We start from the raw sequence: 125983 nt of genomic DNA, 5'->3' as shown, positions 1-125983 counted from the left end.
GAGTCGTATCATCAGCATACTGCACTAGTTTTCCATGCCGAAGTGATGATCCTATGTCGTTGACATAAAGCAGGAAAAGCACAGGACTGAGTATGGATCCCTGTGGGACACCATATTTCAGTTTTATTGGCCTGGACAGTTTGATTTGAAATTTGGACAACTTGGGATCTGTGGATTAGGAATGAGCTAAGCCATTCAAGGGGCACGCCTCAAATGCCATGAGACTCCAGTTTGTCTAGCAGTGTGTTATGGTCAACGCAGTCGAATGCTTTGGACAGGTCAAGAAACACACTCATTGTGGTGTTTCCGATTTTCTATCCCCTCCACAATCATATCAACAAGACTAACAACTGCGTCAGTTGTCGATTTGCCCTTTCTGTAACCCAAATTGTTCATCAGAGAGCTGATTGTATTTGTCCAAAAAAGAAAGCATTCTTATGAGAAAAAGTTTTTTTTCAAATATTTTGCTCAATACTGGCAAAATTGAGACAGGCCTATAATTATTGATAGACAGCGGATCGTCTTTCTTAAAAATTGGGACAACTTTAGCGACTTTCAGGAGGGAGGGGAAAACTCCACTTTGGAATGAAGAATTTATCAGTTGGGTTAATGGTCTCACTAAGTGCTTGAAGACACTTTTAATGAGCCATGTTGACATAAGATTTAAATCGTTTGATTTTTTTGGCTGGGAGCTGCTGAATAATACGTTTAAGCTCATCCTCAACAACAGGCGCCAACACCATGGGAGTCTGTGGGGCTCTGTCTTCGCGGAGGGGGCGTACTTGAGGTTCAGATGGTCGAGGACTCAGCCCACCAGCAACGGTTTTGCGAAAAAACCCGTTAAACTGTTAGCAATCTCAGTTGCATCTTCCTCAAGTTTGTCCCCAATTTTAATTTTGATTTGCTTGTGAACTTTTGTTTTATTGTTAATGATGCTCCAAGTTGTTTTTGAAATGTTTTTGGAAGAGAGAATTGATTTAGAGACATTCATATGCTTTTGCAGCTTGGATCACTTTTCTGTAAATGCTTTTATATTTCCTAAAAAAAATTTTGAAGTTGTCATTTTGAAGTATTTTTATAAATTTTCCGAGAAAAACTTTAATTTTTCTCTAGAAACCAAAATGCCTTTAGTGATCCAATGTTTGTTGTTTGATTTTTTTTCGCAAACACTATTTTTTCTGGTAGGGCAGCAGATGTTAAAATGAAAAATTTTAGAGTGTCGTTAAACGTTTTGAATTGCTGCTCTACAGGATCAGATGAATTTAGAAAATTCCATGTCTCTTTAGACAGGGAAGTGTTGAGGTGAGCGATGTTTTCTGGCCTTACGTCTCTTACTGTTTGTGTACTTTTGGGCTCCCTTTTCTAATTTTATTCCACTTATTATGACCTCTTGGCCATAGTGGTCGGAAATCGCTGTGTTTACCACAGACACTGCGACACTTGAGTGATTGGAGATGACGTTGTCGATAGCCCGATTTAGTTGTAGCCGTAACTCTCGTCGGAGTGTTGACAAGCAACTCAAGGTTGAATGACCTCAATAAATCGACTAGTCGAATGGTGGACTGATGACTTTTGTCCAACGCGTCAATGTTAAAATCCCCCATTACCACGAATTTCTGACGTTGGTTAGTCAGTTTCGTAAGTAATTGTTCGAATTTTGAAAAGAAAGTGTCCTTACATCCGCTGGGAGACCTGTAAATTCCGATCACTAACAATTTAGATTTGTTTGTTTGCAAATTGATTCCTACTGCTTCAAAGTCTTTTTCGGCTAAATCTTGGATCGGAAAGGGGGAGAACATGAAATTTTGTTTCAGAAAAATTGCAACGCCCCCTCCTTTGGAGTGAGGTCGACAAAACGCGCAAGCCAAATTTGTAATTTGGAATTTTGTAATGTGCGAGATTTTCCTCCTTAAACCATTTTCAGTTACCACAAGGAGATCAGTTTTTTGATCCTCGCACATGAGTTGGATTTCTTCCATTTTGTTGGTTGCTGATTGTGCCATTTTGGTGAAGCAGTCTTATTTCAATTTCTGGGTAATTATTTGAGATTTGCCGATTTTGTTTGTTTTTGTTTGTCAATTTGGTCCTATGAGTTGAAGCGGGGTCCCTAAAAAAAACAGATTCAACATGTGATGGTGATGGTCTATATTGTCCTTCAGGCACTGTAGCAAGAGGAGCCCATTCTCACCACATCCGCGTAACTATCGAGCTGGAAACAGGTGACCCGGGACGGAGGTGAGCTGACCAGCGGAGGCGGCGGTGGTGGGGTCTCTGCTGGGGTGGCTGGAAGAGTGTTGGAGCTGGGAGCCGGTTGAGTAGGGAGCACTCCAGGCTGTAGCCCTATCCTTGCACGTGCCGAGAGACTCGCCAGATGGTCCAGAATAACTGTTCAAGAAGCCTCATTTATACATTAACAATATTGAGTTCGCCTGTAGTGCATGTCACTCCATGGTATTTGGCTGAGCGTTAGCATAAGTTTTACATTGGTCTATGGGTAATAAATGAGAAATTTTGCAGAATAAATACATTTTTGAAAAAACAACCTCTTTAGATTTTAACATGTGCATAATAGCAAATGTAGGTTATTCATACAGTTAAAAAAAAAAAAAAAAAAAAACAATATAGTGAAAGTCAATGTTAAAAGTGGGCGACAAGATATGATTGCTAAGAAACCTAACTCAATGAACAAAAATTGTATCATGTGGCAAGATGCCTCGATAAAGATCATATAAAGACTTTAATTTTGTATTAAACCATTACAGTTAACAAAAAAAAATAAAAACAATATAGTGAAAGTCAATGTTAAAAGTGGGCGACAAGATATGATTGCTAAGAAACCTAACTCAATGAACAAAAATTGTATCATGTGGCAAGATGCCTCGATAAAGATCATATAAAGACTTTAATTTTGTATGAAACCTCATTTCTACAAGAAAATAAATAATAAGTCCTGTGATGATTGATATACAACAATGGAATTTGGCTTAGGGTAATTGAAGCCTATCATTTAGTAGTCTGGCACAGTTTCTCTTTTTATTGGCCATAGGATATACGAGTAAACATTTAGTTGTTGTATATCTGTCTGACCGCAGGCTGTCTCGAGAATGACAGCTATAGGCTTGAAATTTTGCATCCAACCTTGAAGAAGCCTGTTGCAGGCATATGTGACTCATTTCTTTCTTAATGATAAGTATACATTGATTACCCTCAATGAAATAAAGAGAACAGTTAATCATTTTAGTTTTGAAGCAACTTTTTTAAACATGGTTGTTAATTCATTCCTGTATGCAACCATTCAGTCCTTCAAATGTATGAATGTTCAAAATGCATATTGCATTTTTTCTAGAGATGTGTTGCTTGGGTATGGGTTCTACCAAAAAATGGTACTTTTAGAATACCATAAGCTTTGAGTTTTTCGAGTAGGGTAATTGTAGGGAAAATATGTATAATGCAAAAACTTTTGAAAGGAACATAAAAAAGTATAGTTGTTTTCTCAACCATTACTTCCTCTGCAACCATATTGACCATACTCACTATTGCATTTATTGTCAATATTCCCTTTATAGAACAAACTGGTCTGGTGATGATAAAATAGGTTGCGTTGCTATAGAAAAAATGTATTAGGAAAATTAAAAACAACTTTTCCCTGCTTGTTATAACAGCAGATAAACAGAGACTGGCCTATAATTATTTACTAATTTATTATTATTTACAGACTTTTAGAAATTGGTTTTATTTTTAGACTTCAAAAGAAACATGTCCTTTTGAAAATTACTTATGTATTAAATCTGCTGAGATTCTGATAGTGTGTATTAATTAATACACATTATCAGAATCTCATGTTGAAATATGACTCATCAGATGAGTTTTTGTTATGAGTTATTGTATTATGTGGGTGACTTCTATACAATGACATTGTATCTCTCCCATAACAACTGTTAGACTTCATTCAGTTGAATAGAATTGGTGAAAGCATGGTTTAGGGTCTCCTTGGTCAACTAGGGAACTGAAGAATGTATTTACTCAAGTTACCATATTTGAGGAAATTTATTAATTCGTTGTCATTTGAATTTTGATTTAATTTGACTAGGTGGGTGTTTAATTTAATTTATTATAATCAAAATCGTTTTGAAAACACTTGATGATGCGTAAATAGTAGATGTAATAGCAGAATAAGCTTTTCAACAATTATGATTTATTATATTATTTAGTAAGTTCAAAAGTTATTGGCTGAGCATCAGTGAAGTCTATCACTTGAGATGTTGTACAAATTTCATTTTTATCTGTCTGTCCACACAATATATTGAAAACGAACGTACCCATAGACTTTAAAGTTGCGTGCAACTTCATTTTTACATGAAGAACACTGAATTTGAAGATGGTAGGACATGTCATTCCATGGGATTTAATTGAGCGTTAGAAAATATTTGTACATTAGTCTTATGGGTAATCTTGATCACAATGAGACAATAGCAGAATAAATGAATTTGTAAACAAACTGAGTACAACCATATGAAGTTTTAATGTGTGACATTTTTATTCATGAAGTTAGAAACACTAGAGTGGAAAGTTAATTTCATAAGTTGGTGATAAGATTTAATTTCAGTACACTGTTGTGTTTTATCCTCCCTAGCTCACCAGAACATTTATTATTTGGACATTGCTATGAAACTTAAGTTAATGAACAAAAATGTGAATGTAGCTAGCCTATCATGTGGTAGGATACCTCGAGAAAGATTTCATCTGTAAACTTTTAATTTTACATAGCTCTTCATTTCTACATGGACAATATTGAGTTCTATGATGGTGCATGTCTAGGCTTGCCATAATTTTTCACCGGCCAACCGGGACGCCTCTGTTCAAAATGCGTGGGGGAGGGATAAATATGAAGTCAAATTAAAAATAAAAACCAAAAAACTTTGTGTATAATTGTATGAATGTAATTTAATTTCTAAATAGTACAAAAGTGATTATATCTTATAACAATAAAAATACAGTTTGGGTTATATTTTTACACGGCTTTCATTAAATAAATTGAAACGATTAAACAATACAAGCTTACTTCAGGCCTTAAAAACATTGACAACTATAAAATGTAAAAGCAAGGCTTATTTTTTATACCATTCGTATTTTTCACTAGAGCAAATCTTTCTCAATAAGTCTTTTTTTTTTAAGTTAACTTTGCATAACATTAAATTTTGAACTGTGGATTCATGCGTTAATCCTCGGATCATCACTCCAGGCAATGTTCATCATGGAGAAAACTCTATCAACTGGTGCAGATGTTCCAGGAAGACAGTAAACATATTCAATTATAAGTCCAAGATTTGGCACTGAAATATTCTGCTGTTTAAAAGAATGGAACAGCTCCATCCATTTTTCTTCACTTGGTTTCTTCTCGTCTTCTTTTTTCCCATACTTCTACTTTTGAGGCCCAAAATCTCTTGGCAAGTCAAGCTCATCAAAAAGTTCGTCGATGTTTATCTTGAGTTTTCCGGTACTTTTATTAATTACTTCTACAATTCTTTCAATGTTTTCCCATGAAATGCTGTTTTCATTGACCCAGACGAAATCTTAAGCTTCTCCAAAACTATCTTCCCAAAGTTTAATGTAAGAAATATACCTACTGTAAAATTCGTTAAAATCACTGGTCATTTGGTTACAGTCAACATTGCTTTTACCCTTAAGTGTTTTAAGGACCGTTTTTGCTCCATATGGGATGAAGTTAGACTCCTTTCTTTCTTGCAAATTTTCCTTCAACTTTTGTAAGGCATGTACAACATCAATAGCACTGGATTTATTTTTCTCCATGGCTAAACTAGTTTTATTAAACAATGCTAGCTGACCATGTACAAACCATAGGAACACTTCACCTCGCTCATCATCAAAGAAGTTCTTTATCAGAGATGGACACATTTCCTGAGACAAGAAGTGCACTCTCAAAGCAGAAAACATTTGAATCATCCTTTCAATTGCTGGTATAAGGGAGAGAAATCTAGTATTTCCGTGTTGTATTAATTTACGGTGTTCAATATCTGCAAACTCGCAGAATTCTTTGAGTTGAGTAACCCTTACAGTGTAAATATGAAAATACTTGTAGATTTTCACAACAAGGGCCTCGATTTCAATGGGAAGCACATCTACAGCAGTCTGGACAGCGTTGTGGACGATATGAGCACCACAACCAATACCATTTATTGATCTTCCAAGTTCATTCTTTATAAGAGCAAATACATTGTTTTTCCCTCTTCTATTTACTCCACCAAAATTTGTATTGCAGTTATCACCACAAAATCCTACAACTTTCTCTTCTAATTTGTTTTCTTTAACAACTGTCATCAGGTGATTAAAAAATATTCCAGCGATTTCGCCTGGTACAGACTTAAAAGTCTAATAGCTTGACTTGCACACCAGATTCATGTTTAAAATAACGCACAACTATAGGAACAAGTTTAACTTCTTTTTTGTAGTCTTTTGTAGTTGTGTAGTCGTGAACCTCTAGACTAAACTACAACTAGGCCTAGCTCAATTGTTTTAAACATTCGGCTCCTTTGACGTGACCGGGACAAGCAGGCAACCGGACGGGACACCGGGACAAGCTTGCAAAACCGGGACTGTCCCGGCCAAACCGGGACGTATGGCAAGTCTATGCATGTCTAACCATAGAATTTGACTGAGTGTTATTGAAGCTTATCTATCACTCTTTCTTCAAGGCTGATCCAATTCCTCCTTTGTGTGCAGAAGGAATGTAATCATGTCTTTTCTCTATGATTGTCTTTATGTATGTCTATCTGTCCACAGGACATCTCTTAAATGAGCTATGGATTTAAATTTTGCAAGCTCAGTGAAGCCTATTACGTAACACTTGGTGAAGCATACGCCTACCTTGTTTTACCTTATTATTGTACTCATAAATTTTGAAACTTTCAAACATTGTTCAATCTTTTTGGGAGACAAATTGGTATTTTAATCAAAGCGGTATTTTGTTTACTGTAAAGCAAAAATTCAAATGAGAATTGGAACATTCTATAACAAATTTAAACAGTAGCTCAGTTTTATTAAAATACGAGTAACAACAGAACCTTCACTTTTATTTAAATGAACATACATACAGACCAACTATGATTTCTGATCTTGTTTCTTAAGTGATAAATATGTTGTTCTCTTTTGAATAGTTCTTGGATATAATAGTCAAAGGCTTTAGTCAAGAACTTAACCAAGGAAACATTTTGGAGGGGTGGTTCAGACAACTAATATCTTCCCGTAGTGTAGAGAGAGTAAGGCCCCATTTTGTTGTTTAAAAGTTCTTGACCCGTTTCTTTGTTGAGAATGGTCTTTTAGCAGTACATGTCAGTTATACTGAATTGTTAAAATAATAATAGCCGTTTACTAAAAAAGTAATTGGAAAATTGAAAATTTTGTGGGGTCCAGACACTTTTGGACCCCCTTGTTGGCTACATCCTTGGTTTTAGTATTGATCACAGACCGACTATATTTGGTATGTTTGAGTTGTTGACCGATGTAATTATTGAAATCAATATTAGTTTATGTTAAAACTTCCCAATATAAATATTAAGTTTTTGTAGTTAAGGGTTATTGAAATATATTTCTCATTTACAATAAAAAACCAATTATTTTACTTACAATACTTTTTATAAGGTTAGAATTTCTTTGAACTATTTTTCAGTTAGTCTTAAATTGTGTTAAATGGGATATTCTATATTTTTGGATTTATGCTATTCCTTAACATCTAAGCTGTATACAAGATTAGTAAATACTCGTAGTTTAGAACTGTTAAACTTATAAGAGCCAATACTGTTGTTAAATGGGTTTTTAGTACCAACTAAAGATTCAAATCTAAATTTTGGATTTGTTTAAAATTTACCTTCTTCTTGCCCAATATAGAAGTTTTATGTAGGAGTTGAAGACGTTACTTTTTGTTTGTTTTGTAACCATTATGACAAAGTTGGTTTGGTTTATCTATTTTTTGCCAAGACAGAAGATGAATACTAATTGGATAATATTCCGATTTAACTTTTTCTGACCAAAGTGGTTTAAATATGTGATTTTTGACAAAAAGCAGTATAATATTATGAAATCCGATAATTGTAACATACAAGTAGGAATGCTTTATCAGGTAACCTCAGTCAGATCGTGTAGGCAGTGGCAGAATAGTGTAGGCAGGACTAAAATGGTGATGTCTAAGCAAAGGACGATTTTCCTTTCTAACTAAGTTTTAGTTGTAGACTACTACCTCATAGTCAGATGGTATACAGCATCCATTTGTGATGTAGCATAGCCTAGTAGCATCAGTTTAAAGATGCATTGACACAGGTGTTGACGACAAATGTCAACAACATTGAATCTTGCTGTAGTTTGTGAAAGTGGAAGCTTCTAAAGATCATCCCTGTGAGTTTAGTGAGTTCAGTTGTTAGCCAGATAAGTGAGTGCTTCTGTGGAGTGATTGAAAAAACAGGTAAGTGGTAACATTGATAAAACTATTCAGATATAGACCTGTCCTCTGACACCAAAATCTGCCTGAGTTCAAGGACAAATACCAAAAGAATAGATCTTGAAATGAAATGGGAAGGAATTAAAAGTAAATAGGACAGAGGTTCAAAATAAGATTAGATACTTAACTTTACTGCTCTACAACAGAGAAAAAATGGCTCAGGAACAGGTAAAAAAAAACACAAATGGGTTTACATTTGAACAACTTTAGTTTTGTATTTAAACAACTACAGGCTGCTTCTGAAAGCACAAAATTATCTTTATTCAACATTTGACTATGAATGCTCTCCATCTCTGTGATTCAAAAACTTAATCACTCTAAGTCCAAACAATTTTCTTCTCAATTAATCCAGCCTATGGGTGGTCATACATAAAACCAGAAAGGACTCCTAAGCTACAGTTTTGGACCGTAATATGATAATAAGCTGTATGCAAGTGTTTAGCTAATTGAAGCATAATCAGAGTGATCTTATCTATCCCACCATTACTTAAGGGTACACAACATTTTGAAAAATATTGAGTGAGGTCAGAGTACATTATCAAGCACTGCTGGGGGTTTTGAAGAAACCTTTACTAGGTGGTAAAGATTTAAGCAAATTTTCCCACACAATTAATCCAGTCTTGACATATCCTTGAAAAAAAAGCAGAGATCTTTCTTCAAAGCAGGCACTTAAGGAATCAACACACTTTCTTTTAAAGTGAACTTAGGAGTTTTAACTACTTCGGTATTCTTAAATATACTGGCACGTATAGACGAGTTCAAACACTGCTTCGAACCTGACAAGGACAAAACACCATTGCATTGTCACTGTTTGCTCCATAAATTCAATGGATTTGCTAGATAAACTGGATCTATTAGTTGGTCAGAAACTCCAGTTTGATTTCATAAATAAGAGAACATTGTGAATGAAAGCCAAAGAAAATACTCATTGATTTTCAATCTCAAATTCAAAATCGTAAAACACAACCTAAACATCACCACTCTAAAGCCATAGTATACAAAATTAAATTTGTAAACTCTGACTTGCCACTTCAAACACCATCAAACTTTACTCAGAAGCTTGATACTTTCGTAGTATTACCATTCTGCAAAAGTGGCAAAACTTTTGATTTAACATGTTAATGCCTTTACAACATCTATAGAGATGTCATGTGAACCTGGGACAACTTCGATTACAATTCTGACTAAGATAAAACTTAGGGCTAACATTCTCAGCACAGCCATCATCTAAACACAAATCTCAAAGGCACTGATCCAAAATTTTATGGAGATGCATTTTTGCAATGACAGTGTTTTTGCTTATCAAAATATTGACAGATAAGCTAGTAAAACCAAGAACAAGATTAAATAACAGAACCATAGTATAGATTGCATTGCCAATGGGTAGCGCCACCTACAGGGAAACTAATGGGATATGATTTCATGGTTGCTCAACAAACAAATCTTAGTGCTATGCAATCACGTTCATAGAAGGATTTCCACTATTTTTGATTGCACCAATAAGCTCACATGCCTCTGCTATTATTTTCTATATCTCTTTAAGACTTGAACCAACTTCTGGAGCCTGAACATCATATAAGCTAGAGAGTAACACACTTTACTGAAGCTACTCAGTCTGGGCAAGAGGATTCACTACTTAGTTGACACAAGAAATCTGCATGCCAACCAGAATAGCTCAGAATACTGATAGAAGAAAGAGGATAGTTTTATATACAATTCCATTCATCTAAGATCAATATAAAAGATTATTTATAAAACAAATCTGATGGAAGGTTCTGAATGTTCTCGGATTACAAGATAGAGGAGATATATCTAACCCCTTCCAGGGTCTGGACTCTAATCTGTCCGTACGTTGAACATTCCTTATATCACTGAATAATCAAAATAACAGCCACAAAGGTCTCAATAAAATGTTAATCAAGAAACTAAAAATGTTCTACAGCTATCATATATTTCATCACAATCAAGTGTAATCATTTCAAAATCTATCCTCACTTTTAACCCTTCTTTACTTAGCCCTAATATCTTTATTCATTTCATTCTGATACACTCTTTAGTGATTTTAGTTAACAAATTTATTGACAGTTGGAAACTCAAACTTGTCATGAGTGAAGAGACATTAATAGAATCAGCTAAGAAAAACTAATAGTGTCTCCAATACAATGGATAATGATCCTTTTTAGTAGTATTCAGTTTTAATACATATACCATTTCTTTCTATTTAGTGGACTGGTGAATCAAGCTTTCAAAATCGAATCTCCTGTAAGATTTTGATAATTAGAAAATTATTGTATTGCATCACAATAATAATAAATCCTAATGAAGTAATGGTTTATGATATTATGGTTTCCCCACAAACAATCATTAGACAGTTTTTCTATTTATATTTCTTCTTTCAAGATAAAAAAATCACAGTGCTACCATTCCAATTTTATGTAATCTGCATGGTAAAAGTTCTCTTGCCACATATTAAAAGTAAGTATGTTTATAAACACTGAGGGTTTACATCTTTTTGTGATATTTTAAAATTTGAATCATTGGCATAGAGTCACAGGCTGTTCTGGGGTAAACAAAAGGGGTCCAAGTATCTAACCCTGAGAAACACCATATTTTACTGGTTTTAGATCAGAATGAATCTGATTTACTCTGCTGCTAAACATTTTATGTGTAATCTCATGTGTATATGTGCCACAGTCTTTGAGTCAAATATACATAAAAAAACTTCTTCAGCTATATTGTAAGAGGAGTTGTGCAAGGCACTATTGGTATATAAGTTTGTCTCCTATATGGTTTCTCTAATTCGGGTCCACATACATAAATCATTTTAAGAAACTAGCAAACTTAAATACATACAATATACATTAAATAAAACATGTTAAACTTCAAATTGAAAAGCACATAAAACTTGACAAGGGTAAAGAAAGATGTACTCACAGTTTCACTGTTTATTAATCAACATAAATATTGCACAAGATTTGAATCTCTTAAAATATTGTGTTAGAATCAAAGAGATTAATGCTCCCACAAACTATTTTCTCATAAAGCATGAAAAGCCTACGACAATACGATATGTAATTTATAGCTGGTAAAGAAATGTTTGAAACAAAACATTCATTAGATTAAAATTCTTAAATATATATTTTCAAATAGATTTAAAATACTGTAACAAGTTTAAAATCCGATTAAAATTTCACCGTCTTAAAGCTGTGATTCAAATTGTCAGAGCAAAAGAAAGAGATCATTAACAGAGATATAAAATATAATAAATATTTTTACAACAATTTATCATTCAAATCTATCTTTAAATCGACATATACCCACCATTAGATGGCGAACCACACTTAAATATAAACATGTAAACAACCTCCACTACCAAGGCCCAGAAATCACATGGAGCAATGGGAGTTGTGAAGATGTTACCAACACGAACCCGAGATAGAACCCGCGGTAGTGGCACCACTGAGTCGTCATCTCTCCATATATAGGTCACATTGATAACATCCCCGGCTCTCCCAATCGCGCTCCCAACTCACATCACAACTACAGTTAATATCTGTTAATTATTAAAACTTTATCTGTTAAACTGTTAACTATACCCAGTAATTAATATACTAAATCGATTTATCAAATCTTTGTACAACTTTAAATTACACGAAAATATTACATAAATCGTCTAACAATAATTAATATTTCACAAACATCGATATATTAATATACCAGAACGAAATGCATTGCAGTGCACACATAGGGACCAGGTGAGACAGCAATGGGCACACATCCCGTACACCCAAAATTCTCTGAATCCTACGTAACTGTACCGATTTTTACATAATCTGAAAGAAAGTAGGCAAATCAGTCGTACTACAACCAAAGTAATGTTGCAAATGTTAAATTTAGTCGAAACTACATTACTTTACCTAACTACAATCAGTTATCAATTATGATACCATATATTTGTAAAAAAATAAATAAATCTTCTGTCAGTCCAAATTATCTCTCTTAAAAACTAACAGACAAACTCTATTTTATCTTAAAAGCTGTCCACAGTTATTCTGAATAGAAAACTCAAATCCCCTTGCCTGTTAGAGTCTAAGAGTGCAAACTGAGTATAATTTAAAATCAGTAGTATTAAGAGATAAAGAATGAATTAATGCACTGTATAGAGTAGATAACGCTAAAATAAATTATATATACATAATATCACAGCCACAGTATTGTATTAAGTAACAGAAACATTCTGCTAATGTATAAAACAACCTACAATCTCGAACGTCTCAGCCAAAGCCCTTTCCATAATTTAATATGTGTGAAATACAAAAGATATTTGTGATGGCTTCTTCCAAGGGTCAAAAAATAACAGCATAGTAAGCTATCTATGTAAAATTGTCAAATATTCGAAGACAGAAACTCACTCGGGCTTTGGCTGAAGCCATTGCAACTTTTGAGTGCATGGGGATGTACTTATTTTAAGTTAAAGGGCTACACACAACGTAAGTCAAATATCTCATAACACATTAGTATTAACTCATCTCATGCACTCCATTGTAAAAATATTTGTATATAAAAAGCTACCTCTGCAATCGCACAAAACAGACGCTACAAAATACTTCCCACGATTCGACACTGTTAACAAACTTACTTCGTATAGACCGATCAAAAACTAATATATCATCATATCACAAATCTCCAGACCTTTCGTTACATCAACCAGTCGCGTCGAAACTCAACAGGTAAAACGACGAGAGAAACAACTACAAACATCGAGAGACTGTCAGCCGCTGTATTCCGACAAAAACTAAGGTTACACATTAGCACCGTGATAAACAAAAAAAATACTAAGATAGAGAGAGAGAAAGAGAGAATCATGCACACTGAGCAGTCCATCGGTCCGGATAAGTATCCGGACCTTCTACTATATATGGCAACATTAACAATTTATGGCAATAGACTGTCAATAAATATTTGTATCACATTCGTTGCTAATTTGTTACTAACATTCGGTCGGTACGATATCACAATTTACACTCCCTAGCTAACGTTGGAGGAAGCACTGTTCGGACGGTGGACCGCCGCCATATTATCATATCACTATCACTATTATCACGTCAGGACATTGCTATAGATTATTGCATCCCGTAAGCCTTTATCACCAGTTTTACCTCTCTAAGTTGTCTGAACACTTTTCTCTTTTGTCCCTTGAACATTATATTTGAGTTTTAAAACACTTTATCCATAGTAAATAAAAAATTAACTTATTCACTGAATTAATACTGCCGAAATTGGGTACGAACTTGAACTTCATCTATTAAATAGTATAGCTAGTATAATGTATTCTCAATCACTATCAATTAGATCAGAAAAGTTTAGAAAGTCTAAGCCAACTTCAAGAATCACTAATAAGAGAGAGGATTTGAATAATTTCAATATCCTGACTAATTTCTGAATGGTTCAAACTCCATATTATCCTCTAACTCTTTAGTTTATAAGTTCAACTGGTGTGTATTAATAAATGATTCTTTTTAAATTATTGACAAATTTTTAAAAAGCATTCATAATTCGTTAAAGTTCCATTAATTATAAAATGCATGACTAATCAGGGGTAAAGGATATTAAAATTTCTTGTAATTGATATCTTAAATATTACTTGAAATTTTTAAGCAACACATACTAATTACATCTTCAACAATTACTTATGAGACTTTATTATTCAACGTTGTTTTAATTAGAATCGGTTTCAAAATAAATATCAAATCTTAAATAACTTAAATCAAATTTGTTCTTGTGAAGTGTACTACTGTGGTTATTGTAAAATCTTGTAAATAATGGATTGTAAAATTTTTTAATCTTAAAAACTACTGTATTCAAGAAACTTTTGACACAAATAATGGGATGGATTTATACCAATTTATGCTGTGTGTAGTGTTTTACATGCATTCTTGATAGAGATGCCATGTTATTACAAACACTGATAGTTTGATCAATGAGTCAGACAATGGTTAAATTTGAAGTATATATAGAAAGTAAAAAAGAGTATGAAAATAAAGTATTGAAAAAAGGACATATAAAAATCTATTTTGACTTTCACCAGGCTGTATACGCAAAAATATGCTAAATTTGAACAAAATCAGCAAACAGGTTTAGCCTGAAAACCTGTTAAATATACTCGTGCACAGATAACAGGTTTTTAGAAACAACTTCTTGCTATCAGGACATCAAGCGGATTTTAAACACAAGATGGATTTAACTTACTTTTGCACAAAAATGCTTTATCTGCAAGTGTACGTTATCCAGTGTATAATGTGACGGGTAAATTTTAAGACAAATCTCAGTACGAATTAAAAATTTAATACCCTTGTGACTAAAAATAATTTTTTAACACAGATGAAAATTTATAATACACAGAGAAGAATTTAGTGTTTGTGGAATATATAGATAACAAATAACTAACTTTTCCGATTTACGATGCTTCAAAACATTGCTAACATAATTAATTTTTTCAAATATTTGGGCCTCAGTGTTGAGAGCCATCTTCAGCTAACAGATGTTAGACCGAAACTGCCAATAATGCATAACCACCTGTACAAGTGAGTTGGAAGAGTCTGAGCTGTATCATGATTAACTGAACACTAAGCTATCAACAACCAATTAGAATTCTCCATATTAGTAAGGCCAAAATATTTAAAGATTTAACTATGTTAACAATGTTTAGATACAGTGTGAGTGTCTTAGTTAACGTCTGTGTAAGCTTAAAGTATAAGATTAATTTGTAATGTTGTATTTTTGCAAAAATTAACATTATATGACTTTAGAAAAAGTGTGGTATGTTTAACATGAAGAGGAAGTAAAAAATATATAAATAGAAAGAAGAAATGCTGTGTTGACTCAATGTCTGATGGAAGGTTGAGAATAAAATGGGAAGACAGTAAAATAGTATTAGGAAGTGGTAAGACATAGTATTAGATGAGGCAGCACATTGTGGAAGCAAATTGTTAATAAGGCCAGATTTTAAGAGATACTTATTTGAGCGAATATTTATTCAATAAATAATAAAAGAAATAATTTAAATTAAGTGTTGGTAAAACTTTTTTATAACGTATGAAAAAAAGAACCAATTGCCACTGAATGGCTGACTAAACATTTTAATGCACCAGCTGCTACAACACAGACTGTTGGCTCAAATTTCCTACTTTTAGGCAATATGTTATATTTAATTTGATCGTTGAGTTTCATTTAGTTCCATTTGGTTATAAATCAGAAAACGGGAAATCTTCTATAATAGCCTTATTAGAATAGAACTTTACTGTATAAAAAATGGCAGTAACTAATTAGCATATGCTTTAATAATTATTATATACTATTAACAACAATATTTCATAATGAAATGGACAAAGAGAAAACTGTCCAGACAACTTTCACTATATCTAACACCATACAAATGTGTAAAAATTAACAAAATGCTTTAAATTTCCTATTTTGTAAAAAACACTTATTTTAAGTACAATTTACACAGTTTTTATTTCATTTAATTCTAACAATTATGTACAGAGATTTGAGAGTTTGGTAAATATACACAAATACATCAACATTACGCTCCATAATTTGATAATTTATAATTATAAGAATCAAGATAAATAATATTATAAATAAAGTACTTTCCACAGTGCCCCGAAAACAACGAATAAACAAAATTACCACCTAAAAGGTGCAATATTAACGACAATGAGAGTATGAGAGTAAAACGTTTTGCTAAGTTTGTTCTTGGATCACTTATTAGGATACATGTAGTTCATATAACATTTACTGTATTACGGATTGTGAAACACCAATTTTAAGTTATAGCTACACGTTATCACACTGACTTTGAACTTCTGTTTAAATAAAATAACACTTTTAAACACGGAACATTTGAAACAAAACACATTCAAATTGCAAACATTATAACATATTCAAATACATATTAATCACATAGAGGTGAGAATTTGACAAGTCATATTCTCGTAACTAAACGTAGTGCAAAACCACCAACGTAATTAATAACAGCAGTTATGAGTAAGGACGTAAAATCAGCAGTAAATGATCTATAGCAACCCTTTATTACCATGTTTGAAATGGTGAGAGTACCTTCAACACTTCAACAATGCCATACAAACATTTGGAAAAGCATATGCTCTATGTTCAAGGGCATTTTTTTTTCAAACTATCTAATTTTCTCTGCTATTAAAAACAAATTAAACTGAATTAATTGTGAACCCAAGGATCATAGTTCAAACAAATGTTTGGAAAGCAAAATCAAGGTCTGTGTATTAATTGTCCTTAACAGGAACAACGATGGCAAGTGTTTGAAAGTCAAAATTTCTAAAGGTAAGATAAAGGAAGCTTTAAACAGGAAGATAGAATGAAGACAAAACAGGAAGATTTAGATCGCTATGATTATAACTAGTTTCAGCTACATGTCAAAATTTGCTCGTCTAACTTAGCTTAAAACATACAAATTTTAGGTTAAATTATAAAAAATTTGACTCCCCTCCTTTATCTTGAACACTACACACGATAAGCGTACTGGACTTGATCTTGAAAATTTCATAGAACATACCTAATTAACAGATTGGTATAATGTAGTGCCTGGGCAGTGAATATTGGATAGGATTCAAATGAACTAAACCATTAATGTTTATGATAATGTAACCAAGAAGCTATGTATAATCAAATGCCTAATTTTGATTTTAAATCTTCAATCCAACCAGAAATGACTAAAGTTTGTTATAATTACATAAATGATTATGTATTACCTCTCAAAATCTGAACTAGCGACAACAGTTGATTATTCAAACCTAGTTTTGTAATCAGTAGACCAACCCCCAATACACAAAGTGCTGATAAACACACAGATAATTGATTTGTGTGTTCAGGTGAATCTTCAGAATGTTATAAAATATTGTAATATTGGCTTGTTATATTTGTATTTAAACAGAATAACAATACAAAGCACACTCTAAAAATGTTAACCCCTAAAGCACTTGCCAAATGTATTTGCATTGTTGAAGGCTTTATTGAAATAGTAGATAGGTATAAACAACACAGTTTCCACTAAAAGTGAAATGCAGGAATTGCTTGAGCCGAAGAAACAAGATCACAGATGTAAACAGTTTGATAACTAAGAAACTAGTCAAAACTATGAATTTGTCATATTACTCCTTCTCCTTAAAGAACTTTTCCAAAGCGGGTTTTAACACTAATCCTTTCAAACAAGATTCATATTTTTGTCTATAAGCTCACTTGATGGGATTCCAGCTGTATTTACAAGCACAAAAGCATATGAAATTTTGCATTTCACATCCAGTGTGACATTTGTATTACCATCATTATTATTAATTGCTAAGCATAAACAATTTTAAAAACTTGAAAATGAAGTAAATAAAATTAGCTTTTAATATTCTTAGTGCAACGGAAAACTGCAAATACCACACTCTAAGACATTTATAAAATAGCATCGTGCTCACTTAACATATCTGAGATAACACAAATGTAAGAAGGTGTTAACGTTATAGACGCATTTGCACTACGTTGTCAAGAATACAACCTGGCAAACAACAGAGGATAATAGTGTATTAAGACAACCAGACAAAGCTTAAGATATATAACAACACTAAAATATTAGTATCAACAATAAAAAATAACTTCAAAATTGAATAAATTAGTCAAACCACAGATAAAACAGTTGCTATATCTAGGAACTAATAGTGAAGAGGTTGTGTGTACTATATATCATCGTCATGATTTGTACAAGAGTCGCGTGCGGCACCGCGCAGCGTAGTGCCGCTAGCAGCTATTGCTGGGGGTGGCAGTAACAGGCAGTTCTATTGTTCAGTTTTCGGTTTCAAGTGTGTTGCTCGTATCAGCTGAATGTTACTTTGTACTATGACCGAAACTGAAAGAAAAATACTAGATCCAAAATGAAAATCTACTCTTACGGGAGATCAAATACAAGACAATTTTCATCCAATTAAAACTTAATTAAAATGTTAACGTATTAAAAAATTAAAAATAACTTAATATAATGAAAGCACAGATTCTAAATAAAATGAGATCTGTTTATTGTGTAAATTATGTTTTGACATTTGATCTAGTATTTTCCAGTTACTTAGTAAAACAGACATTCTACTAACAGTCGTGTTTGGAAAAGGCACCACACCGAAAAACTAAAGTAGCTATTTTTTCACAATCAAGTAAACAAAGCACAGTGAGCAATCAATTTGTACGAAGCGTTTTACAGCTAATTTTTATGTTCCACCATTTGTTTTAGATAATCAGCTGTGTTTGTACGGAGATGGCAGAATGCTGATGTCTTGCTTGAAAATATCAAGGGGATAACATTAAAAATGTTATTATCTTTTAATCACATTCCCTCAATTTCCTGAAATTGAAAACATTTTCATACAAACTGTATTGTAAACATAATTAAATAAAGAATTTTGTGACATTTCAATGAATTTACAATCACAAAATTGATCGTATTTGTCATGGTTTAAAAATCTTTCCTAATAGAAAAAGTTTAAAACATTTTTCATTACCGTATTTTATTATTCTATTAAAAACGTAATGTAAAAATAAATTTACTAGTTAGTGAACTTATGAAGTAACAATTAGTTCACATGGATAGACAAAAGCAGTAAAGAATAATGTATAATTATACATATTCAGTCATCAAGTCATCTGAAGAGAGAAGGTAAAAAAAGAACTATCCGATTTAATAATTTATATTTTGAAAAATAATTACCTTAACCACTTATGAGTGTAAATTACTTTGAATTGTACAGAATAATAACTACTTTAATACAAAAAGGTTAAACAACAAATCTTTTTATACTCATAAGTGCTCCATATGAACATAATTGGATTTAAGGATCATGTTCACTTGTAATAAAACAAGTCTTAAACTTTAATAAGTTTATCTTGACTCATTGCTTCTATAGTCATTGAATTGCAAAGGTTAAACTTTTTAACCACTGCAACTAAAAGGGGGTGTACAAACAAAATTTTTATAAGCCTTAAACGAAAACATTGAAAAAATATTGCATACCGTGAAATCTGGTGTTTTTTAACGCTAGTGATGCAAAGCTAAGACAATCAGATTTCATGTAGTCCATTCATACTTATGGAATCTAATTATAAAAAAAACTCTGATTTTTATCCCCTAATTTAGTGCCATTCCTACCCGCCTTGTTTGAAAAAAGTAACTTGAAAATGTCTCAAATTTCCTGTAGGAATAATCTTTTAGCTATAATTAATAAGAGGTTTCTTTTCTTTATTAATTTTAAATCGACCAACCCAATAATTTTAGAGTTTTCTTGTTCATGAGGCGTTTTGTTTTCAAAGAAAACATCACCAGACCCATGTAACTGGACAAAATGATTGTTCAGATGTTATTGTTTTTACATTATTTTCAAGCATCAAGATATCAGCATTCTGGATGCATAGCACCAATGCGCCACAATCAGTGGGCAACAGATTTAGTTTAATCATTTAATCTGTAATCATAACAACACAAGATGGATACCGAACTGCAATAGAGGTAGACAAGTTACAAATAGTGTACAGTACCCACAAGTACAAGTTAAAAATACAGTACAACAGAAAAATTACACCAATGTATTTTGTACTCTGTTTCATCGTGAAAGATCCACTGAAAATATTGTTTTGAAGCAGTTACGTCAATCTTTTGATAGAAGTAAATTTGCATCTTTAAATTTTCAGTAGAAATACAAAAATATAAATACATTTACTTCTATATTATTGATTACTAATGATTTTAACAAACTATATCGCTACATACCTAAACATTGGATTCAATATTTTAATTTTACACACACTTTTCTCCTTGATAAAATTACATGGGCAACCAACCAACATTCAACTAATATTACTTATATTGATTTGATTTCTTTGCCACATTAGCATTTCTGTGAGATTAAAATTAATTAAAAGATTATTATTGTTAGTATGTGTAAAGAAAACAATAACTTATTATTGTGCTATTTTATTGTTGAATGAGAAAAACTACTAATTTAATTTTAAAAATTCTACACGCTCGACTCAGTACTGGTATTTTTTAGAATGAATCTATTACTCAAAGAAATACCACACCAAGATAGCTTAGCCTAATAATCGAAATATTGAAAATAAAATTGTCTATTACTTTGCTTTTTGTCTAATTGTAGTTCATGTAGTTAGCAGTTTATAAAAAAAATATTTTTTAGATATTATATACATTTTCCTGTAAATAGATGAACAGGCAATTTTCTAAACAAAAAGTATTTACTATGGTTACCTGTTGATACTCGGATATTTTGTTTATTTATTGAAAAACAAGGAATGATACATTTTATCCCTAAAAAACTTCACAAAATAAATGGTGCTCTTAAGTTTATAGTCTGTTGTATTAATAAGGATGTTTTTCATTTATTCAATTCAAGCAGTTACTGAAAGAATTATTAATATTTTTTAATGAAAAACATTATTTTCCTATATGATTTAACCTTGTTGTAGCTATTCAATAAATTAAAGTAATGTTGTATTTTTTATAGTAGAAGTACTATCTTCTTTAGCCATGATGTTTAAATTGTTCTCAACAACTACTCAATCGTTGACTACATTCAAAAATGTATCAATTATATTCAAAATTTATATATAAAAAGATCTACTTTTGAGATAGGTTATTCATATCATTTCCTTTACATAAAATGTAACTGAAAATTAAGTTTCAGTTGGTGAAAGTGAAGGTCGATCATCACTCTCACTGCCTACATCACCCCAAATGTGTTATACTTTGCCATAGTCCTGACCTGATAAGTGCAATTATATTCATATAAAATTGATTTGTGAATTAGCACAGTACTTTAGTCAAACTAATTTTCTTGAATGACTGATTAGGCCAGAGTACCTCTTACGAAGAGGATCAATGTCTAGGATGCTTGTGCCCCAAGGTAATTTAAGCTTTTGACCATTAACTTTTTTTGGTTTTGGCCTACGGAATTTTAGATAGATATAAAACATTTATAAATCTACTTTATCAAAGTTTAATTCGTTGTGCTAGGTTATTCATCATTAATTTTTCTCTGTTTTTTTCAGGTTTCTATTACTATTTTCATTGTTTCGTTTTGTTTTTTTTTATTAATTTCATGGTGGCAGTTTAATAAGTAATTTTGACTTCCATGTCTCAGATTACTGTTTTCTGAATGTTCTATGATAGTTTTACCTGAGTACAGGGGGTTTAGCATCATGTTATGTGCTCAAGAGAAGGCTTGATTAAGATGACCTTAATGTTTAATTTAGAGTGATAAAAAAATAGAATTGGCCAATGGAAAATAAATAAATTGGCACAGACAATGAGCTTAAACTATATAAAAATATGCTCATTTGTAGTTTTCCATTAAAGTCAGGAGGCAGACGTTTTCTCTTCTAACAAGTATCTGATTAACACCCAAGATTCTTCTTAATAACTTTTTGTTATTTTTGCTACTAAACTCAACTTTCACAACGATTCATTAATTTGAAGAAGTATTAAGATAAAAAAGAGATATATTGTTGTACTTTCACTATTCCAATTTTAGTGTTAAGAAATGTCTATGATACTTTTAACTGGATTGGATCAAAAAGCAAAAATTAGTGATATTTGATAAAAACTTGAAGCCCCTAATATTAAAAAATGCTTCAGAATATGTTTTCTTCACTAAATTGCAGAAAATCAAACAGCATTGGTTAAAATAGAGCTAATTAAAAATGTAGCAGTTTTTGTAGGATTATCGCTATGCTCCTAAACACCATACGCTGAGAATGTCTAAAAACGAAATAGGACAAATTTTCTTTTTCAATTTAACCTAATTGAAAACAATAGGAAAAAACCTTTTAATAGTTCAATAATACAACTTTTCAAATTAATAAACTATTAAATCTGATATTATTAATAATAATTATATTAAATGAGTATTAAAAAATAACTAGACCAGAGAAACAGATAATACAGGTATATCTGAACTTCATAACAACATGAAAAAGTGTTTATGAAGTTATGTAAAGAGCACAAACATAAAACTGGAAATTCAACATTTTGAAATCTTGGGGCAAAACCTATATACAGATTAGGTTAAATCACTGAAACTTTTTTGCACATAACCTTTCGAAATATAATAATACTTAATGTGTTTTACCTATATCTGGAGAATGTTATTTCCAATAATAGCACGTAATAGCAGTAATGTGTAAAAGTAGGCCCTAAATGAAAATGAAATCTATATAACATTTTAACTACTATTAATAATGTGTACAGTAGATTCAATATTTGTACTTTTCAAATCTTATACAATTATTTGAAAATTGTGGAAAATCTGACACATTCCAAACTGAGGATACGATATTTGTACTCTGTTGTTGTCAAAATAGTATTTAGTTATTCAGTATTTTACTTCTAAGCTATAACCAAATTTTCATCGATAAAATGTGTTGTATAGTGCTGTAAGAAAAAAATTAACGCAGAACAGAAAATTGATGTGAAACCAGCATATTGTCCTGAACTTTGTATTGTTTACTAATGTCTAAAATGTAAATGATCCATCTTGTGTTGTTACGCAATAAACCTGTCAACTATCAATAAACTATTTCTATTCATGAATGAATGGAGGTAGAGCAGAGTTCTGTCGGAGGTAGATAAACAGTGAAAACATCAGCCGCGATTGACTTCGATTGTCTACAAACCAATCCATCTCATAAATATCCTTTGTAAACTAAACTAAGCCCTTATGCCACATTCCCTTATAAAATACATAATCTACAATAAATAAATAAATTAACGATTCAACATCTACATTCAAAAAGTTAAATTTACCTACTATTTGATCGTAATGCCTTTATATTTATCACACAACGCTTTTTATTCGATAAAACTCGCTTCTAAGTGTTATTCTTGTTTTCAATGCTTCGATATCACAAATAATTCCACTTAGTAAAGATAAAAATGGTCACAACACAGATATTATTGAAAATTTGTTCACAACACTCCTAATTGAAATACAGATAATAGGCATAAAGAGAACGAATCGCTCGATCGGGCGGCTAACGTTGATGGTGAGAGTTGTGAATGTGCGTGGTGAGATGCTTGGAGAGGTAATCTGCGCGTGCAAAGCACTTGCCACACATCTCGCAATGGTAGGGCCGCTCGCCCGTGTGAATACGCAAGTGTCGTGTGAGGTCGCTCTTGCCTCCGAATGCTCGGCCACAGAAGAGACATGCAAAAGGGCGTTCCCCGGTATGCTTCCTCACATGCAGCTTCAGGTTTTCTTTTGATCTGACACATTTTCCACAGAACGGACAGGCAAAAGAGCGCCGCTCTCTTTGTCTCTCTTCTGCACCGAGCCTGAGCAGACCTATGAGAGAAGCTTCGTTGGTGCCCAGTGCTAGAGCCAGTGAGTCCACGGTGTCGTCTTGCTCTGGAGGGTACGGTGGGGTGGTGGGTTGGGCAGTGCCAACTGCCTCATTGGTGCTTGTTACTTCATCGTTCCCACTCCTCGCTGTGGTGCTCACGCCCTCACTTTCACTTGCCTCACTTCTATCACTCGGCTCACTCCTCTCGCTTCTTTCACTTCTCTCACTCCTTTCACTTCGACGACTGTCAGAGGCAGCTGAGCTGGGACGGTGGAAGGGGTTGTGGAGCCTCTCCAATGCGTGGTTCAACCGGTGTTTCTTAAATGATTTGAGATAGCGAAACTGCATCCCACAGACATCGCAAGTGAAGAGCTTGTCGGCCGGTAGCCTGGCACGGTGGTTTTGCTCTCTGTGCTTGAGAAACGCTGAACGGTAACGATAACTCTGACCACATTGGTCGCATCGAAACGGTTTGTCTTCTGTAGGCTCAGGAAGATGACTCCTTGGAGCCTGTCCAGAGTGTTGCAGCGCAGTGTGTTGTTCGAGCAGCCACGCAGAGGGGAAGCCCGCCAGACAGACGGCACAGCGCAGAGTACCCTCAGCTGGAGGAAGTGGAGGCAGCAGTCCTTGCTGGCTGAGCAGACTCAGAAGGCTCTCACTGTGAGGGTAAAGAGGGAAGGGCGGGTACTGGAAGGGAGTTGAAGAACGACTACTGGAGCTCAGCTGATCAAAGGGTGTGCCTCGATGACGGGGGAAACATGACGGACCGTACACTCCTTCCACCAGACACACTTCCTAGAATAAAACATAATCAATCTTATTATAAATTCAGATCTTTAGCAAGTGTTTCAAAGTCATTAAATTAAATATTCTATATGAAAGCAAATATATTATAATAATTCTTATAGTAAAACTATCTATTTTTCGAACAAAACTAATAATCAGGGCGTAAAGAAACAATACTTACTGATATATCAGCTAATCCTTTGGAGATAGCTAATTACTTTAATAAATCATACTTATGATATCAGTATGTTAAATCAAACACAACATATCAAAGTGCCACAACTCAAAAAGATGTACTTTTGGTTTTTGTAGTATAAATGAAAAGTAATCAGATTAAAAGTAGGTGACTCCTTATAACAATTGGAAATATGGTTTCAACTGAATTCTCAAAACAGCAAATTGTAAATATCCTGTGTGATGAGTTGTTTTCTTTTTACTGTAAATGCCATAAGTTCGAAAAATCTATTACTGTTAACACATTGACTGTAGTAGACTTGTTTTTGCACCATACACTCTTAAGAGTAGTCAAGATACCCATCCAGTGTAAAACTGCAGTAAAGGTTTAATATATGATCAAACACTCCAATAAATGAAAAATTTTTATTTTGTGAGGCCTTTCGTGCTCAATGAACACATCGTCAGACCCACATTTTCAAAAAGAAAATTTTCAGTTATGTGCGTCTGACGATGTGTTCATTGAGCACGAAAGGCCTCACAAAATAAAAATTTTTCATTTATTGGAGTGTTTGATCATATATTAAGCATTTAGTTTCCAATAAGAAGAAGCTGGTAAAATGCAGTAAAGGTGTTAAGGATTTGAAAATAAAGTAATTTATCAAATAAAAAAGTAGGAGTTTTCTACTTTCTCTTACCTCTCTTGCAATCCATTTTGGTCTTTGATCCTGCTTTAGAGTCTTTTCAATAAGAGGAAAGGATGAATTATACAACTTCATTAGAGTTTCAATAAAAGATGAAAACATAGTTGATCAATTGAGCTAAAATGATCTAAGAACTACAATGACTCCTGCAATAAGCACTTAAAAAATTAATTTCAGTTAAAACTTTGGAAATGTGTTTACAACCACTACTAATTACTTAAAAAACGTACGGATTTACAATAACAGATAACCAAAGTTACTTCTTTATCATTAAATTAATATTTATTTTACAGAGAAAAATGCGTTAATTGCTTACGACAATGCAACGATAATGATTACATTCGATTTTTTTAGAAAGGGTACAAGCAATGATCATTGATCTTTTTATATTCTGCAATGCCAAGTGGAGAAAATTTGTTTTATTTATATAGTTTACAATTACTGAAAGACATATTCGATTTACTAGATGGGACTCTATACATATTTTGTTTTTACATATTCTTGAAACATACCTTAGTACCATGTCGTAAATAATTGACTAAAACTACAATAAATGCTAAATTTTAAATATCCCCACATGCACTTAAAAATATATTGGACATAGGAACCCATGGAATTTTGTTATTACTCTCAAAACATACCTTATGTACCATATCATAAAATATTTACTAAAACAATAAATGCTAAATGTTAAATATTCTCACATGCACTTAAAGATATATTGTGGATAGGTAGAAAAGATTTATGTATGTATGAAATGAAAAACTATAATAAAGAGGGTAACTGAGTTTACTAAAACATTAGGCACTTTCAAAATGAAAGTGTATGAAATTTCCACCTCCATCAAATACATAAAAGAACAGTACCCTATTTAGTTTTGTTTTGGTAAATTTTATTCTTTGCTTGAGATCTTTTGACTACTTATGAAGCCACAGCAGTTGTTTTTATTTAATAGTCATTTTCCAGCCAGTGAATGCAGATCACAATGTCCACGATTATGTTTTCCCTGGCATTTGATGAGTGCTCTACAATCGCTATCAATGCTTTTCCCCATTATTACGGATGACAAGACTTGGATATTGTATACCAACGTATAATCGAAATAACAGTGGTACCAATCAATCCTAACTAAAAAAGTGTAAACAGTTTTTATTTTAGAATGAATAAAGCGTCACTTTGGTTGATTTTATAGAATGTGGACTAACAATTACAAGTGATGTGTGCTGTGAAACATTTCCTAAACTAATACGTGCGATCCAAAATCAACGACAAAGAAAAAAGAAAACTGTTTTAGGGCGTAATTCTCCTTCACGTCAACCAACCCACTGCCTTAACCCTGGATCTGTCAAATGACTAATCACTTAAAATGTTTCTCCAATGTTAAGCAACTAGTCACTAGTCGTTTTTGCAGTCATATTTTAATAAAACTTGCTATAAAAAATAAAAGTTAAGTAAGACAAATTGTACATAAGATTAATTGGGAAGTTTAACAGTTTAAATTTAATGTATTGTTTATTGAATATTAATGCATATTATGTATGCACTGAAATTATAAAGTTGCAATACAAAACCTTGGTTTGCCGTTTCTGCTCAGCCACTTCGACAGAGTGCAAAATTACGGGATTATATCTTTTACTTTTAACGCGGAAATTTTGTTGAGGAAAAAGTTTAGCTACATCAGAATTTATTCCTTAATAAGACATCAAGATGTTGTTATTGCTTCAAACATCTCTCTGGTCAGAAGAAAGACATCCATCCCAAACTCGGTTAGCAGCATTTCTACAATGTCAAACAACTAGTTTTGACCTGTCACTATTTTTAGTATTTTGTTATTTTTCATTTTATTATAGAGTTGTGAGCGTATCAAATGACATGAAATTTTTCATTATGACATTTACCATCAGCTGATATATAACAGTGAAATTTTCAAAAACAAAAATCTAATACTTTATAGGAAAATGGAATTTCTTTTACGTTTTGCATACCAAACCTTTACGGTACATCTTGGATATTTTCAAAAATAAACAAACAAATTTTTTAATATTTTTTTCAAGGCTTTACTTTAAAATTAGTTTTATTACTTTTCTTTTTTTAATTAAATGCCAAATAAATCCCTAACTGGAACAAAATATTTATGCAACTGCATATAAATATTCCTTGCAATGTACTGAAAAAAAATATATAATAGTATATACTTTTACTTCAATAATAAACATTCTATATAGGTTTGAATTATGATGTGCACAACTAGCGCAATAGTGCCTGATATTACATGAATTTCAAAAGCCAGATCCAGGTTAACTGTGAAATAGATTAAGATTTTTGTTACCCTCAGTACAGACTCATCCTTGCACCTGGTCACTATTTCTTTTTTGTATTTAAAATCATTGATTAGTTGGACAATTGTATAAAAATGATAAGGAACTCAAAACTGCCACTATACTCTGCACTGTGTTCATTTAATTTCAAATTGTAAAAAGTAAATGATGATTGTGTATAAAACTAAAGTAGAGATGTATTGTCAAATATGTAATTAATATTGTTCATAAAAATGTTTCAACACATCCTTATTTTTCTAATTGACCAAACGGACCTTACTTTAGGAATATGCCTTGTCATGGTTTATTATATTTAATGCATAACAATTATAATAATTGAATTTTATTTTCAACAACTGAAATGATTAAGACAAATAAGCCATCTTCAACACTTTTGTTATTTTTATTTGTACTAGTACATTTAAATTAAGTGAATTCATATTATCATCATGAGGTGTATTAGTAGGTCAAGGGTTTTGACTAAATGTTTTATCTAATTTATGAGTGATTAATTTTAACTGCTTAAAAATCTGTTAAATAATACATGTAATGTTAAAATACCCTTGTCAATTAATTCTGGCACTTCTGTAAATTTTAAAATGTTCTATAGTTGATATTAGATAACCTTTCTTGCATATATGTAAAATTTCAAAATTGTTATCCATTTTTATGTATGTATGACAGTATTATTTAGTTAATTAACATATTTTGAATTTCATGATGATCTTTTATATGATCATTCAATCTAATTTTGAAGAATTGGCCAGTTTGCGTTTGTTTCAATATAGTTGTCTGTACATTTGTTGCATTTTAATTTGTATATTAAAATAATCATAACTATCCAATCAACTTATTTCAGATATAAAACTATTTATATATAAAATGTAAGAAATGCAATTTAATGCAATATATATATATATATATATATATATATATATATATATATATATATATATATATATATATATATATATATATAGGTAATAAATGAAATCTAGTTACCTGAGAGTAAAATTCAATTATTTTCTTTATCTACTACCATAACAATTTAAAAGCTTCACACTTGATAATATATCATTTTTAAATGCTATTTTTTACACATACTAAAAGTTTTTTGTTGATTAGTGTTGGATGACAAGTATTAATTATTTATCCATTAAGAAAATTTTTCGGACAAACTTAAATGATTGTTTGGTGCGGGACCTGATATGGCCGTGCAGATTATATCTGCCTAAGGCCAGCCAGCTCATTTCAGTTAAAGATTGAAAGCACTTTAAAAGATTTAAGGCGATAACATTTCCATACATCATAGACATTTTCAAAAAATTCCAACACTTTTTACGTTAAAAAATTATAAATAATTTATAAATATAAAAACAGTTAATATTACTTTCTATAACAAAAAGAAATACCAACATTAACAATTAATGTCAATTGTGAATATTAGTTTTTAAACAGTCATACGGCTATGAATAAATGTAAAATTACAACAATTAATAGCACAAAAAAATTATAAGGGAAAGTGTTGTATTTTATTTTTTACATGAGATAATGGTTTATACATTTTACCAAAATCCTATGCAAATATACAGAGATTTTTAATTACTTTATTATTCTTGTTTAATTATTTGTATTTGTTTAACACGTTCACGACGATGTGTACCCTGTCGGGTACACGTGATCTATCACAACTGCCGCGATCGGGTACACACAATGTTTTCTTAAAGCGTGTCATGTGCCAAATGGGTATACGTTGCTATACGTTGCTATGCACTTCCTTATTGTGTTTTTAATGTTTGCCTGTCTTGGTGGTTTGTTAAATGTGATTCCGCACTTAAATATATACCTTAGACTATCTTTTACCCCGTTGAGCGCATGATTTCGTAATGTTTTAAGGTACCTAAATGGATTTTTTAGGTACTCCTTGGGGTACATGAGAAAACATTAAAATAACATAAGAAAAAAAATTTGTTGTGCAAAACTGCGAACTCTATGTACATTTCTCATTATACTTAGACTTTTAATGTAAAAAAAGAACAGTTACGGTTTTTTGCCATTAATATTGAAGAATTTGACGGCAAATAAAAAAGTCTGGAAATAAGCTGTCGTCGTGAACGTGTTAAAAGTACAAGAATAAACAAAATTAATGAACAGGAAAGGTTACTCAATAAATCAATCTTAAATAAATATGAAGAAGGAAATACAAATCAAAACCCACAATAGTCGCTTTTAAAGCATTTTATTTTCCAAAAATTGCTTTACAGCTATGATATGCATTTTTGTTTTATTTACTAATCAATGAATCAAAGCATCAAACAATGGCAAAGTAACCGATTGTAACGTACGATAAGAGACAAGCCTCACATAACGTCACCGAAAGTTAATTTAGTGAACAGATAACTAATATCACATATCAAAATAACCCAATGAGAAAATAAGCTCAGAAGACCTTTCGGCCGTTAGGATCATGTCATCAGGAACGTGCCTCTACAACGTAACTCAACGGCAAGGGGAAGGAACTTAACTGCCATATATGTACATACAGTCTACAGTAACTAAGATGGCAACGTACAATAGGATATCACCGCTTAACACTAAGGATCGTTCGAGCCAAAGTCTCCTCTACTGGTGGCTGGAGGTCTAAAAATATTTGAACTTTCTCATTTGTAAGTTGTTTCAAAACTATAGAACTACTAGAATCGATTTGGTGTTCGTTTTGATTTGTCAGGTGAGCGGCGGTGGCGCATCGGCACTAGTTATTGCGCGGACAGCACGCAGCCGAGGAGACTTTGTATCTTGTATGAGAACCAGAGGCATTGATTACACAAGCTGTCGTCATATGTGTCGCTTTTTGGATAACAACGTTTTGTAACAAGTTTTAACTAACTGATCCAATAATTTAGTAAATAAGATTAACTCAAGAAAACATCTTGCATAACAATTTTAATATTCTGTGAAGCTTTCTACTCATATTTTCTGAATATTTAAAAAAAATGAAAGTGCAAATTTGAATACGGTAACATATCAGAAGTTTTAATGAAAATAAATCTCCAATTGATTTTTGTGGCTATTTCCAAAACCAAATGATTCAAAATGAAAGTCAGAGAAATTATTCTAAACTGAAAAATTAAACGCTATCCAAAAAGAAAACATACAACTAAACAAGTTTTATAAACTATTTTGGTTTGTTTCAGGCTTGAACTGCTAATCAAACTGCACTCTGGTCCTGTTGAATTTACAAACTCAGAATTTATCAAGGAGTATTAAAGGTTTTGAAAGCATAACAACTACCTAACGCAACACCATCACTCCACCTTAATGCCATGTCAACAATGTAACAAAGTGTTCTTCACGTATTATATTTAAATTAGAATCTTCATCACAAACTATCACAGACTTTCTTATTTCTTCCGCATACTTACAATTAATAATAACAACAAGACTGCTCCGTTTGACGGCAGATTGTTACAAAAATACAGCTCTCACTCGAGGACAAGGCAATCACAAACCACAGCCGATCTTTGCCACTGTGGCAGTGCCCAGAGAACGAGACAACACTTCCTTTCAAACACACATCCGACTAAATAAACCAATAAACGTGCTAATAAAGTACTACTGCAACAACATTTCTGTACATTGTACTGTGAAAACGTATCTGTAATTATTAGATATCCATTTTAACAAATATATCATTTACATACTCGTTTCTTATTTAAAATCCTCAAGTGCTTAAAGTACAAATAAAAAAAATACATTTTTGAGCTAAAAGTGTTTCTTGTACTACAATATAGATTATAGATTAACAATACAGAAAATAACCAAATCTAAATATTGTTACAGAAAACTGTGTTTTATTTAGACTTATAAAAGAGAACAAATAAACTTTTTTTCGATACAAAATTAACTAAATCATAAATTCTTTTCAATTTAACACAGGTACTAACAATTAACTGGCTTATTTTGGACCCAGCACAACCATGCTTTTTGAAAGCACTTAAGAATATTTATTCATTTATACTTTAAGTTCCAACCCACCATTATATATTTTGTTACCTCAAGTGATGTTACCATATAACTAGCACCTGACTTTACCTTGAGTCACTATCACCTTCACTTACATAAGATATCACAACCTACCTTAGCTTACCCCTACATCACTACACTATACAAGATTTTGCAACAGGCTTTTAATAGAGTTATTGCAGTTCTGTGCAATGAAATTATGGGAGAAACTATCTGTTTTAAGATAGTGGTTGGGCACTAAGAAAATGAAAAGAGATACATGTATTAATAAAAAAATGTATTAATAAAAGATCATTAGCTTAATTTCCCTAATAACTATCAAAAAATCTTTGTTTCAAAAACTTGAAAAAAACCCTGACTTGAAGTCCCCAAAAAAGGAACTACTTCTGGTTAATACAGCACTAAATCTGTGATATGAGTATTTCTCCAAAAAAAATAGAATGCTTTGTTTTAATATTGAATATTCCCGCTGAAATAATACCCTGATGACAGTACAGGTAAAATAAGATCATCAATAGGAAAGATCAAATTCGTTTCTACAAGAATTATAAACCAAGATTTTTTAAAGTTCTAAGTTAAATTATCTTCCTATGTTATAGTATATTGAGTGGTTAACATATAATTTTTTTCATTTATTAATTCCTCAAACCAACAAACTTAAGAAAGATTCGTAAAATTTGTATTACCGAGAAACACTGCTACTAAATCCTTTAAAGTATGAAATGTTTTTGTTCAAATAAACTTATTCTTAAGGATTTATCATGCATTTGGATTGAAGATATATAGAAGGCCATACAGTTTTAGTGATAAACCAAAATATTTTGTCTGCATTAAAATGTTCATACACTGTATATAAATGTAAAAAAATACACGGTATTGTTGTGGCAAACAATAAATATATCAAATAACCATTAATTATAGAGTCACCACTAATATAGTACATTAAGTGCAACATTTGAACGCGCTAAAATTGTATCCATTGTGTTGTATTTGTGAATTTGTTCTATGAGAATATACCCAAGTTATTATTGCCCATTGCTTGCTTTTGAAATGCAAGAGATCACTTATTAATTTTCAAAATTTTTACATCTGAACGTTAAAGAATAGCTTTAGTAATTATGAAGTTTTAGGTGAAACCGTACATTAGTTAAAGTTTTTATCTCCCAAAAGATAAATAATAAAGTTTAGTGTTACTATATTTGTTACTCTAAATCAAATAACAAAACAAATTATAAATTTAGAAAAAATGTCTGTTGCAAAATCTCTCTTATCCTACCTTGAACCAAACAAACTGGAATAAAAACGTAACAAATAAAATTCAGCATGTAATTCAACAAAAACGGACAGTAAACCTATGGAACGTTAAAAATGAAACACCCGTCGACTCAACGTAACTGCATTGGCTCTGATCGTACCGAACTGGTAGTTGTCTGCTTGAAGGTGGTTTAGGTTGGAATTAAAGATTCTGACTTCAAGATATTCAGTGACCTAATTACGATAGACATTTTTCAGAAACTAATACTTATTCTGTGCAAAGTAGTTTATTTCAAAATTAAAATGGAACATGACACAATTTTATTTACGTTGTCAACAATTCTAACATACTATTTGTGCATTTACAGGTAGTATGCCAGTCTGAAATAAATTATTACTGTTCCATTCAATGTTATCTTGGAATCAAAATAATCCAGCCTAAACACACCTATATGATTGTCAGTTAATAAAGTATAAATTTTTAATCTGACAATGCGCTGTTTATTATAAGGTTAATATTGAGATATCTTAGCCATAAGTTGGGTTATACTAAAAACTTTAAAATTTTAGTTGTACCAAACACTACGGGACAGTGGGTAGAATTTCTGTCTCCAGAAGCTTCAGTTTCAGGTAGCATCAAAGTAGAGTCTAGTAACAAAAGAATTTCTGAGGAACAGAAAATATAAATCAGTTGGGTGGATAAACGTTACAAAAGTTCAAAATTACCTCTTAAATTTTATTCAGTTTCAATATGACACCCACTTCTATATTTGAAAATTCTCTGTTTTAAGTAGCCGTCTATGTGAGAGCCTTTTATTTAGTAAAGATTAAATCTGCATTTTTGAGGAATGGTCCAAACCAAAAGTAGTCATACAATATAAGATAAATGGGTATAATGAGGGTGAGATACATAATTAGATGATAAAATAGCCATTGTATTTTAATACAAGTTATGGACAAAGAAAGGTGTTGGAATTGTCAACCGAACAGAAAAAGTCACTAGAATCGCTGTGTGTTACAAGATTACGAGGCATTTCACATTATTTTTATCGTTGTTCAGAACTAATAACACGAAAATTGTAATGAAAAAAAGTAAATTTGTTTTTGACCAGACCGTAACTGGAGCTAATGGATAAAAATACTATTACAATCATATAAATATATAATCTATATACTTGCAGTAAATTATTTTTAAGAGCGTGTAGATGTTGAAAATGAAATGATTGAAAAAAAAATTAAATTTGAACAATTTTTACTTGATTCAAAGAAATTCTCTTATAATGCACATTATTCAAGACACCCATGTAATGGTTAAAATATCTCAAATTTTTCACGATACTATTCGTTAATTGTTAATTAAAGTAATAAATCACAACAGAGAAATTAAACCATTTCTTGAAATTAAGTTATGTAAACATAAAACTACAGGGACAAACTGAACACTGTAACTTATACAATTCCAAGCATCTCAAACTCGATACAACTTCCACCAGGTGTCTGACAAACTGACAAGTCTCTGTACAAGCTCTTAACATGTCGACAGTTTTTAAGAATGTACAATCATCTAACACGTGTGCATTAACAACAGTGATTTCAATATAACTGAGAAAAATGTCGACATACGAAGTGCTCCATGGGATTAACAGAAATGGTGATGAAACCTGTGGCAATACACTAACAACAATAAGTAGTGAGGTTTATTGCTATGTAGAATGTTCCTTTACAAGATTGGTCACACAATGTATTGCTGTTGCGTCTGTAAACCCTCTGAGCTTTCAGTTAAAACAATTTTACAATTTTTGAACCCATTAGTTTTCGAGGAAGCGTGAAACTACTAAGTGAAAACAGTAACTGAACAATCTGTAAATTTAGGGATTGCTTTTCATTTTGTAAGGCAAACAATAAAACAAGGGGAAATTCATGTTTAGAATTCAGATTTAAAATAATGCTGGCCTGGCTGTGATTATTTCTCAGTAGATCATTTTACTGAGAGGGAGAGATGGAGGCATCTGGTTGGAGAGGCCAAATACCACCTAGGGTATCCATGGCCATGGGAGTAAGAGTAAGTAAGATCATTTTACAGTTTTCAAGCTATTATTGAGGCCAGATTTTCATTGCTTCATGAGAAAACTTAGGAACCATTATTCCCAATCATACTTATTCCCAGCTCTTACAATTGATGATACTTTCAGAGAAAAGTAATGAACAGCGCAAAAAAAAACTCAATAGAAAGCATCAGAGGGCTCTGAGACCTTAACCGACACATGGAGTAAGGTTACGTTACGTTATAGGCACACCCGAATTATTACATTTAACAAAGTACAATATGAATTTGCCAGTAGAAAATATATTCCGCTTGGGTAACTATCGTTTCAGTCTTGTGTGCGGGCACACCCTTCTGCTCACTCCGCGGCACAACTAATAATACTGTCAATACCTTCGCTGTGCTGTGCTTGCACTCGTCAAGGCCCTGACAGCACTCCGACAAAGGTATGGCTTGCATGGTACTAGCGGGAGGTGTAAGTACTTTTGTGCAAAGCAGACTTCGGGATTATAATGATGAAAGGTAGTGAAACATACGAGAAACACTTCAAGACTATCCTATTCACATCTCCATGTGGAACATGGAAAGTCTGACTGACGTTTTAAAATTATTATACATCCTTTCAGTTAGATATAGATTTTTCTATTAGTGGTTTAATTTAGTATATAGATCATGCATTTGTTTAACATTATTCGTGTACTTTAACTATCACTGTTAACTAACATATTATCAAAGAAATTTTAATAATCTGCTTTCTACTTGTATGTGAATGTTAAAAGTTCCATTGTAATTACACTCTATTTCAAATAGTAAACCTGCACAAATAGCTAAGAAATTTAACTTGCTAGGAAGATTCCTCAAACAGAGAAATAACATGCCACATTGTTTTTTTGTCTTGAAAGTAATCATTATCAATCGTAAAAAATATTGTTTAGGTTAAATAAATTTTCTTCCCTATACGTGTTAGTGGTTGCAATAGTTAGAAGAATTGCAATATATAAATTGTTTGGAGAACCTACAAGGAAAAATTACCGCTAAACCTGTTCTGGAAGCATGAGATTGAAAACTACATCTATTTAGTACAAAATCTGAGGAAACCCACGATGAGCAAGCCATACCATTGAGAGGTAGAGACTGCCACAGACATCACTAAACACTATATTATTGTAAGTCTCACAGAAGTGGAATGCTTCTGTACAAACATTTATTTATTTAAACAAATAAACTTACAGAAATAAAACTACGTACAAAATAAACAAGTGCCGCTTACACCCGACTCTCGCTGGAAGATCAGTTCAGTTCTTAGCTTATTTTGATATCGACATAACTCACCGTATTCACTCATATGCAAGCTAACCTGTCGCTCTTTGGGCCACAGGCTAATCATTGTCTGGTGATGTTTTTCAGATAAAATCGATGAAAAAATGTGAATGTGTCAATTTAAACTAGAACACCCTACGCAAAAGAGCTACATTAAGTGAGAGATAAACTATTGGCTTTGGACAGTCAAAAAAATATCCTATGGTGAGACTAAAAGTATTTTCTCTAAACTGTTTAGCCAGTGTAGGAATAATCAAATACAATGTTAAAAAATGTATGAGCTCCAACAAAATTTTAAAAAGGATGGATATTTATTACTAATTAGTACTTTTTTATTTGTACTGCGAGTCACTACAGTCCTAGTGAAGCAACCATAAAATTACGTAATTTTAAATTCCTGGTTCATACCCAGTGAGGTTAAAATTGTGTTGATATATTTACTGCAGAAGCGTTCTTTGAAGCCAACGTTTTGGCAACTTTATATAAACATCTGATCATTAGGAATTTATTTATCTAAGATTTTCTACTTTTAAGGTGTTACCCTTTCAACTTCCTTGGAAGAAAAATTGTCTAAACAACCACAGAGAACTACAATTACAAAAAAATTACAGCGTTATTAGAAGTGAGGTACACTTCACAGACCCTCCATCGTACTGTATCACAGCCAACTTTGCTATGAAACATTCAATCTCCTCTTTCGACTGATGGAAGCTAAGGTTTGGCATTTCATATCGTGTTCTTGAATATGAGCAAATACGGCTATATTAATATTTCATATATAAATATATATGTACACATATACATATACAAGTATATATATTTATAAGTGACTTCTACCTAACCTAGCGATTGTGATTGCTAAAATGCAATGATATACATTAATTCTATTATGTGAACATTAAAACTACTATACAGCCAACAGTCTTCCATAAAAACAACTTTCTCTCCAAAACCTATATACAATATTTATTTATTATCACCACTAAATCTATATCTAATATATATATTTATATATTTATAATATGCATGTAATGTGTAAATATATCACGATAAGCACACTGTTTTTTAATTTGTTGTTACTTTTTTACATTTAAAACTTCACATTGTGAATACTATTATGCAGTTTCCATTGAGTACGCCTACGCAGCTATAGAGGTCTACGTGTGCTGCTAAGCGAACATTATCATAGACACATAATAAACCGACCGTTTTATACCATTTGTAATTTCTAGTTAAACAACTAGGGGTTTGTGGACACGATAGTTTTGATATCACACGTTTCCATCACAATTTGCTGGATCCAGCCAATGAAATCAACCGATAGACTAGAAGGTTCACCTTTGTCGGGCACATCACAACGCACGTACACGGCTTTTCTCCACTAAACTCACTATACCCAAACATGATCTCTCTGATCACTGATTATGCCAGACAAATTTCTTACAGCTTGCTTTGTGGCTTATTATTTTCTCACATCCACCAAAGAAATACAAAATATATATCATCATAAAAGTACAGAAGCCTCGAGCATGAAAACAACATTTCTATCGGCACTAACAAGATAAAAAAAGGCATACAAATTAATCTCCTGCTCCTTAAAATCAGTGACATAAAAAGTCGGGTTAACTCTAAATAAATATAGTTTAAAATATCCGAGTCTAAATTAAATAACTATTATACACACGAGTTTTGTAAACTCATTTACATACGAATTGTAACTCTAAATTGAGGATTGATTTAGAATCAACCTCGGTTAGGAATCGGAGTGAATGTATTTGGTAGCGCTAGGATGGAAGAGAGTGAGGGAGAGAGGGAGAGGTAGGGGGTAGAGTCAGGGTGAAGGTGGGGGCCTTTGCAGATAGAGAGGGGAGGGCTCGGAAGTGGACAAGTCACACGGTAGGGATAGATCAGGTGGACGACGCTCTTCCTCCGGGCTCGGGGACGACAGGAACTTGCGGACATACTTGGGGTAGTGAGTTTTCTCGTGGGCCTTGAGAATGGTCGATCGGGAGAACGTCTTGCCACACAAAGAACAGCGGAACGGACGCTCACCAGTGTGTACGCGGCAGTGGTCCTTCATGTGATGTCGGAGCTTGAAAGCTTTGCCGCAGAACTCACATTTGAAGGGACGGTCTCCTGTGTGGATAGGGAGGTGGCCGATGAGGGAGCCAACGTCCGAGAATGACTTTCCGCAGAACTTGCAGAGAGCAGCAGACGGATCGGTGTCCATGGCCAGCGGGGCGGAGTCCAGTGCTAAGGGAGCAGAGTCCAGGGGTGGTCGGTACCCCTCCATAAGTCCCATGGACACCAGAGACTGTTGCATGCCAAGACTAACCTGCTCCCGATACTTGAGTGTCTCCAGGGAATGAGATAGGATGTGTCTTGTCAACTTGCTCTGGTGAGGGAATCCCGCTCCACAATACATACATGAATAGATAGCCCGGCCCTCACCCGCACCCGCCTCGTCCTGCAACCAAACAGACCATCAACTTCTTTCTATGCCCACCTCGCAAGCTGACGTTTATTTAACTGATCTTTAGTGGACGGTGCTCTTTTGAGCCCATCACTAAAAAAACGGATTTATTTCATATTCTGGGAAAGGAAAAGGTGAAGTCTGAACAAGAAGTTGACGCTCATTATGTTTGGCTGCAGGGACCGATCACACGAACATCGAAACTACTTCTGGAGCGACACGCTACCAACGATCGGCGACCAGTAAATTATACAATAAGATCAGAAGAGGGAACGAGATAAAATATTATATGAGGAATAAAAACGCACAATCAAAAATTGGCCAAAAATGAAGGTCAACTTCTCGACAGCAAGACAAGATAAAGAATTCAAAGACAACATTCATGCACTCTTGGAAATATAAATGTTAACACACTAAGCAGAAGTTAGCGAGTATAGCAAAACAGAATTAGGCGAAATACTAGTATCTTAAATGTATGAGTTTCAGCGTCATGCTCTTTGTATAAAATACAACATTATTAATATCTTAAATAAGTTAACACTTGTAGTGTAGTATTATATCTAGATATAATAAATAATATAATAAAATAGGGATTCAAATAACTTATTAAATGAGATTTTTAGGTGAGATTAATAAAACGCAACTTTAAACCATTTTTGTACGTGGGTTTGATTTAATAGCCCATTATAATCTTTTCTTTAATTATAAACTGTGCTTATCACAGAGAAAGATTTTAAATTGAGAACAAAAATACATTTTTTAATCTCCAATAGATATTTTATGATTATTTCAAACACAGATTTTATGACTACTATATTAATTTCCAATTTTTTAATTATATACAATTTTAATGTATTATCAAATGTTACCATACACAGCAAGGCTTTGAACATTTGTTGCATTGTATATATTTCTTTACGATGAACTTAAGAACATAACAGACCTTCTCTATCTCTACCTTTAGAGCCTATCTACTCCTACTTTTCATGCATTTATTTTAGTAGTTGAAATACTACTAAAAGTATAATAAATATTATACAATTTTGTAATTTTTATGTACTAAAACTGTAAAAGATTAGAATTAGGTTGATTACAATGAATTAAGGTCACTTTCAAACATGGGAGGTGGGAATTAAGGTGCAAGGGAATGTATTGCTTTTTTATATGTATGTGCATATATTTGAAAAACATTACAAACAAAAAGAGCAAATTAAAAGTAAAATTTAATTTAAATAATCTTTTTGTATGATTCTATAACGTTTGTTTCACCCATTCCAACAGCAGTAGGGGTTCTACCACAGGTCACCTGTTCCACGTATATGGGTCATTTAGACATATGAAAGTAAAGAAAAAATTTTTCAGCAAATCTGTGACCCTTTGTTATAAGTCCGACACACATAGGTGAAGCCACTGAGAGGTATGAGAGGCAGCATCTTTTAAAAGGGAAAAAATGAAATGATATCAGGATAAGACAAGTATTTAGAATAAAAAGTTAAATTTTTTTCTAACACTGCTTTCTCCTCCCAGTTTTGATTTTAGATACACCTATGTGACTCTCTAATCACTGCATCATGCCAGTGGGCAAATGACATTGGATATAATTATTAATATCCCTATGTTTTACAATCTATAACTAGAAGTATATTCAATGGGAGAATAAACACTCGCCTAAAAAGTTATAATCCATTGTCACGGGCTATGATGGCTCATTACTTGTACTAATAACTTTTGATTCGATAAAATTTCCACAGTTCATACATTTTCAGTTTTAAAAAGTCAGATAAAACTAAAATACTGATTTACGGTAATATATTTGCACAATACTTCCTACCCATCTGCGAGTCCTTTATCTTGGAACAAAAATTCCTGATATAGTAACAATTGATACGAAGTTTGTTTAATCGGTTACTTTTTTGTGTGGGTACAGTTTTTTGGCCACTAAATTGTCATTTCACAATTTAAACAAATAAATTTAAGGAATAATTTATAAACTGCTGAAATTTGTAAAATATAATAAAATTCCAGATTAGACTGGGGTATTTGAATATTAAAAGTGTAAACCTATTCCAAAACTGTAGGTTTACGTTAAGCGCATTTATTGTTATAAACATTTAAGAATTTACTCCTAAGATAATTCAGTTCTAATCTTGAATTTTTATTAATATGCTTGTATTTGCTTTACGAGTCTATTTAACATTTCAAATGCCATATGAGAGAAGAGATTTTCAATTTCTTTTTATGTCTACGCCCTACAGCTGAATATGACATAACCAAATCATACACAACAAATATTCAACAATTGTGTACATTAAAACAAATATTATATATGGTTATTTTTTATCAATTAATATCTTCACTTGTTTCTCAATGCATTTGAACTCTTACCAGTAATAAAATAGATTCTTAAAATTATTGAGAAATATTAAAATATGTATATACACTGAACATACATTCTTGTATAGCTATAACCTACCTGTAGTTGTTAATTACACTGAAATACATGCAGAAAACATAGCTATTGTAACATGCTCATCTAAACCGTGCATTGTACAAACCAAAATAAGTAGAGAGCAGTGGTGGTGAGTCCTTAATTGAGTGTACATCAAAAGAATGGCGTGACGAGTGAGGTTTATGTTCTGGTACATTAGACCATTCACTTTAACACTCATTGACTACGATACATACAAACCTTAGAATGCTTATCACGTGAAGTAATATACACATTTATCTTAATTTTTTTACAAATTTTATAGATTGAGAAACAAATTAGATTAAAGGCTCTAGAGTTTCAATAAACGGTAAAGCATTAGATAACATGTGAGATATTTTGCTGCTAGCAGGGGCGTATATAAGGGAGGGTTTTCAGGAAATTTTCCAAAAAATTTCCATGTTTCCATGAAATTTTGAAAGAAAGCATTAAAATTGCACCAAGTAGTTTTTTAAAGCTAGAAAACATTTGCGAGGTCTTAAATCATAAGACTTTTCTGGGGGAAGATTCTTGAGCGTCTGCTTTTGGAGGATATTTTATAAATAAAATAAAAATGTTCATTCCATTGACAAAAATGAGGAATATAAATCCTTCTATCACTATACAGCAATATTAATTTCCGATTACTAGGTACACATTAATAATATGATGTTTCTATTTTAACATTGTATGAAATCATTTCTTATGTATCTAGAAATTTAAACAACGTTAATTTATATATTCCCTTCTTATTTTTTTTGCAATGTCTCAACAATTTTACAATGATTGTTTTACCACTGTGTGGGAAAGACACAATGAAGAATGAGTTTTACTATATTATTATATAGTTTGACAGACACAATCTGCTTTGTGTACTCACCAGCTGGATACAAGAGATGGAAATACTCAAAACACAAGTGAGAAAGGTACTCGCTAGTGAGGTAACTACCAACTACTCAGCGAGGAACTTACCTAACTACAGAAGTACCACTTGGGATGCTACTCACGAAGGTCAGAACCACAACAGCGATACTCACCGGGTCATGTGGGTGTCTATACTCGGAGGAGCTCTCACCCGTCACACTCCGTCGGCCATCTCCATCCTCTGATCTGTCCCAGTCAACCTCCTTTTTCAAGGACTAAAACAAGAACATTGCAAATTACTGTTAAATACGGGTTAATAAAAACAACTAAAGTAATATAAAATCATTTGGTTAACGTTTAAAATTCCATAGTAAAACAAACCAGTGGTGTAACTAGGAGTTAGTTTGGGGGGGAGGGCTGAATCTGATTGATGAGCACATCACATCAAGGGAGAAAATAAATCTGAATAAATCAAAACACAAACAAATCAGTAAATTTGTAAGGCCTATTAAAATACAATCACCCTTCCTCCCCCTTCGTTATGCCACTGAAACAAACCATGACAATTGATGGAAAGCAAATTAGGTCTTATTAAGAATTAGAACAAATGTAAGACAATATGGCTTAATTGCTGTTATTTTTATTTATTTAATTTTGAACTTTAAATGTCAATCCAATATTTAAATTCAATTATCAAGTACTTGTTAAGATTTGGATTGGTGCAAAAAATTTCCACTGCTGGTCCAATATTAAATTAAGTACGTTCGTCAACCGATACGTAAGTGGAAAATTTGAGTTCATCCACTTAATTTCAATTGTTGGCCCATTCAAATAATTAACCATGGTTTGTTGTTGACTAACAGAAGGTGAGTTTGCCAAATCTTACAGTTGAGCAACCGTGATGACATTGTAGAGCCAACAAAGTACCCAACTATTTTTGCTGCTCGAAGGTTATTAATAAATTTTACTATATAGATAAGCAACTAACGCACTAACCATGAATGAGATGCCATAAATTGGTATGTACTGTATTACATATATATATATATATATATATATATATATATATATATATATATATTTGTATATATATAATAAAAATATTATATATATATATAATATACTGTATTACATATATATATATATATATATATATATTTGTATATATATAATAAAAATATTATATATATATAATATACTGTATTACATATATATATATATATATATATATATATATATATATATATATATATATATATGTTATACACTCCTAACAACGAAGGAGTGTAAGGAGTTATATACTTGTTGAGTGCCTTTTGACCTGAGAGTACCCTAACTACAATTTGTTCCATCACACTGAGGTATACAGTACGTTACGTTACCTTTCCGGTTTGTTTTTTATTTTCAATAGCATGACTCAGTAGCATAACTAGAACTAAGTTTTGTGAGAGATGAATCTGATGGAAAAGCAATGGGGAGGTGGCTGTATGGAGTAAATCTAAAATTTAATAAGTTAGATAGGCCTAATTGAGTAAAACTGCTGTATTTCAAACAAGTTGGATTGCTGTTATATTTTTATGTTTATACATTTTTTTATTTATGTTTATAAATTTGTTAAGGCTTTGAGGGGAGGATGTTCTACTTCCCTCATACTCTCCTTCAGATATGCCATTGTCAAGACTACAAATGTATAACTACTGCAATATTATATGAAATAATTCAACACAATAAACACATATTCTATTCTATTCAGAAAGACTGACCAAGCCTGTTGCACAGAGACCAACAAAAATAAATTTTGCGAGATTTGGCTAGTGGACACTTCAAACTCTCTTCTTCGTATTTTCCAATAAATCAGTCATGAACATAGCCAGACAGAAATTTTGGGGGGTCCAGACAACTGATATTTTCTTGTAGTGGACAGAGAGTAAAGGCTCCATTTTGTTCCCTAAAAAGTTCTTGACCCATTTCTTTGTTAAGAACGATCTCTCAGCAGTACATGTCAGTAATACTGAATTATTTAAATATTGACAATTGTTTACTAAAAAAAGTAATTGAAAAATTTAAAATTTGGGGGGTCTGGACCCCCTTGCTGGCTAAGTACTTGCACAGTGGGGAACATTCCTTTTTGAGCTATCAATGAAAAAGGAACTAAATGGAACTTTTTAAGGAACTAAATGGGGAACTTACTCTCTGTCCATTACGGGAAAATATCAATTGTCTGGACCCCCAAAAAGTTTTTCCTGGCTACCTTTTTGTCACTGTGATTAAGTTGTTTATGAAATACTAGCGGGCCCGGCGCGCTTTGCTGCGCATTTCAATAATTTTTTGCAAAAGTTGCCCGCGGCTTCGCACGCAATTTCCCGTTGAAAACAGTACACTATATTCACTTATTCTTTTTCTATCACATTCTAAACATTGCTGAGATAATTGATAGTCGTTCCATCGTGAGCCTCTTGGGCGTATTATGAAGGTATGTACCATATTCCTGCCTCTATCTAGCTGTTACCCACGCCTTGGCATGCAAATCTTAAGAACCGAAGTCCTTATATTACTTAGTAAATTTTTTTTTTTACTATAATAAATTTTAGATTAAATTAGTTATATCTCCGATGCCACGATTGAGCTTGCTTTGTTGTCTCGATCGAGAGAATATGTACACACGGAGTTTTGAGAACCATACTTCTGTCAAAAAAAAACAACTAAGGTTGATTTGATAACATTCTTTATATTTGTAGCCAACGTAAGATAGTAATTATGATATCTGCATTACTCTTCTGATCAAGCATGAGCATGGTTTATATTAAATAAATATTGCAGTTAAAGGTGAATTTTTACGTCAAATTTGAATTGTATTATCTGGATAGTAAAGTCTATGTTTAACAGTGATTGCAAAAACAGTTTAAACAAAATTTGTCGTTTCTCTTAAGCTTACTCTATGCTTTAAAACTATAAGTGTAATATATGTTTACAAAGAACAGCTGATTAAAAATTTGAAAAGACGTTAACATATGTTTGCTGCAATGCATTTCTTATGGGTATTTCTGTAACCAGTGGGGCGGAATCCTGAATCGGGAAAGGGATGGGCATAGCTTATAAAACCTTCTCCGTGGAAAAATACATATACGTACAAATTTTCATCATGATCGGTCCAATAGTTCACGATTCCATAAAGGACAAACATACAAACATTCATTTTTATATATATAGATGCTCACAAAACATTAGTTTTGTGTCAAGCTTAACTCTCTGATAATTGGTCTTGTATATTTCTCCCAGACTAGGAACACATTGTTCATCCCGGTCCTCTTGGTCACTAGGGTCAGCTATACTTTCTCATCCAGGCTAGTCATCTTATGACTTGTTCAACCACCGTTACTCATCAAGATTCTTTGTGGTAATAAGAACAACAGTAATATTCTCTATGTATTTAACGGTTCTCTATTGGTATTTCCTAATTGAGCATCATGCTATATGTGATTTCCCCTAAGCTACATCTGCCATGGGGCTTATTGGCTGTTATATGGTTCACTTCTTATCTCTGAGGACTGTCAAGTACCCTCAGGAAGTAGACAGGTATGTGGTGGTTACTTCAAAAGGCTACCAACAGATCTGTCCACCTGGCTCAATCATCAACATGAGTTCACATGTCTAGCATGATCAGCCGACACAAGCAGTAGCTATTATAATGTTGTATACCTCGAAGAGAATCACCATTGGCGGTACTGTTACAGTGGTGAACACTCAGTTTTAAAATCATAATGACAGCTCTGAAACCATTAAGTCTGGGTTTCAAAAGCTGTTCAAGGGGTTTGACTTCAGCAGCATACACATAAGTCTGTATACTGAAATAGTTTTCGAATACCTTTTATTTTTACTGATGAGGGTCAAAGCACTAACCCATTATATGTCTTGGACCCTTAGAAAGTGTACTGGTCACAGTTTTGATAGTAATAGGAATCTTAGCTAGTAGGAAGAACACATTTACACAACTTTTAATCTCATCACATTCATTTCATTCACAATTACCTTAAAGTACACACAGGTATACTCGTACATCAGCAACTCATGTTGGTACAACAATTAGTTGGACACCCAAAATATAGTGTAGTGTATGATATAGTTATAATACTAAAATACCACAAATTTCTTGTCATAGATGGATTAATAATAAGGACCAACATCAACAACCAAATGTATTTTCTTATATCTCTGTATAAAACTACTGTCAGAGACTACTACTCTTATATAGATGTAATTTTAAGTGAAATCTAGATTATTGTTATAAATAAGTTTCCTACAACAGAAAACAAATGCAACCACATTACATGCCATACCACTATAGAATAGTTTAATTCTAGAGTGCTATATGGACTACTAAAAGTACCATCTTATCAACAGTTCAAATAAAACAAAACTAGTTAAAACTAATAAATTTCTTTAGTATTTAACTTGTCTCATAATTGTATAAAGCATGTTTCATGAAAACTTAACAAATACTTGAACTTTGTTGAATGCTATCCAAATGGTTTTAATAGAATAATTGAGAGATAGTTTTTGCTGTCATGTTCGCCAAGAACACTACACAATTTATCATTGTAATGAACTAAATCTTTTTAACAGATAACAATTTGTAAACGAGGATAATTAATGAATTGTCCAAGCTCGTTAATGAATAAAGAACTCCCATTTCACAGCCTGCATTATACATTTTAAAGTCATGGTGTTTTCGTGAGAAACAAAATATGAAAGCTGGAGGAAAGGAATGAACTATTTACTAATTCTTAAATGAACTATTTTTATTACAGTAAAAATATTATGAGTATTACCGAATACTTTTTTGTGAACTACCTATATCATCAATGAATAAAACAACAGAACTGATAGTTAATAAAAAATGAGTCAAAGGAAATTTCCTTGTTGGCAGAGAAAGTTGACCTAGAAAGTAGGTACCCAGTTGATATTGAGGGGCTTCAAAGTCGACAGAGTAAAAAGTGCGATAGTGGCCAGTCAGACGAGCATGCCTGCAGATGCAGACGGTAACCACAGATACTATAATCTGACCCTCGATATCACGCCAGCCAATATTAAACAACGGAAGCCAAACTTGAGCCTTTTAATTAGATCAACTATTGATCCCTGCTCCTTTTCACCTCTATTGTTACGCTCCAACGCTCCAGTCGTGTTTATTGTTTAAAAGTGATTCACAAGCAGTGAACTTGTTAGCACATTCACCTTCATTCTATAGATATTAATAATCCTTCCATAATACCCATAATCTTCCAACACAACAATGAGAACTAAGTTACTATTGTATGTAACTCAATGTAAAAGATCTAAAAGAGGTTGATTTGGATAGAATTTTTAATTGTACATCTAATTAGGTTCTATAAAAATCATAAATGTCTTTGTAGACCAAAATTATTGAATAAAAATCAAAACATTGATAATGTGAGAATAATGGTAATTCAAGCCATAAAGCGTTTTAATTACAATGTACTGAAAAATATATTAAATAAATAAATATATTTATTTATAGAGCAATTTGGGATTCAAAAATACTTTATGAAAAGGTACAGAAAGATTAAGAATTGGAGAGTTTAAATTTTCACAATTTATTTTCCGCTTTTTACCCCAATTGACATAACATAATTTGAGTTACCGGTATGTCTCTGTATATGTTCATTAAACAGTTGCATAATGAAGAGAAGGATGAGGTGGATGGAATCTCCCCTAAAGCCCTAAAAAATGTTTAAATTAATCGTATAACAAGCCAATTGGTTTGAAACACAGGAATTAAAAGTATTATTTTGAAATAAAAGATTAAGTTAAAGATTATTGAGGCCTATTTAATTTATTTATATTTAGATTTATTTGTATCCCCCTCAACCACCTGATGTGGTATGCTCTTTAATCAGATACATTCCTCCCCCTCCTCCAAAGCCAAGTCCTAGCTATGTCACTGTCATTAACACCTAACTCCAATTTTACAAGCATTCAAGGTTTCAAGAGGAATTATCTGTACAAACTAGATGCTAACGATTATTTTGATTTAAAAACGTTAAATAGTTACTATTTTTGTCAGGTACAAATATATTTTTTACATTTCCGTTTCCGTACCATACAACAAAGAATCAAAAATTTTATTTTCCATTAAGGAAGCAAGTTACAATAGGCATCGGCATACATAAAACAAAGTTAGATTACAAGATCCACCATATCACAGTTGAGGAGTCAACAGTACAACCGTCTTACACTGAAGCTACTTAGTTACAGTAGAACTATATTTTTGTGACCTAACAGAAATTGGCAGTTTATTGTACATCAAAACTTGTAAATATTTAAAACTATTAAAATATTTATTCAGAGTAATACTAGGCTTAATAAGGTTTTGTGTTTGTCTTGTGTTGTAGATATGTAGAGAACTATGATCATTAAAGTTGTTAGTAGTTTCTCTTACATAGTTTAAATTAAACTATGTAAGAAAAATTAAATTAAAGTTAATATAAATGCACGTGAGATTCATAATATTTATTATTCACAACACAGAGTACATGAACTTGGATCTACAAATCGGTCAAAGTATGTGGGTTTTTAATCAAATATAGTTAAGTATGGAACATACATACAGAAAGCTAAAAATCTAAGGCTGAAGATTGGCAACTGAGAAATAATAATTTACAGAAAACATTTTATACCAAATCCAGAAAACCAGAAAAATCTGTATCTACCATTCATCAATTTGATATCCAGAAGCACCAATAATTTACTTGTTTAAAATCATACCATATTGTATACTACTAAATTAAGTTAAATTTGTAGTATTACTTAATTGTTTGAAGTTTATACTAAAATATTTTCTGGTACAATACATAAACGAGTTAATACATGGGTCAGAAATGACCTGAATATGAAAATAAGCTAAAGAAGAACACTGAATTTATTTAGGAATATGATGACCTATTGTATGCTCGCCCATAAAACAGTTAGTTAGATTTAAAATACGAGATAAACTCTTGAAACTTTTTTACAGTTTGTTTCAAACAAGCAAAATTGGAAACTGAGCTCGCTCGGTACGACATTGAACAGATGACCTCCGACTGTTGCTGTTGCGTTAATGATTCATTTCTCTGATCACATATCTGCGCTGGTTAATTATTGCAATGGTGGTGAGAGCTGATAAGAATAATTGGTTGAGTCTAGAGATAGCTGCCACATCGGTCACTGGGACACAATTCACAGCTGACAGCACAGAGCTCTGTTGACACAGGTGTCACTGCCACTATTGTTTTCACTGCCACAGGGATCACTGTGACCTTGAATCATGATTTATTTATTATGCTCAGACCATATCAGCAATTACACTATACCAGGCTTCTGACAGTGTTGACATTTCCGAGAAAGTTAATCTAAACAATTTGTTTTATAATTTAATTAATATTTTTAAATTTGTCTTAATATTTGATAATTAGGACTGTTAAATAATTTAAGAATAAAACAAATATTGGTAATCTATTTCGCCAAATTAGGTTTAAATTATGATCCTATACAGTTTGGTAGAATTTTTGTAACACTCAGTACATGTCTACAAGCATGCAAACTTGAGCATATTTTTTAATACATTTTTATCCCCTCATAATGACATTCACCAGTAGTCTAAGAGCCGAAAGCTAATTTACACTGTCTAAGCACACAACTTGGTTCTTCTTTAGATCGATAGAGGAATCTGTATTAATAAAGAAATTGATAATCAGCTTTTGATGGTATCAAAAGGGTTAAATATATAAAAAAAGATTTTTTTACACAGATTTATTTTTCCTAGCTTGATATACCTAAAAATGATCACCAGACACCTAAATAACAGTTATATCGCCATCAGAAAACTAGATAAAGGGACTGAAAATTAACAGTTTAGGGGTCTATAAATGGTTAGCTCATGCTGATATAACATTTATTCACGTTTTTAATGGTTGGCTTTAAGTGTTTCAAGCTAAGAAAAAATTGATAAGAGAAAAATTTATAGTTTCATCTTTTCAACCCTTTTGATACACTTCCATTTCAACCACTTACGCAACTAGTGCGGCTGCATCCTTAGAAATCAGATCTTTCTTAGGAGAAATTTCCCTATCAATTTCCAGAAAAATCAGGTTCTGTGCTTATAGAACGTAAATTGGCTCCCACTTCTGGCTTATAGACCAGCCCACACCAAAATAATCCAATGACATTTCAGGCAGTTATGCCATATCACTATTGGCCACCAGTTGTTTCACTTATGACTTGGCTATGGTCACAGACTGTCTGCTTGATTTACATTTTGTCCGCAAAACAGATGAATAAAACTAACTTTAAGTATATTTGTTTATTGTAAATAGCTGATTAGTTTGTTTATTGCAACAGACGTTGAGACACATATTGTATGTATGATGGTGTACGTATGTACATGTACGTTCCATATGCGATTGTGTGGAAGAGTTGAAGAATCCTCCATCAATTTAAGATCAATCTGATTTTAAATGTCCAAGTTAACAAGTTTACTGTTTATGTTAGAATGTAATCACAGGTTCTGGATTAGTCACAAGCTCCTAGACTTGATGTATCTGTGGTTACTACAAAGAGTTTTTTTAGAGTGCATGTGGGCAAATCTTACGTTGCCTAACTACACCTAATTATTAAGGTTTGGTGGCTGTTCTGGAACTAATCATAGTGTTGCAGCTTAACAATCAAACGCAATATAGGCTGATGTAGAGGGTTGATCAGAGACAGTGGCTTATCACGTTATATTCTAAAAGCTTATGCACATGTGGTTGATTCACCAGCTGCTGGTATCAGCTAATATCAACAGCAGTATGTAGCAATGTGGAAAATAACATTAACACTTGGCTGGTTGCTATTGCAGGACAGTTAAAGAGCAGGTGTCCGTTTCCTCCCTGTGGACCTGCGAAGATGCTTCCTCTGGTGACCATGTCCTGATATTAGACCCACAACCTGAGAAGACACCGATCTACTTGAGGAGAGAAGATCAGAAGCCTCTCTGGGGAAGGCAATTGCAGGACCATTCTACTCATCCTCAGATCCGAATGCAGTCTCCACCTTTTCAGTCATCTTTCAATGCAACATATCTCAGAAGTCCCACATATTTTAGTTTTACCATCATCGTGTGAGTGGATTTATATGATAAAGTTTATTGATCTGCTATCAGAAATAATATATGCTAGAAGTAGAAGCTATCCATAAATAGCACACAGGGTTCTTAATTCGGATGAACTATGAGCTTGGAGGGGGGAATTGAAAACTGGATGCTATGATGGCTTTCTTCAGTTATGTTGTATCTGCCAAGGGTGCTGAGCTTTTGATAACCTTTCAGTGTTGGAGCTATGAGTGTAAGCACACACAAATCAAAGTTATATAGGAGCAGAGCTATGAAATGTACTTGATTGTGCGACCATAAACTGGGAGATTGTTATTGCAATAGTTAGAGTAGAGCATTGGAATACATTTGTTGTATAATATGCAGTGTCTCAGTAGAGTTATCTGCTTTTCAAAGTATAGTTCATTCTTCCACTGGGGTTTAATTACTTTTGAGGTAACTGTGGCTAGTGAGATTATTCTCTCATACACATCTGACTTCATGGTGTCATTTCAAGGTAGTGGATACTAGATCCATAATTTATAATAGCTATTTTATACATCTTCATTCTTGGATCTGGTAACTTTTCCGATAATCTTCTTCCTATCAGTAACAATTTTCATTGCTAAAGCATCCAACTCTGATCAGCCAGCCAATTTTCAACCAATCAGCATCACATAAGTAGGTGTTTGGCAGGTACAGCCCAGATCAGTCCATCCCCATAAGATCTTGGCTCATTGCATTCGGGGGATGAATGTGATTGATTTGGGCCACATTTGCTTTGACAATGCCTATGGTGAGAATGTCATTGCCATACTATGTTATCATATTAGAAGTGTAGTGTTATGAGCCACTTTGCCATTACTAGCATTAGGCAGAGTTAGGAGTGACAGTTGGGTTTTGAGAGTATATGATAAGCCTCTATGGGTGGAGTTTAAACGGTCTTGAAAATAACAGATGAGAGAACATGGGTTTATTGTGCAAGCCATAATATAAGGCATAGCAACACATTTGTTCTTAATAATTTTAGTTTGGTTTATGTGTCTGTTGTTTAAAGTACCATATACAGATGTGTTGGTTTGGGATTGAGAATCAATGCTTGAAAGTTTTATATTAATACCTTCTTTCATTTATTAACTAAAAGTTGTGATCTTTGTAAAGCAAAAAATTTGGAAAAGAGGACCGTTTGATTTCGTACATGCTTTGTTTCAGTATCGGTGTCTGACTTTTACTATCTCTGATTTGATGCATCATAGGTTGCACAGCTTGTATGAAGGTAATTCAGAAAGTAACATTTGAATAGCCCTAGATAATCAAATGTCATGTGAGCATTGAAGAGCACATGTAAACACTGAAAATCATAGCAAGTCTTGTGCGTCGAATGATATAATTTGCATTAGTATTGTTTATGTGTGTTCAGTGTCAGTTAAATTATGAAATACCTTTAGTAATACATTTTTTGACAGCAAGGAACTTTTAAGCAGCATAAATTGAATCAGACAAAGATAATCAAATACCAATATTCATAAATCTTTATAAGATTAGTGATTCACAAGTTCAACTTTAGCATTATAATTTCCAAGTGGTATCACACAACATAACAAGTTCATGGCAACCGTATTTTGGTACAGACATGGAATCTTGTTAGCCAAGTTATGCAACAAAACACAACAATAAATACAGCTGCTTACTGTACTAACTTGACTATACTTTGATGTATAGTACACAACAAGTAGAGAGGCCTTCTGGAACTGGAATTCAGTTGGTGCATGACAATACCAAACTCTAGTCTGCCATTCAATCCAAAAATGTCATCATATCTTTTAGACAGGAACTAAGCGATCATCCTCATTTTATAGTACAGATTTAGCACGCAGTGAATTTTACTTTTTCATCCAATGAATTTTTGGCAGTAGATAATTTTCTACAGATAAAAAGGGAAATAAAGCAATTTTAAATGGTTTGTTCTCAAAGGCAGCAGTCTTCTGGGTACTAAATTTGTTCATCTGCTCTCAACAACATACTTAAGGCAAGAAAATCATTTGAATGTCTAGTGCTAAACTGATCTGGATATATCATAGACTGATGCTCTGTGATTCGTGGTGATTGCATTAAACACAATGATACTGTGTCCAGCATTGTATAACTTGTTAATGGAACACTTATGGTTAGTGTTTTGGGCTTATTGGTTAATTGAGTTACAGCACAAAAGGAAGTACGGGTGATTTACAAAAACTGGTGGTGGGACTTCAGGAAAAACCTCTACCATATTGGTATGCAGTATGATGGTTGCTGCTTTATCTTATGCTATAAGGTTTGTAAAAGAGCCTGGTGACACTCGGGTGGAAATTGGAGTGCCTGGTTGAGTAGATGGACAAGTATCAAGATAACTAATCATTGAAGCTAGCATTATCTCAAAAGTACAATACTGAGGCCAGTAATATTGTATTCTTATTGTTCACAATCAACAGCCATTTTTGTTGGCTTAGGCTGCAGTCATACCATAGTGTGGAGTTCTTGGTAAGTTTTTGGCCTTACATCTTGTCTACACGGAGGAACCTAAACTGGGGATCTCCAAGTCAGTAGGTTTAATGGAGGGAATGAGATAACCACTGTGGCTGCATGAGCTGTTTGCTGAGAGGTCCAATTCTTCCATGGATATGAGAGGAGTGAATTACGTAAATATGATTCAGTGTTGTGGATATCAGTGTTCATTCTATCTTTTCCTTTCCTGTTTATGCAATTTTCCTCCATAATTTCTATTTATGTTGTTTGCAATTATTAAAGATTCCATTACTGACAAGTGGACTTTGGAAACATTTACAATGGCTCAGCTCGTTCTTTAGTTCATTGATGGCTGAGATTGCCCAAGACTCTACCTAGGGGCATGTTCTAATGTAGTATGTAGGGCATATTCTACCATAGTGTGTAAGGGCATGTTTTAACACAGTACACAGAACAGTAAAATATGTGCGCATCTTATGGCTTTCATCATTCCTAGAGTTGAAGAAGCTTGCATGTATCGTTACAGATTCCTATGTTACATTAGCTTCCTTTATGAAGTAGACTGGCAATTATACTAATTAGGGTCAAAAAGTGTTTTCAGCTGTGGAAGAGAGATACTGTACACTATTTATAAGTATCCACGAGAGAATCCATATGTTGGAACACTAAACAGTTTGACAGGTATCTCAAAATTTTAGAAAAATACATAAAAAATGTTGCATTGTTGAGTGGGGTTGTATGATGAAAATGTGGCCGAAAACAGAGATACAAAGTTATTAAGGGTGAATCTAAGCTGGGCAGTATTAAGCCTAAGATGGATGGTTTGGCTGTTATGGATTCCATGAATGCAAATCACCTTGAATTAAGCAAAATAATCCATAATCCTCAGAATATGGATTTCTTGGATAATCTGAGTATTATTTCTTGGCTGCTAAATGAATCAAAACCAAGAGTTTCAAGGCATATATCATTTATTGGAGAAACAAAATGAAACTATAATATTGAAGATTGTGTGTAATCAATCTATAGAGAACCACACTACAGAGAGTTCATGTGTCTCATTGGATGTGTATGATGTCACAAGTAAATTTGAATTAAATGTAGATCTCTCTACACTATCTTCCTTTTCCTTAAAGTTTCTCCACTAAATAAGTTATGCTCTATTCTCAAATTTCAATAATTAATGGAAATATCAAACACTTTTTATAAACAGGCATAAATTATGACCCAAAATGTCTGTGCTAGTTTCTCTTCATGTATGTATGCAATATGCCTAAATATTCACAAATGATTAGTGTGACATAAATTTAAAGCCATTCATATATAAACTTTATAATACTACTGCTCAATTAACAAATTGAAAACAGATTTTATTTGATGAAATCATTTTACAGGATGGAAACATTAGATCCCTGTTCAGCTATAAGGAAAATGTTAAATAAAATATTATAAAAAATTGGCTATCAATAAATGCCACAAGACAGACCTTTAGCAAACAAGGCTAAATCACATTGTTATCAATTCATGATAGAAACATTTTATGACTCATACATGCAACGTAAATCATGCCTGAACACAACGCAGCATTGTTATAAGCAAGCAACAAACAAATGTCACTGTTTATTGCTAGAGATTTACATAATCATATATCTTTAGCACCCTTAAGGATAGACGTATTTTACTTTTATGACAGTTTACACAAGCACCTTCGATGGAGTAACTAAATTGTGGAAAATGGTTATAAATGTAGGGAATGATAATGCGTTTTCTTGTAAATTTGGCTTGTAAAATAATTTATGCTTGAGAAAATTACGCTAAAATGTTTTTTAGGGAATTCAAAGTGTACATAAAAATATTATTTCTAAGGAAGGTTAATCAAGGATAACTGTAAAATTTTGACTAAATTGTCAACCATGAGGATGGTGATCATATAGACATCTTGACAAAGTTAGTATACTCTTAATATTGCCTTAAGTTTGGTGAGATAAACTTAATAGTGAAGCCTCACCATGAAGATGGAATATAACATTTTTTTTACTTAACTATGTGGTTTAAAAGAAAGCAGGATTGATTGTGGTTACACTAATTGATTGAATAGTGTTTATGTAAAGACTAAATTACAGAAAATACAATACAAAAAGTGAATAAATATGTTGAATGTCAGTAAAAAACAAGTATTAACATTCTTTGGTACAAAAATTGAGTTCGAAATTGAAAAAAACCATACTGTCTTAACATTATATACATATATGTATTGTCCTTTTTTTGTTTGTTTAGACTCTGTTTAATAAAAGATGTACATGTTTAATAAGACCATAAATATTAATTAAACTGTTAATGTTTCAAATAGCAGTTACATTTTTGGATATACTAATTAAGTGTGCTATGCTTACCATATGCTACTCTAAATTAACATCACCAGGTACACCACTAGAGGAAATAGTAATGCATATAATATTCTATTAGAGTGAAAATTGGGCAAAGCCCAGAGTACATGACAGTACAGTAATTACTACAGTATAGTAGAATGTGGTTGTCACATCTATTCTGCACGGATATAGTAGTTTTAGCTAATAATAACAGTTGTGTCTTCAATTTGTTACAAATAAAGTGAACAAACAAATCAAATTAAGTAAATGAAAATTGAAAATAAACTAAATACAATTAATACTAACATTTATTTTATTTTGATAATTTAATTGAATTGAATGTAAATTGCAATGTTGTTGTTCAGATGCTCTATCTATAAGATTCATTATTAAGTTTATGGATTATCAAGACGTCAGAATGTTTTAACTTCATCCTTACAAATTATGACCATAATTATGACAAATTATGTCCCTGTTGGTGGCACAACGGTATGTTACTTTCTTAACACCTTTTACTACCATGTCCAACAGCAATAAACTCTTCACTACAGCCTCCAGTAACTTGATTGGCGGACATGGTCACCTGAGAAAGCATCTTTACAGAGTTGGTATCCTTCAGAAGGATCAGCTCTGTAGAATGTGTGATGGGCAGGGGGAAATTGCTGAACACCTCCTATTTGACTACCCTGCAAGAGCAAGGGAGTGGTACGCCATCTTTGGTAGTTTGGACAAGGGTGGCTAATTTCCTCAGGGGGACCTGATCGGCTGTTTTCGGCAGTTTGTAGAACTACTGAAACCGTAGATAAGTCGGCCTCATGGTGTGCTTCCAGGGTGCGCAAAAGGCCCTTGGGGCTTAAGTGCATGGCAATAGGCTGCCCTATAGAAGAAGAACTTGAGGCTGGCTGCGAAATAGTTCAATCTCTATTCATGAAAGAACTTAAAGACTCTGTTTACGAGTGGTTGCTCAATTTCCTGTGCATGGCAATAGGCTGCCCTATAGAAGAAGAACTTGAGGCTGGCTGCGAAATAGTTCAATCTCTATTCATGAAAGAACTTAAAGACTCTGTTTACGAGTGGTTGCTCAATTTCCTATCTCATTGAGATTTTCTTGAGTTGTTTACAGGGATTTTTAATTAAAAAGATGCTCTTCTAATGTTGTGCAAGTCTTAAGTTTTATAGGTATCCTTGAGTATAGCATAAAATGTACAGCTGATATCTAAAAAGACACTGGGGTTATACAGAAACAGCTATTACATCTGTGGAAAGAAAATTTCTCTTGATCGTTTAGAGGTTTCTGAAACTTGTGAGAGTCAGTGTGCATCAGGAACTTTACGTACCATTTCATCCTGTTATATTTTATCTAACTTTTTTGTATTGTAATATTGTAATTGCTGTGGTAGAAATATTTCCCCAATGTTAAGCGACTAGTCGCTAGTTGTTTTTGTAATCATCTTTTTAATCAAACTTTTGCTATCGAAAATCAGATTTAAGTCGAAAATATTGTATATAAGATTAATTGAGATGTTCCACAGTTTAATTTAATAAATTTTTTTGTTTAATAATAATGTGTAATAAGTGAGCCAAAATTATAAAGTAGCAATACAAAATGTTGGTTCTGCTCGCCCACTTCAACAGAGTGCAAACGTGATTTTGTCTTCTACTTTTGACATGAGAAATTTCATTTGTGAAAAAGGTTAGCTTCATCATTGCATTCTCAACATATTCTTCAACAAGAAAATCTGCTTCAAACATCTGTTTATTACTCTCTAGTCCGAAGAAAGATATCCATCACAAACGCAGTTAGTGGCTTTTCTATAATGTCAAACTGGTTTTGACTAGTGGATTTTATTTTAATTTTATTATAGGGTTGTGATGGTATCAAGTGATATCAAACTTTTCATCATGAAATTTGCCATCAAGTGGCAATAAAATAGTAAAAGTTTTAAAAACTTCCTTCTGAGGTTCTTTAGGCAAAAATTTGTAATTACCACAAAGAATACCTGTAAGTGGGCCTATTAACTGTATTGTATTGAGAGTTTAATTTAATAAGATCCATCAACTGATATGTGGAAAGACTTGTAGTCAGTTACTAGTCTTGTTAAAAGACTGTTAGAAACCAAAATGTAGCAAATGCATTCAGATAATTACAAATTCATGCTAACAAAATTAATTGAGTATTAAGGACTTTTCCAAAAATTAAAGCAGGTAATTTTGTGTTTTGTTATTTTTTTTAGTAACTACATAAGATATATGTGGCATGTAGGAGTAGTTATAAAACTTGATAACACTGCCAATTATGATTTAGTAAATTAACAATAACATTATCACTCACCAGTGGGACTTGCTGGACGGGAGGCAGGCCGGATGGGCCGGGTAGAGGCTCCGAGGGTGAGGGCAGGCGGCTGACTGTCATATCACTGGGGCCCGAGTGTACGGAGGAGAGGTCATCATCGGCATCGGGCGAGCGACTCCTAGCATCTTCGTCACAAGGCTCGGCAGTCTCGGGGGGCGAAGCAGGTAGTGGTGGCGGGGGTGGTGGGGGCGGGGTGTCCGGACGGGGAGCGGGAGAGCCGGGCTGTTCCGCCACACGAGGAGGCTCAGAGTCATCTTGCCTCTGCGGGGCAGTGGATCCTCCCCCTCCGTGCAGATGTGTCATCTCGGCCAGACCCTTCACTTTGAGGCTTTCTGCGGTGTTGAGCAATGCGGACAATCTACAGTACTCGACGTTCACTTCCCCTCTGTACATGAACTCCACCAGAGTGCGGAGCTCGGAGAAGCTGACGTCCTTGAGGATGACGATGGGGTGGCGGCCGGGGTGGTCGACAAACAGAGACTGGAAGTAGGATGAACAGGCAGACAGTACGACCTTGTGTGCACGGATAGAGTGGCCCTCGGCGCAGGCTAGAGTCACGTCTACCAGGCTCTCGTCTTGCAGCAGTTGACTGAACACTCCGAGCAGATTGTTCTGATGATTGTTCCACCTGAGGCAGTAATGCTCACTTCCCATGTCTGTTTCTCGCTCTGAAACACATTTAATTAAATAAATATTTGTACTAAACAATCAATATCAGCACATTTAATTCTCATAGGTTTACATAAATATTTAGTTTCAAGTTTGTATATCAGTTTGTCTCTTTTCATGAGTAAAATAATCCATCAGAACAAAGTTTTAAGGTTCTTTGACGTAATACATTGGCTGCTGAAGTTCAATTTTAGGATATATTTTTATAATTATGTTTATAAATAATTACAAATACTTTAAAGAATGAATCCATCTTCATCCTACTTAAAATATGAGTGCTGACAGTTGATATATCTGCTTGATAGATACTTCATTCTGAACCCAACTTTAAAATTCCAGGTTAAAAACATATTTTAGTTTACATCTAAATTAAATGATGATGATGGTAATACTGACATGTCTAGGGGGATTAAATAATGAGAAGAGACAAGTATGAGAACATAACTACACATACACATTCTTACAGACTGATTCCTCCATGGGTATTTCACAGGATGTTTATTTTTTAAATTAAATAATTGGTGGGTCATTGTTAACAGAGTGTATTTATAATCAGGTGAAGTCATTCTCAGACACGTACTTTGTAAGGGTGTAAGAGACAGTTCATAATTACATAAAATTGGATAGATACACCAGACATTATATATTAATTAGATACTTTATAAGTATTGTTAGACCATTTGATGTCTTTTATATTTGTGTACTCTTTATTAAAATCCTAATAGTATTTTTATTTTGTATTCAATAATTTGTTTAAAAAACACTTATTAAAATAGTATCATTGCTATAGAGAGTACTACTGTACCTAATTAAATGTACCTTTACCATAAAGATTTAATAGGTAAAGTTTAACACTGTTCAAAGATAAACTCGTATGATATGTTCTGGGAAGAGACTGAAAACTACTAAAGGAGTAATAAACGAGTACATAAAGTTAGCTGTGAGTTTTCATTCGGATAGATGTGAAATAAGAAAGATTTTATTGGGTTGGAAACTAGGACTGTTCCCAAGAATAGATTAATCAGCTAAGTGATTACAAACCGTAAGTTGAGTGAAGAACTGGTGTAAAGACGTTCAGAACTATAAAGAAGCTAATGAGTACGCACCAGTGACACAATAGAGTGTCACCACTTATGTCTTGTAGTGACATATTTTATTAGTTTCATCCGTAATTCAGTCCGTATCAGCAGCTCTAAAAACATTTTTGATGAGGCTCTCAAGATACAATGGTTACAGAAAACAGTATCAGAATAGTTGTTATTAGAAGAATAAAACGATTATTAGATATTCTTTCTTTAGAGGTGTATATAGTAGAGATGTTATCAAGAATTGAAACAGTGAGTTTAAGACTGCTCTTACAATGTCAAACGGAAAGAGTCTCTTATCAAAAGGCTGATAGTTCTGTGATAAAATGTTAAACGAGGATACCCCTTTTTCTACCTATTACTTCTCCCCTCATGTGTATGTTCAGTTTCTTTGGTCAACTCACAGCAAATACTTGTGAGCTATGATTTTGCAGCTTAGGATAGGATATCACAATCTGTACAATACACAATCACATCTGGGTGATATTCTTGGTGACTTAAGAAAAGGAAGCTTGTGTAAAAATTGCTAACTTTAGTAAAATAATATGATAACTAAACTGTTAAATACATAGTGTCAAAATTTAAATAATTGTTGGGCAAAATAGACGTCAGATGGTTCATTACCAATTATTAATTTCTGTATTCAAATAGATGTGAAGAGTTTACCAAATAATATCTTTAAAAAATGTATAACAAGGATATTGAAAATCATGCACAAACAAAATGAGAGGTTATGTGGGAAGGTCATTGCACTGGATGGCCGTTATATTTAGCACTGGGAGTAGCAGGGCAAGGTATCTGCATGTGACCTTGGCTGGGACGACCTTGACTTGAGAGAGATGAAGAGTACTCCAGCTGACGGGATGCTGTCACTCACTCTGGTGGGGTCACCGGACCCTTTGGCACACAGGCGTCATTGTAGCACAAGGTGGAGGATGATTCTCTTCGCAAGAAAATAGCAAGGACGAAAGATAGATGAATTGTGGGAAGGGGAAGTTGATGAAGTATAAAATCAAATGAAACTTGTATTAAATCTAATGTTAATCTGAAAATACTCTGTATACTAGTAGAGAGTAGAATAGAATAGTTTTTGTATTGAATAAGGCAGTACAATCATCAATACACTTTGAAATAATATGTTGATATTAAAGTCTTTGAATATTGGTTTTAAGTTGTCAATATTCATCAAAGTGTTTTTAAAGTCTGATACACAATAAAGTTTCTCTTCCAAAAGAATAATATGTTTTATCTTGTTTTTAGTTCTTTTGTGGTAGACGTTTTATCCTTTCTGGTAGAAGGTAGAACAGTTGTACATGGGTCAGCAATGAGTCACGTTTAAATTATATATTTGTCTAATTTTGTATCTATGTATTTCACTCCTGCTTGTCAAAAAGTATGCGTTTTCTTTTATATGGGTCATTAGGGTCAAGGTCTATAGGGAGGGAAGAAGTAAGTGTCTCCACTCTTTTAAAATAGCCAGGGCTTATAGTAGGGCATATCACCAAGTAGGAATGGATAAATATTCAACATTATTTAAAACCTAATTTTTTGACAATCTGTATATAAAACCCATTCCAAACAAACATTGTTTACAAGACAAGACAATATTATCTCTATAAAAATTGAATTTGTAGTTTCTATCTATCAAAAGAATTTCTAATTTATTGACTCTATTCAATTTTAGTAGATACTAGCTGTTTCCCGCGGCTTCGCACGCTTTTCGTAAGCTTTGCCCGTGTATGTGCACTTCTGGTTCAAGTGAATTATATTTCCAACGACGATGTAGAGTTTGTATTGTTGCCACGATCAAGAAAATCTGTCAAAAGTGTATATTTATAGCCATTGTCTACGTACATGTACTTTATTATAAAGTGGTCTAACACGCAAGCTTTTTCAACCAGAAATGTATTTTGAAGACAAATATACATCAAAGCTTAGCGCCTTCAAATAGTTTTTTGCTATTTAATATACTTTAACTGTCTCGTAATCGCAGTTTATAGTTTAGAGGCACTTCAAAAACTTTTAACTTTTGCATTGCCGCCTGGTGGCGAGATACATCAATAGGCATAGCATATAAACCTTCTCCGTCAAAAAATACATTAATATACAAATTTTCATAATGATCGGTCAAATAGTTTACGATTCCATAAAGGACAAACACACAAACATTCATTTATATGTATATATATATATATATATATATATATATATATATATATATATATATATATAGATTAGAAATATAAAAATTTGGAGAAAATAATGTGGTACCCTAGTATAAAATTTTATTTTCTAGTGGAATATTAGTTTTGAACAACCTGAGTTGCTTAGGGAATAGACCAAAAATTCCATCACATGTATATCTTAACAGCTACAACTAAACATATAGCATGATTTTGACCAAATTAAGAATGTTGCTATAGATAGGTTTTATACCAAAATATGCTTTGTTGAATGAATGTATTCCAAATTTTCCACTCAAAGATTTTTCCTCAAAACTATTTTTAATAATAAGAATTATAAAAGTGGCTTCAATGATTTTAACTATATTTTAATTATTTTTTGCCAATTTCTACAAATTCTTACTTAAAATGCTGGTTTAATTTTGGACAAAATGGAATTGTAACTGTGGTAGATACTATATGGATGGTCTGATCTCATATACATTGAAGTATAATTTACAAATATGTATTGAAAACTTATATTTTATGACTGTTTGAGTTGGTGGTGCTCCCTTAGTTGCTTAACCTAGACGTAAGGGCGTGTCACCTCTGCCAGCTTTGACTGAAGAGGCTTGGTTCAGAACTGGCTTCCCTTTCTTTTAAGGAGACATGACAGAGATTAATGGCCAAAATCCTTGACAGGAGGCGGCCCCTACACCCAACCTTAACCATTCAGAATATCCTGTCATTCCAGAAGCAGTGCAAACATTCTCTTAGAACTAAGTGCAACATCCAAGAACAAAAAGACAAGATGTTTGTCACCCTTAGCTGATCAGCTAGTTCTCAGATTGGCCTACACAGGATTTTAAGTTACAAATGAACTCTGTAAAGTTGTTCAGAGTTTATACTTTGTACTTTCAAAGATTTTTCCTTTTACAAAAAATGTCCTTGAAGATTTGACTCAGGCATCAGATGACAGAACAGTTGTTGGAAGTGATTATCACTCAGTGGTATCCTCTGATAATCAATCTTCTCATTTGTCATATTTTGTGCTTTTGTTTTAAAATCTTCACTACTTTCTTGTTTTGAAGAGCAGTTATAAAACAAGATACAAAATTAATGTAATCCCGCAAACAGTTACCTCTCTTTGTACAAAATTTATGTTTTTGTTATGATCCAAACGTTTTCTTAAATACTGCCAGGTCAAAATGGAATATCAAAACGTTTAATAAGTTGAAATGTAAGGTGAAGTATTACTAGGCTGGGGTCATATTTAAGTCTCTTAAGATTGTATATTACTGTGCGTATTACCTGATTAATGTATCATTAATACAGCATCATACATACAGTTAAGGTTTAATTTTATTACTTTTTCCATTAATCCAAAAGTTTCTTATTTGTGTTTGACATGATTGTATGAAAAGTTGTAAAATACATATCGGTTAAAGATTCTTGCCTTAAACCTCAAATGTTATCTCTCAATTTCTTTTTAAACAAAACACGAAAATGTAATTAAACCCATGTTTTAATACACACAAATACCATTCTAAACTGTTATCAGTATTGAGTGAATTTATAAATTTACTACTAGCAGTTTTTAATACTCATGAGAGAAGTTAGTTAACAAAAACTTTGTTTAATTCCACTTTAAATTGCAACGTAATGCACCACAGCATAACTGCCTCTATGGAAAGTAAAACAGCTATAACGGTCCACAGTATCCTGGCATTTATTACACTATCAATAACTATAATGCCCTTTGCTCTATTTCTGGAACATGTCACTATCTTCAATGCACAATCACCATATAGCTTCTCAGATGTTGGGGTGTTATGTATTAAGGTACGTACTTTATTCTAGCATCTTATTCGGAAGTTATGTGTATAGGAACTTTGACGTAACTTTCCATGTTTATTAACTGACTTGTTAATTTACCATTTAAAATTGACACATTCATACTGAATGAAGAATTATGAATCTAGTGAAACACTTAAAAAACACACAACATTTTGGACATTGCTATGAAGACATAAAGAAATCTCTCAATACTTGTAAAATGAAATCGGAAAGTAAAATGATGATTACTATGATTTATAACCTAGAATTAAACATAGTTTTTTAAACTGAAAATTCATGTACTTTGTATTGCCATATGTGTATTTTTGTGAACTTCCCTTTTGCATGTCTTCAGCCTTTATATACAGTAGGTATACATCAAAAAACCACTTTAGAATATTTGTTATTTAGTGTTTATATTAATTACTTTTTAACTATCATAATAATCTTTTAATGCCTATTTTGCAGATGGGAGCCATACTGATTATAGGATTTTTCAAAGGAAAAAGCATTTTATTTTGACCCATACACTCACCCCATAACTAAGAGTTGTGTAGTTGCTTTTAGTTTCCGAGTAAAGGATAGCATTCCTAAAAGAGGATAAGGATTATAAAAAGCATGCCAACTTTACTGTGGTTTGGAATTTTGCATTTGATTCCCACACAATGTTCAGTGATTTAAACAAGTAACATTAAATTAGCAACAATTTCAATAGAAATCTATCAATCATGTTGGGATGCAGTGTACATTATCAGGAGGGGTTAATGTTAGTATCACTCCAATTAATAAAATAGTAACTTGTAATTATTGCAGCAAAATTATTAATAAGTAGGATTTACCTTACGAATACAAATTTGCCTTCTGGCATCCTCATATAGGTTACAGGTGACCCTCAGAAATCCAGATTCAGGTTCATGTCCTGTGGTTCATATATAGTCATTTGTTATTCAATTCAAAAGACTTTACGTCCTTGGGAAGCTTAAGGGCAATTTGATCCTGATCAAAATTATCTCCATAGAATCAACTTGAAATAACATTTAATTAATTATTTAAATACACTCATTGGAAATCCTAATGTCTCCACAGCAGGAATACTAAATTTGTGTAACATTCTGGAAATTGAAGAGGATGAAGTAATTAATGTGAGGCTATTGTCATGATCACAGCACCGCTTTAATGAAGGCATATAAAAAGACTGCTTCTTACCACACCACATGAAGTGTTTGAGCAATAATTTTAGTTTTTGCCGTGCCCTAAGGACTATGGTGGGTCTATTGCCGCATGAAAGCTGCAGACAGGTGTTCAAGGATCGCGGAATCCTGACAGTAACAGCTATCTATATTCTGGAGGTAATTCTTCACGCCACACAAAGAAAAACTTGAAGAAGCTTGGAGAATTTCGAGGGCATGCAACTAGAAACGCACAGGATTACATCCTCCCACTACACAGGATGGAACTCTTTATGAAGAAACCATCATATGCCGGCGCAAAGCTCTTCAACTTGCTTCCTTTTGAAATCAAGAGAGGAGACAACAACACTCTGAAAAGAAGACTGCGAAACTGGCTGCTTGAAGAAACCATCTATACCCTCAATGAATTTATTGACCGCTGCAGGAACTACAGGACCACCTAGGAAGAACTGCACACAATTAATAAATAAACCAATTTTTGACTTATTGTTAAATCCTTTAACTTTATTTGTAAACAAGATTGTAAATTCTGTGACTCTATTACATTTCTTGAAGAAATTGTTAATAAAGATTTTTGACTTGACTTGGCTTTCATAAATGGAAAGACTTATTAATTGAGCAATATCAATTGATTTAAAAGATTATAAAAATACTATGAAGATGATGGATTACATAGTAGTAGGTCTGATCTCACAATCTTAGTCTCAATGACTTTATAGGTTTGTTTAATATAACACTTGAAGAAATTACCTTATAGAACCAGAGTACTCTTGGAACAATAAATTAGAAGTGTGAACGATTGCATGCAATGAAATTTTAAACAATGTAATTCTCCAAGTGAGGTGTAACTGAATCCATTGAAGTGTAAAGCAGTGACAAATCACTGTAAAGCCAGTCTTGTTCAATTTGACTACTGTGAGACCATAAGAGTGTTTAACATTATTTTATGTAACCTGTCTTGTAAAGCATCACACAATGTGCAGACATACTGTAAATGTGTGAACCAGACTTTTAATATTCAATACATTTAATATGTCTATCTTGTTAGTGTTAAACAAATATACACTTCAGAAAATTATTAAGTATGATTTGCTTATTTGAGCTTCACAATATAAAAGCTAGATTGTAGTCAAAATGATATTCATAAAGAAAATTGACATCAAGATCTGATTCGGTTCTCTGGAAATTCTGGATATCAAGTGAACCCACGCTTAAGACTGGAACTTTTCTGGACCCTGAAGGACCTTTACTTAAGTACCATTAATAGTCAAGCTTCTAAAAAAGGAGAGAGTTTTCTTAGAACTGTAGTCCTTGATAAAGCTTGGGCTTCCAGACAGGGTTTTTCCAATAGAGTTTATTGTACCTCATAACCACAAATGTCATGATTGAGGATCAAGGTTAACTCCAAAATTGTCTCCAATAAGTACTTAAAAAAATAAGGTTCAGTTTCTATTGTAGACTCTGAATAGTTATTCATTTTAATTTTCATAGTCTAGCTAAAGAGCTACCACAATTTTAAAACATTCAAAATAGAATTCAAAATTTAATTATTTTTTAATAAATTGTAACTTTGTCATTCATTTAAAAGTAGTATGTATCCACTCCTTTAAAGTGTTTTGAATCTAAAAGAAAATAATTTACTATAAAAGAAAATTGAAAGAATGTAACTGTTATTTAGAAAAATACTGCTCTAATCCTTTCTTAAATATCATCTGATTAATCAATCTAAATGCGACCTGGACTACTTCGGACATAGAAAAACTCAGATAATATGGAGATTGCTATAGAATATCGTAATTTCCACAAAAAGTGATTAAAAACTATTTATTTGTGCAATACAATGTTACTAACCAGCCGAACAGCCAATAGTCTCATTCTAAATTTGTACCGTTATTGTTCAGCAACGGCTAGTCCAGTCATACAACACCGTTGCCGTGGTGTTCCACAATACACAAAATACGGACCTGGTATCTTCAGCATAAATGACCTCGGTTAACCTGGTGCCTCGAATATTCAGACTTCTGCTGTACCACACTATAGTATTTCCAACAGTTTAAAACCTGAATGGAATTTTATAATATTAATTCAAGCCTGCACAGCATTCAATTGAAAGGAATTTACATGGATTCTACAATATGGAAGCTTGTCTAAAATATAGTATGGCAGTATGAGTGAGTATGCTAATGCTGTTTGAACAAATTACTGGTTTCCAGTTACTTTTACTTGTATATCAAAATTAATTATATGGATTCCCTTCATTAATTAAGGTTCTGTCAATTTATTTTGCAATATTCTGAGGGCTATTGAAAGAAAGTTAACCACATTTCCATTCCTGAAACCACCATTTATGGTTTAAAATTTCAACACACAGCATTAAAACATTTACGCTTTAGTGCTATTTATAACACCATTATTTGTCTATTCATTCCAGTTGTTATTTCTTTAAATTGAAATTCAAGCTTTACAGCTGTATTTTTTGTCTTTGCTTCTTATATCTCTACCAGTGTTTGGTGCACCTCATTTGTACTTTGTCCTTTAATGTTTAACTGGAACCCATATTCTTGTAGCACACACTACAGTTAATAGTGTTGTCCTGGACTTGGAACACATTTTATAAGTATCAATTTCTATAAAACCATGTTTGTAATATCCACGAAACTGTAATTCTAGACAAATATGTGGTACCTAATCTTGTCAACAGTTCCAAAAAAGTTTTTGGAATATATTTTCCTATCGTTTTCTAAATAAAGCACTCCATTTATCACAGAAATAAATAAAACAAGAGCAGTAAGAAAGAAAGGGAAGAAGAGAAAGCAAGATTATGACAAAAGAAAAGAATTATAAGGAGGAAAAAGAACGAGTAAAAGAACTTTGTAGTCACCATGCAGAGACTGTGTCCCTGAACTAGGGTGACAAAACTATACATTACGCACTCAAACTTAATTTTTATGGCTGAACATAAATTTTGAGAAGTGATTCAGCAACGACTTTTATAGCGCATCATTGCATGTTGTTCGGTTGGAGCTACTATGACTAGCCATTAACTTTTTCTTGGTAATAACATCAGTGACCATACGGTGAGCAGAAGGAAAACCCAGTACTGTAGTGGTGTCTTTATAACTTACGATTTACAGTAACTAAATTAAATAGCTAGACATTTATGTTATATACAATATATAATTGAATGTTACTAATAAAAGATCTGATGTAACACACTATGACCTCCATCTTGATTTGTTACTCTTGCTGGAAGAAATTTGATTAAATGAACAAATAAACCATAACCTAAAAACCTGGAATGCTTGGGACTGTATCTAAATTTAAACTGTTGCTCAAAGTGCAAAGTTCAGAATCACTTTTCTCTCAGGTGTTAATGAAATAGTTGCTCTCAGCTTTCATTTAACAAGGGAATTTTGGGTCTACCTACCACTTCTCAATAAGTTGAAATACTTGACACTTGTCTACTTCTATTATGGTTAGAGTTAAAATAATATATGCTTAATATGTTGAAAGGTTACTTTGAGGTATAATTGCTTCTAAAGTTTAAATGAAATAAATCATAAAAAGAACTATTAATTATGAAATTCAGATTATTGTACATACTGCAGTACTTTTTAAGCCTCACTATATTTGTTTTGAAAAATTATTGACTATTTTCTCAAATTTGAGGTACGGTTACTTTCACAATGACACTTTTACAATAGAATTGTAAACTGCCAGTGGTGTAACAAACGGGAGAAAAGAAGAATATAAAATTCCCCAAAATATTAAAGATAACAAAAGTATGTATAATAGCAATAGAATTTGATTGAAATACAGAGTTAAACGTTTTATTTTAAAGTAGGCATATATAATTTATTTAAATTTATATTTATATAGATTTATCTCATACCCCTCAGCATGGTGTGCTCTTCAATTTGATTTATTCTCTCCTAAAGCCAAGTCCTAGTTATGCCACTGGTAACAGCATTCTACTTTAACACCTCCACTGCGGCTCTATTCTGAATGATGATAAGTATTCTAATAAGACAGCAAGAGCGCACTAGAGCGTCTGCCACAGTCAACGCGTTAAATAAGCTGAGTCATTTTACACATTCAAGGATTTATTTAATATATTTTAGGATTTGTTGTGCAATTATATTTGAAAATGTTTAGAAAAAAGTAGAAAGGATACAAATAATACTCTGTCCTCATTGTTAATTGAAAATTCAAATGAATAAACTCTACTACAAATTACAAAAATAGCTAGCTTACTTTTTCTGGTAGACATGTTCATTATTAGGTTGAATCCATCACAAATGAATGTTTAATAAATAAAATTTATACTTTTACTTTTGAGATTGTAAAGAAAGATACTTAACTACCAACATTCAATTTGAGTTTCTGCAGTTTTACTGAAACTTTTCTTAACAAATGTGACAATTACGGTAATATAAAAAAGCCAATCATCAATAGCAACAAAATGTATATATAATTTCTCAGTGTATATACATATATGTGTTGATCATACAAAATGAAAAACATAAAATAGAAATGATTTGACTCTGTGGATCTCAGCTTGTTGGACTTGTAGATGTTTTTTTGCATAAATCACTTCTCTTATTGTTCCCAGAAGGTTAGAATTGTCTACTATAGTATTCAGTAATGATAAAATTAGGTACCGGTATGCTATCAACATGTGATCTATAATATTAAATTTCGTTTAGTAATATAATGCTGTATTTCATAGATACCATTAGTAAAAGTTTAAAACACAAACATAGATAAAGCTAAAATTCAGTTTTAAGGTCTTTTTACAACATGTAAAGAACAATAGCATGGTCACCATTGGTAAAACATCCATAAAATATTACAATACGCTAACATAAAACAATGGCCGAATAAAAATTGTAATACCCTAACATTCAATGGATTTGTACTTATCTTTCTCTCTGCTTTTTTCTTCCCAAAAGTCTGTCAGAGGAGTACTTAAAACTGCTATAACCTAACAGACCTCACAAACTAATGTACTACAGTTGAGGAAGTGGAAGTGAAGGGTTAAAGGACTCTAACTCAACAAACTATAGTACATCATGCAACCTTTTCTGCTGACACCTTGTCAGGTGGGTACCGGAATACTGTTACAACAGTATACTACTACAAGATGTGGAAGTGAAGGGTTAAATAGCTGTATCTCACAAACTATAGTACATCATGCAACCTTTTCTGCTACCACCTTGTCAGGTGGGTACCGGAATACTGTTACAACAGTATAAAAAAAAAGAATGTCTTATTTTACCAGGCGAAGTTAGGGCTAAGAAGCCCTCTCTAACACTTAACCTGGGGACCAACGGCTTAAAGGTGACTTCCGAACCACCACCAATGGCCGGGCAGGCGGGCCGCTTGCAAGGACAGGATCACTCAGCGGTCAACTATCCAAGCAGCGGCCACGCTCGACGTTGCTTGATCTGGTTATCTTGCGATAACCGCCGTACCCGCTACACTGCGCCATTGGCATCTTGTAGTATATTAGTACAAGATGTGGAAGTGAAGGGTTAAAGGTCTCTAACTCACAAACTATAGTACATCATATACACCTTTATCTGCTACCATCCTGTCAGGTGGGTACCTGAATACTGTTATAATGGATTACTACTACTTATTGTGGTAATGAAATACCACTGCTCATTTTACATATAGATGAAATTCAGGTATGACTGTTTATATATTTTTGTGTACACACGTATACACATTTTAACTATTTATACATATTGTTGAGTGTACGAATGAGTAAATTCACATAATTACGTTTCTCCCAATTCACAGATTGATAAATCAGAGTACACATACGCTGTTTTACAGTGCTAACAGTGCCTTACTTCTCTCAGTTGTATACAACAGTCTAGACTATTTCTGGGCAGTGTTGAACACATGTCAAATGTCCAGTAGCTTTCCTTTATGCAGTTTAATGAGTATTATGCCACTGCGAGTTAAAGTCTGTGTTATTTGAAATTTCAGGTTGAATTTCAAGTTTGATGAGAGGATTGTGTTTTTTATTGTTAAAACGTGAATATTTTATTGGTATGTCCCCAGAGAAATTTTTTAAACTTAAGAAAAAGTGCATTATTTACAAAGTTTTGCAGTTTTTCTTTACAGTATTCTTATTTAGATTCTTTATAAGCTATTAAGTAAAACAAGTTATAATAAGCTACTTCAAGTTAATACAACTGACATAATATTACAACAACATTAAATTGTAAATTAAAATTACAACATTCAAATTCTTAGATCATTAAATTCAGAGTTAAAATATTCTTCAGTGGTATAAAAACATTTTCTCCTTAACCAACAACATATATCACGTTTGTATTTATTACAAGGTCATTGCTATACTGCTAATGTTAACTTGTTAACTAATATGAATTGTTGAAATTTTAATGATCTTGCCTAACCTAATACTTGGGGTCACTAAATTAAGGCCTTGCCTGATCTTATAACAATGAAAAAAACAGTGGTTATTAAACATCCCAACATTTTTGAAGAGAACTACAGACACATTTTTTATTAGTGAACTGAGAGGCTGATGAGGTATAAATGTTGTATAAAAATAATTTATATACAATTTAAATGTTTTCATTTAATATTGACCTTCAGGAAACTGACCACTTGACCTCTTACTTAGATGCTTGTGCACTACCTTTTTGGCTAAAAAGAAGTTAAATGTTTAAAAATAATTTAGACCAAAGTTTTGATACAACAATAAACTTACAATGCCTTGCCAAATTTTTATGTCATCTTCAGAAGACATCAAATACATTGTGTCCTACAACATACAACCCCTACTCGCAGTGAAAAAGAAGCACCAGTTCTCCACCCTCCTGTCCCAAACCTTCTATGTGTCCCTCATTACCTTTTATGGTGCCTCATTAGCAAACACTTAGGAGCTCCCCAATTAGAAAAATGATTTAAATATGTACATTTACATTGACAAATGTTATTCTTCATTTTCACCTAGAGTTTATGAGCAAATTATTTTTGTTTAAAGTTGATTTGCAAACAAGACATTAAAAAAATATAAATCTATTAATTTAAAAATGGGGGTAGTATGTGTTTAAATTATATGGAAGTTTGTTTACCAAAATAAACAGTTTACTATTTCCTGGATGTTTAGGAATAACATTTTTTAGTTCGGAGGGTATAAACTTTACAAATGTTTTGTTTCAGAATCCACAAAAAGAGATTCATTTTGTAGGCTTAAGGCTAAAGACAACATTGAATTCTCTTTTGTGGCTTTCCTTTTGTTACTTCTTTTGTTTTATAATTACTATTGTTTGATCAAAAATAAACCAGTTACACAACGCATAAGTCAGTATTGAACAATGTCCAATTGTAGTTAGGGAAAATATGAATCAATCATCCAACTTGTTAGCAGTGTTTGAGAACTGTGTTGAATCATGCTCCTATTTTCTTCGATCATCAGTCCCTAATTGGCCTCCATAAAGTGATACGTAAAATCAACTATCCAATTTGCACGTTTCTATTGTCTTGCACATGCTCGGCCTTCATTTTTTATGACTGAGAACAAGATAGGTGTACAATCTTAAATTAGTAGTTGTTCCTGGATCAAGTAAAAATAGCAAGGCAGGTAGGTATGCAGTATGTTCCATATTTTATGCACATTGAAGGGATCTTGGAAACTATAGGAGCAAAGATAAAATGGACAAAGTTGTGTACAATAACAAGACCAACAAATTAATGTGGTTAAGTTCATTATTGGTTGTGTTCACTCGCTGAGCTCAAAAAATATTCATATTCTAACAGCTCTCTTATTAGTATCTGTATTTAACCGTTTTTTGCTTGAAATATGCATGACATTTTTTTGGTTTTTAAATAATATAGTGAAAAGTTTTTCAAGACCAGTAAGCAGGAGGTATAGGGTTTGTGTAAAAAGTTTAAAATGCAACAACCCATTTTTTATTCAAGCAAAAGGAATTAGATTTTTCATTGATTTAAAAAAATACCATATATTTTACACTTTCCTGGTTTTTTTCATCAAATTATTCATAAAAACCTGTTGTGAGGGGAATTTTTATTGTACTATTTAGATAGTTGGTAAACTTGACTGATATTTCATTGCACACATTGTTGGAATCAGCTGTTTAGTGAAATATGGAAAATAACTGACAAGGTCAGTCTAAAAATAACTGTTACTGACATTTTTATGACTGATTACCACAATGCTTGTTAAAGCTGTATACTATTGTATCTCTTATAGTTTCCAAGATCCCTTCAGTGTGCATACAATTTGGAACACACTGTATACTTCCCTAATAGTTACAACTGGCATAATATCGCTAAAGAAAGAACAATAAAGTGGTGTATTTTATAATTTTTAATCAAATCAAGTATGAGTTTCCTAAGCAGTAATTGTTTTGTTTGAAAAAATTTAAATTCTAAAGATTGTTATTATTCACATTATTTTTCTGAAAGCCCTTTAAAATTAATTTTATACAGCTGTTGTATTTTTTATACAGAAGATTTTCTATACAATTAAATGTATACAAAAAGTTCAGCATCTAGCTTATAATTATAATAATAATGTTTGCTTATATTTGCTATATTTACGATTTTAATACTAGGCAAATTTTGGTAAACATAAAGGATAAAGATGAAGTTAACTCTTTAAGTGGCAAAGTTGTAAGCTTTCTGATCTAACAACACTTTATTTGCATATTCGGTTTAATACAATGAAAAAATCTATAAATATGCATACCAAAATGTCAGTAATTATCTCAACTAAAGTTGTTAATATTGTGTACAATCTTAAATATGCCATAAATAAACACTTAATGTTTATAAATATTTTGGCTGCAGTCATGGCAACAACACACAACTTCACTGAAAATCCTATATCGGTTTTCACAGTATTTTCCTGTAGTGTTGTGATAAAAAATATTTTTTTTAACTGATCAAACTCATAAAAAGTAACATTAATAGTAGAATTTAATGAATAAAAGTAAGGATAATTTTTGGACCCTCAAGTATAACATAGTATCAAAAATACACTTCTTTAGAGATTCATTTACAGTTGTGTTACAGTGTACTCCAAATATTTTATCAAAATTATTTTTAAAATGTTATTTTCTTACTCATTTAATAGAAAAATATTTAAATGAGTAAATTTTAGTGTACATTTCTTATAAAAATCAAAAGAAAATTTACAGACCATAAGACACATGAACTAAACTTTTCCTTTTTCAGAAATAAATTTTTTACATTTTTCATATTCTCACTTTTTCGTAACGTATGAAAGCAAACTCACTTATCCACTATACTTATTAAACCACTTAAAGCTAAATGTATAGATTTAAGTATACTTAATGTATACTTAAATGTGTTGTTATAATTTATTTTAAATCATTTTTGGAATCCTTCAAAACAAAAGAACAAAAGGAACTAATAATTTAAAACTGTAATTATTTCACCTTTAATTTAAGTAAACTTACTGTTATATTGTTTGTTATATTGAAATAACAAACTTCAGTTTTGTAAGAATGTTTTATAAAAATGGTAATACTGTGCCAAAAACTGTCTGAACCGAGCATATTTTACCACTGCCATGAAAAGTTAATGAATTAAGAATAATTTGTAATGGACAATATATTTTACTTGGTTAGAAGCGTTATTATGTTGTTTATCATAGTAAACTTAATATATCAAATCAAATCAAATCAAACAGTTCTTTATTAACATTTTCTTGGAGAAAAGTAATAGAGTCAGATTATTTACATACATCAGCAAATATAAAAGCATTGGTTATGGATGTTCTGTTGTTGCGTTATTCCTCCAGTCAAGGAACTCCTTCACAGAATAGATTGATTGTTGCAGCAGCCAATTTTTTGTAGCAGTCTTCAGGTTTCTTACGGGTAGGGTCTTCAAATGGTCAGGAAGCATGTTGAACAACATAGTGCCTTTGTATGAGGGCTTTTTTTCGTAAAGGCTGAGGTGATGAGAGTCCAGAAGAAAGTTGTGTCTGTTTCTGGTGTTGTAGTGGTGTTGGTTTGCCAGTCTTGTTTGGTTAGATGTGACAGCGTGCATGATGGTCTCGAGAATATACAGTGCCACTACAGTCAGGATTTTTTGCTCCTTAAAAGCTTCTTTGCAACTCTCACGACAGTTCAGACCTGTGAGGGCTCTGATCGCTCTCTTTTGTACAACCAGCACTCTATGTAAGTTCTGGGCTGTTGTTCCACCCCAGGCCACCAAGCCATACCTCAAGTGCGACTCAAACAAGGCAAAGTATGCGATCTTTGCTGTTTGAGAGTCACCTATTTGGTTCATTCTTCTAATGACGAAATCCACAATAAATTTGGAAAATGTATTTTTTAGGATATTGCTTCTAACAATGAGAGGGCCACAACATTAATAATGACCAATTTTGGATTGGAGAATGACTTTTGCACCATTTTTTAAACTTCATGTATGTTTGGGTTTATGTATGCATGTCTGATCACATGTGTGACAACTCTATAACGGCATTTTTGAACCGGTTGTCTTAAAATTGGCAGAAACCTTTATTCTGGAAACATTATCGGTACATTTTTAACTGATAAAAGAATGTTTAATAGCTTTTGTTAGTAGCTATATGTATAGGAATTGCTTTTTCTTTGAGCAAACTGTTGTTCTGATTCTCAGAAAAATTGAAATTAGACATTTTTAATCTCTTAGTGTCTGTCTAGATTAGTTAGCCCTAAAAACCAAATTTGGTTTAAAATTTATTAAAAAATTAATTTTAGATTCTATATTATAAGATTTGTTAGAATTCACTCCAGTGCAATAAACAAAGCTGTAATGAAGTTAGAATTCATAATCGTGTCATTCACAATTTTAATTATTTGATTTGTGAAAGCTGTTACTGTTTTAGATGCAAGCTAAACTTGAGAGCTTAATTTATAAGTAAAAGAAAATGTCAAATCGCTCTAAGCTTAATAATTTGTAATGGACAATATATTTTACTTGGTTAGAAGCGTTATTATGTTGTTTATCATAGTAAACTTAATATATCCACATTAAATTTGGAAAAATGTATTTTTTAGGATATTGCTTCTAACAATGAGAGGGCCACAACATTAATAATGACCAATTTTGGATTGGAGAATGACTTTTGCACCATTTTTTTTTTAACTCATTTAAGAACAAGTGAGTTAATTCCTAATATATTTGGAACCAATCATGTCAGTCTTCTGACCTGCAGGACAAATTATTAACCAGATATGAGAGCCAAAGACCTAGTAACCAACGGTTGTTTCTTCCACTTCCAATTTTCTCCTGACTCAAAACATCACAAAATGCTCCTTTGTCAGTCAGGACACCTTACTATTGACGGCGGAAAATGTTTTGTCGCATGCAACGTTTGTAGGAGCAGCAGCTGCACTTAAACCAAAAGCACTTTTGTCCTCGTCTTGCTTGCTGCTACAATTATCGTTGACCCTTTTCTACTCTATTCCGCTTCCAAGTACTTGGTCACTTTTAATCTGTTACTTTGCATTAAACAACATAATGATGCTATTATAGGAGGTAGAGCACTTGGAGATATTTTGAAATCAAACAAAATTTTAAAAATTTTATAATTTTGAAACTTTAAATAAATCAAATCAAATCAGGTTACATTAAATATGAAACATTAAAAATTGATTTTTATGTCAATATGTTCAAAAACACATTTTATGACATTTCAAGGGAGTTGAGAATGAAGGAAAATTTCTTTATTTACAAAGTTAATACCTATCTGATTCTCAAATAACATGATCAAAAAGTTCCAGAATTGAATTTTTGAGAAAAAAAAACAAGTAATGATGTTGAAATAATGAGTAATAGCAATTACCCATGGCTTCACATGCAATTTAGTAGGATTTGCCCGTGTATGAGCATTTCTGGTTCAAGTGAATTATATTTCCATCGCCAATTTTGAGTTTGCCTTGTTGTCACGATCAAGAAAATATTTCAAAAAGTGTATATTTATGGCCATTGTAATTTACTCTGTCTTACATTTTTTGTGCCATAGTTGATTTTGTTTTCCCTATCATTAAAATCTATATATTTTATATACAGTATATGGTTAGTGAAGATTTTGCAATATAATTTCAAAATACACATAATCAAATGCCTTGAAAAAATTACATAACACAGCATCAGCTGCATCTAACCCATTAAAGAAATTCTTATCTTTGATAATTTTTTCTACCCTAGTTAAATGAAACTAAACAAATGAAGTTATATTTCTTAGTGAACTAAAAAAATGGTAGTTACATAATTTAATCCAGAATGTTATTTAATATATTGTTTATTTTCAAATAATGATTATTGTTCTCCATCAATTTAATAATCAAACAATTTAATAATTAGATTTTATTTTTTTAGCTTGTGTATTCTGAAGAAAATAAAATCTAATTATTGAATTTTTTACTTTTAAATTAATGAAGAATTAAATCCAATTATCAAGGAACATAAAGCAATAAAGGCTGGCTGTGTGTATCTGTACTGGTTTTTTACTGTCATAAAAATCAGAAAATTTGTTTTTTGATTTATTACAACTTAGTTCTAATGTGATGATACTAAATGCTGCCCTGTTAATTTTTGTTAATTTATATGTCTAATAGGTTTTTATGAACTCTCTAGATTCAGAAAATATTTCACTATTCCAGAAATTTTGAATTATTATTCTGTATCAATTAATACAACAAGTAATATAAAACTGACTTTGAATACACTCAATTAAATAAAACAGTTTCAAAGTTTGGATTGTCTAAATTTGTTGTTACATTGTTTGTAACATTTAATTGTATAATTGACAAGCATAGTCAATGTATACTAATAACTACAGGATGAAAAGTAATCTAAATATTTAAAATTGATTAAATGTTTAATCTAGACACTACTAAGCTTGATGGATAATTCGTTATGGTAGTTTCACATATTTAAATGAAAGTTCCAAATGTGAATATCAAAGAAATGTGTGAGGTATATGCAGAGTGGAATAAAATCTCTCCATAAATATTTTTATTTTAAAATTGAGAAGCTCTGCTCTTTGAATGAATTTTCCACTTTTTCAATACTTTATAATGAAACATTTACAACATGATATGTTACAATCTTGACAATAAAAACTGTTGTGTTCTTATTACATGTTACATTCTGTTTACAGTCTTTGAGCTCTTTCACAGGAAAAGTTAAATGTGCATTATGAACATTCAACAATTTGTTTAATGCGAAAAACGTGTGTGAACAATAGAGGTGATTATCACGAGTCCGTACATAAATGTGTGGGCCGAGCAAGATTAGTTCATAGCCCCCTTGTGTTTGTGTTGTTGGAAAGGCCGAACTTGAATGTGTGCCATTTGGAGACAAATGGACGCTGTGTGCCAGCACATGGGTGCCAACAGTGGGCCTCTCGGGCGTTAACTGGCCCACAACAACAGTCGGTTGTCTACAACTGCGGTGAACCTCAGTAGGCAACATGTTCAGAAATGCTGTGATCTTGGTGGCACAAGTTGGACAGAAATAGACTCAAAACTGACACCGCACTTGAAGCCAAGTATTTTCTTACTATACACATTCTCCAAGTCAAGCAAAAGGTTGAGTTAGATTGATTATATCTTGTTTTACAAAGTAATATCAAATAAAGAAAGACATTGTATCTGTTATTCTGAAACAGTATTAAATAGTTGAGGGGCCAGAAAAAAATCACCCTGTATGTATGTCCATGTTCTTAAATGACATAAAGTAAAATTGGGTACTTTGCAGTGTTTCAATAACAAGATTCTAAATCATTAACTTACACTTGAAGGTGACTTAACACTTTTTGTTCATAATATTCAGTTCCATTTTTCAACTCCCTGTTTGTGAACAATAAGAAAATCAAAAAATAAGTATATAATACATAAGTTTAAAGTGAAAAAATGGTTTTTTTCTGTTTCAGCCTCTACTAAAGCACGTAGGGCATAGTACTCTCTTGTGTGTAGGATTGTAAAACCTTTAACTCTGAGGAAGCTTAGCCCATCTCACTCCAAAAATCATCCTCCATAGTGAACTCAACCTATTGATAAAGTTTTCTCTTAACTCCACTATCCCACATCTAACGCATTGTTGTAAGGAATACTAAGACACAAGGGAAGAGTAATCGACTATTAAGTACAGATGGTTGGGCACTCAAAATAACTTAGGTAAAACATATAGCTTGACAGAATGAGTTTTGAGCTAGCATTTCAGGCTATGAGTAAGTGCCATGAATACTTACTATAAGAGAAAGGCTTAAAGGTCATATTTAGTCGTAATGGGATAATTCTGTGAGTGCTCTGGTTAGTGGTGATGAACTCTTCAAAGCAACAAAGTATATTTTCATACTTATATTATTCAGTTAAATGTTTAGAAAAGTATTTAGATGAGGGAAAGGGTTGGAATTTTGTAAAAGGAGTTCACAATGGCCTCTCAAGGACCATCAAGTGTAATTAGGAACAAAGTAAGGATTTCGCTGAGTTTCAGGACATTTCCGTAGTAACTTGTCCTGAAAATAAGTTACACGTTGATCCTGAATATTAATACTATCTTTTTAATTATTAATACTGCCTAAAAAGTTCAAACTATAAACACACATTATAAAACAAGAATTGTACAACATTACTTGATTATCTATGAGATTTTAATCACTTTCAATAGTGAAAATATTGTTATTTTTTCTTCTTCAAGAAACTTTACTTGGTAAACATAATTGTTGAGCAAACGTACATAATGCAATTATCAATAAAATCACATATTGTTTAATTACACAGAGTTCCACACTACAATAGCCAATTTTGTTAATTAGTATGTTTTTATCTTAATTAATAAAACATGGAGCTGAACAAATTTTACATTTCTCATTAGTAAGATATTAATGTAAACGTCTACACTTATAATGGAATAATGGTAGCTTTCAGCAATTGTGGCGCAAATGTATTCAATTACGTACGCATCATATTAGGGAGTATCACGGGCCACAGTGTTGGGCTACGATGATAATTGGCTGTGAGAACTGCCTTATATCCAGATCATGCTAAATGTAGGGTTCACTGATTGTATTTGGTATCTCGGGTATTTCGTAATCTATCAGGTCAACATGAGGTCAGCAAGAGGCATTTGCAGTTTTTGTTCACTTTACAATTATGATTACTGGATGACTAGAAGGTCTTTGATACAGCTCAGCAATCTTACGGCAATACAATACTTCTTTTTGTATGAGTCAGAAAATAAATAAATAAAAGTCAGGACTAACACTTTCACCCGTTAACATTTATCTTTTTATACCTTAAACTATTCTTGTACTGATTCTAATGGAAATAAAGTTTTTAGTGTCTTTTTCAAATTTTTAATAAATTGTCCGCTAAGTCATTTTCACTATCCGTGTCCATGTCATCATCATAGAAATGAAGCAATCGTCTATTTGTTCAGCGGATATTTCAAAGGTACAATAAACATTAGAAATAAAACCATAAAATACTCCAGGGCAGGTGACATCCACACGCATCTGTACTGTATCACTATAAAAAAGCTCACTAAGGTGCGAACATTCATGACAGAGAACCAAGGAAATACTGACATCTAGTAGACAACACCAGAACTACTTGTGCGACACATGGTTATTATAGAAATGCTTCTTGCGTAATATTATGTCAGGCAACAAAATAAAAAAGGAACATTATAAAGATGCGTAATATTAAGTCAGTAGCTTACGTTTACGCAATCACTATGACCGTACTTTTACGTCAAAAACCATGAAGGAGTTAAGAACATGCTATACTAGTAGCCATCTTGATTTTAGACACTTAAGAACAATATTAAACTTTAGGCACTTAGTTTAAATAGTAAATTTATGGGATATGTCTTATTTTACAGATATAATTAATCACCATTTTTAATACTCAAAAAGTATAAACTTTTTAGGTTTCTTTCCTGTTAAAAAAATCAATGAGACATTGGAAAACTAAAACCAGTTTGGATGCATATTTACTATATCTTTAAAATAAAACACAAAATAGTGCTATTTAACATTGTTCTTATGGAGTAAAAAATCCAAGGTCGCTTCATAACAGTCTGCTTCAAAGGAAGAAATTAATTCAAAAACTATGTTTGTTTCAAAATCAACATTTTTTTAAATAACTGTAACAATTTTGATAGAAATTTTATTGTGGCTATTTTCTATAGCGATGGCACAAATTGCATATCCAAAAAGATTGTCGTTCTTAAGTTTAAAAAAATTATAGAGTACATTTTTACTGTTTGTATTACCATGACAATAATAAAATGGTATTTAATGAATATTTTAAAATTTGATATGAAGACCTTGTGAATACCACCTAAGTAAATTTTCATTATTTTATTAGGTACTGCATTATTTTATTAAATATTTTGATACACAAGCCATTGTGATTGCCAGAAGAAAAATAATATTGTTCACAAACATTTTAAAATTTTCTTACTATTTAAACTAAATTAAGCCACTTCCTAGATATAAATTAAGATACCACAAACCAAATTTCTAAAAAAACAACACCAACAATCAATTACTAAATTTGGATCATCAGAAAAAACAGGGTTTTGGTACATTCTGTTTTCCCTGTATATTAGAAACCTTGATAGAGTAGTACCAACTATCAAATTCTTTCAAAGTTTACTTGGGATACAACCAGATTACAATTTAAATAATTATAATTATGATTATAAGTAAAAAATGTTAATATTTCGTTGTATTCAATAATCTTTAACACCTTCATTGCTGCTCTATAGTGAAACTGACTTCTCACACTATTTTTATATGCCATAACACGTCTACTGCAGTCATTGTGTTTAAGTGATTTAACAATTACATTTTAAAGAAATAAAATGTATGTATAATCTATAGTACTTTGCTACCTACTAACCAAAATCAACAGAGAGTTATAAATATTGGTTCTTGTAATCTCAATGTAGTGACTGAATTAAGAATAGCCAATACAGTTCCATCATCAACATATTAAGATTTAAATTTTTACCTTAACAAGGCCTTTTTGGGGTTACAACAAAATATTTTGTTCTGGTTTGTAATTTAAACATGTACGGTTAACCATACTGGATCAGCATAGAATTATTATCATTTTAATAATGAAATTGAGATATAACAAAAAAACCTGTAAATTTAGAATGTTACACAATAAAGTCTATTACATAAATATATAAAAAAGATATTCAGGATACAGATCTGATAGAAGGTTGGAGGGTTGATGGTGAAGGCAGTGTTTTTATAATCAACAATGAGGTTGGTGAAGTTGAATTGCTGGCAAAACCAGTGGTCTCTTAATATCAGGCTGGTTGTTAAGAGATTGTCAATGATCTAGTGTTTTCCTAGAAACGCATGGTTAAATACAATTATATTATTAAGTTTATCAGTTATTTCAAATGAATTAATTTGGTTACATTGTATTATAATGTACGATAAGTTAACAGTTTAACTTTGGTTGTATTCAGTTATTGTTAATTTTCTGTACTGATATGAGGTTGAGAGGTAGAGAGGTCTTGATATCCCTTAATCCCTTTATAAAGGCATTTTCATTTCATTTTAACGCCTTATGGCTAGCATGAGAAAGAATGCTAACTGAAAAAAGAGGTTTCAGTTGATGCATAATAGAAATAACTCAAAGTTTTCTAGAAATATTTTGTAATATTGCATTTTTAATTATCTGTTTAATTACCATGCATACGTATTAAACATTATTTACAAGAATGAATGATATAATTTCTATAAGTATATTACTTCTAATCGGTTTCAAATCAAATGATTTCTACTCAGCAGAACATTAAAAACACATAACAAGTTTCTTATAATAAACGATTCCCCTTGATTTTCAAGGAGTTACTGGACATGGTTGTAGTGCTATTGAGAAAGAGAGAATGGATGAATGGTTGAGTGAACGAAACGGGCTTGGAAGGGATTCACTGACCTAGGCCAAACCGTGGAATGTTTCGCTTCACTGAGGAAAAAGGCTGTCACACTTTTTGTCGTCCCAGACCAGACAAAGAGTTAGGTGAGCACAGCAACACGATACACTTGAGTGGAAAATGGTGAGGTGGGGATATGGCGAGACTAGACACGTATTTTGTGCAGTGAGAAGTCTACATCTGGCCCAGCTTACCAGTGTACGTTCTGACAGAGTTTTTGAGGATACAATAATTCTTAGCCTTTAACTCAAAGACAAGTGAACTATATCTCAGTGTATACATCACAAAATGTCATAAAATGATAAAAATTGGACATAGCTTTGGAGAACACAACTTTTTAGTCTTAATAATAACCTAAATTCTTTGTTTGAAGTTGTTTTTGACGATGGAAGGATTGTGAAGGAAACAAGATTTTTCCGCACATTTGCCATCAGTCAGTGATACAAAAAAACCATTAACACTAAGGTTACTGATTTTTTGTATCACTGAATGGTGGCGAACGTCAGAAAAAATCTACGATTGATAACAAATGTAATTTTCCTTGAATAAAAGAAAGTTCGATGAACTTTAAACTCCGCTGTTACAGAACCATGTAACTCATTTGTCACAGAGGTAAATCTCGCATTACATATTTAATGGAGTGGTTACATAAAAAAGTCAGATTGTTCTTTCCCTCTCATGAACAAATCAAAACAACAATATGAATTCTTAACTACAGCGCATTTCGATGTACTTTGTGTTATGAAAATATAATAACATGATAATTTAATTTAATGTCATGTTAATTTGAACTACAGATTTAGAAACTGATCTTTTATGAACTTGTATTTTACTAGATATTATTAAAAATAAGATTATTGAAAAACTTGTTATTACATCGAAAGAAATTACATTTACTGTAATATCTCAAAATCATGTTAATTTTGATTTTGATTCGTTTATTGGAATTTGGTGGATCATCATTCATTTGCGATAGAAGGAGATAAAAAAAAAAAAAAAAACATTCAAGTACAATCACTACTGATTCTAGTCAGAGATGGTTCAAACATGGGAAAGGGGTGTGCCAATGTGGAGCAAATCCCATGCCTTCAGATCTAAGTATACACTTCAACTAACTGGAAACTAAATGTACTGAAGCAGAGAAGCCTAATAAATTATTCCTTTTAGAAATGAGTTATATTATAGGCGGTGATTATATTTGGTGAAATAATTCAATAATTAGATTTCTGCATCTGTAAGTTTTGTGAAGTGATAATGCACTGAAATTGCACAAATTGATAACACCCTTGCTAGTGTACTCTAACCCTTAAGCTCTAACTAATGTATCTTAATCTTTGACCTCTGACTACTGTATCTTTATCCCTGACTTTTGTCTTTTAACCCTTAATTCTGATTACTGTGCTCTTCCCCCCGAGCTTTGACTATTGTAATCTAAACCCCTGAATTCTGATTACTGTACCATAATCCTTGAACTCTGACTACTCAACCCAAATCCTTGAACTCTGACTATTGTACCCTAATCCTTAAACTCCGACTACTGTACCTTAATCATTGAACTCCGACTACTGTACCTTAATCCTTGAACTCTGACTATTGTACCCTAAACCTTGAACTCTGACTACTGTACCTTAATCCTTGAACTCTTACTACTGTACCTTAATCCTTGAACTCTGACTACTCAACCCAAATCCTTGAACTCTGACTATTGTACCCTAATCCTTAAACTCCGACTACTGTACCTTAATCATTGAACTCCGACTACTGTACCTTAATCCTTGAACTCTGACTATTGTACCCTAAACCTTGAACTCTGACTACTCTATCTTAATCCTTGAACTCTGACTACTGTACCCTAATCCTTGAAATCTGACTACTATAATCTAATGCCTGACTACATACCTCACTACATACCTGTACATTCCTCATTAGCATATATGAGTAGACAAACCCTTCCTACTCTTGGTGCGAAGATAAGTCTATTGCAATGTAAAGTAATGAGACTGAGACAATGAACAATAGTGGTATATGACTGACTCATTGTTGATAAGGAATATACTGATAACATTTTATACTTATGCTGCAGTAGTGTATCCACTTGGAATGGATGAATTTGTGAATCCGACTAAAAAAAATTCTCTGAAATAGTATTCAAAAGTGAGTTAAAATGTTTTGGTGTGGATATTTGTACTCCTTATGCCATCAATTTTATCTTACATAAGAATAAGAATAATTTATTGCTGTTATAACATGTTTATATGCATGGCATTGCCACAGAATCTGCAGTATGAAATACCCCCAAAATAAAGGAGAGTCAAGTAATCATTTTGAAATTAAGGTCCCTAATGTGTTGTTCTCATGCCATCTAGGCACCATATTTATCCCTTGAGAATTGCGCATAATTTATTCTCACCTAAACGATGGCGTGATGTACTTAAGACCTCAACAGGATAACAGACCACTACATATAGAGGCTTATATTTTAATATTACAAGTAATATATATTTTAGAATGACCAGTATTTAGAAAATATAGCTTTTAGTAAGGCTTAGAATGGCACATGAATATAAGTATTGAACTAGGAACAGATTTAATGTAAAAGGTCTAGTCATTGTCGATACAGCACACAATAAACAGTTTAATTGAACAATTGAAACTTTACATTAATCTGCTGCCTCATAGTATAAGATGATTAAACAGTTCCAAATGTAATAAAACATTACTAATTAATTACCTGCTGAAATTATGTGTTTATAACGATGTAGAATTCATTAAGGTTAATTTTTAAACTTAAATAGTTTATAACATTAAAATATATAAGCCTTTATGAATAATGGCTTTCTATGAGTTCTAAAATTAACATTATTTAAGGTCTTATTAAATTAGCTAAAAAATAAATATCATTCTTAGTGCTCTTTTCTGTAACACAAAGGGGTTTTTTTTATTGATTACTCTTGCTCTTAACCTTATTTTATACTTTTTGAATGCTCTTGTAAATTTGTTTAGACTTTCAAATGTTTAATCAAGTGTAACTATAAGATTTTTAATATGTTTTAAATGTTTCCCTGCAACTTTAAATTGTATTCTTTTTTAATTTGGTGTAAAATTTATTGGAACTAAAATATTATTGAAATTGTAGCTAAAATATTATGCATTTTTACAATGGTTTCAATCCATTTAAGCACTGAAATATCAGGATAAATAGTACTAATAATCTGGCACATTTCGACCTTCAAAAGTAGAAATTACTAAGTTACAGTCTTTAGAAGGTCACCTATTCTATAGGTGAGAATAGATTATGTGTAACTCTCAAGGGATACATATGGAAAACAGAGAGCATGAAAGTAATACATTAGGGACCTTAATTTCGAAATGATTTCCTTACCCTCATTTATTTTGAGGTTATTTCATACCAGAGATTCTCTGATTAGCTTCCTTTATGGTTTTTAGACCTTCCACTGGCTTTAATTGATTATCAGCTATAATCAAACTTGATAATCAGGTTCGTCAATCAGTCAATACACAAGCGGTTCTGTACAACGTTAAACTGCAGTTACTCGCTGTACCCTACTACTGCACTAACGATTGATGATCCTTCCTAATGATCAGTCAATTTTGGATTGCAACAAGACGACACAGGTCACTTATTCATTCTACACATCATACTTAATGTCTCATATTTGTCCATGATTTGGGATCCATGACTTCATATCCAAATAATTATTTATTGCACGTCAAGCTTGTACAAATTGTTACAGACATTGTTCGCAAATTGCTGCATTGTTATAATATCTTGTATTTTAAGACACAGTATAACTCATTGTGAACAACTATGATGGATGTGGTTTATAATGTCTAGCTGTGCTTTTTTTAGTCATAGAATTATGGGAGGTGTCTCATTTAAAGATCTATCTAACAAGCATCAAAACACTTTTTTTAGATTTTTAATACTTTTTTATTTGTTTTACCTGCAAAAATTCTCAATTATTTAGTACTTCATCATCAAGGTCATTTCATTATTACTGGCTCTTAAAGGACAAAGTAAAAATCAACCTAACATTATGATCGATCAGACCTCCATATGATTTAAATTTTGATTATGAATTGGATTTGAGAATTAATTCAAATAACGGAATCATGTGTAATAAAAAATAAAAAACAGCAATTGAAAAACAAATAATAGTGTACTAAAACTAATAATGTTTTTCTTCCTTAACTGTAGCTGGATAATATTTTAAGGCAAATTTAAAATCCTTTTTTTCTAATTCTGAAAAGGAGTGAAAATATTCGCCATGTTTGCTTAAGGAATGTGCTGAATGACAGAATGTCAACCAAGCAGAGTAGGTCTGATGCAACAGACTCTGTAACTGATAAGTCAGGTTGTAGCAGATAACACTTCTACTTGTATTGTGTCAGTGGCCATTTCTGCACAATATTCCACAGGCCCATCTGCAACCCTGTTCTGACACTCAGAGGGTTTCAGTGAGGTACATTACTTGGCAACCCTAATAAAAAGCCAAGAAAGAATTGTATTAATATAAAATTTTAACTATATTTGGAATTAACATTTCAAATCAAATTTTGATACAGTTTTAATCGAATCCTGACCAGGTTAAACAAAAAAAACTTGTTTTAAAGTCTGATTAATATGGATCAAGTCTGCGAATTTTGATCATCTGACATCAATTTGAATAAGACCAGATCCAACTTTTTTCATGGTAGTTGACTGTAAAGCTTCACTGCATTAATTACCATCCTTACTCACTCCGCAATAAATATACACGAGTATTATAAGTTTATTGCTGATTTTTTAATTCAGTTAATGTAATTTATGAAGTTTAATGGACGTAATTAAGAAGTATGATCTAATTATGATAAACTACTTCAGGGCTGCCCAACCTACGGCCCGCGGGCCGAATCCGGCCCTCGAGTCAGTTTTATGTGGCCCGCCTTGTTGCCAAAACAACCAAATTTGTTTACAAGCATTTGAAATATTAAATAAATACGAATTTTGAGAACCAAGCAGTCCAGCCGATTTCACGTAGAACGAGCCGTATTCATTTGGTGGAGTATGAGTGTTGAAAGAAGTAAAGTAGTTGCAGACAGATTTCACTGACTACGGTGGTGGCTGCCGGCTGGCGAATAGAGCGCGCGTAAAGCACGGCACAGCGCGCGGTGCGGCGACATAGCCCCTACCCAACTCAAGGTCACCACTCGCCACGTAATTTGTATGTCCTAGTATCCTAGTAGGATTAATTAAAATTAATGTATTCAATTTATTGGTGACTTTTTTATTGTTCCCTCAGAATTAGAGCAAACATCCAAAAGCCTGGGTTTATATTTATTTCTAATAGAAGAACCTAAAAACATAATATATTATAAACCTTTACCTAACAACTAATAAATAATAAGAAATAACAGTAATCAGGAAACAGGGGCCAAATAACCTTAAAACTCATATTTTGCACAAGATTTCTGGAACAAAACCCCGGGCAATACGTTTGGTTTGGGGTTCCAAATCCCCTGGGATGTTGGCCCGCCTGGCCATAAAGGCTTTACAATGTGGCCCTTGGGTAAAAAAGGTTGGGCACCCCTGAACTACTTCATTATCTTTATGAGTTACATCTTTATGCAGGAGTATGCATTTTGAAAATGGAGGAATATTTTTATTACATAACAATTGTTTCCAACAGGAATCTTGTTATTGCTTGTTATTACAAGCAGTTTAAAATGGTAAACTACTTGGTTTTAGTGTTTCTGAAAACTTAGTTAATTTAATAATTAATAGTATATAATTTAATGGAAATTTTTCTGTAGAATTGTAACAGATCTCAATTTAAAAATGTCAAGCTAAGGAATAGATTTTAGAAAGTATTTATCAAATAAATAGTAAACAGTAGGAATCAATTGTAAATTTTAAAAGCAATATTCTATGCAGCAAAAACAATATTAATAACTAGTTGAATGATTTCACAATGCAAAGTCTGTTAAGTTGAATGAATCCTGCGAATCACAGTTACTACTGCGAATCATTTTACTTCACCACGAGTTCCCATGATCAAGAAAAGCACAAAAGCATCAGTTATAACTACTGCTGTTCTATGTCTCGTGATTAGTACCATTCTCGCTAGCTTGTGTAGTGTTAGTCATTAGCTTTGTGTGCAACTACAACTACATACTTCAACTTGCAAAGTTTTTATAACACCTGCACTTCACATATTTTAAGATTTTGTCAGAACTCAAAGAAACGTCCTAATTAACTGAACTGAAAATAAATTTTCAAATAAATCAACAATCCTATTTTAATTTTACTGAAAAAGAAAACATGCAATTAAACATATGTGAACCCAGTGATGTTTAGAAAACAAGACTTTTTCTAAAATAATAACAGGAAGATGTTGGACTTTGAATTGCATACAGGGCATGATAAAAATTACTAGACTCAATATTAATGATGTGGTTTAGTATGTAACAGTTGAAAAAAACCACACGTGATTTCACATTATAAAAATGCAATGATAGTAAATTTTATAACTCTGGGAGAGTTAATCTACATGTGACATCGTCGATATCAATAAAGGAGTTAATAGTGGTCAAATTCTAGAAATGAGGTGTAAGAAATGTAATCTACCAGGGAGCATTGCAGTGTGGGATACCTCCAATGATAGCAGGAGATTTCGGAACACTGTTCTGCCATGCTCCGCCTTGAATCCAGCCCTGGAGGTAATAAATATTTTATACAAACTACTTTGGCTCTTAAAGTATTTGTGAGACTGTGCATGGAGCAGTTTATTTTCCTACAGTCTGTACAAGGGCTTATCTACCTAACAATTTTCCAATCTATCTTACCTAGTTAGTAGGGGCTGGCTAATACATTGGTCCTAGTTATAGCTTTATCAACTTGAGCTGATGCAGATTGTTGAGATAGAGTTGTAGCTTGCCTGATTTTCCCTCTGGATTGTCCTTCTCTTTCATTAGTCGGTCTTGTTATAGATGAGAGAAAACAATCAGTACTTTCCCTGCGACTGAATTCGGATCCTTACCGCTAGGTATTGTTGTGTGCTCTCAAATTCACTCTCAGCTCATTCCCTCCATGCTTATATAGTTCCAATGGAATTTGACTAACCAAACTGCCACAGCTATGAGCTTTTGATAATAAGGTTAGCCTGGTTTGCTTATCTACAAAAAGCATGTTCTAGCTGGGGTTAATGAAGATATTTGAGCTCACGAAAGTACAAAGAGGTTGTGTGTTTTGATGTGAACGAGGAGGCATTTACTGTTCAGGAAGATCTTCAATTTCTTAAAATTTTCCTTTGGTGTAATGTTGATATGATCCAGAACGTTCAATAAATTGCTTGTTGTCGGGTACTCATGAGCTGGCAATTCAGACCATGTCAGTTAGTACAGATATTTTTTATTTGTTGTCATTCAATGGAGCAAACTCCAAATGTCTTGCAAATATCATCTGTATTGACATTACCTGAGTTGAGATCTGTATACAAGGATCCTTGTTATGCTAATGGTTGTCTGTTGATGAGTTAATGTTTTCCATCAGTCTAAAGAGTGAATTCTCTTGCTCCTCAAATAATGTGTAACTATGCAAGAAAAATGCAAGCAGAACATTGACAGAAGTAATGAATAGTGTGGCCCATACATGGAGAAATTTCACTTACATCTGTTATTAACAGTATTCAATTCCATTTGCCATCATACCTTGGTACCACAGTTGATGACAATCTCTCTTGGAACTCACAACATTTACGATCTCTGTAGTAGGCTTAACTCTGGTATCTATGGCCTTAAGGAGTAAAAAAGCTCTTGTAACAATATTACTGCCAGGACAGCATATTTATCTCTTTTCGAATCTCATATGAGGTATGGAGTATTAGTATGGACAACTCTTTATCAAGAAAAAACGAAGTACACTAGTCCTACAAAAAAGGGCAAATCGAACACTAGCGGGAGTGACTCCTCTAGACTCATGCCTTCAAACCTTTAGAGAACTCTAGATTTTGATAGCTGTCTCACTTCACATCTACAAAGCCACCTGCTTCACAACAGGCTCAGAAACCTGACCACCTAGGTGAAAGCACAGTTATTACACTAGAAATGCTTATGACTATGCCTTACCTACACTATGCCACCACTTGACCCTGTTTGAAATGAAACCTACCTATATAGGAAGAAAACTAAATAATAAACTCCCAGATGACCTGAAGAGATGCAGAGAAGACAAGTCTTTTTATACTTTAGAAGAATTTTTTAATGCCTGACTTTTTTCATGACACCATTACTGTACTCAATGTTCATGTAAATTAAGAATTTGATTGATTGATAAGGGATCAAAACTGATTTTGTAAAATCTATAATTGGTTAATATTAATAATTATCTTCATTACTATTAGCTACATTAATATTTATACTTTGGGTGCTTTAATTAATTGAACTGCAACTTAGTTCAAATATCTATAAATTAAAAAGTATAGTTACATTTATTGGAATCCTTCTAACAAATGCGCTTTAAAAAATGTGCAAAAATTAAATGTAAAAAACTAAATCACACCTGTACTAGTGATGTGTATGAACGATTAAAATATAGTACTTAGTCAACTAATCAAAACCGCAGACTAAGTTGACTAACAAGAAATTATTCGTTGACAATGGCTACCTTTTCTAAATAGAACAAAACAATATGGGCAGTTGAATGACATACTGTGCACATTTAATCAACAACATCCAAAATGAGCAAGTTAAGAATTTCTTCCTCTTTGTCATCGTCACTGTGTCACTGTGTTAATCGGTGGCGTTTATAAGATTAATTAGTTTAAAAATACATTTACTTTTTTAAGCTAATTGAAAGTTTTGGAAATTTGTTAAGAATAATAATACATAAAGACATTAATAATATAATCCTAATAAGTTAATTTATTTATTTTAGTTGAAAAATTAAATTATTAAATTAACTTTTGGTTGTAACCCTTTTTTTTTTATTAAAACCTAAGTCATTACAATACATTTCTGTTTTTATTTACAAAATTTAAAAAAAATCTACTGAGCTGATACAAGAGATAATAGAAATTTTACTTTAGTTTAATTTAGACTAATAATAGTTAACTAATTAGAAATAAGAAACTAAGCAGGTACAGGACAAAACTTAATCACTTTTAGAATTTTAAGTCAAACTAGTTTTGACTTATATTAATAAAGAAATTAACCGATTAACTATTTGCCAGTTAAATTAGTCTATAGTACACATCTAACCCATGCACTTTTAAACAAACTGCACTACTGCTTGAGAAAAAAATTCCAATTTCTCTAAAAAGCTTTCTTGACCTGAACTATAATATTGACCACTGTCTCCTATCATACCAATAATTAATTGACTTGTGTCTTATCAGAGTATTCTGATAAGTAATCTTCAAGGTCATGATCACAACTGCAGATTTTGACTCACAATAAAATATTATGTAAGAAGGCTGGTTTAAAAAAGAGGAGAAAAATCTTCAACTTTTAATTTATATAATTAACTTGTATGATTCATCATTTAATTTTGAAAGATTCTTGGTAAGAATATTTAAATGGTAACTTAATATCGTAAGTTTACAATTATCAAACTGAAAAACTCAATGTAGCTTGTTGGAATGTGGAAATAAATTGAGTAACTACTTAGGGAATAATAAGGTACCGTAATTAAACTATACAACAATAAGAAAAAGGAATTTTTATTTTTGGGCAGTTTCTGATAAAATTTACTTTGCTACAACAAAACATTACGTTTGTGAAAGAGAAATATAGAAAGGAAGTCCAATATTATCAGATTACGGTGAAATTTCAAAATCCTGGAATACCCACTAGAATATTCACGAATTTTAACACTTTAAAAATTAATTGTCCCTACACTAGCCAAATTATACCCCCGGAATTTTTACAATATTATCTGATTATGATGCAATTTAAGGGCTAAAGTATATTTATTTGTGGAATAAAGGAATTAAATTTCAAAATTTTTGAACACCTACTGGAAAATTAAAAATTTTTAAATATCTTTGAAAATAAATATACTTACCAAATTATACCCTCTGAATTTGAATTCTATATAAAAAATTTCACAAGTTATCTAGAGCCGATGATTTTTAAATTTAGAAAACAATCGTAAATTAAAACTTATCTTCAATTTTTAATGAATATGGATTTGACATCATCAAAGGATGCACAAGAAACTTGCTTTATACTTCAGGCAATAACAAATATAATTTTTGTTTTACATTCATATTTTAAGAGTGTGGTCAGCGAATGTTGGGCCTAATGTCAAGTTGGCACTGTGCGGGAGTCGAGAAGTGCCAACAGCAGACGTTACAGCAACACCTGGCCTGCAATATTCTTACAATTGCTTGGAGGAGTTACGTTACTTACAGGCAGCTTCAAGTGATACACTTCAAGAGCACGGTCAGCCTGTTCAGCTGAAGAAAATATTTGTAAGAGAAAAGTCTCAAAATCATCTTCTGAAAGGCATCGCACTGGTGAGCAAGAACTCTCAAGCAAATTGTGCACTTTGCTAGTACCTTCCTCAATCAATTTCTCTAGCAAAATTTGAATAAATTTTACTAAGATTATATGTCAGTAGAAGATCCTGGAGAAATTGACGGTAGATTTGAGAATAAAAAGTGAAGAACTTGATATTTTAACAATAGTTCAATAGTTGTTGAGCTAAATAGTTATAGATCTCTACAAAAATTGTAACATTGGCAGTTAATACAATTTATTTGGAAGGTCAAGCCAAAATCAATATATAAATGCTGTTTATATGAGCAAAATGGAGTATTACTGTATGAGAACAAACCTAAAAAACTATTTTTGTCCACACCTCTATGCTTGTTTTGAAATTAGGAAATGATATCGCCAAACATGTACTTCTCTATACAAGTTTTTTTTAACAAAGTGGAGTGCCACAAGTGTATGCAATTAGTCCAGCATTTTCCATTCTATAATGATTCTAAAATACGACTGAACACTGAGGTGTTTATTAATTTAAAGATGATGGATATAGTCAAGGTACATTAGGTACCACCTGAAATAGAACATTTCAAGGTACAACATTATAAGAGGTGATATTATTCTGACGCCTGGAGATTTACAAGAGCTAGAAGCAAATTTTGTATGAGGATTCTTAAAATCATCTTTTGAAAGACATCAGATTGGTGGATAAGAGCTCTCAAGCAGATTGGGTGCTCCGCTAGTACCTTTCTCAATCAGTTCCTCCAGTAAAATAAATTTAAATTATTCGTATTCCAGTGAGATGTTAAAATCAGATACAGTAAATTACTGTATCGTTTAGTTGATCTTTGAATACGAGTTTATAAAAAGTTGCATAATTTACATCAATATATATTCTCCAAGATACTGAACTTTACAAAATGTGATTTTCTTTTTCCAAATATGTTTACTACTACTTCAACTGTTTCATGCCTGTCACTGACTTGCATCATTGTGGATTTGGTTTCATAGTGATTTTGTCAATCTTTTAAGATGTTGATCACATTTAATATTATAGTATTTCACAAATATTGACAGACCGAACTAATACCACACCAAGAACCACCCTCTTGGGTGTACTTATTTATACACAAAGAGATCTTCATGTATTTTTTTTAACTGGCTTCTCCTTCAAATATTTTTGCAGAATAATTTCAATACATTTTTATGAACTCCCAGATTTTAACGTTGCCATAATAATATTAAATTATGCAGAAATGTATGTAACATTTACTGAAGAATGTAATCAATTTAAGTTTAATGTGTTCTTTAGAGTTGTTCTCATCCACATTAATATTTTGATTAGAAATCCAAGTTTTGGTTTGTAAAGGGACAAGAGAGAGATGTTGTTTCGGATTAAAAGCTGGTAAAATCCTGGGAAATTGGTGATAAATCACAAATTATTTAAACTTTTTATTATTTTAACCGGTTCAACATTTTGGGTGAGGGTGGGATATTAAAAGTATTTTACAAAATAATTTCTTGTAATGTAATCACAATACACGCCTTAGTTGGTCAAATTAGAATTGTAATTTTTTAAATTTCATCTTGTATTGGAAATGCAACATCTTTTGTCCTTATATCAATGAACAGAGAAGAAGAACCAGTCTAGTGAATTCATCAAATGGAATATATCCAATTTTAACATTATATCATTATGAATGAATTTATATTAATCCATCCCAATCACATGTCCCGAAGAAGGTTGTGTGGAGACATTAAGATGTAGGAACCTAGGATCTACAGGATCCAAGCGTAGATCATGAAGAACCAGAGGTGAAAGTCTGGGTTTTACAGTAAGCAAAGGTAATAAAATGATCATTAGCTCTCTGAGTGTGAAGATTATGACAATTTCAACTATTAATGGAATGTAAAATTCAAAGATCAAATTATACAAGAGATACAGAAAGTTAAAGGTTAAACTGTCTATTGCCAAGCTGTAAATTAGATTGTTTATTATCTACAATCGACTAGAAATGTGATAATGTACTTAATGACTGCAGATGCCTCTAGTTCATAGTATGTGGTAAAAATTGTTTTGCTCTGATGGAAAATGTATTCTTAAGATGTGATTAGTACTAGTTCTGCAGTTATGAAGAATTGGGATTTATCTAAAAGGTTCAGAATCAGTATGTGAAGCTGCTAATGTTGCTTTATGACGCTAAACCTGTTATTGATACCGTATCTAATGTTGTGGTAATCTCTTAAAATGTTGCACATGGTTGTTTATCTCCAGAAGAAGATTTAAAATTAGTTCAAACTACTGATGAATTATTTATTTTTAGTTTATCTTGAAACTGTTGATGATTACTGTATTCTTCAGATTCTCTAAGCTTAAAATCTCAAATACGTTGTGCATTGTGTATGTGAACAATACATTGTTCTCTTTGCTATTTAAAATCTTAACAGCAGTCCTAGTTCTTGTACATAGGCACTTATTCCATTGGCTTCTTGGGAGGTAGCCCCAACCTCCTCAATCTGCAGGGCAGTGGTGTAATTGCGAGGGATGAAGGGGATAGAACTTTCCCTGTTCTAAAATTTAAAAAATATTTGTACAATATCTTATCAACTTGTCTGAAATTCACCTGTTTTTGTTTATTAATTTAGGCATATCTAGTTAATACAAATTACAATTTTTCCATTCTCCCCCCCCCCAGGTGGGATGTGCCCTTCAGATTCATATCCCTCCTCCAAAAGCCATCCTAGCTACGCCACTGCAGCTGAAAGCTCAATTTCTATTCCTTCTCTATAGTATGTTGATTCAAAAGAAACTATTAAGTTCTGACCAACGATTGAAAAATAGTGCATCAATCACTTGATGAGCGCAAAGTCTTGATGATGTGCTTGTCTCTTCTGTGGTCAACTTCATTTGGTTCACCAACACTTTGTCTAGAGTCACAATTTATCCATGAGTCAAAGGCATTGCATTTTGCATCCACTCGAGATAGACAAACCTTTTGGTTCAGGCCAAGATTCACATCAATGTAGATGTTACTTTCAAGTCTGCAACTGTTGCCAAGTGTTTGGTGGTGCTGTAGAGACATTTTCATTTGATATCTTCAACTTAGACAATTGTACAATTTGATAATAGATTGCCATATGATTGCCATAGTGGTGGAATTGTTATTGGTTCCTGTAGAGGGAGGATTTTTCCGGACATTTGCCATCAATGAGTGGTACAACTTGATGAAACATAGTGTAACTGATTTTTTTGTATCACTGAACGATGGCAAACGTCCGGAACAATCCTGTTTCCTTCATAACTCCTTCCATCGCCAAAAACAAACTTCAAACAAAGAACTGTAGAGGTAGTTCCTATTCTTTGCCATAATGGAGGTTGTTATTGGTTAATACAATGCTTGTTGTTCTTGGTTACCAATGTAACACTATGGTGTGTTACAGCTCATGTGATTATTGCATGCAGTCTTTTACAAGAGAATTAAAAATAGTGATTACACTTCCGGGTTAAATGAAGAAGTTTCCTTAACCGTCCCCAGTGTAATCTTACAAGCGCATCCTCATGGACATGGTTTAACAAAGTCAATTGTGGTTCAGGGATTGGGGTACACTAATGTTGTTATGTAATCTAGAAGCATATAAATGAATTAGGGATTTTACAGCAATAAAAGAACAAGTTTGTTAACTGTCTCTTGTGTAATATTAAAAGTGCATCTAACGATGATGGTCTAACAAAGTCAGTTGTGGTTCAAGGATTGGGATGCTCGACACTGGATTGAAAGGTTGACATTCACGGCATAGCTGACAAAAAGACTATAATGTATGTGCAATATTCCACGTTTCAGCATTATGAGTGAAGAATCGTGTGTGAAAAGTCAAAGGTTACTTAATAAATGTTAGTTTCATCTAGATATCAGTGTTTTGATTTTAGGAAGGAGACAAAATTTAAATACGATAAAAACCATTGTTTTAGATAAAATGTTTGACAGAGTAAATCTATTAGTTTTGTTTTGCACATATTTTGCCAATAACAGTGTTTCAATAGATTTGTGGCGTAATTTGAAATGAAATTTCAGAAAGCACCATGGTAGAATTAGGAATACACAAAGTTTCCTGCCAGCCCTTTTAAGAGTCTTATTGGGACATTGGAAATAACTCTGTTCCACCAAAAACATGGCTAAATTTTCTGACAGTTTATTAACATGTGTTTGATATTTCGATTATTCAAATGAATTGTCTGTATTTTTATTTTTACAAAACATTATGCAGTTTAATATTTTACATTATTCTTTTTCTCTCAATGCTACTTTACATTTACCTCCCCTTCGCCCAATGTCTCGGAAGGCCATTTTTCCAAAAATCGAATATAGCTTTTAAACTGTTTCATATTGTAAAAAATCTCTTCAAACACCTTACTTGAAGAATTTTACAATAATTTGGATGTGCAGATGTTTATGAACAAGGATAAGGCTCTATTTTAGTATTACTACTTCGGGGCGGATTTAGCACATAAATTTGGAGGGGATCACTAATCAAGGGATGAAATATCCCCCATGGAAGGAAGAGGGTCCAGATGCCCTCATATAGAAAATGTAAATAAAATACACATATTAAAACAAATTTCTATGCATTTTGGAGTATGCAAGTTTACTTTTACAGAACTAAAACTAAAAAATTATTTATTTTAAAAATTATGTTTGAGGAGGCTCATGACACCCCCCCCCCCCAACACCTAAATCCGCCACTGTTTCTATTGATGTAAGAGTACAGTAAGTAAAAAGTATAGTACATTGAAAGGATTGTTAACAGTTTTAAGGCATACACTTGATAATTAAAATTTAAGTTCACATCAAAACCAACGTATCACCATGGTAATTTGCCAATTTTTATGTTGGTCTTTTCAATAATAGTTTAACTTGTGTACTAATATAGTTAGCCAAAGTTAAGTTTGTAAATACTTTTCTTTGTAAAAAAATTAGCCACTTCATTAACATCTCAACTTTTATGTTTTTTTTAACTCTAAGTGTGTTCCAATATCCATTCACCTATTCACTGATGTACTTTTTCTGTGAGTAATGGAAAGAATTGGTAGGCTTTTATCACGTAAAAAAGAGTTAAGAAGTAAAGAAGGACAACACATATTGGTTTTGTAGCTTTCTCTGTTTCTGATGTCTGTATTTACTTAGAGCTAGTTACAAGTCTGTGGTTTTCAATTCCTACAAAAAAATTCTTGTAACAGATCAATATCAGCAGGTAACAATTCTTTTGCTCTTCATTGAACTGTTTTATTTTTGTCAACAGCTTTTCAGGCTTTAACTTTTGTTCTATCCTCACTGTTTTACTACAGTCTACAAGTAACACCAAGGATAATTTTACAAATAAGTATAATTAAATTAAGTACAATAATAAATGTGGAACTTTTGATCTTTTTGCCTTTAAACTTAATTCAGATAAGGGATATCAGATTTTCCTATAGTAGTTGGCTTTCCTATGTTACCTGAATTCCGCACTAAACCCCTCAATTAAATGACATCCTTGTCATTACATTTAGCATTATTCCTTTAGTTTCCAAAGTGTTAGTTAATATTTAATATCATAGTGGTGGTTTGTTATTGGTTTTCATGATTGCTATTCATGTTCATAGTGATGGTTGCTATTGGTTAATGTAATAGTGGTAACTATTGATTACTATAGTAGTGTTAGCTATTACTATAGTAGTGGTTAAAATTAGTTTCCATGGTGATAATTGCTATTGGTTTACCGTACTACAGTGGTTAACATAGTGCTGGTTGCTACGGGTTACTATAGTGGTAGTTGTCATTTGTTACCATTGTGGTGGTTGGTATTGGATTTCATAGTGTTAGTTAATATTTATTACCATATAGTTGCTATTTATTTTCATAGTGATAGTTGTTCCTTGTTACCATAGTAATTGTTGCTCTTGGTTACCACAGTGATTGTATCTGTTGCTTACTATACTATTGGTTGATATTGATTACCTTAGTGATTGTTGCTATTGGTTACTACAGAGGTAGTTGTCATTTGTTACCATTGTGGTGGTTGATATTGGGTTTCATAGTGTTAGTTAATATTTATTGCTGTAGTGGTGGTTGTTATTAATTGCCATATGGTGGTTGTTGTTATTGATTTTCATAATTGCTATTCATTTTCATAGTGATAGCTGCTCTTCGTTGCCATAGTGATAATTGCTCTTGGTTGCTATAGTGATAATTGATCTTGGTTGCCATAGTGATAGTTGCTCTTGGTTGCTATAGTGATAGTTGCTCTTGGTTACCATAGTGATAGTTGCTCTTGGTTGCTATAGTGATAGTTGCTCTTGGTTGGTATAGCGATAGTTGCTATTGGGTACTCTATTAGTGGTAGCTATTGGTTACTATAGTAGTGGTTGACATTGTTTACCATTGTTGGTAGCGATAGTGATGTTATGTACCTCTTGGTTGCTATAGTAAGAGTTGCTCTTGGTTACCATAGTGATAATTGCTCTTGGTTGCTATAGTGATAGTTGCTCTTGGTTGACATATTGATAATTGCTCTTGGTTACTTTAGTGATAGTTGCTCTTTGCTACAACAGTGATTGTTGCTATTGGGTACTCTTTTAGTGGTAGCTATTGGTTACTATAGTAGTAGTTGACATTGTTTACCATGGTGATCAATACAATTAATTGGTTATTAAAATAGTGGTTGTCGTTAGTTACCATAGTGGTTGTTGCTATTAGTAACTACAGTGGTGATTGCTATTAGTTAACATAGTGCTGGTTGCTATTGGTTACTATAGTGGTAGGTGCTATTTTTACCATTGTGGAGGTTGTATTAATTGCCATATATTGGTGGTTGTTATCAATTTTCATAATTGCTATTCATTTCCATAGTGATAGTTGCTCTGGGTTACTATAGTGATTGTTGCTATTAGTTACTATAGTGGGGTAGCTATTGTTACTACTATGGAGTTTATATTGTTACTATTGTGGTGTTGCTATTGTTTACTACAATGGTTGTTTCTATTGGTTGTCATAGTGGTGGTTACTATTAATCAGCAACACCTGTTAAGAAATAATCACATTTAACCAGTAATTAAACTAAATTTCTTTCATTCATTTTTCACTGTAGGTACTCCATTTATCTTAATATAGGCCTATGTATTTAATTAAGTGTTTTGTCAAGAATTGGTAGGTACTAATTTTTTAGAGAAACGATTTTCTTATTATTACCTGAGTTCAAGGATGTTGCCAGCGAGAGGGTCCAAGGGGTCCAGACCCCCCAAATATTCAATTACTTTTTTATTAAATGGCTATTATTATTTAAATAATTCAGTATTACTTACATATACTGTTAAAAAATTCGTTCTCAACAAAGAAACGGGCCAAGAACTTTGTAAGGAAAAAGATGGGGCCTTCTTCTCTGTCTACTAAAAGAAAATATCAGTTGCTTGGACCCCCCTCCACCCAAATTTCTTCCTGGCTAGTTCTTGTCTGCTCTCTCCTGTTTATATGGTAGTCTCCATCATAACTCTTCTCTCTTATAATAGCCCTACCAATTGACTTATGTTATCTTGAGAAAAACTTTTCCTGCTTATGTTTACACTAGTGAAAATGCTCTTTACTTCAAAAATAAGAATGTATATGTACTACAAACCAAGGTGTTTACAAGGTGCAGTGCTTACACATTATAACACTGAAACTCAAATTTCTAATTACTCCAACATAACCTATGAGACTTATTATATCTTCATATATTTATCTGTACTACATTCCTTTTACTACATGTTTTTGTTTACTATTTATGTCTTGTTGTATTTATATCCAGGTAAAAAGTACTTAAATAGTTTGATTTGTACAATTATCACAGCTTTAAATCCATCACTTGTATATTCAATTCAATTGTGATTAAAACCACTGTGTTTGATTATAAACAATTACCAACATCCTATTAGTTCTATTTGATCAGTGACAGATTTAAAGGAGGGGGGATCATGGGTGTTATGACTCCCCCCCCCAATATTGCCAAATATTATTATGTACCTATGTTTAAATGTTGTTTTCTAAAAAGTAAAATTTTAAGACTAAAAAACTGTGTAAACATGTTTTAAGGCGTGTATATTTTTAAAATTCTCTATAGGTGCCCCTGGGGCCCTCCCTTACATGGGGGCATTCCAAACCCCTCAATTCCTTAGTAGTACCCCCTAATTATATGCTAAATCCACCCCTGTATTTGATTTTTAATGTTACAGATGATAAATAAGATTTTAAATTAAAATTGCAATATATTTATTAATAAAAAAGTATCTTTAAACATAACTTGGGATAATTTCTTAATTTATTTAGACAAATCTTGATGTAACTAATTTATTCTTTCCATAATACATTGTCTGATGGTGAAATTAATTTTAGATTCGAACATTGAGATTCTCTTAGAATCTGTAGAAAACTAAGCACATAAATAAAGGAATCGTAACAGTTATAGCAGCTTTTTAAGCCATCTAAATAACAAACAGGTGTAGAAAATTTAATACAAATACAATCAAATAAAAACAAAATAGAAGAGGCATTATAAGCACAATACTTATTTTAAAGACTGCTTGGAATTAAAATTATTTTTAAAACAAAAAAAATATTTCATCAAAGAATTGACACTTATATTTCAGAGATTTCGAAATATTAACAAAGTTACATTAAAGGTAAAATATAAAGAGATTATATTTGTTTATATTCTTTTGAATCAATCTTTTTTTCTGTAATTATATTTTGTAAATGCTTTGAGACTGTAAATAAGTAAACGCTAAAAGAATTGGTCAATATCTATAAACTATTTGTATAAACATCAAGTATTTCACACAGCATAAAATTAAGTGGTAAATGTAAACGTAGAAATTAACAAAGTTATCAATACTTCGTTTTAACTATGTAAAATAATGAATTTGGCGTACATGTCTTGGATCACATAATTAATAAATAAATTGGAGATGCATTGGTGTTATAAATTATAATTAGATGGATTAAAAAGGAACTTAAATAAAACTAGTTGTATATCGAAGTTATCAACGTAAAACAAAGATGCCAAACTGGCCCGTAATTTGATATTATAAGTAAATACGAGTAATACATTTTTCTATAACTTGATATAGTTTTGCTCGTAATTTTTTATTAAACGGAAGTGACGTTAATTCGTTTACTGGCGACTATTATAAAATAACTTATTTTTACGTGTTTTACTTATCAGTATTAAGAATTTATTTAATGTAATATTCATCTAAAAGTAACAACCAAAAGCGTAAAATCATTTTGAAACCAACGACAAATCAGCTGTAACGGAGAACAGGCGGGCGAATACAGAATAAATCGAGTTTTTCAAAACGATGTGGTAAACAATTGGATATAAAAGAGTAAATAGTTGATTTAGTTACTAAATAGATGAGTAAAATGTGACACTCGGTATAGAGAATGCAAATAGTTAAATAGAAGAAAAGAGAGTACAGGACGTGAGGTCCGCGCAAGCGATCGTTGGTTGACGTAGGCTGCTTATCATTAGCGGACCGATCAGCTGACTGGCACGCACGCACGCACCCGCACACGCACGCTGCCACTGCCATTGCAACACTCCCGACTCACCGTCACGGTGATGTGTTATTCCTCAAATCGCCGAGTCCGAAATAGACCCACGTCACGACGGGCCGGAATAGCTAGGCCGCGACATAACCAACAATTCGACAATCGATGGGAATTAATAGAGACCAGCCGCGCGTGACTCCTATGACGCGACATTTACAACAATCTGTCACGGGTTCGGTGTGAGATTTTCGCGTGGATATCGTATTCCGAGGCGCATATGATAAATAAATAAAGCGGAGTTCCGCCAAAGTCGTCCTGACCTTCCTCGTCACGGAACGTCGACCACCGACATCAAATCACCACACAAGTCACAGACACCAATACACACCAGTGGGTCGCTAACACAACACAGTAATAACATCAAATAGTGAAAGTCGGATTTACCTTGCTACATGAAAAGGAATAAGGCCTCCCGCATCTGAGAAAACGGAGGCTCGCCGGCCTGTTGTGACGCCGCCGGCCGACTGACTGACTGACAGCGGGCGGACCGAAGTCAAGCGAGCCACTGGGCACCGGCCGAACTCGCGGAAACACGACAGAAACCGCGCGGATGTTGTCCACTTCTGGCGGACACCCCGGGCAAACTCATCTGTCTCCCCCGACTGTACCGGGCTACCCGCGCGTAGAGGAGCTGGCTCAACACTGCACTTGACTCCGCAGTGCTCCGCGCGAGGAGGGGGGGCGGTGTGGTGGGGGGAGGGAGGGGCGCGCGTCGCTCCACTCGCTCTGCACTCCGACCAATATATTTTCCATTGCCCTGTCCGTTCCGTGCCCGTGTCCGCCGAAATCAAACAAGGCTAAGGACCTCTCGTGGCTCGCGGACTGCGTTATCATCTCACGCAAAAACTGCAACCGGTCCTCGGCTACGCACCGGACCGGTTTTTAATGGGAGGCGTTAATAGGTTTATATAAATACCTGCCGTAACTGTTCGCGAAGCGACCGGCAAACTTGGAGTCATAAATAACGATAATAAACCGGATGTACCACAAGGCCGCATACTTACAGCAGACAAATATACATTTTTGTTACTGACCATTTCAGTATATGTCCTTAATAAACTTTATACGACACATTTTAAACACATATATGCAATATAGTCACGCACCATAAAGTTGTACATGAAGTAATTCATAGGATAAACTATTTCAATATATTATGTAGCAATGTTAACAGTCTCCTGAAGTATGAACTAATATTTTTAAACGTTCATTATAAGGGGGATATTCTTAGGAGGTTTTGCGGTCTTTAATTATGTCGCATAGTAGTGCTGAAAATTTTAAATGCCCATAAATTGTTCTTCTAATTAGCCTCCAGACTTTCATCCATAAAACTGACTCACTCTGGCCAATTATAAATACTACAGGAGTTATATACTGTGTCTTAAAGGCCATAAATATATTGAGAGACATTTGTCTTATTTATTGAATGGTTCATTAATTAATTATTGCCAACCACAATGAACCATAAGAGTACGGTTTTTACTTCCATGGTGATGACATACGTGGAATTTTCATTAATTAAAACGTAGCAATTTACTTAAGAAAATAATGAGGTGATAAAACATACAGTTCATATTTAACGTTTTATTCCAGAAATGTTTTCATGAATACAAAAATTAAAGACTCTTAAAGTTGTTGTAAATATTTACAACTAATTACCATAAACCTAAGTATAACATTTTTCATAATATACGAGTCAAGAGAGCAGATGAAAAACAGAAAACCCTCTTCAACTTTAACATTAAAAAATATGACGGCGCAAAACGTGATATGACTACCCTGGAGTGTTGGGGTTGCGTTCTGCCCCTGCTTATGGTGGCTGCACGGACAATCCCTCTTGGTTCAGTTGTATTAGTCATTCCTGCTAATTTATCAGTCATAAAAAAGTTACTTGATATAAGGGCAATACAAGGTACAGAGAGATCCAATTGTTTAAAAGCGAAGAGGGTTTGGGAAGTTCGGAGTTTTGTTGGCCGTTTTGTTCCTATAAAAACACTGGCAACAAACTAACTCACTCACTTCTAGTGTTGGGCACAAGAGAGCAATAAATCGGTTTATTCTCTTAGATAACGGTTCTTAACTCGGTTCATAACGGTTCTTTTTCAGAATAACAATAAATAAATATAAATCCGGATATCTAAACAGGTTCTAGAGTGGTTTTGTATAGTGTGTTACACATATATTTTGCATAGACATGCAGTCTTAAGCTTCAAAAAGGATTTAGCTGAATTTGTGAAATATTTACAAGGATTTATTGTTATACTATAGCACTTTATTTATTTACAATGACTATATCGATTAAAGTACTTTGCCACATTGACCCAGGTGTTAAAATAATTTAAATAAAATCTAAACTATTAACATTTTGAAGTTGTTAATTTTCAACGAAAATAAAGGGTTAATCTATTAAAGGTATGTCATTAAAGATGACTGTATTTGGGACTAGAAAAATTCTCTTTTCCAATTCATTAGTAATTTAAATGTTTAGGAAACGTTATGTATTTGTTTTCTGAAAAACATAATTATATATAAGCGTATTGAATATTTTTGAAGATCCATGTGTTTGAAGAAAGGCTGGATACAAACTAGTTCTAATCTAACCAGGCATATAAAATAGTATAAAAGATTCACTAACTTACTGCTAGTTATTCATGGTTATTTATTTGGACATTTTGTTATTTGTTTGTATTGTTTTTGTATTTGTAATGAACGAAAATGTTTGAGGAGTAAAACATATTATACATCTTTATTACTAGAGGTTATTTTACAAAAAAAAACTTCCGAACTTATCCTTTCCGCTGGGAACTAAACATAGTTCAATTTGCAGTTCTGTTGTACGATCAGCTCTTCTGCCAGTCCACCCAAGGTCCCGGATATTCCAGCCAGGCTGTCTGGAGGTTCCCGGAACCGGCGGCATGTCCTTGGACATTAGACTCGCACGTTCTTCCGCAAGACCATCCTTCTCCCTCATGCCTTCGACCTGTCGGTAGGTTTGGAGGTATTTATTTTCTTCAAGACGGTTGGAATAATATTATATTTTAATCTATAGTAACTTGAAAGATACAACAGTGTTTAAGTGTGTAATTTATTCTTCTTAAATTGGAACGTGTCTAAAACATTTCCCAATTGGATAAACCCTAATTAGAAATTCTGCAAAACTATATTATAGAAGTGAAAGATCAATAACTTCACTTCTAACGTTTTTATAAGTAACGCTCTGATGAAATAGTAAAAAGTAATAATTGAAATAATAACAGGATTTTGGACTTTGCAAATGTGATATGTTACCAAAATAGACCGTACGTTTCGAGGATGGAATCCAGTCTTCGATACATGATGCATTATTTTTGTGACAATGAATGAGCAATAAATTGTCACAAATTCTAATTAATTTAATTTTAGGCCACTTTCCTAATTCTTATTATTTTTAAAGATACCTAATTCATTGTCAGTAAGAAACTTTAAATATAGTGTGTAGTGTTTTTATTAATTTACAATAAGTAGTGTTTTAGTCTGATCTCTTGTTATGAAACCAGCATTAGATCAATGATTCTGTTCGTACAAAAAAGTATCAAAGTTACAAGTGAGGCAAGAAAACCGATTAATCGTATCAGTGTTTATTCAATAAATACAACAATAATGACTTAATGAGCGTAGTTTTTGTGCTTATCCAATGTCGTGGCTCGATGAAGGTGGTTTTGCGTAGTTTGTAACTCGGGCCGAGCGTAAGGAAACCAAAGGTCAAGTCAGGTCGGGTCTGGCCTACAATCGCGGCCGTTTGGCGGCGGCGGGAGACCACACGGTACATCTATATAAGGGGACACCCCCGCGTGCGTTAAACGCACTGATGTCATGCCCCAGACATGTGACATTTCCAACCGCTGGCCAATTTTAGAACCGTTGCTTACAACATGTTAGATATGTAGGTTTTCATAATGTTTGAAATGTACAAATTACAACACATGGGAATATTATAAGGAATATATTAAAAAAAATAAACATGTATGTAATTAAATTGAAAATTACAAATTGCAGTGATAAAATGTTGTTCTGTAAACTATGTAAACTGTTTCAGACTTCAAGTGATCCATCTGTCTTTCCGCCTGAGCGATAAATTTTCATACAAAACATTCTATGCAAGGACGTAGCCAGCGAGGGTGTCCAAGGGGTCCGGACCCCCCAAAATGTTCAAATTTGTCAATAACTTTTTTTAGTAAGCAGTTATTATTATATCATTCAGTATTACTGACATGTACCGCTGAACGATCGTCCTCAACAAATAAACGGGGTAAGAACTTTTTAAGGAACAAAATGGGGCCTTATTCTCTGTCCACTACGCGAAAAATATCAGTTGTCTGGATACCCCGCATTTTTTCTTGGCTGCGTTCTTGGTTCTAAGCACTTGTAACTTGGTACATAGGGGAATCCTTCCTTCGGTCTGTTTGCTCGCCTGACCGTCTGAGCGATCGTTATTGTAGCAAGGTCCTAGAAACTTGAAACTTGGTCCATGGGTGCCTCTTGGCCCGAGGAAGAAATCTATTGTTTTTGGAGTAACACGTGCGTAATGTACTTTTTCTGTCGGGTCCGTATCAGTTTATTTCTGCTTGTTGCGTTTGAAATACAATGACACTTGAATTACCGAGAAAAATAAATGGTTCTAAGTAAGTAATTGATATCCTAGTACAGATAAATGCTGAAGGAATAATTGAGGCAACGTGATTGAATATGAGCTTAGAGAAGGCTTTTTAACTTGGAAGCCGTAAAAGCCAATGCGAAATAATTAAAGATTCACGATAAACTACATCGTAGAGTAGTGGTCGCTCAACAGCAGTAGTCTTTTTAATTACCATTTTGTCTTCCTGATTCGATATTGCTCAATCGATTACTACCTGTCGAACCCGGCAATTTTGGGAGACTGAACGTTTTCGGCGTGAAAAGGCTCCATAGGTAAGCTGATTTATCCCTTTTCTCTGTGCTATCCTAGACGTTAGAATAATTGATCACGTCTGGCGGAGGTCCCGAGCGACCGGAACTGGAGCAGGGAAGCTCGCAAGCCGCCGGAAGTAAGTAGGTTACGGGTGTAAAGTTGGGCGGGGGTGGTGATGGGGGGTGGCGGTGGTGGCCCATATAGAAACTAGGACTAGGCCAGATCAATAATGGCGTCCAGACGACCCCACTTCCACCCGCCGAGGCGAGACTCCCTCCCTCCCTGCCGCCCTCCCCGCCACAGTCGCGTCACTCCCTCCCCTGACACCCCTCCACCATCCCTGTACATGTATCTGGGTAATTATGACATCGCGCACCTGTCACTCATGACAAGTGTTGGAATCACACCCCAACGCCGCCACTGACAGGGTGGATATTTAGGTTAAACCCCCCCCCTCTTAACCCCCCTTGCAACCCCTCCCACCGGTTTTTACAGACTAACATATCGATCGCTAGCTGACCAACGTGCGGGGATTAGCAGTAGCCACTTACAGGAAATTGGAGATTTCAAATATTTTCAGGCGTTTATTTCAGTGTTACGTACCCACATCATCTCAGGGCATTTTGGACACTCAAAATTGTGAGTGTGGTCAAAACAACCTTTAGCAAGTGAAGTATATTACTGATGTATATGAGGAAGTGTTAATATGTGGCTGAAAGCAGTTAGAATGTGAGAAAATGTACCGTATGTAAAGTACTATAACTTAAAACACAATATAATTGCTGTCCAGTAAGCAGACACAGTAATAATGTATACCGATAAAGGAAAAGATAATTCAAAGTTGAAGTAGGATATTTATTTTTAATACTTAAGCTATATTTGATATTTGAAACTCGTTTCAATTTAAACATTTACAAAAATTAATAAAGTTACATATATTGAACATTATTAGTTATACCAATTTTATCTTATAAATAACATTGATTAGCAAATGTGTTGCTAAGCGCTAATCTTAAGTATGGTTGGACCAATTCGGTTAATACTTGTTGTAACCTATTCACTGAAATCCTAGGAAGGTTTGTATGAAGAGAGACATTAAAAAGGTGACCTAAAATATCTTTAAATTAGAAAAAAATTTAGTATTTTTCATAATCCAGATTCAACTTACACTAAATAGCTTTTAACACTTTCAGCTAAAGCTCGGCCGATTAGCTGGAACATCTGTACATACATTTTTTTTTAATTCAAGAAACTATTAAGTATAAAGTGCTTGATCAACAATATAATTCAGCTAGCAAATACAAATGTAATATCTTAATTTTACTCCAGAATGCGCCAGTGATGAATTTAAAACGTTTAATGCATTGTAAATACTGTTCAAACAATGCTATAAAACAAATCTTAATGAACAAAGCTGTGAATGTTTTCACGTAAGGCACTCCAAACTAGTGGGATCCCTTGACATTGTGATATGGCATTTTGACAACGGCATGGAAAAACAGACAATAGAACACTAGCATGCTTCAACGATCCATTCTATCCTAGACTATAATCCGAAAAACAAGACTTCTGTAAGGCAAAACCTTGTAAAATAATATTTTGGTATGTTGTATGAACTTAATAATGATTTCTCCTTTAGGTAGTAAGTAGGTAGGATTTCCCTCTAGGCCGTAATAGGCCTCCCAGTCCTCCGCGCGCGCGGGTGTGTGTGTGTGTGTGTGTGTGTGTGTGTGTGTGTGTGTATTCTTCATCGGGACAACAGTTAACTGAACTAGATAAGCCAGAAGTAGACGCTGTTTGACCGAAGTTGATTTCCGAGATCTGAGTATTTGTATTTTCTTTATCAGAATAACAAGGCAGACGCACCACAAAACGTAGCTATTATATGAAGGGTTGATTCATTGTGAACGTGATTCATCTCTCATCAATACCGAAGCCAGGGGGGTCAAGATGACTGATATTTTAAGTGCTGTCAACCGCTCATTACCCATTTTGTTCCTTAAAAAGTTCTTGGGTCGTTTAAATGTTGACAACGATCTTTCAGCAGTACATGCCAGTAATACTGAATTATTTAAATACATTTTTGCTAAAAAAGTCATTGAACATTTTTAGGAGGTTCTGGACCCCTAGACGCCCTCACTGGCTACGGTCTTGTCTCTCGTCTTCTAAACTATATCCTCATTTCCCCCAGCTTTGTATTAATTATACATTTAGAATATTATATCCTTTTTTACATCCGGAAGCGTTGTATCGGTTTATTAAGGCTACTTTTTCTGTTATGTTCTATATGTCACAGAAGTATGGAGAGGATTCTCTTATGCGTCCAGAGTTCTCCCTGTACGAAAAAGAGCAATCCGGAATTATCGAAGTACTACTACCTCTAAGCTCTTGTAAAGGAATTTTAACTCTTCAAACTATTTACTTATATAAAACTATTGTTCTCTCCAAAAGGCAAGTGACAGGCTGGTTCCTTTTTTAATATGAACTGCCTCCTGAAGACAGAAAAAATATAAATATTATCCTAAAAAGCGATCTGAAAGAATTATTCTTAAAGAGAGAATTCTACAGTGTTCTCAAAATATTTTCAGCTGAAATATTGTATACCTAAGAGTGAAGAGTATACTTTGACTCCTCTAGGGTAGCTTATTTATCTTAAGTTACAATGCTTGCTTTTAAGTTAGAAATTCAGAAATAAATGATGCATTTATTGATGTGGCTACTGATTTGAAAAGCGCTCGATAGTAAGCAATATTGTCCTTCTGGGAGTAGACGTATGGAAGATTTGGTGGTAGGCTTTTGCAGTATAAGACCTTATCGCTTTAAATCTTCCCATTGTGTAAAATCCTCCATCGATATTAATGAAGTTTAATTCCGTATCCATCTCTTAGATCAGATCTTTAGCTCGTAAATTTAAACCTCTTTCTAACAATTTGAGACCCATTTGATGTGTAAACGATCTTGATAACCCAACAAAGAAACTAGGAATTTGTCTTCCCACGAGGGAATGGGCCTACTGGAGTTGACAAATGCAACAAAAATTGTTGGAAGAGGATGTTGCAGTTAAAAAGATGGAGTTGCAATTAAAACTACGACAGGCAAAAGATCAGCTCAAAAATCGCAGAGCACTCAGCCAGCCAGGACTCACTTCGTAAATTAGCGATGATTCCTTTGCGATCAATTTTTCTTGAGGAATAACGGAGTACCATTTAGCTGGTTGAGAGATTACTTGGATGAGGCGTAACTTTGTACTCATTACTTGTGATGGCCCACGGGAAACCAAGAGAAGTAACGAATAAGTATAATTGTTAGTTACTTGCTGAGCAAATCAACAGATCAATCTTAACAGTCTGACTCAATAAGAACTTGCAAATAGAGCAACTTCCAAGGAATGCGGGGCTGGAGGTGTTTTTAATATTGCCCTAGTTCGCAATGTGATAAATTGAGTGCAATTCCTATCAGGCAAACAGATCACTGCATAGGAACGAGAACCGGATTGCTAACTTCACATTTTCTCCGAAAGCCTTCCGACCTGAGTTTTTCTTAAAAATAAGAAATCCGTTGGGATGGGTTGATAAAACGAATTACCTTATCATGAACATTGAATTTATGTTTACTTCTAAAAGTAAAATTATACCTAGTAGGAATCACTTCTGGCTGGTTTATACCTTCCAGTTAAACCTACCACTGGGCAGAGCAAAAACCGACGTGTCACTTAAATCTGTGCAACCTTATGGGTGTCCAGGAGCGGCACACCACTAACTGCAAATGTCGAGATTTTGGGCTTCAAGGGCAATTCGATAGGTCTAGTCTACTGCGGGAGATGACTGTTGAAGTTGGTGGGGTTTGTTCCTTAACCTCAGAGGTTCTTGCTAGCCTAAACAAGGGTGTGCCACCCCTTGCCTGCTTTGACTGGAGGGGCTGGTTCAGAGCTGGCCTCCCCTTCTTTCGGGGAGACATGATTTTGAGATTAGTGCCCTAATTCTTCCTCATGGATCTTGATAGGAGGCGGCTCCTACCCCCTAACCTTACCCATCCTGAATATCCTGTCACTCCGGAAGCAGCGCTAAGGTTCTTACAGGACCAAGTGCAATTTATAAGCTTCTTGACCTAAGAGAAAAAAATAAAATTATTAGGTTCGGCCATCTCGGTATTATGTTGACCATTTTATTTTTGTTTGTTAGTTATTCATTGCACTGTTTTCATTCTGATTTAATCCTGAGTCTAGTTTATCAACAGTTTCCGTCTTAAAATCAAAATATAAACCGGTGTGGAATCAGTACAACCATAATGCAGTGCAAACATGAAATTGCTGATCGGTTTTCCAAGTTAGTTCTCTCATGTGATCAGTAACCCACCAACAATCCACACAGACCTGAGATCAAGCCTTGGTGATGGCCTCTGTTATGACGTCATGTAAATACCGCCGCGGGGTGTGGGGGGAGGGGGGTCGGGTGCGGGCGGCACTGAGAGATTTATTACCACACATAACTCTCTCGGATGCAACTCTGGGATGGAACTGCAGTCCGTGCCCGGGGCTCCTAGGATTAACAAGGAGCTATCAGGGGATCAGAGATCGAGTAGCGGTCTACTATCTCTGCATGGCTGAGATAACTCTGTTGTAAGCTACTTTGTGCCAAATCTATTTTTGACCATAGTGGTGCCGTAGATTGATGTATTATATAATACGTCACTATATGGTAGTGCTCTTGCATTTGCGGAATGTTGACAAAATGTTACTCTTGAGCTGTAGGTAGGGAAACTAATTTGATATTCACCCCATAAGAACAACGATAAACTTAAAATACATAGGTTTGGTAGTAGAATTATGGCAAATATATCACATTACAGATATAATTAAACGCATCCAAATGTTTTTATCTCTTTGATATTTGTGTTGGTTGGTTATTCAGAAAAAAATCTGGAACATATTTTTTTATGTATCTTTATGTCCTAAAGTGTATGTTTGTAATATGTTTCATACGAAAAAAACGAGAGTAAATAAGATCAAAATAAAAATGTTTTTAATAAACAAAAAATATCAAAACCGGGTCATAGTTAATGCAACGATAAAATGGAATACAAACTTTTCAAAAAATGTTTTTGAAAGAAGTTGTTTATGACGGGTAATGCAAGCTAATTTTAGCGTGCCTCCATCAGTAATTCCCAAAGCAGAATTTTTCTAAATATAGTAAAATACAATACCCACTCTGACAAATAAGAGAGTTATGGAGCAGCACCTACAAATAAAACGGTAACACTACTTATTCAAGAGGCCTTCTAATTGTCACTGAAAACGTCCAAATGCTCATCATTGTACAATTCAAAGTAGTATGCGCAAGATTAAGTTAAATACCTGGAAGGACCTGAAAGATTACATCAAACAATAACGGGGAGCGTTATCAGTAAGATAATTAACGTGGTGTTCAATAATCAATTGCAATGCGTTTGTGCGGATCAGGTTTTATTATTCATGTGTTTTTCCTTGTTTGATGCCGCCTTCTTGGAAATGAGTGGATAATTTATAAGACATATCAGATACGCATTTCTTGACCAAAATCCTTACAAATTTTAAGTTTCATGCAAATCCGTTTGTAAATGGCTCAAATCCCAATTTCCCACCATTTTGCGGCGGGTCTCCCTGGAGGACCGCCCCATCATGTTTTGATACTCAAAAAATTAGGCCTCATTAATATCCCCAAATCTGTATTTCAATTAGTCATGCCGTCTATAAATGACAGAGGTAGCCACTGACTTTTGGATGACTCTATGTACTAACTATCAAACCTTTGAATTAATGTTAAAACCACCTTTCATACCACGATGTAAAACATTGTGGACGTACATTTTACATCAGATCGTATGAAAGAAGTGAGTCATAATAACTGGATGAATTAATCTACTTCGTAAAGGTTGTTGGTAATTCCTATGATAAACAATACATATCTACATATAAAATATATGTAGGTGAAAGTAAAAGTCTCTTCTTATAAAATTATACTTCTGCTCGATAAAAAAAATCAATAATCGAAACTAATATCATTATTATCTGCCGTTTTCTAGAGAAACACCAAACTCATAGTTTTAGATTAAGGTATTTGAATCTGTTTTTTATTTGAATTTTTTAAAGTTTTGAAACCAAATACTATTCTCAGCCGCTTAAGATACATTTCCGAAGACCGGAAAATGAAAAAACCCTTTTTTGGATTATTCTACGAGGAGTGGTACTATTTGAAGCTGAATTTTGGGACATTTTATTATGAGACATAACACAAAACTTTTGAACATAAGGGTATGAACTTTTTACGGTATGTACATAAAAGAGAGTATTTACAATGAGAGAATGACATATATTTAGTTGTAAAATTGTCTTAATTACTTAAAAACTGGTCATTTATTAAATTATATATAATTACAAAAAATACTTTCCTTAAGTCATAACTCGTTCAATAACACGTCACTAACTGTGTGGCTGTCCCCTACATGTTGTATACATGTTACACATTTTTATCGCAGATTTTTTTATTTAGGCCTGGTTGCAAAACTGCCTGCATTTTCTAATTTAAACAATGTGACCCAAAAATGTTTTTTTTGTCTTTACGAAAGTTATCTTAAAGGGCTACGCAATTAAAATAAAAACAAATGTTTCTAAATCCAAAATAGAGCGGTCTTCCATAAAGTAAACAAGGGTTACACAAAATTCCCATCAAGCACCATTTTAATACAGACAGTATTTTCAAATGTGGATAGTATTTCTGTATTGACATTACACTTTAATTATTTGACAGTAGGGATACCTGAAATGGTAATAGTTTGATGGAGGAGAAGAGCGCAAGACAGTCTAGAGAGAAAACAAAGTCTGGAGATTATAGAGCTGATAGCATTTTACTTTATCAGCTATTGTTAACAAACAACAATGCACTCGACAAGGTGATAGAACAAACATTAGTATCATAGTAGTGTCATTAATGAGGTATAAAATAAATACCGTATAGAAGCACAGCCCGGTTCTCACAATATTTCCCGAACAATGCGTCTTACAGCATGCGTCTAAGGGGCGTCCTTTGTGCTTTAATTACTATTTTTGACAGTATGTAAAGTACAGACAAAATTTGTTTACTCGTTATTAATAATTCAAAATGTATTTTTACTAATCATGAAGGGAAACCTCTAATATGTATTGATCTACATATCAAAAGACATTAAGTGTACATAAGGAATTTCAGTCAATCAACAAATTTATTCGTGACGTATGAAGAAAGAAAGAAGTAATTAAAATGAACGAGAACATCGGTAAACACGTATGTTCGTGACATTGTGAATGCTGACGTGTTATAGTGAGTCAAAGCGGTTGCCTAATCACAAACCATTCTACTTTATGAGAATGAACGTGAACATCGGTAAACACGTATGTTCGTGACATTGTGAATGCTGACGTGTTATAGTGAGTCAAAGCGGGTGCCTAATCACAAACCATTCTACTTTATGAGAATGAACGTGAACATCGGTAAACACGTATGTTCGTGACATTGTGAATGCTGACGTGTTATAGTGAGTCAAAGCGGGTGCCTAATCACAAACCATTCTACTTTATGAGAATGAACGTGAACATCGGTAAACACGTATGTTCGTGACATTGTGAATGCTGACGTGTTATAGTGAGTCAAAGCGGGTGCCTAATCACAAACCATTCTACTTTATGAGAATGAACGTGAACATCGGTAAACACGTATGTTCTTGACATTGTGAATGCTGACGTGTTATAGTGAGTCAAAGCGGGTGCCTAATCACAAACCATTTTACTTTATGAGAATGAACGTGAACATCGGTAAACACGTATGTTCTTGACATTGTGAATGCTGACGTGTTATAGTGAGTCAATGCGGTAGCCCAATCATTAACCGTTCCACTACATGACAATTAACAGAACATCGGTAAACACGTATGATCGTGACATTGTGAATGCTGACGTGTTATAGTGAGTCAAAGCGGGTGCCTACTCACAAACCATTCTACTTTATGAGAATGAACGTGAACATCGGTAAACACGTATGTTCTTGACATTGTGAATGCTGACGTGTTATAGTGAGTCAATGCGGTAGCCCAATCATTAACCGTTCCACTTCATGACAATTAACAGAACATCGGTAAACACGTATGATCGTGACATTGTGAATGCTGACGTGTTATAGTGAGTCAAAGCGTTTGCCTAATCATAGACCATTCCACTTCATGACAGTGAACGTGATCATCGATCAACACGTTTGTTTGCGAGCCTGTGAATACTGAAGAGATGTAACAATTCAAAGCGGTAGCCTAGTAGCGATAGCATGGCAATTCATGGCGCTTCTTGGCAATAAAGTGGCAATAGCTCATTCTCTCGTTTGATCGTGTGCATACATATGCCCCAGGAATTCAATCCGATGGCCTATCCACAAGTAATTGCTCTGCATATTAACATGACAGTCGTTGAACACTTTGTCTGTAAGCGCGTGTAAATAAATATATTACAGACTTTTAAATCGTCAGCCTATCTAAAAGCAATTGCTCTGCAGTGTAGAGAACGTGACATTAGTTAGCAATTTGTCTTTGAGTGCGTGTGGATAATAATGTGACATAAATTCAAAGCGATAACCTATCCACAAGTAATTACTATTCATGACAGGTTACGTGGTAATTAGTTAACATGTTTGTTCTTAAACGTAGTGAAGGCAGACTAGCTATAGTATGACAAAGCGATAGCCTATCCACAAGCAATTACTCTTCATGACGGGTTACGTGGTAATTGGTTAACATGTTTGTTCTTGAACGTAGTGATGGCAGACTAGCTATAGTATTTCAAAGCGATAGCCTATCCACAAACAATTACTCTTCATGACAGGTTACGTGGTAATTGGTTAACATGTTTTTTCCTGAACGTAGTTCAGGCAGACTAGCTATAGTATTTCAAAGCGATAACCTATCCACAAGTAAATACTCTTCATGACAGGTTACGTGGTAATTGGTTAACATGTTTGTTCTTGAACGTAGTGAAGGCTTACTAGCTATAGTATTTCAAAGCGATAGCCTATCCACAAGTAATTGCTCTTCATGACAGGTTACGTTTTAATTAATTGGTTAACATGTTTGTTCTTGAACGTAGTGAAGGCTTACTAGCTATAGTATTTCAAAGCGATAGCCTATCCACAAGTAATTACTCTTCATGACAGGTTACGTTTGGTAATTGGTTAACATGTTTGTTCTTGAACGTAGTGGTGGCAGACTAGCTATAGTATTTCAAAGCGATAGCCTATCCACAAGTAATTACTCTTCATGACAGGTTACGTGGTAATTGGTTAACATGTTTGTTCTTGAACGTAGTGAAGGCAGACTAGCTATAGTATTTCAAAGCGATAGCCTATCCACAAGTAATTACTCTTCATGACAGGTTACGTTTTAATTGGTTAACATGTTTTGTTCTTGAACGTAGTGAAGGCAGACTAGCTATAGTATTTCAAAGCGATAGCCTATCCACAAGTAATTACTCTTCATGACGGGTTACGTGGTAATTGGTTAACATGTTTGTTCTTGAACGTAGTTCAGGCAGACTAGCTATAGTATTTCAAAGCGATAGCCTATCCACAAGTAATTACTCTTCATGACGGGTTACGTGGTAATTGGTTAACATGTTTGTTCTTGAACGTAGTTCAAGGCAGACTAGCTATAGTATTTCAAAGCGATAGCCTATCCACAAGTAATTACTCTTCATGACAGGTTACGTGGTAATTGGTTAACATGTTTGTTCTTGAACGTAGTGAAGGACAGATTAGCTATAGTATTTCTAAGCGATAGCCTATCTACAAGTAATTACTCTTCATGACAGGTTACGTGGTAATTGGTTAACATGTTTGTTCTTGAACGTAATGAAGGCAGACTAGCTATAATATTTCAAAGCGATAGCCTATCCACAAGTAATTACTCTTCATGACAGTTACGTGGTAATTGGTTAACATGTTTTTTCCTGAACGTAGTTCAGGCAGACTAGCTATAGTATTTCAAAGCGATAACCTATCCACAAGTAATTACTCTTCATGACAGGTTACGTGGTAATTGGTTAACATGTTTGTTCTTGAACGTAGTGAAGGCTTACTAGCTATAGTATTTCAAAGCGATAGCCTATCCACAAGTAATTACTCTTCATGACAGGTTACGTGGTAATTGGTTAACATGTTTGTTCTTGAACGTAGTGAAGGCAGACTAGCTATAGCATTTCAAAGCGATAGCCTATCTACAAGTAATTACTCTTCATGACAGGTTACGTGGTAATTGGTTAACATGTTTGTTCTTGAACGTAGTGATGACAGACTAGCTATAGTATGACAAAGCGATAGCCTATCCACAAGCAATTACTCTTCATGACAGGTTACGTGGTAATTGGTTAACATGTTTGTTCTTAAACGTAGTGATGGCAGACTAGCTATAGTATGACAAAGCGATAGCCTATCCACAAGCAATTACTCTTCATGACAGGTTACGTGGTAATTGGTTAACATGTTTGTTCCTGAACGTAGTTCAGGCAGACTAGCTATAGTATTTCAAAGCGATAGCCTATCCACAAGTAATTACTCTTCATGACAGGTTACGTTTTAATTGGTTAACATGTTTGTTCTTGAACGTAGTGGTGGCAGACTAGCTATAGTATTTCAAAGCGATAGCCTATCCACAAGTAATTACTCTTCATGACAGGTTACGTGGTAATTGGTTAACATGTTTGTTCTTGAACGTAGTGAAGGTAGACTAGCTATAGTATTTCAAAGCGATAGCCTATCCACAAGTAATTACTCTTCATGACAGGTTACGTGGTAATTGGTTAACATGTTTGTTCTTGAACGTAGTGAAGGCAGACTAGCTATAGTATTTCAAAGCGATAGCCTATCCACAAACAATTACTCTTCATGACAGGTTACGTGGTAATTGGTTAACATGTTTGTTCCTGAACGTAGTTCAGGCAGACTAGCTATAGTATTTCAAAGCGATAGCCTATCCACAAGTAATTACTCCTCATGACAGGTTACGTGGTAATTGGTTAACATGTCTTGTTCTTGAACGTAGTGAAGGCATACTAGCTATAGTATTTCAAAGCGATAGCCTATCCACAAGTAATTACTCCTCATGACAGGTTACGTGGTAATTGGTTAACATGTTTGTTCTTGAACGTAGTGAAGGCAGACTAGCTATAGTATTTCAAAGCGATAGCCTATCCACAAGTAATTACTCTTCATGACAGGTTACGTGGTAATTGGTTAACATGTTTGTTCTTGAACGTAGTGATGGCAGACTAGCTATAGTATGACAGAGCGATAGCCTATCCACAAGCAATTATTCTTCATGACGGGTTACGTGGTAATTGGTTAACATGTTTGTTCTTAAACGTAGTGATGGCAGACTAGCTATAGTATGACAAAGCGATAGCCTATCCACAAGCAATTACTCTTCATGACAGGTTACGTGGTAATTGGTTAACATGTTTGTTCCTGAACGTAGTTCAGGCAGACTAGCTATAGTATTTCAAAGCGATAGCCTATCCACAAGTAATTACTCTTCATGACGGGTTACGTGGTAATTGGTTAACATGTTTGTTCTTGAACGTAGAGATGGCAGACTAGCTATAGTATTTCAAAGCGATAGCCTATCCACAAGCAATTACTCTTCATGACGGGTTACGTGGTAATTGGTTAACATGTTTGTTCTTGAACGTAGTGAAGGCAGACTAGCTATAGTATTTCAAAGCGATAGCCTATCCACAAGTAATTACTCTTCATGACAGGTTACGTGGTAATTGGTTAACATGTTTGTTCTTGAACGTAGTTAAGGCAGACCTAGGTATAGTATTTCAAAGCGATAGCCTATCCACAAGTAATTACTCTTCATGACAGGTTACGTGGTAATTGGTTAACATGTTTGTTTCCTTGAACGTAGTTCAAGGCAGACTAGCTATAGTATTTCAAAGCGATAGCCTATCCACAAGCAATTACTCTTCATGACAGGGTTACGTGGTAATTGGTTAACATGTTTGTTCTTGAACGTAGTGAAGGCAGACTAGCTATAGTATTTCAAAGCGATAGCCTATCCACAAACAATTACTCTTCATGACAGGTTACGTGGTAATTGGTTAACATGTTTGTTCTTGAACGTAGTGAAGGCAGACTAGCTATAGTATTTCAAAGCGATAGCCTATCCACAAGTAATTACTCTTCATGACAGGTTACGTGGTAATTGGTTAACATGTTTGTTCTTGAACGTAGTGAAGGCAGACTAGCTATAGTATTTCAAAGCGATAGCCTATCCACAAGTACAATTACTCTTCATGACAGGTTACGTGGTAATTGGTTAACATGTTTGTTCCTGAACGTAGTTCAGGCAGACTAGCTATAGTATTTCAAAGCGATAGCCTATCCACAAGTAATTACTCTTCATGACAGGTTACGTGGTAATTGGTTAACATGTTTGTTCTTGAACGTAGTGAAGGCAGACTAGCTATAGTATTTCAAAGCGATAGCCTATCCACAAGTAATTACTCTTCATGACAGGTTACGTGGTAATTGGTTAACATGTTTGTTCCTGAACTAGTATTTCAGCGATAGCTATCCAGTAATTTCTTCAAAGCGATAGCCTATCCACAAGACTAATAGTAACTAGCCTCATGACAGGTTACGTGGTAATTGGTTAACATGTCTGTTCTTGAACGTAGTGAAGGCAGACTAGCTATAGTATTTCAAAGCGATAGCCTATCCACAAGTAATTACTCTTCATGACAGGTTACGTGGTAATTGGTTAACATGTTTGTTCTTGAACGTAGTGAAGGCATACTAGCTATAGTATTTCAAAGCGATAGCCTATCCACAAGTAATTACTCTTCATGACAGGTTACGTGGTAATTGGTTAACATGTTTGTTCTTGAACGTAGTGTGATGGCAGACTAGCTATAGTATGACAGAGCGATAGCCTATCCACAAGCAATTATTCTTCATGACGGGTTACGTGGTAATTGGTTAACATGTTTGTTCTTAAACGTAGTGATGGCAGACTAGCTATAGTATGACAAAGCGATAGCCTATCCACAAGTAATTACTCTTCATGAAAGGTTACGTGGTAATTGGTTAACATGTTTGTTCCTGAACGTAGTTCAGGCAGACTAGCTATAGTATTTCAAAGCGATAGCCTATCCACAAGTAATTACTCTTCATGACCGGTTACGTGGTAATTGGTTAACATGTTTGTTCTTGAACGTAGAGATGGCAGACTAGCTATAGTATTTCAAAGCTATAGCCTATCCACAAGCAATTACTCTTCATGACGGGTTACGTGGTAATTGGTTAACATGTTTGTTCTTGAACGTAGTGAAGGCATACTAGCTATAATATTTGAAAGCGATAGCCTATCCACAAGTAATTACTCTTCATGACAGGTTACGTGGTAATTGGTTAACATGTTTGTTCTTGAACGTAGTGATGGCAGACTAGCTATAGAATTTCAAAGCGATAGCCTATCCACAAGTAATTACTCTTCATGAAAGGTTACGTGGTAATTGGTAAACATGTTTATTCCTGAACGTAGTTCAGGCAGACTAGCTATAGTATTTCAAAGCGATAGCCTATCCACAAACAATTACTCTTCATGACAGGTTACGTGGTAATTGGTTAACATGTTTGTTCCTGAACGTAGTTAAGGCAGACCTAGGTATAGTATTTCAAAGCGATAGCCTATCCACAAGCAATAACTGTTCATAAGAGGTTACGTGGTAGTTGGTTAACATGTTTGTTCTTGAACGCAGTGCAGGCAGACTAGCTATAGTATTTCAAAGCGATACTTCCTAACTGTAACTGCGGCAATTGGTGAAAACATTTATTCCTGAGCGTGTGAAGATAGGTGGTGGAATCCAATATGATTTCTATCTACGCTTCCATACTTCGTAAACGTGTTTTTCGGTCAGCACGTTTGATCGTGTCGTGAGTGTATGCTTGCATATTTGCAATAGAAAATAAAAGCGGCGGTTTATTCACAAGCTATGACTCTTCTTGAAAATAAATATAGCATTCGGTCTTCACGTTTATTTGTGAGCGCTGCGACATTTAAGAAATAGCTAGCGAGTAGCCTTCGCGGGGTAGAGTCGACATTATTGTCTGGTCCTTGTCTCTTATCCTGATTTGGTTATTAAATATTTTCTAAAGATTTATTGCTCAGGTTCGATCACGTTTTCTTAAATTCCAGGCTGACCGCCATAGCATTTGAAGACATATGAGACGATACACATTTTAATTAATTTGTATATCTGCCAGCATTTCAATTAATTTAATTTAAAGTTGCAATCTGTCGACATGTTTTGTTGTTATTTTGTGACAAACAAAATGATAACGACTTATTTTTTGTATTAATAGGTGTATCAGCTGCTGATCGATCAAATCGAGCGTTGTGGTTATGCGTGGGTGGAAGTCCTACCATGTCTTATACAGATAAGAGCGCGCTCATTCTTCCCGTAACAGGCCTCGCAAATTTAAGGATCCGGGGATTCTACAAATTATTCCTTTTTTCCCGCGGGTAGAAATAGTTCTGTTACGAACGAATTGTATTTTCTGTGCCATAGTTTGCTTTATTACCCTAACCACAAATGATATACGTACATAGGTCTAGTCTAAAAGGCCTAATTTGATAAAAAGATGCCTAACCCTGACTCTTGTAATTTACGTCCAGTCTACGGTGTGGATTGCAAAATCCCAACTGCCAGCTGCGCCTCATTATTCAATAATTCAACTTTTGGTGCCAAATCTTTCCGCTGTTCATCAAACCGTCCTCGATATAATGTTCGGTCAAACCCACGCTGACAGGATCTCGCCGAGTCCTGCCCGAGTTGCCGGCTTTGCGATTATGGAAATTAAATGAGACCACTTAGCAAAATATGATACACAGGGAGGGGGGTGTTCTCAAATGTACTATTCTCATAAGACCTTCATAGATTAGCTATCCGTCGAAAGGAAAAGAATGCAGGGGAGTTTTTAGCATTTAACTGGGAGACCGCCCAATTACACGACTGATTCTGCTGTTTTAAAGTGGGTTATATTGGCGAAGAATGAAAGATGCATAATTGGAAAATTGTATGTGCGGATGAGAATTGTGTGATATGAATTTAAGAAATTTTAGGTTAAAATCCATGACACACAACATACAATGTACTATTGTCGCTGCAACAAAATTGATTTGATTTGAGAAAATTGTGACATATACAGAGCTAAAAATAATTCATTGTTCGAAATTTTAAAATAGTGTTTGTACGTAAGAATATCGAGGTATATCGTTTAAGTGTCATCATAAAAAATAATTAAAATTAAAAGATTTTAGAAGTGTTGTAAAATGCGGGCTAATTTATCTAATTCTTTTGTGAAGTCGGTTAAGAAGCAGATTCAAATCACTCTCAACAAATTGCAGGACGGAATATAACATAATACTGGTGGGTAGTGTCCATAAGAACTAATTGAGTGAAAACGTAAAAGAAACAAAAATCTCATATAAAGAATTATATAACAACAATGTAAAAGTACATTATCAGTTTTTTAAAGTAAGAAGGCGAAAGAAAAAATCACCAGTGATATTTCTGCCAACTAGCTGCAGATAACGAAAGATGTTCACAACGCTGCATATAGCACTGTTATCGCTAACTCGTTATTATATTCCATACATAGCGGTGGCAGCGAACACCACGGTGCCGAGTTGTGTTTGTTCAAGGTCACGCGTGCGTGCAAGGTCGCGCTGATAACAGAGATAACTTGCATTGCGTGCACTATATCGCGCGTCCTTCACTGCACTCTGCACTCAGAGCTGCTCGGTTTCGTGTATTGATCATATAGTCACTTTCAGCTCTGCCTAGAAGAGTTTTAACAGCAAGACTGATTAGTACTAACGGAACTGATTGAAATAATTGATAACATGTATAAATGTGCCTTTCAGATTTATTGATACCCACACCTCCTAGTTTGTATTCCAGGAAAAGTAATATTTTGTGAAGTAATAAAATGGTGATACTACTAGTAAATTGATGACGTCTTGAAGTTGGAAAAGTACTAAAACACTGCGTTACAAATTTAATCTAATGTATATTTTTGTTTACAAAAAACTCTTCGTCAACACAGTGACATCATCTTACTCGGTACATGAAATAAAAATTAATAAAAACTCTGGGAACATCAATATCTTCACAGCATTTTAAGGTAAGGCTAGTGAGATGTTACGAATGGTCACCGGTTCGATTACCGGAGAAGTCAATCAAAAGTTGGAACAGTTTGGACAGTTTTACCCTAAAACGTTTGGTATAGCTGATTAAAATGCCACAGAGGAAGAAAGATCCAAATAAAAAGAAGAACATTGTCATAACTGCTCTTGCTGACGTTTTTGTAGTAGGAAATGAACTGTAATAATGAAATTAATTAATTTGTTCTATTTTTATGTTCTTGAGAAACAGTTATTTTTACAGAGTAGCAAGAAGTTAAATAATTATTTTTTTACGATGTATAATAATATTGTATAATATATCAATGTTTAACAACGTTGTGGGAGGAATGGTTGAGGTGCTTTAAAAAAAAAGATTACTAGTCACATTATAAGGAATTACCGATGGTGTATTTAAAGATTTTTCTACGTGAAACGAGATAGCCAGAGCCTTATGGTAGCGGGTAGTCTACCTAAACTTCTCCCATATGGGATTTAGGTGAATTAAATCTAGTGATGTACCACTACCCGTTCTATCAGCCCTTTCCCCTTGTATTGTTATCATTTTCCCCATTTATTCCCATTTGTGTTTCTAATAACGTAAAAAAACTTGTATTGTGAACTCAGTACAGAAGGAGATTTAAGCATAAATCAAGTTATACCATCATAGCTATGTTAAGTTGCCAATGGCGCAATATAGTGGGTACAGCGGTTATCGCAAGATAACCAGATCAAGCAACGTCGAGCGTGGCTGCTTGGATGGGTGACCGCTGAGTGATCCTGTCCTTGCAAGCAGCCCGCCAGCCCGGCCATTGGTGGTGGTTCGGAAGTCACCTTTAAGCCGTTGGTCCCCAGATTAAGTATTAAAGAGGGCTTCTTAGCCCCAACTTCGCCTGGTAAAATAAAACTTGTTTACTTTACTTTACTTTTAAGTGGAGAAAACTTGGTAGCTACACCGTGCTTAAAGGTCGTGTCAGAAACATCATAGTGCACTCAATTGTGCACTTGATGAGACAATGAGAATGGCAATTCAACTCAATTCAACTGGATTACACTATATTTTTAT

At 33.4% G+C, this 125983-nt stretch overlaps 1 protein-coding gene across 2 annotated transcripts; it reads right to left on the bottom strand.

The window, feature by feature from the left end:
• Window positions 1-11442: 11442 nt before the first annotated feature.
• LOC124362047 (zinc finger protein 628-like) lies at window positions 11443-104386 on the bottom strand. 2 transcript variants are annotated; one of them, XM_046816202.1, is made up of 4 exons: window positions 104139-104386; window positions 58690-59378; window positions 42530-42631; window positions 11443-24724 (listed from the first exon to the last, which is right to left on the bottom strand). In XM_046816202.1, exons 2-4 carry the CDS (start codon window positions 59362-59364, stop codon window positions 23621-23623), a joined length of 1881 nt encoding a protein of 626 aa, XP_046672158.1. In that variant the 5' UTR covers window positions 59365-59378; window positions 104139-104386; the 3' UTR covers window positions 11443-23620. The 2 variants fall into 2 exon arrangements, with proteins under 2 accessions (XP_046672158.1, XP_046672159.1); XM_046816203.1 differs by lacking the exon at window positions 11443-24724 and adding an exon at window positions 30134-39019.
• Between the last annotated feature and the right edge of the window lie 21597 nt (window positions 104387-125983).

This window comes from Homalodisca vitripennis, chromosome 5 (genome assembly GCF_021130785.1).
Source record: "Homalodisca vitripennis isolate AUS2020 chromosome 5, UT_GWSS_2.1, whole genome shotgun sequence".
NCBI classification, from domain to species: domain Eukaryota; kingdom Metazoa; phylum Arthropoda; class Insecta; order Hemiptera; family Cicadellidae; genus Homalodisca; species Homalodisca vitripennis.
The sequence above is the reverse complement of the archived record's forward strand: the minus strand, read 5'-3'. Positions and strand labels throughout refer to the sequence as shown.

Excerpts from the sequence above, each read along its gene's own strand:
- LOC124362047 (XM_046816202.1), bottom strand. The coding sequence starts at position 59,364 with ATGGGAAGTGAGCATTACTGCCTCAGGTGGAACAATCATCAGAACAAT. Across the intron at positions 42,632-58,689 it reads CCGTCCAGCAAGTCCCACTG|TCCTTGAAAAAGGAGGTTGA; the intron begins GTGAGTGATAAT and ends TTCTTGTTTTAG. Across the intron at positions 24,725-42,529 it reads ATAGACACCCACATGACCCG|GAAGTGTGTCTGGTGGAAGG; the intron begins GTGAGTATCGCT and ends GTTTTATTCTAG.